The sequence below is a fragment of the Bubalus kerabau genome, chromosome 4, assembly GCF_029407905.1.
Source record: "Bubalus kerabau isolate K-KA32 ecotype Philippines breed swamp buffalo chromosome 4, PCC_UOA_SB_1v2, whole genome shotgun sequence".
NCBI lineage: Eukaryota > Metazoa > Chordata > Mammalia > Artiodactyla > Bovidae > Bubalus > Bubalus kerabau.
Genome location: NC_073627.1, coordinates 135,353,285 through 135,494,919, shown reverse-complemented (window position 1 = coordinate 135,494,919; position 141,635 = coordinate 135,353,285). Strand labels below are relative to the sequence as shown.

At 50.9% G+C, this 141,635-nt stretch overlaps 1 protein-coding gene and 1 long non-coding RNA gene across 4 annotated transcripts; one reads left to right on the top strand and one right to left on the bottom strand.

The window, feature by feature from the left end:
- Positions 1-24,680: 24,680 nt before the first annotated feature.
- Positions 24,681-130,970, top strand: GFRA2 (GDNF family receptor alpha 2). 3 transcript variants are annotated; one of them, XM_055578680.1, is made up of 10 exons: positions 24,681-25,456; positions 26,450-26,503; positions 30,445-30,759; positions 38,463-38,546; positions 64,266-64,620; positions 114,264-114,373; positions 115,023-115,163; positions 117,090-117,262; positions 128,215-128,268; positions 128,962-130,966. In XM_055578680.1, the coding sequence occupies exons 1-10, from the start codon at positions 25,417-25,419 to the stop codon at positions 129,082-129,084; spliced, it is 1,449 nt and encodes a 482-aa protein (XP_055434655.1). In that variant the 5' UTR covers positions 24,681-25,416; the 3' UTR covers positions 129,085-130,966. The 3 variants fall into 3 exon arrangements, with proteins under 3 accessions (XP_055434655.1, XP_055434657.1, XP_055434656.1); XM_055578682.1 differs by lacking the exon at positions 115,023-115,163 and having other exon boundaries at positions 128,962-130,970; XM_055578681.1 differs by lacking the exon at positions 26,450-26,503.
- Positions 130,971-134,326: 3,356 nt separating this feature from the next.
- LOC129651630 (uncharacterized) lies at positions 134,327-137,508 on the bottom strand. The gene is made up of 2 exons (XR_008714256.1): positions 136,667-137,508; positions 134,327-135,741 (listed from the first exon to the last, which is right to left on the bottom strand). It is a non-coding gene; the product is annotated as an uncharacterized LOC129651630 (long non-coding RNA).
- Positions 137,509-141,635: the final 4,127 nt, after the last annotated feature.

The window sequence follows — 141,635 nt, the reverse complement described above, 5'->3', positions numbered from 1 at the left end:
TGGACAGAGGAACCTTGAGGGTTACAGTCCGTGGGGTCTCAAAGAGTCAGACATGACTGAGCGAATAACACTTTCATTCTAGGGGACCTGGTTGGCCTCACTGATGATTGGGGAAAGCTGGATCCTTGGCTGTCTGAGGCCTGGCTTGGAGAAGTGAGAGGAGCAGGAAGAAAAGAAGGGGGTCATCTAGGTGACCTTGAAGATCCTCATCATCAGCCCAGAAATGACAGGTTAAGGAGGGGCCCAGACGGGCTGCCCTTCTCCACTTTAATTACTATCATTTTGAGAAGACTGGAGTCTAAGCCTCAGAATTCCTCTTTGGAAAACTGTGTCTTTGCAGCGTTTGCAGACAAGGACGTTAGTGAACTGGCAGTCAACGCTCCATCAATTCCCCACACAGGGAGGGCGGCTACTGACAGATGGAGGTGTGTGTGCGGCATGGGTCAAAGCCCGTCTGAGCACCTTCCCACGTGCCTGGCTCCCTTTGCCCCGCCATCGCGCGGCTCCTCAGCCGTAGTTACAATTACACATATGAAGATGTCTATTACTTCCTGGGGAGGGGTGAGGGTGATGGACAGAGGACACAGCCATTCTGAATGAGATGAAAAGATGGGGAGGAATCAGGAATGCTGACTTTGAGTGTCTTTGTGCTGGATGGCATGTCCTTGTTAGAGGGGCTGTGGGGTCCTCTGAGCATAGTTCAGTAGAGGGTTTCTCCTGGGTACATGTGTGAACATGTGGGTGTGAATGTGGTCATGATGGCGAGTGAGAGGGGAAGAACAGCTGACAGGGCTTGGAGAAGCCTTGGTTTCCACTTAAGGATCTTACTCATTCATCAGGCCCAGTTAGCCTGAAACCTTCCCTGATTCTGGAAATGATCATTCAGTCATTTCAATGTTGATTCTTGGCAAAATTCTGAAACAGATGCCTGAAATTGATGATTTGTGAGTTCTTAGAAAAGAAAGGTGATTTCTAGAAGCCAGCATGAGTTCACTTAGAACAAAGCAGATAATCCCACCTCCTTTCTTCTTTTGACAGCTGTTAAATTGATCATCAGGGTGGCACAGGGCACTTCTGCTCAGCCCAGAGTGGTGGATGAAGGGTTACCCTTCTCCCGATACTGTCCATGTGACATGGAACTTGGGTAGAGGGCAACCTTGTTGATGGTACCTTTCTCTTAAGTTTCAGTTTTTATCCTGAACATACACAGGAGCAGAGGGGTCCTCACAGAGATGGGGAATGGGACCTGTTGCCCACATGGGTGTATTTGATGGCTGCAGGCAGGAAAGAACAGCAAGGCTCCATGGGTAGAAACTCACCAGTAGGAAAGGGGGACTCAGGCTTGGGGTCCGGCCTGTAGGACCATCAGTCAGGGGTATGGGGGAGACAGTTCTGGAGCCCTAATGTCCTGGAGCCCTGGTGAGTCTGGGGGAAAGCTGCAGGCTTCCATGTGGTACATATGGAATGGGATATTACTCAGCCACTAAAAGGAATGAAATAATGCCATTTGCAGCAACATGAATGGACCTGGAGATTGTCACACTGAGTGAAGTAAGTCAGAAAAAGAAGGAGATATATTGTATGACATCCCTTATATGTGGAATCTAAAAAGAAATGATACAAATGACCTTACTTACAAAAGAGAAAGAGACTCACAGACTTAGAGAATGAACTTATGGTTGCAGGGTGGGGTGGGGGAGGGAAGGGACAGTTAGGGAGTTTGGGATGGTCATGTACATACTGCTGTATTCAAAATGACCAACCAACAAGGACATACTGTCTAGCACGGGAACTCTGCTCAATGTTATGTGGCAGCCTGGGAGGGAGGGGGGCCTTGGCGGAGAGTGGATACATGAATATGTATGGCTGAGTCCCTTTGCTGTTCATCTGAAACTATCACAACATTGTTAACTGGGTATACTCCAATACAAAATAAAAAGCGTAAACTTTGGAGGGGGGAAAAACTGCAGGCTTCCATTACAGATGCAAAACCTGGGTCCTGGGCAGATTTGATGTCCTCTATCTGACCTCAGATAGAGTCGGACATGACTGAGCGTCATGACTGACCTCAGAAAGCCATCTTTGCCTCTACAAATAAGGCCCAGGAGCAAAACTGGCCTCTGAGTTTCTGGTTTGTTTGCAGGTAAAGCAGCCAGGTAGCTTTTTGGAGGGCTGTGTTTTAGATAAATGTATACAATCCTGAGTGTTCTTGGGCATATTTGGGAATCAGGCTCCTGATGAAGTGAGTGGAGACTCAAAGGCACTGTAACTTGGGTACAAAAGGAAGTGTGAGCATGTTTTATACTGAGAGACTGATGAGGCTTAGCTACCTCGGCTGGCCAACCCTTGAATGGACAGTGTAAAATCATTCATGGCAACCTTGTGAATAAATGGAAAAAAAAGAAGTCCAGCTGATATGCACTTGCGGGGGACCTACAGTTGCTGAAAAATTGTTCCCTAAAGGAGATTGATTAAATCTCAAATCTCAGTTTAGAAGGGGGGCTCCTAGTATTGTGCCACAGAGCTCGCTTCAAGTCAACCTTTCATCTGTGACGTGGGTGAAGACACAGAGGGCAGCATTATTAAATTTTTAGAGGACAGTTAGAAGGGATAATTGAGGTCCAGAGAGATAGCTGAGGCTTTGAAAACATCCTGATAAGCTGAAATGATGCCTGAAACAAACAAGATGAAATTTAACAGGGAAAAATATTAAGCCCTATATTTAGGTAATAAAAATGAATTATGTCAGTACAGTATGGGGAAGCATGACTTGGGAGAATTTCAAATTAAAATCCTGGGACCCAGACACTTGAAGCAGCAGACTGCCTGATGAGGGCAGCAGAGAGCAGCTGCTTTCCAGTGCCAGACAGATGAGGGACCCTGTCCAGGGCAGCAAGATGCATGGAGGCAAACTGGGACAGGAGTGAGAAGGCCTGACACGGGCAGGTGAAGGCAGGTTTGGGGCACACAGGCTGCAGGTATGTGAGATACCTGGATCCAGGTGAGGCTGGACTCCTGGGGCCACTTGTGTCCTGGGCCTGCTGGCCCTGGTCAGTCTTCTCATCTGGGGTCTGCCCTGTCTCTGAGGTGGTTTCCAATGGCCACTAGCTCAGTGGGGCAAAGACCGGAAGTGACATACTTAACAGAGATAGAAAACCGCTAGTGACGACCTGGGGCTGGGGAGGTGAGGATAGGGGCAGGGGTGTGTGTGGGGGAGGAAGAGGAGGAGGGGCCTTGGTGGCAACGGATGGCTTTGTATCTTGGTTGCAGCGGTGGTTGCGTGTGAGCAAGTGGCTGGGGACTGCAGGCACTCACGGTGCTCTGTTGGTTTCCTGGTGATACTGTAGGAGAGTTATGTCCATTGTAACTGTTAGGGGAAACTGCATGAAGGGTCTATGAGACCCGTCATGCTGTTTTTTTAAAATTATAACTTCCAGTGAATCTATAATTAATTTTTTTAAAATTAAAAAACAACAACAACAAAGGAAGCTAAGGCAGACTCTGCAGTGAGTGTCCTGGGCTGGGGGTGGAGGGGAAGACCCCCGTTTCACTCCTAGAGTGGAGCTCTTCAGGACAGCCTTTGGGGGTGTGCATAGGGGAGGGCTTTGTACGCAGGGGGACCCTAGGGTCTCTGGCATTTGAAAAACCTGTGGAGAGGGGCTGTGGACTTTGGGACTATAAACGGCTGTTCCTCGAGCCCACCAAGCACCCCAGGTGGATGGAGGACAGGGGACACTCTACATTCTTGGGCCCTGCCCATGAGTTTGGTTAGAGTTTGGTTAGCCGAGACATTCTTTGGGATTTAGTCCTGGGAGGGGCACTCAACTGCCTGGCTGATCCAGCCTGGGGAAACCAGCCCCACATTCCCTAGGAGCTGTGGAAAAGTGGCTTGGGAATTTAGAAGGGTTAGAGCTGCAGTGGTGCTAGCGGTAAAGAACCCTCCTGCCAGTGCCGGAGACATGAGAGATGCGGGTTTCATCCTTCGGTTGGGAAGATCCCCTGGAGAGAGGCATGGCAACCCACTCCAGTATTCTTGCCTGGAGAATCCCATGGACAGAGGAGCCTGGTGAGGTACAGTCCATGGGGTCAAAAAAGTTGGATATGACTGAATGACTAACATTTTCAGTTTCAGAGCTGCAGAGAAGATCCAGCCCCCAGCCTCTGGTGGGACCTCTGGCAGCACTGACTGAGGTGTGGACCACTTGTGAGCCTGCCTCAGGGGAGGCCAGCTCTGGCTTCTGTTCCAGGGCTGCAGGCAAGAGGCAGAGAGAACAGAGAGATGCCACCCAGAGGACACTCCACAGGGGCCCTGGTGGCTTCCAAAGAGGTGACTGCAAGTACATGTTTGGTCCTGGCCCAGCATGGGGGTTTGGGTCTGTCTTGCTCTGTGCACACGGCTCTCCCTCTCTCCTGGGGGCCCAGAGAGGCTAGCCCAGCCACCATCCTGTTCTAAGTAAAGTTTGATAATGAATTTTCTGGAAAGAGTAGAAGTGTCAAATATTTCTGTAAAGCCACCAAGAGGCAGTCCCCTGCCTCTGATGTCCTGTGAGAGTGAAGTTGCTTTCCAGGTTTCCCTTCTACCCCAGTGAGATTGTCTGGTTGCTAGAAGACCCTCCCAGTTTCACCAAGACTGGTACCCGGGGCATAAGAAGTACTAGGCGTGTTTAAGTGCATCTCTCACCTCCTTCCTGGGGCCCCTTTCCAGGAGCCAGGGCCTTCGTCCTGCGTTGTCTCCTCTTTGTGCAACAGAGGCCCAGAGAATTCAGCCTCCGTAGCTGACATTCCCACCAACACCATCAGATCCATTGAGTGTGTGCAACCCACTCTCGCAGTAACACACCCCTGGATCCTTGGCATTGCCTCAGTCCTGCTGTGAGTGGGTCTCTGAGTGACAGCTCCTTTGATGCCTCCTTCTCCCTCCATCCTACTGGGAGTTGCCATGCTCCCACCTCTCATTCCTTTTACATCCTCAGCATGCCAAAACCTGGCACCACATGGTCACAGATTTTGATCTATGCTGGCAGCAAAGGCCCAGGATGGACTCTGCTCGAGGAAGGGAAGGGCTTGAAGAGCTAGATGACATCAGTATGAGACAAAAGAGCAACTCTAAAGCTCCAGACCAATGAGGGGAGGAGGAGAGAGGCTGGGAGGCTGAGCACACTCAGGCTAGAGACAGACATGCCTGGTGAGGAGGGGTGGACAAGGACTGTATGTTTCAGGTCATTTACCCAGGAGTCCAGGCTTATACTTGGCAGCAGGGGACCTGTTTGGGTTTGGACCACCTGTGTTCATCAGAGAAAAAAGCTGGCAGGGAGCCAGCAGTGGGACTATTGTGTCAATGGCTGTGTGCCTTTTGTATGGGTTTTTTATGGAGATTGTGAAGCTCACACCTTCTCCTGGTTGGCTGAGCTAATGAGAGACCATGGCTGGTTTATTCTGCCTATTTCACACCATGTGTTGGAGGATGATCAAAGAGGGTAGAAAATGTGGTCCAGTTATGCCCAGGAATGTAGGGGGAGCAGCCTCTGGGGGCCTAAATCTCCAGACTCCATTGCCTGGTGCAGGGTCTGCTGACCTTGGCAGAATTCTGTTGCTGGGTGAGGGGGACGGGGAGTGCAGTTTGCATTGGCTGTTACCCCACGCCCCCTTCCTGAGGCCCGTCTTGTACCATCCCATTTGGGATTTCTTCCATCCCAAATATCCATTGGGCTGCCCAAGTGGCTCAGCTGGCAAAGAATCCTCCTGCAATGTGGGAGACCTGGGTTTAATCCCTGAGTTGGGAAAATCCCCTGGAGAAGGGAATGGCTACCTACTCCGGTATTCTGGCCTGGAGAATTCCATGGACTGTGTAGTCCATGAGGTTGCAAAGAGTCGGACAGGACTCGGTGACTTTCACTTTCACTTTCTTTCTTTCATGGAAGGTCACTACGAGGCTGCTATTCACAGACCAAAGAGGACTGCAGACTCAAAATCCATTAGCATCCGGATGGCAACATAACCATGCACAGTGGAGACTGATGCAGTAAGATGTGATGGGGCCAGTGTGGGGCTGGAGAGTCTGCACCTCAGTTGAAATAATTCAGGTACAAAGTGTTCAAAAACTCTGTGCCAAAGATGATACTTCTGCAGATAGAATCTGGCATCTGCTGGTGCAGGGTTTTCTCTTTTCCTCCTGCCCTAAGAGAGCTTCCTAGGTGACTCAGCAGTAAAGAATCCACCTGCAGGGCCGGAGACTCGGGTTTAATCCCTCACAACTCGGGTTGTGAACATCCCATGGAGAAGGAAATGGTAACCCATTCCGGTGTTCTAGCCTGGGAAATCTTACGGACAGAGGAACCTGGCAGGCTACAGCCTGTGAAGTTGCAGAAAAGTCAGACACAACTTAGCTAAACAACAAACCGGTCCTAAGAAGGAGCCCCTCCTGGTTAGCTTCCTCAGACTTCCTCCCACACCAATCTAGAGATGCTGAGCAAAGGACAGGCAGTGTGAGTCAGGCCCGCTGCTTCTTGTTCCACTTGGGCAAATACTTGACCTCTCTGTCTTGCTTTACTTCTCTGCCAAATGGGTATGATATCCTTCTCATCCACATTTAAGCTTTGTTCGGAGGATGAAATGAGATAATGCATTTGGGAAAATGTATACCCTGCTTCACTCCACAATATATCAGAGGGAGATTCTAAAAATACTTGTGACATAAAAGGATAAAAATAAATAATATGTGAAATGATTTTGTGATTGTATCATAAACACATTTTCATTATTGTCCCTGGGAGCAGTGTGGAAGTGATAATAGATATATTATCTCTCAGAATCATGTTCAGTTTAACCTTGGGCTTCGGGGTCTTGACTGAAAAGCAGGCTGGCATGGGAACCTCAGGCATTGAAGCTGGCTGCCTACTGGGCCCTCGAGGGTGTTTGGGAGGGGGTGAGTGGTGGTAGTCAATACTGATTTTTCAGCCTCTTTCTACGCTGGGTCAGGGTTCTAACGGCAGCTCATTGTCATTAATGCCAAACATCCCTGAGTGTCCCCTTTGTGCCTGGTCCTGGCTGGGTCTTCAGACACAGAGCTGGAAATGACCGAGGTCTGTCCTACAGGAGTTCCTAGGAAGGGACCTGGGAGTGAAAGTCACGACTCGGGAAAGCTGATTAATTCCTTCTTACTTCAATTCTTTGTCTGTAAGATGGACATCGTAACCCTCCACTTCCTCCCTCACAGCCATGCTGGAGGGATAAAACGAGAACGTGCTCTGATAAGAAAAATTGCTATGCAAATGTGAAAAATCATCATCTCTATTCAGCACTGCTCGAAAGTGATTTCAAAAATAACAGGGCTATAAGGATTTGGGAACCAACATGACCAAGAGGGTTTGCCTTAAATATTCCACCCTGGAGTTTTTCTGGGATATGAGCATGACTGTGAACCAGGTCACCAAGATGAACCCTTCCCCCAGAGAAAATGGAAAGCTCCAAATTTGGAGCCTTTGGTTTGATCCCTGGGTTGGGAAGATCCCTGGAGAAGGGCATGGCAACCCACTTCAGTGTTCTTACCTGGAGAAACCCCATGGATAGAGGAGCCTGGTGGGTTACAGTCCATAGGGTCGCAAAGAATCAGACACGACTGAAGCGACTTAGCATGCATGACTCTTTAATACAGTGGTCCCCAACCTTTGGGGCACCAGGGACTGGATATGCAAAAGACAGTTTTTCCATGAATGGTGGGGACGTGGGGCATGGTTCAGACAGTAATGCAAGTCATGGGGAGTGGCTGTAAATACAGATAAGGCTTTGTTGCTCACCTGCCCCTCATGGCTCACCTCCTGCTGTGTGGCCGGTGGGGGCGGGTGTTGGGGACCCATGCTTTAATACATGTGGAGCGCTGAGATATGCATTGCAGGGTGGGAAATTGTTATATGGAGAATTGTGCCCATCCCCAATTTCTATGTTGAAATCCTGACCATTCACTCTCTCCGAATGTGATTGTATCTGGAGTTAAGGTCTCCAAAGAGGTAATAAAGTTAAAATGAGGTTGTTAAAATGGGCCTTAATCAAATCCTGTAAGGGTGTCCTATAGGAAGAAATTTGCATGCATGAGGACACCATGGATGCTCACACACGGAGGAAGGGCCACACGAGGACTTAGTGAGAAGGTGGCCGTGTACAAGCCAAGGAGAACCCCAGCCTCAGTTCAGTTCAGTTCAGTCGCTCAGTCGTGTCTGACTCTTTGCGACCCCATGAATTGCAGCACACCAGGCTTCCCTGTCCATCAGCAACTCCCAGAGTTCACTCAGACTCACGTCCATCGAGTCAGTGATGCCATCCAGCCATCTCATCCTCTGTCGTCCCCTTCTCCTCCTGCCCCCAATCCCTCCCAGCATCAGAGTCTTTTCCAATGAGTCAACTCTTCGCATCAGGTGGCCAAAGTACTGGAGTTTCAGCCTTAGCATCCTTCCTTCCAAAGAAATCCCAGGGCTGATCTCCTTCAGAATGGACTGGTTGGATCTTAATCATGGACTTCCAGCCTCCAGAATTGTGAGAGAATGTATTTCTGTTGTTGAAGCCACCCAGTCTGTGGCATTTTGTTATGGCAGCCTTAGCAAGCCAATATAGATGTATCCAGGAAAGTATGAATTATTCATTCCTTTAATAAATACTTATGAATTTGGGCACTGTTGGTATGGGAGATGAAAGGATGAACAAGAAAGATGTGGCTTATATTCTCAGGAGGCTTGGAGTCCAATAGCGATCTTGTGTCTGCCTTCAAGATGGGGAGACCAGACCAACACTCAGAGAAAACACAAGATGACATTTAAATTGAACAGTACCGACTTCAAGTGGTAGAAGTTCAGAGAAAATGAAAATATAAGAAAATCGTTAAGGGGACTTCTCTGGTGGTCCAGTGACTAAGACTCTGTGCTACCCATGCAGGGGGTCCCAGGTTCAATACCTGGTCAGGGAACTAGATTCCCCATGCTGCAACTAAGAGTTCAAATGCTGCAACTAAGACCCAGTGCAGCCAAATAAATAAATATTAAAAAAAAAAAAGAAAGAAAATCAATAGGGAACTTTTTGTGGAGAGAAGGCTTGAAGATTGGAAGATGATCTGGGCAGCCCTAAACTTTTGTAGGGAGCTTATAGGTCCAACAAGAGTCACCCGTCCGCGCTGGCTTACCTGGAAGGTACAACTCCCTGGGAACTTCTCAGTATTCCAGGCGACTGGCCAACACAGTCTTCTTCCCTGGGAGCCATGGCCACCACCCTCTCAGGCTGAAAATTCCTGCTCTCCAGAGACCGGAGCTTGGCCAGCTCTTCTGTGGTTATTTGCTTCCATTTCTCCAGGCAGATGGGGACTGCTGGCTGTTCATCAAGTTAGCAATTAGCAAGTAATTCATTAGGCACCTAATGAACAAATTATTAACCTGGCAAGCCATGTCCAACCGCTGACTGGGGGGAGAAATGGCTATTAATAAGGTCTTGGGGTGGCAGCTGTGGTTTAGTGGTTAAAGCGTGGGCTGGGTGACAGGAGATGTGGGTTCTGGACTCGTGGGCCAAATTGCTTTACCTCTCCAGGCCTTAGTTTGGCTGCTCATGTGGTGGGAGTAAGAAAATGCTATTGCTGGGCAAATTCAATGTTAGAGAGTCTGTATAAATGCAGGCCATTGGGTTATACGAACTCTAAGACCCCTGCATTCTAACTTGCAATGATTCCAACACCACCACCCCTGTACCTTCCGGCCCCCAAACCAAAGTAAGGCATATCATGTCCATCCCTGAAACTCTTGTAATCGCCAAGTCACATTCACAATTCACTATGTGCATGGAACCCAGCTATATGCAAAGGGCTGTGCAGGGAGGGCAGATGTGTGTGAAAAGTCCCTGCTTTCATGGCATTTACGATTTGGTTGTGGGTATCCAACATTCCCAGGTGGAGCTAGTTGTAAAGAACCTACCTGCCAATGCAGGGGACACAGGCGACACGGGTTTGGTCCCTGGGTCAGGAGGATCCCCTGAAGGGGGAAATGGCAACCCAATCCAGTCTTCTTGCCTGGGAAATCCCATGGACAGAGGAGTCTAGTGGACTATAGTCCATGGGGTTGCAAACAGTTGGGCATGACTGAGCACGCAAGGACGTGCTCAAACATTTACACACAGTCAACTAACTCAAGTACATAGACATTTGTGGTAGGGCTGAGAGCAGTAGGATTTCAGAGTAGACAGGTAACTAGGTGTTAGAGTAAAGGGGGGCCTTGCAGGATGGCAGGGTCTTGAAGCATGACTTCATTGTGCTTTTCTGACTATAAGACTAGCATGGGCTCATTGCTCCAAATCTTGGAAAGAAAAAGATAACCTGTAATTTCATCAGCCAGAGAAAACGGCTATTGACAATTTTGTATCCGGGAAGGATCTGACAGGCGGAGATGGTGGAAGGATTGTGTCGAGGTGGTGGAGGACTGAAGGTTCTGGGATGGGGAAGAATAGGATCTGTGGTCAGTGCTTTGGGAGATGGAAGTGTGGACCAAGCAGGCTAGAGTGGGGTCCCGGGGCAGAATGGAAGTGTGGTTGTTGTTGTTTAGTTAGCCGTGTCTGACTCTTGTGACCCCAGGGACTGTAGCCTACCAGGCTCCTCTGTCCATGGGATTTTCCAGGCAAGAAGGGTGGAGTGGGTTGCCATTTCCTTCCCCAGGGGATCTTTCCGGCCCAGGGATAGAACCCATTTCTTTCGCATTGGCAGGTGGATTCTTTACCACTGAGCTATCTTGGAAGCCCAGAATGGAATTAGAGGAGGGGAAAAGTGCTGGTGAGGGCATAAGGGGCTAGACTGTTGAGGGGTGGGGAGTACGTGTGTGTGAGAGAGTGCCTTGTGCACTGGACCGGAAGCCTCAGCCAACAAGCCAGACTCTGTTCTTCATCACACTCGTGATGCAATGGACCTTATTGATGTAGTTGTCCCACTTGGGAGATATACTGCAAAAACCTCTGCAGGAAAAATAAACAAATATGAAGCTGTGGCCAAGTTGCCAAAGGGAGCCTGGGGCCAGTGGAAGAGGCAAGGAAGGTCTCCACCTAGCGTAGCTGGCCGGTTGGCTGGGGCTGTTTCCAGTGTCAGCAAGACTCCTTGGGGGAATAAGGGACCTGTTCTGCTTTGCCCTCATCCAACAGGTGTGATCTTTCTTCAGACTCTTGCTTGGTCCCTAGGGGATGTCTAATCCACAGGTATTTTTTTGGTCATGTACCAGCAGAGAATGTATAGTTGACAAAAACTCTTTTTTCTCTAAGATAATTAAGAGGTAATCTTTTTTTTAAAAGATTTTTAAATATGAACCATTTAAAAAGCCTTTATTGAATTTGTTACAATACTGCTTCATTTTTATGGTTTTTTTTTTTTTTTTTTTGGGCCATGAGGAATGTGGGATCTTAGCTCCCCAACGGGGGAGCTAAGATCCCACATTCCTCATGGCCCAAAAAAAAAAAACAAAAAAAACCCATAAAAATGAAGCAGTATTGTAACAAATTCAAATTACCAGCCTGGATCCTTGAGTGACTGTGTGGAGCAGAGCCCCTGCCAACAGAGCATATTGTGTAAGGCAGAAATAAACTTTGGTGGTGTAAATGTTGGAGACTCTGCAGATTTTTTTTTTTTTGCTTTAGCATACTCTTGTGTGACTTGGGTTCCATCCCTGGGTCAGGAAGATCCCCTGGAGGAGGACATGGCAACCCACTCTGTATTGGTTGCCCAGAGAATCCCATGGACAGAGAAGTTGGGCGGGCTACAGTCCATGGGGTTGCAAAGAGTCAGACACAATTGAAGTGACTTAACACACACACACACACACAACCTTGTGTAACCAATACAACCCATCTTGGTTGGCTGAAGACTGACATTTTACTTTAATAGCATAACTAACCCTTTGCATTGGACAGCTTTTTACAGTATTTTATAGAGCAGGCTAACACCTATTACCTTTTTTGACCCTTGGCACAATTACACATATGGGAATGCTCCCTGGTAAGACTTTAGTGCTATTTCTTTAAGCAGTGTCTGCTCTAAAATCCTCATTTCTATACATATCCAGTTTTCAGTCAACCCCTCTCCCCACTATACCCTGATTCAACACCGTAGTTTCCAAACTGTTGTACTTATCTGTCCATCTGCTTCCCCCAACCACGCTGGAAACTTTTAGATACCATCTTATCTAAGACAGAGGCAGCGCCTTGTCGATTTGGTGTCTGTATCTATTACAGTAGGTGCTTTCAGGATGGCTGATGAACCACTGGGTTGTGTAAAGGAGGCAGGGAAGACTACTGTCCCCACTGGGAGGCACAGTTAAAGGACTTTCCTAAGGACACGCAGCTGGTAAGAGGCGGAGCCAGGCAGCCTACTTCTGAGTGCCGAGCCTTACCTGTCTTTTTGCACGGGCTCTTTTTCCTTTTTTTTTAAGGGTCAGATGAGATGGTATGGGATATGGTGCCTTGTAAGGCATTCTGCTACTTCTACGTTTCCTATTTCCAGAGGCCAATCAGGAGGCCCACTTGGTGGTGTCCTAACTGGAGAAGGGTGGACCAAGGAGTGTGTCCAGTAGAGGATTGGGAAGGGTTCCCTGGGGGAAAGGCCTTGTCTGAAGCGCCCTCAACAGCAGGATGGTACCAGGAGATTGCTTGCTTGCATGCTTAGTCCCTCAGTTGTGTCCTATTCTGTGTGACCCTTTGGACTGTAGCCTGCCTAGGCTCCTCAGTCCATGGGATTTTCCGGGCAAGCATACTAGAGTGGGTTGCCATGCCCTCCTTCAGGGGATCTTCCCAACCCAGGAATCGAACCCGTGTTTCTTGTGTCTCTTGCATTGCAGGCAGATTCTTTACCCACTGAGCCACCAGGGAAGACCCTGGAGCTTAGCAGGACTCAATTCCATGTCTCCTTGAACAAATGGGAAGGAGGAAGAGGGTGCAGGGAGGCAGCAAAGGAAACTCTCACTGTAACCCTAAAGGCAGGGGTCTGGGGTGGGGAACGTGGCCCATTGGCTGCCTGCATCCCTGCAGGGCCCTCATGGCCTCCTGCCCTGTGGCTGGCGTGGCCAGCTTGGTATGGCGTTTGTGCAGCCCATTTTATCGCCCTCAATTGCTCATCAACAGACACAACATCAGCCGTGCTTCATGGCCTCCCTGACTCCAGGCTCCTCCTGTGGGAGAGGCCAGAAGGGAGGCCCTTTCTCATTCTCTGGTGACCTGAGTCAGACCGCAGGAGAAAGGAACGCGATGGATCCCAGAGGCTGTGAGCAGCACCTCGAGGAGAACTGCCCCTCCTTCAGGACTGATAGGAGTTGGAAGCACTTCTGTACCCGGGGATTGGTTTAAATCAGTCATCAGGTTCCAACTGGAGCTGATTGTTTTTCTTGGCATGATAGATCTGCTCCAACACACCCGCTGCCTGTCCTCCTTAGTGGGGTGGGATGGTTTCTGTCTTTGGAAAAGCCTTTTGGACACCTCCTTGGGACACTGCTGGCATGTCTGGGCATATATGGGGGGTATCCCAGAGTGTGATTTGAACACCAGCTTCCCAGGTACCTCCCGGAACCCTGGATCTTAGAACAGAGGGTATTCAGAGTTCACGGAGCAGCACTTACAAGGGGATTAAAGGAACTCATGAGTCAACTCAAATGTGGTTGTGGCTGCCTGGAGTGCTGCGTTGAAAAGTCTTAGTTTCGATCAATTAACACAGGTGCTCCGGTGAGGACAGGGGAGCGACTGAGATGCTGCACAGGCAGATTTGCCTTCTTGGATTCTCATTTGTATCTCCTTTCTTCTGGTGCCTTATTTCTACTATTAGAGAGCCATTAGCTCGCATTAAGGCCTGTCTCTCTGTTCTTATTTCTTTAAAATGCATATGCATCAGGGAGGAGAACCAAGAAGGCATTGAAGAATTCAATGACTGATTGATTGGGATCGATTACCAAAAAACAGATCATTATCAGTTTTGCTAGTGCTGGAAACTGCAGTGACACAGTGGCAACTCTTCAAATACATAGGTTTTCTCTTGGCTTAGGATGGGTTATCAGACTGCCTTGCAACGTGGCAGTCGGCTGAGAGGAAATGGGAAACCAGTTGGATTTGGTGGAAGGCAACACTGGGGAAGGAAATGGCAACCCACTCCAGTGTTCTTGCCTGGAGAATCCCAGGGAGGGGGAAGCCTGTTGGGCTGCCGTCTATGGGGTCACACAGAGTCGGACACGACTGAAGTGACTTAGCAGCAGCAGCAAACATAGACAATGGGGGTCCCTCATCAGGGGTCACCTTGCAATGGGGACATCAGGGGGTCAGAGCTGACCAGGGGTGCTGACTGTCTTTGAGAGGGCAGGAATTTCTGCTCGGAAACTTTCCTGGCAGTCCAGTGGTTAAGACTCTGAGCTTCCAATGCAAGGGGCGTGGGTTTGATCCCTGGTTGGGGAATGAAGATCCCACATGGTGTGTGGTGGCTTGACCAAAGGAAGGGGGGAAACCTCTTTTATCAGGAAGCCCTGTGTTCGCAGCACTGTGGGCTGTGCTTCTGTTACTCACTTCAGGGGAATGCGGCTGGAGGAGAAACAAGGTTCAGTCTTAAGGCTGAACAATTACTAGGGTAACTGTGTCAGGAGTGGGAGTGGGGGGGCAGTCCACACACTATCAAAGAAGACTAGACAGTTTTGCTGTGTAGACTGGAAATTCTAACCTGCCCGACTTCCATCAATGTACTAAGTCTTTACAGATTTAGACTTTAAAGCAAAGAGTGTAAGAGATGCAGGTTTGATCCCTGGGTCGGAAAGATGCCCAGGAGGAGGGCATTGGAATCCACTCCTGTATTCTTGCATGGAGAATCCCATGGACAGAGTAGTCTGGCTGGCTATATAGTCCATAGGGTCACGAAGAGTTGGACACTACTGAAGTGACTTAGTGGCATAAGCCAATCTATGATGAAAAGAACTTAAATGGCAAAAAAAAAAAAAAAAAAAAAAAAAAAAAATCCTCTAGTCAGATTTGTCAGTTGTTCCTAAGAAAAACAGAAGAACAGAATAGGAGGAAAGAGGAGCATTCATATATGAGTCATTTACCCCAGTCAGTCCAGTGACAGGAGATAAGTGTTTGGAACAGGTCAGTGGTCCTGGCCTGCGTCTTTGTGCTAAGGTTATGTCAGGTAAAAGGAATCATTGGCTCATTCTTTCATTCATCCAACAAGCACTTACTGTTCCAGCCTCTGATGATCTGTGGTGAAGACATAGGTCTTGTCTTCAGAGAGCTTTGAGTCGATGAGGAGTATACACAATGAAAATGGGCATTAAAAAAACCTTTTTATATTGTATTGGGGTGTAGCCAATTAACAGGCTTTTGACATTTTCAGGTGGACAGTGAAGAGATTCAGCCATACCTATACATGTATCCATTCTTCCCCAAATTCCTCTCCCATCCAGGTGGCCATATAACATTGGCCAGAGCTCCCTGTGCTGTGCAATAGGTCCCTGTTGGTTTTCCATTTTAAACATGCCATTTAGAGAGGTAATGTTTTATAACTTTAATATATAGTGGAAGTATATGTAACTTTGTTCTGTATTTTCTAATTTGCTAGTAAATGTGTTATCATACTTTAATAATTTAAAAAATTAAAAAATAAAATGTACCATTTTAAATGTTCCTGTCCATTGAAAATGGGCATTTTTGATAGAGTATGGTAAGTGCTGAGCTCTGGAAGCCTCAGTATTCCCATCGTCAAAATGGGGATGTTCCTCTTTATCTTGTCTTCAAGTCACTAGAGCAGCAAGAGCTGCCCCAGCACTGCCTGAGGTGTGGGCTGCTCCTCCCTGAAGTCGGGGTGGGGGAGGAGAAGGGAGGGGGCCCCAGATATCCCCCGGGGGGTAGATGGGCTGCCCCCAAACAGAGAGACTGGTGCCTGCATCTGCAAAGCACCTCATACATTTCCAAGCACTGCCTTGTTCAGCATCTGATTTGATCTTCTTTCTCCCTTGTGAGGCTGGTGGGGTGGGGAGCATCACTCTAGAGGACCTAAGGTCACTCGTGTAGCTGGGGACAAAGCTGTTGGCTAGAACCTGAGGATGCTTTTCTCACTCTATGGGGTGCCCTGGTTGAAGATTGGGGGGTTGGCATGGAGATGGAGGCGAGGACAGAAGTTCCAATAGCCTATAGTTCAGCCTTCCTTCCTCTTCTTTTTTCTTCCAACTCTTTCTGAGTGCCAACTCATGGTGCTACAGTACTGAACTTCTTCTGAGGCTGCCAGCAAACCCAGGTCAAAACTGGAACTTGAGCCCTAGTCAGACCCTCATTCCAAAATGCTCCACATGCCAGCTGGGGTGTTGCTCCAGGAGCCAGGTGGCAAGAACAGGAAGAAATGGGACCTAGCCAGGGCTGGGGAAATTACAGAATCCCGGAGCTCTCACCACTATTAGCCGTGCAGATCCTCTAGTGTAGCCAGTTCCACACCCTCCAAGGGGCAGGGACTCACCCATCTTGGAACAGGGAGGCAGTGAGACACTGGACCTCTGGAAATGGCCCATTCTGGATGGAGCCAGCTTTGCTGGTGTGATGGCTTCACTGTGAAGTAGGAGGTGGGGACTGCACTTGATGGCTTTGATGGGAGTGGCCCTGCCCTCCTCTGCTGAGGGCAGACAGCATCCAGGCAGGCCAGCTGCCATGGAGAATGATAGGCATCTGGCTGTCCAGCAGTGTGTGTAGCCTGAGGCACTTCTGGGAAACTCCCTCTTGCTTCCCATCCTTGTAGATGTGAAGTCATGGGGAGGCAAAGGAACAATTCAACTATCCAAGCTGTCTGGAATCAGGGAACAGGGGCCCTGAGAGTCCCCTGTCCTGGCAAGTGTTTCTGTGACATTGTCTTAGTTTTTATTATTAAAAAGTATTTTATTTTACTGAAGTGTTTTAAGCAAGTTGTTGCTGTTCAGTCGCTAAGTCATGTCTAACTCTTTGGAACCCCTGGACTACGGCATGCCAGACTTCCCTGTCCCTCAAGGAGGGACACTTCCCAAATACAGGACTTTGAAATCCCTCAGGACTGGATTCAAGTCGTAGGTCAGCTCCTCGCTGACAAGTCACTCATGGACAAGTCCCTGGGTGCCTTGACTTTAGGTTTTGTAGTCTGAAAAATGCCCACTTCAGAGGCTGTGCAGGAGGCCTGAGATAAATTCATAGGGGAAAGCTCTGTGAGTTGCTGAGCGCAGTGCACTTGTTGGCACTTGTTTATTATTGTCATGGAAGTTTCCTTCCAACCCTAAGAGCCTAATGATTGGAATTCATTCTTTCTGGGTAAACAGTAACCCTCCCCCTGGGAGCAGTAGGAAGGAGAAGACAGCAAGAAAGCACTAGTATATACGAGGACAGTGGGGGTAAGGAGAGAACCTTCTGGATAATGGGAAAAGAAGTTCCTAGGACGAGAGGTCAGGGTGAGGGAGGTGGGCACCCAGGCAAATGTGCTCATCTGGTAAGCTCTAGGCCGGGCCCAAAGACAGTTTGTCTGCTCAGAGAGGAACATCCTGGTTCCCACTTTCTGTTCCTAGCCCCTGCGAGCCGCCTTTCAGTCCCTGGAGACTGAGCTGGGCCCTCCAAGTGACAGTCCATCTCAGACCCAGCTCTGAGGCTCCGCCCACCTTGCCAGGCTTAGCTAAATAAAGACATGGTCCCTGTGGGGGGCTGCTGGTGCTGAGAGCTCTCCTGGGGGGCACCAGGCAGCAGGAGCTGGCTCCCCACAGCTTGGTAAAAGCAATCATTGCCCCTCTCCCTGCATTCTGCCTCTGACCTTGGGTAACCTGGCAGATTGCCAGCCAGCGCCTGAGAGCTGGGAGCGATGGGCGTGCTCAGGAGAGAGGCTGTGGGGTTGTTCCAGGCAGTGGGGGTCTGCCAAGGGCACCTGGACAATGCTGGGGCGCGGCTGGGACGGTGCCAGCACATGCTGGGTGCAGGGTAGCTCGGGCAGTGGGGAGGCTTCCACAGTCACTGGGATATTTTAAGCTGACAGTAGCATATCAGAAGGGACATTTACCAGCTCAGCTCCTGCTGCCACTGGGGAGTTGCGAAGGTGGCAGGGGAAGTGCTGGGTTTCAGATTTTTCAGGATGCATGTGACTTTGGGGTAAAGAGGGGTTTAGAGAAACAAACCTTCTCAGACCTGTCCTGGATGAAACGAAGTGCTGAAAATTACTGAGTGCCTTCTCCCTTTAATCCATCTCCTAATGTGGGAGAAAGCAGCAGGCCCTGGCTCTCTGGCTGCTGGGTTTCTCTGTTTGAAGGTGAAAGCTCACTAGACCAGGGTGTGGACAGCCCCACTTTCCTTCCAGTCCTGGCTCCTCCACTTGTTGACTGCATTGTAACCTGGGCTACGTCATGGGCCATCTTCAAGGCTGAGTTTGTTCCCTTGGAAGGGGAGCTGAGTCAGCCATGTCCTCTTCCCAAAGGGAGAGGGGGATGGTGTAAGGACTTCAGGATCATGGAGAAAGAAGTTGTGAAATGGTGAGGCAGGCTATATCCACAGAAGGTGGTATTGCCAGCTTCCTGCCTGAGTAACTCTCCATCTGCATTCCTGCATCCCCGCTGTAGCAGCAGCTTCCTCCCCTTCTAACGGGCTACCCTGGGGCTGGCAGTGTGTGTGTGTGTGTGGTGGGGGGGCAGGGGGCAGCAGAGGGGTCTCCGGAGACCCTAGGGAGAGGCAAAGTAAAGCCAGATTCCCACCTCTTGTTGGGTGCTTACCTCGAAAGAGAATATGAAGCATGGGAACACTGACAAATCAATTAGAGAAATCAATGCCCCTGAGTGCAGTATGTATTTCTTTCCTTCTAGCCCAGTCCCACCCACCCTGCGCCAGTAGCTCTGTTCATTCTTCAGGAATTGGAGGCTTTAGTTAAATCCCTGCTGCTCTCCATCCCCAGACAATTTCACTCTGGCCAGGTTGGGGATCAGGGACCTGGAGTGGCTGTGTGGGGAGGGAAGGTTGGTGAATGAGTCAGCGTGCCATTAGGAGGCGGATGGGTCTGGAACGGGGCTGAGAAAGCTCATGGATGTCCATGACCTAGGTCCAGGACACTGAGCTGGACACTGTAGCATGTACCATGGTAAGACAGTATCCTTTCTAGGCTTTAGACTTGAACTGCAAGGATGAGACCAGAAGAGATCACAAGAAAGATAAAAAAGAAATTGCAGTTCTCACAATTTCTGCACTCTATTGCTGGACAGGGCAGGGAGAAAGGGAATATTTAAGATCTTCTGAAATGTGACATAAAAATTCATAGTCTGGAGAGCTGCCCCTTTGCTTATTTATTCAGGGCACAGAGGTTACCAGGCTGGGGCCCTGGATCCCAACTGCCAAAGTTCAAATCCTGGTTCTGCCACTTAGAATATGACCTTAAGCAAGTTATATTACTTTTTTTTTTTGACTTTAGTTGTCTTATTTGTAAATTGGGGCTATTAAGAGTAACTACTCCACAGAGTTTTATCAAAATTAAAGGGATATCAACATATATCTTGCCATAAAGTTGGCTCCCTTAATTATTATAACCAGTGACAAAGTCTGAGAAGTCAGGGCTAGTCACTTTCCCCAGGCCTGTCCCCTGGCTGGTCACTGTCTGACTAGAAGATAATTTCCTTCTTCCTTGTCCCCTCTGTTGGATCTACCACATATTGCTGATTCATCTTTCTAGAGCCCCTGACAACCCCTTCCTTCCATCCAGGCTCACCACCACTTCCTATTTTGGATCCCGTTATTTCAGGCCGAAATTGTTAAAATCGCTTTCTAACTGGTCTCTTGTCTCCATCCTTCACGGAGTTGTCAGATCAATCTTCTAAAACACCGTTCTTATGCCACTGGCCTGCTCAAAAATCGTCAATGGCTCCTAAGGGAGCAGGAGGTAGGGCTTCAATGCTTGTCCTCTGTGCCTCCCATCAGACCCTCCAGACCTTCTCTGACAGGCTCCTGTGCCCTTGGCTCCTCCCAACTCTTGGGCACTTCCTCAATCCTGTCTTTCTTGTTTAGCTGTGTTGGGTTTTAGTAGGAGTGCAAGTGCTCTTTGTTGCAGCTGGTGAGCTTCTCTTTGTAGTGTAAGGGCTGATCTAGTGGTGCTGAATGGGCTTCGTTGCCCCTCAAAAAGTGGGATCTTAGTTCCCCAACCAGAGATTGAACCCTCATCCCATGCATTGGGAGGCGGACTCTTAACCACTGAACCACCATGGAAGTCCCCTTGAACTGTTCTTACCACTGCACTTGACCTATGCTGTCCCCTCCCCAGAACACTGCCTCCCTCTGTGTTCCGCCAGGCCCAGCTCCAATCCTATGTTTCCCTGCAAGTCCTCCCGAAACTCCCAGGTACTAACCCTTCCTTTCTCTTATTCGGTTCCAGTGTGTCTTTGGGTTGCTCAGTCTGTTCATGGATACCTACCTGACCTAACTCTATTGTGCACGGCTTCCATGGCGGGAGCAGCCCTGCTCAGAGCTGTATTCCCACAGCCCTTGGCACTGTTGGAGGGAATCCAGTAAACTTGTGCTGCTTGCTGGATTGTGGGAAGTCCTGGGTCAGCTGCTGTCCCATGCCTGAGGGCACCTCCGTTTGCCAACTCCCTGATTTCTGACGTATCTTACCTGGCACCTTCTTCTTCTTTATATACCTGGTTGGATTTTCTCTCTGGGACACGTGATCCTCAGAATTTTTTGCTCCACAGAAGGAAAAGAAGGGATAAGATTCTGCTGGCAGTAGCTCAGCTCTGGTCAGTTGAGCTGTGTTGTTAACGAGAGTGCGTGCGCGCATGCGTGTGTCCTAGGGTGGGCCAGCAACCCTCCTCGCTTCCACTGGTCTTTTTACATGCCTATTGCTCTTACCCTCCAGAGAATCCACACCACCAGATGAGTAGGCCTAGAGAGATGAGGAAACAGAAACGAACAGCCAAGTGTCCTTTCTCCCTCTCCCTGCACATTGTAGCTCCCGTATCTGTGACGGTGGAGGGGCTGTCTTGGGTGGGCAGGAGACTCATCTACCCACGAGCTCACGAGTCACTGGGCTTGACCCTTAAAGGCTGATGAAAGGTACAGTCTTGCAGGGTGTGGGAATGTGTATCCGTGAATCTTAAGAGCATCTGTTCATACTTCCTGAGAGTCTCTCCTTTCTCTGAGACTCTCTCTTTCTTGACCCTCTACAATTGTTTAGTTGCTGAGTTGTGTCTGACTCTTTTGGGACCCCATGGTCTGTAGCCCGCCTGAGTCCTCTGTACACGGGATTTCCCAGGCACGAATACTGGAGTGGGTTGCCATTTACCTCTCCAGGGGATCTTCCTGACCCAGGGATTGAACCTGCGTCTCCTGCATTGGCAGGTGGATTCTTTACCACTGAGTCACTGGGGAAGACTGACCTTCTTGTCTCTATTTCCCTTGAATCCCCATTGCTTTTTATCTCTGCTTCTCATTTGCCACTTAGGTTTGTATGCCTTATACATAGGTTCCTAATCCTTCTGGATCCCAGAGGAAAGGGGTGACGTTTTATGAACAACTTTCTTAGAGCCAGGCATTTGACTCGCTGCTCTGTGTACAATATCTCATCTTGTCTCTACAGTTTGAATTAAAAAAATTTTTTTAAAAAATTTATTCGGCTGTGCCAAGTCCCAGTCGTAGCATGTGGATTGAACCAGGGCCCCCTGCATTGGGAGCATGGAGTCCTAGCCACTGGACCACCAGGGAAGACTCAGGTTTTTTTTTTTTTTTAAATCCCCATTTTATAGATGAAATAACTGAGGCTCTGAGGGATTAAATTGCCTATGGCTGGCACATGTCTGTCTGTGTTTCCTCTGCAGATCTTGACATGGGGTAGGGGTGCTTACACATGGAAGACGTGTGGGTTATCATGGGACACTTGTACGCTGCCATATCTAAGGGCAGCTCAGGTTGAGGGTGGATCTGCAGAGAGTGAGGTGTAGTGAGTGACGCTTATATAGACAGGTGGGAAAAGAGGGCCTCATGGCCACAAGGTGAATGCTGGCCTGGTGGCATTGTCCACTGACCTGGAGTCCCTGAAGGACCTCAGCCATCACCTCCTGCTACCAGATACCCCTCCCGCCACCGTGGGAATCAGTGGGCACACCCTGGGTGTTCATCACTGCTTTCTCATTAAAGCTCCTAAATGTGATTCAGAAAATTTTCTTTCTAATGTCCAGCCAAGGCTCAAAGAAAGTTAAAGAAATTGTTTTTGAGATGAAGGAGGAAGAGCAATGTGCCGAACAGTAATTTCAGAGTCTAGAGTAGGGCCCTTGGGATAGGGAAAACCTCAGGTGGGGGTGCGGAAATGTGGGAGTGGTAAAGGGCATTTGGGCAGCCCGAAGATCCAGGGAGTACGAGAGGGGAGGGGGGAAATTTATTTACACCAGACTCCAGCCACTGAGGGCTTCCCCCGGTGGCTCAGAGGGTAAAGAATCCACCTGCAATGCGGGAGACCTGGGTTCGATCCCTGGGTTGGGAAGATCCCTGGAGGAGGGCATGGCAACCCACTCCAGTATTCTTGACTGGAGAATCCCCAGGGACAGCGGAGCCTGGAGGGCTGTGACTTTGTGACTCCTGGGGTCACAAAGAGTCGAACACGACTGAGTGACTAAGCACACACCCGGCTTCTGATTCAAGAGTATAATTCTCATCAGGTTTTCATCCTTTAACCTAAACTTTTATGAAGCTGGTTGCTTACACCCCCCAGTTCTAGGAATGAAGGTGTTTAGTCTTTTCTTAGAACTGGAGAGGCCCGGAAGAATGGCAAGAAGGTCAGCCCCCGGGTACTTTCCCCAGCTCCAATCCCCAAGCCTTCCTGGCTCAGGTTCGCTCACCTGCTAGGGCCACGCCCCCAAGCGGGCACCACTCAATGGCCCTGGGACAGGACGGACTGAGGGCTGATGCCCTAGGATGGGGCAAATGTGAGGCGTTCGGAGAAGACCCTCAGCTCGGCGATTCCAAGGCTGGAGAGAAGCCGCGTTCCCGCCTAAATCCGCAAGACGAACGTTGCTCCCTCTAGCTTTTCTACTTGCGAAGCCTGCCGGTTTTTTAAGTGACCCCTCCCTTCGAGCCCAGGTCCATTTCTAGCATTCACGCCTCTCCAGAGCCTTGTTCATTTAAAAACGCATTTTAAAATGCACTAACACCTACGTCTTCGGTCCAGCCCAGATCCGGTTTTGCGTAGCGCGGAAAGTTAACGAGGTATTGCGTGTACCCCATCCTGGCACACGGGGTGCGCGCGGAGCTGCGTGCAGGAATGTGTGCGAGGGCGCCGAGGGGTGCAGGGCAGCTTTAACGCAGCCGAGAATGTGTCAGATGGGCGCGTGAAACTGGGGTGTCGGGTGTGCGTGGGTCTGCCCGCGCGTGCCCGAAGCCCACCGCCTCTCGCCCACTTGCCAGAATGTGTCAGCAACCTTACTTCTCCTTCAGCCCTTTCCCTGCCAGACGCCCCTCCTTTTTGGTGCTTCTGAGCGTTTACTGTAAATCCCGTGACTGAAACACGCCGGTGAGCCCGGCCCGTGGACATATGGATCAGTCGCCCCCTTCCCGGAAGGGGGAGGGAGCCCCACCTGGAGCCTCGGAAGCAGGGAGCTGCCGGTTGCCTCGGGAGAACTCCCCGGAGCCCAGCTCGCCGCTGATCTTGGCGCGGAGACCTGCGTCGGTCCCGGGGCGCTCCCACCAGGGTGGGGTGCGGGCCAGCATCCCCGATCCTTCCCGCGCAGTTCGTGGAAGGGTTCGCCGGCCTCGGATGGGGTGGTCAGGACGCCCTGGCTCGGCAGCTTTCTTCCCGCACTAGGGGAGGGAGACAAGTCGGGAAGGGGAGTCTAGAAGCGTTACGACGCTAGGGAGTGTGGGGTTCGAGGGCGCCGAGGGTGTGCGGGGAAAGTTCTCGAACCCCGCATGAAGAGCACACGTGTAGGCGGGCGTGGGGCTCGACCCAGGCAGGAGGCTGTGCGGGGACGCTGGCGTTTGGTGACGGAGGGGGTCCTTCATCTCCCTTGCGTCTTCGGGGAGACGCTCTGCCTCGGCTCCTGGGTCGAAGGACGCCCATCGGATGGTGCAGCCCCCTTCCCTGACCCGGACTCCAGCGGTTTTATTTATTTATTTTTTTCCCTAGCGCCCTTCCCCCTACGCCCCCGGGTTGGCTCGAGAGCCACGGACTCCAAGCCCTCGGGCCTCCGCTGAACCTCCCCAGGGCCTCCCGGAGCGGGCTGCCCTGGCGCGGGGGCGGGGGCGGTGGGGGTTGGAGGGCGCAGCCCGCTCCGGGCGGGGAGAGGAGGGGGCGTGGGGGTTGCCGCGCAGCGGCAGGAGCAGCTGGAAGAGAAAGGTGCGGAGGCTTTGGTGGGTTTGGGTTGGAGCCCGAGCCTCGGCCAGGGTAGCTGGTCAGGTTTCCGGCCAAGGCTGCAGGTCAATCCCGGGAAGGGCGGGCGGCCGAGCAGAGGGAGCCGGCGGCGGAGCTCTCCCCTCGGCCCGCGTTCCCCGGCGCCACTGCCACCGCCTTGTCGCCGCCGCCGCTGCAGAGTGTCGCTGCTCCGCCGCGCGCCCGCGCCCCGCGCCGCCAGCGCTTGGGAGCCAGAGCGCCGAGCCCCGGGCGGAGGAGAGGGGCGCGGGCGCGAGAGCCGCGGCAAGGGAGCCGCGAAGGGGGAAGGGGGCGGGCGGAGGGAGGAGCAGGGAGAGGGAGAAAGGGGAGGGAGAGGAGAGCGAGGGAGAGCCGGAGAGAGCGGGAGCAAAGAGCGAGAGCCGGGGAGAGGAGAGGGAGGCAGAGGAGAGAGAAAGACACACGCACGCAGAGACACACGGTCACTGGAATTCCATTAGAAAAAAGTGACACGAGCAGGGGTTAGCGGGAGAAGATTTTTTTGAATCTTTCCTCCGTCTTGTGCGAAAGAAGCGACGCGGGTCTCTCGTCCTCGAAGCTCCCACTGGATCGTTCCTAGGCGCTGACACCCGTCGGTGGATTTCTTTCTTATTTGCGTTTTATTCTGACCCCCACCCTCGCCACTTCCTTCCAGCCCTTCACTCGCAGATCGCCTCTCCCCCCACCTCCTCAGTCCCCTCCCGGGAAGCGCAGGGGAATCGGACCCGCGGGGACTCGCGCCTTCCCGGACGAGTCGAGGGAAGGGCAGACCTGAGGACCGGCTGTCGGCTTGGAGAGCACACACGCACACACACAGATACGTGTGTATTTGATTTTAGTGGGCAAGGGGGGCGTCGAGACGCGGCCCACCGCCCTCCATTCCCCCACCCTCTCCAGCCAGAGGCGAGAATCGCAGGACTCAGGATCTTCATCCGGCGGACTAGCTGGGATCTCCGCATTGGATTTGGGGCTGATTATCACTGCTTGGCTATTATTATTGTTGTTGTTATTATTTTTTATCCAAAGGAAAAAGACAGAAAAAACTGTGGGATTTATTTAACATGATCTTGGCAAACGCCTTCTGCCTCTTCTTCTTTTTAGGTGAGTACCTGCGGGAGGCGAGGACAGTGTGTCCGCGGGAGCCTGGGGGGCTGCGCTGCCGCGCGCGTTCTGGCGCCGGCGAGCAGCCTGGAACCTTGGGGGCGAGCGGGGCACTGGCGGGGGACCGACCGGTGGGAAGAGTGCGCGGCGGGGCGAGCCGGGCCCGGGCGCGGCGGAACCGAGCGGGGCCGGCGGCGAGGATGCGGGTAGAGGGACGCGAGCCGCTGCTGGCTGCGTACGCGCAGGGTTGGGAAGGAGACTTAGAACACCCAGACCATCCCTTAGCGCACGAACGCAGACACAGTCGCTCACTCACATGCAGTGATAGCGTTCATTTCTCTCAACATAAAGGGTTCAAATTGCGGCAACTTAAGAAAAAAAAAAAATCCAACTCTTGATCTGGAAGAGAGAAGGGAGGGGAGAGGCTCAGGGTCGGGGAGAGGAAAATCCTGCCATCCTACCTTTCCCGGTGGCTCCTCGAGCCGATCGTGGTGGAGGGCACGGGCTTCTCCAGGAGCTCCGGGATGGACATCTGTGGGGGCAGTCCTGGCAGCCACCCCCCGCCTGCCAATCAACCCCTGGAAAAATCACCCCGCTTCCCACTCTCCGAATCCCTTCCCCGCGGCTCCACTCCCTGGAACACTTTTCAAGTTTCTCCCCACCCTGTACCCTCCCTCCCGCGCAGACCCGAGCCATCTAGGTGGGCGGGAGTGGAGGGTTTGAGCCGCAGTTCACAGCCTTGTCTTTGCCACCTTTGGGGCGGGGGCACCCGGTAGCTGGTGGGAAGAGATGGGAGGGAGGCCAAAGTTTGCTTCCTTGGGTGAAGAAGGAGGGGGGCTGAGGGGAAAACCTGGCCTGAACAAAGACCACTGCTCATTCTGTAAGCCCTCTCCCCCAAGGGCAGGGAAGGGAGGGCTGCCTGGTGCCCCTGAACCCCGACTGTCTTTTTCCCACCCAGAATTCCCAATCCCTGGCCCCCTTTTTATGCTGCAGGAAATCTCAGCTGCTTGGGAAGCGGGTGTAGAGGGAGCATTCTTGGGGGTGGAGGTGAGTAAAAGTGGTTGTTGGAAAGGCTGTGTGCTGACCAGGAGTCCCAGGCAAGGCTGCTGCCCCAGTAAGTGCTCCAGAGAGAGGGCAGGCTAACGGGGTGTGTGTGTGTTTGTGTGTGTGTGTGTATGTGTGTAAGGACCACACATTTGCTTCATTGTGGATGCTGCTCCTACCACCTTGGCCTGCTGTGTAGCCAGGATGAGCCAGCCTGCCCAGATGGGTCATGAGAGCACCCTTTCCCTCCTGGAGGAGGGGAGAGGCAAGGCCTAGGAGGGGGTTAGGTGCAGGTCACAGAAAGCCATGAAGGGTGTCCTAAGAAGTGTCTTGACTAGGACCAGGGATTCAAGTCCAGTCCATGTTGATGGGGCCCTGGGCCCTTTGCCAGCCCCTCCTGCTTTCGTAGGGGCAGTGGGGCTTGGCCCAGCTCTAGGGTGTGGCCTTCACAGTCCGGCCTCAGGGAGCCAGAGGTGGCTCTTCTCAATAGTGTTCTCAGGTGGGAGGGGCTGAGGGAGGAGGCTGGGATGGTTGCTCTGGGCCCCACTGTGCTCCTGCAAGCCTTTCCTAGTAACCCTCTCACTCCGAAGGGGCTATTATAAAAGCTGACCTTTTCTCCCACGGCTGGTTTGAAAACCCAGCTTTCTGGGGCCAAGAATGAGCAGGGCCAAGAAGAAAAGAAAATTGTATTTCAGGAAAAGCAGCCAGACTGCTTGCTCCTGAACCGCACACATCCCAGGCCAGCAGGGCTCCCAGGTGTGGATGATGGTCCCTTAGTTGTCTCCAGTCCAGCCCCCCAGGCTGCAGAGGTGGGGGGTCCCAGCCGAGGGGCCTGAGGAGAGACTGTTTTCCTGAGCCTGTGTAGGTGTGCCTGGGGTCCTGTTCAGAGATGCCTCCCTGGTGTCTGTGACCCTGGTGGGGGTGGGGATGAGAGGAGAAAAAGTGGCGGGGGGGCCACATCCTTTCAGTTCCTTTCTCTGGAGAAGCCCCTTCTCAAAGCTGGGGTGCGTGTTGCCTGAGTGACCACAGGACATTGAAAGGCTCTGGGTTAGGCCAGCCGAGAACTAGGGATATGTTGGTTGTTAAGGAAATTTCAGCCCCAGGGCCCTTGCCTGGCAAGGAGCCCACAGTTGGGAGTTGGTTGGAAAGTTGGCTTTGGGGAGAGGCTTTTCTGGAGCTTGAGAAGTGGGGTGGGCATTTTCAGTCAGGGATAGAGTGAAGCACGTTTCTAGGAGCAGGGGCCTTCGGTGTGCTCCTCCCAAGGTTCTGAATGAGGTCTGGGTATGGGCATGCCTTCCTGGCCCAGCCATCCTGACTTCCAGTGTTGACAAACCCAGACAGAAAGTGAGATGGGGACAGTGATGGGGGTGGGGACCGGGGTTGGTCAGAGGGCCCACCTCCCACTGGCATTCTCTCTCTCATCGGGGCATTTGATGTACCTGGGCGGTTGTAAGTCTGTGTGGTCTCACAGTCCCTGCTGTGTCTCCAAAAGCTGTTCCACATGTCTGTGCTTTCCTTGAGAGATCCGAGTTTTCTCCTGATCTAGAACCTGGAAACATCACCAGAATACCTTCCAACCTTTACTCATCTAGAATTCTTGGCCAGAGACACCAGGTTGCCATGATTTCTTTCTCTGGGTGGACTTCTTGGTTTTGGGGGTCATGGGACCACCGAGAAGAGTCAGGGGTAGGTGGTGGTCAGGGAGTTTGGTTGGAAAATGCACTGACCCTCCTATGGAGCATCTCTCTGCCCAGGAGCTGAAAGGAAGAGGGAAGCCCTGGCTTTAGGCACAGGAGCCCAGGACTCTATAAGGATGTCTCTTGGGGCTGTAGACCCACCTGTAGGGCAGGAAGGAAGTGTCCTTATTGCCCCAGTTCCCTAGGCTAGTGTGCTGACGTTTAAGCCTGGGGAGGAGGCCGCCTTCTCCTTTTATCTCCCGCTGTGCAGCCTCAGGTAACGCCAAGGTGGGAGAGGAGACGCCTGCTGGGATGCTGGGGTGAGGAGAGTCAGTGGAAGGCCCAGGGCTGGGCCAGTCCTAAGGCTCCAGCAGGCTGGCTACCTGGTTGGCTAGGTGGGACAGCAGGTACAGGTGAGGCTGGGTCAACAGAGCTGATCCTGGAGGGCCCTGTTGCACACGAGTCCTGCTTAGAGACCCAGGAATTTGCTGAAGCCTGGCAATAAAGCCCCCGCCTGGGCTTGGGCGGGAGGGCGCTTCTCCATCCTACCCTGGGCAGACGCCTTACTGTCTATGCCCACATTCCATGCTGGTTTCTTTAGTGGTCTTGCTCAAGCCTGGCCATAACTGTCAGCTCCTCCTGTCCTGAGGTAGAGGTCTGGTCAGCTGGAGAAAGAAAGTCTTTTGTTGTGGACCCTGAGGTTTTCTTCACCCCAGACCCACCCCCTGCTCTCTTGGTGGGATAGGCCTGGCTCGCCAGGAGTTCGTTCCTAGTTGCCTTTCCCCTCCATGGCCCTGTGGGTAGTGACAGGGTTGCAGTGCAGCACATTGCCTCTAGGTGTCGCTGTCTCCCTGTGCTAGCTGCTCCTTGAGCAGGGCCTCCTGGGAGAAAGGAGTGAGAAGTGGGAGTTCTGGGTCAAAATGGAGGAGACTTTTTGGGATTAGGGGATGGGGGAGACTTCTGCCTAAGATCTTATTATGTTTCGGGGCAGAATGGAGTGGGGAAACCCCCCCCCCCCCCCATCACTCTTCTGGTCTTGCAAAATTCAGTCTTGGCTCTGGGCCATGGCATGGCCTTTTTGTGGGGCAGGATCTGAGTGAGGGGCTTGAAGGGGACCAGGGGACTGGGATGATGTCTGTTTGGGGAGCTTGCTTTTGGAAGGACCAAGCGGCTCTTTCTATGCCTTTCCCCTCCGTATCTGCTTCCCCAACCCCTTCCCTTCCGAGGACTGTGGGTTTGGACACTGGAGGCCATGCTGGGGAGGCGAGGGTCCATGTGCGAGGCGAGGGTCCACTTGCAGCTGACTTATTACTTGGCTTCTGGAAAGAAGGAGAGACAGAGGGGAGAGGGTATCAAGGAAGGGTGGGGAGGAGAGGAAAGAAAGGAAAAGAAATGAGAGAGAGAAGGAGACAGAGACAGAGAGAGGTATCTGTGGGCGTGGTGGGATGGAGTTGCTTGGGCCCCAGCATTTTTTGGGGGGCTGGGGTGGAACTTGTCTCCATGGTGGATTTTGTCTCTGTTGGACAGAACGGTGTGGAGGGCCGGGTCCCCCAGACGAGTGCTTCCCTCTGAGCTCTCCTCAGACCGCGGGGTCAGGCTTGTCTGTCCCTGTCTCCTTATGAAGTCTGGGGACTCAAAATGGACAGACTGGGGGTCGGAGGGGCCGTTTTAGCCTGGGTGTGACCTGAGTTGTCACGTCCCTTCTTTGGGCCTCAGTTTTCTGAGGGTGGAATGCGAGGACTGATCTGGTCTTTGAGAGCCTAACAGGCTGTGAGAGTTAACCAGTCAGCCTAGCTGGTTCCTTGGCCAGACCTGTTTGGACCTGAGGTTGCTGGCAGGAGGCCTGGCTACTCTGAAACTGAGATCTCCCCTTGGCCTGCCCTAGGAGGCCCATCAGCCGCCAGCTCTCTGCTGAGGCCGTGGGATCCTTCTCTGGACTCCTGACATCTTAGACCGTCTGTGGTCTGGCTGGGGCCTCTGGCTCTTCTGGGCTGTGCTCCTGGGCCCAGGGCCGTGGAAGGAACCAGGAAAGGGTCATGTAGGGCCAAGCTGAAGACAACTTTTCTCCTTTGGGGTCTGAGGAGAGATGGTGGTATCTTGGGCCCCTTTAGCAGTGCTTACTCTGACTTGCTGGGGCAGGCAGCCTTGAATGGGCCTTGCTGTGCTGAATAGAACCGGTGTGACTCTCCCAGAAGGGCCCCCAGGCCTGCCTCTGGGGTCGGAGACTGCGGCCCTCATTCATGCTTGTCTTCCCTCCCCACCACCCAGACGAGACCCTCCGCTCTTTGGCCAGCCCTTCCTCCCCGCAGGGCCCTGAGCTCCACGGCTGGCGCCCCCCAGTGGACTGTGTCCGGGCCAATGAGCTGTGCGCGGCCGAATCCAACTGCAGCTCCCGCTACCGCACGCTGCGCCAGTGCCTGGCCGGCCGGGACCGCAACACTATGCTGGCCAACAAGGAGTGCCAGGCAGCCCTGGAGGTGCTGCAGGAGAGCCCGCTCTACGACTGCCGCTGCAAGCGGGGCATGAAGAAGGAGCTGCAGTGCTTGCAGATCTACTGGAGCATCCACTTGGGGCTGACCGAGGGTAAGGCCGGCCAGGGTCCTGGGTTCAGCGGGAGGGCCTGGTAACGGGATGGACTGGCCCGCTGTGTCTCTCTCCACCTCCTGGGCAACCTAGCACCCAGAGGTAATCATCTGACCTGGGGAGGGCGGGGCGCAGATGTTGCTGGAGAGACAGACCAAGGAGGAGGTATGGAGGAGAAAGGGTCAGGGTGGTGGAATGAGAGGGGATGGGGGTCTAGATGGGGAGTGGACCAAAGCTGGCTGGCTGGCTGTGTGTCATGGTAACAAGGGCAGGTGAGGCCAGAGTGCCCAGGTGGATGGAGAAAAGCACAGAGGAGAGAGAAGGGACTGGCTGCGTGCGGGCGGAGCTGTGAGGTTTGCATGTGAGCAGACCAGCCCCTGCCACTCTCTGCTGCCCCCCTTCTGCCCGCCTGCTTCCAGGAGGCCTGCCCTTCTGGTAGCTTCCTGACCCCTGACCTGTTTTAGGCACTATCAGCAGGGATTGGAGGGAAGCAGGTCCCAGAGCCCTGGGCAAGCCCTCCTCCAAGGTCCAAGGCCAAACCTGTAAGCCAAACCTCCCCCATTTCCTCGCCTCCAGACTAGGGTGTGGAGGATTTGCAGGCCTCCTGGGTCAGACATTCATTTATTAATTCAACAGCTGTTTACGGGGCGTTTCCTGGCTGCTAGGCATTAATAGTCCAGAGCAGCTGGGGCAGCATTTGCCTTTGTAGAGCTCCTAGTCTGGGGGGACACAGATAAGTCAGGGACTTTCTGTTGTTTGGTGATGTAGTGAGTGCTGTCGGAAAGCACTGGGGGCTCTGGAAGAGCCAAAGAAGAGCATCTAACCCCTTTTTGCAAAATCTAGAGAGCCTTCCTGAAAGAGGCGGCCTTCAGGCTGAGACGAAAGAGTGAGATGCAGTTATTTCGTGAAGGCATGTGGGGAGAGTGTGGGAGGTGGGGGACAGAGCTTGGGCAAAGGGCAGCATGTAATGCAGGTTAGCTGACCTTCCTTATAGACACGCAGGTAACTCAGTGGTGCTAAGCTGCTTCAGTCGTGTCCGACTCTAGCCCACCAGGCTCCTCTGTCCATGGGATTCTCCAGGCAAAAATACTGGAGTGGGTTGCCATGCCCTCCTCCAGGGGATCTTCCCGACCCAGGGACTGAACCCTCATCTCTTCTGTCTCCTGCATGACAGATGTGTTCTTTACCACTACGGCCACCTAGAGGCAGGTGGAAGTGGGGATGGAGGAGGAGAGATGGGAGGGGTTTGGATCTGGTGGGCAGCACCCCTTGGAGGTTTTATATGATGATCTGTGCTTCAGGACAAAGTTCACATGGTTCCAACAGGAGAGCAGATTGGAGAGACTGTTTGGAGGCCACTGCTGTGGTGCAGGCCAGGAACATGGCGGCTGAACGAGGACAGTGGTAGGAAAGAAAGATCTAAGAGCTGCTCAGGAAGTGGAATCAACAGGTCTTTGTGAAAGGCCGGAAGAATCAGGGAGGGCCCCCAGGCTTCTGTCTGGGGCAGCTGAGTGGCTGAGGGGGCCCATCACAGCAAAGGTGTTGAGTCGGGGGAGGGCTGGAGATATGTGTTTGTTTTGGGGTTATATGCCCCTCATCGGCCCTGCCCTATAGACAGCTGGGCATACAGGGCTGGGGCTCAGGTGAGGAAGGGGGACTGGACATAAGGATTGAGAAATCATGAGCAGGGACTTCCCTGGAAGTGATAAAGACTCCGCCTTTCAATGCAGGGGGTGTGGGTTCGATCCCTGGTTGGGGAACTGAGATCTCACATGCTGCAGGGTGTGGCCAAAAATAAATAAAAATGTGGTAAATCAACTACAATAAAAAATACAAAAGAAGTCACCAGCAGCCTGCAGGTGGTAACTGGGGCCAAGGGATTGGGTACAGTCACACTGGGAGGTTAGGAACTGAGCTACTGGGATCACTGCCACTGAAAGATGGGCTGCAGGGGTGATGAGGAGGCTGTGGGGGTGAGGTGGGAGGGAGCCCCTTGGGAGGAGCTCACTGTCAGAAGGAAGGAGGATCAACAGCCTCCAAGACTTCAGGCCCGACAGGAGAGAGATGGAGAGTGTACCTGGTGCCCTTGGGGTGAGCTCCTTAGGTGGCCACTGGGAGCAGAAGCTTGCTTAGGGGGGTGCCTGGGAGCTGGGGAACTGGGAATGATGACTGTGGACAACTTCTTGAATTCTGGTGTGAATATAGAGGGCTTCCCAGGTGGCTCAGTGGTAAAGAACTCACCTGACAATGCAGGAGACAAAAGAGACGTGGGTTTGCTCCCTGGGTGAGGAAGATCCCCTGGAGGAGGGCATGGGAACCCATTTCAGTATTCTTCCCTGGAGAATCCCATGGACAGAGGAGCCTGGCAGGCTATAGTCCATGTGGTCGCAAAGAGCTGGACATGACTGAAGCCACTTAGCAAGCACGTGAAGATAGAGAACAAAGGATGACTTTTTTTAAAAAAGAGAGTGGAGTAGTTTAAATTCTAAAGTAGGACAGAAGCGATGGAGAGGCTGAGGTGAAGAAGAGAGAGGGGTGTGATGTGGAACTATGCCCTTGGGGGAGGGGAGGTGTCAGCCTGGAATCTGAGGGTCATCACCTTGCCTCCCCTGCCCCAGCTGCTGGAGGGGCAGGAGGAAGCTGGGCCCAGGGTGGAGCCTGGATAGTGATGGGTTCCTGACCAGTGGCTCAAAAGTTTCAAATTTGCCCTAAAATTAGGAACAAACGGGCTTGGAATTATTAACAGTATTACCACCATTAGTAACATAGTAATTCCTCATGAACTGAGTGGTGACTTCTCTGTTGCTGGCAACCTGGAGTCCTAGAACTTGAAATTAGCAAAGAGAGGAAACTAGCCACAGAGAGGGGCGCTCTGTTCTCTGTGAGACAAGGATCTGGCTTTCCCCTGCCCTCCCAGGGTGACTCCATGCACAGAATATATATTTATCACAAATAAGACTTGTTTAACTTCTTACAAAACTCACATAACAGAAACTGACAAGTCCATGTTGCTGTTTAGTTGCTCAGTTGTGTCAGACTCTTTTGCGACCCCATGGACTGTAGCCCTCCAGGTTCCTCTGCCCTGGGATTTCCCAGGCAAGAATACTGGAGTGGGTTGCCATTTCCTTCTCCCCATGCACAGAACAGTAAAGGCCCCGATTCAGTAAGCTGGTTTGTTTAGGTTTTTGCTTTGTTTCCACGGCCTTTGGTTTCAACCCAAGGGAGACAGGGCAGAAGGTGGGTGGGCTTGCTGTAGGTGCAGAATGGGAAGGGAGGGGATAGAAGAGTTTAGGGCTAGAGAGCTGGGTGGGCCACTGGAGACCCTTCCCATTGGACTGGCACCCTCGGCATCACCACATCAGCGCACTGGGGACCTTGCTTGGAGCTGGGCGGTGAGGTGTTTTGATGACAACAATAAGCATAATATGCATTTTATGCTGCCTTCTGCCACATCTTCAAGGCCCTTTCAACCCAAGAGGGCTCTGACTGTAGAGTCTCTGGATCCCAATGCTTGAGATGGTTTGTTGGTTCATTTACTCAACAAACATCTGTTAAACACCTACTGTGTGCTTCAGAGGGTGAGAGCACTGAGGAAGCCATGGGCCCTGTGTAGGCACCTGTAGTCTGGGAGGCCCTTCTTTGGGTCCACTCCACTCTAGAAAGGCAGGCCCCTGCTTTTCTCCTTCCTCAAAACCATGCTCCCTACCCTTTGCAGACTGCTCAGTCCCCTCCCCTGGGTCTTTGGGCCAGTGGTTTCTGTCCAGGACTGACTGGGGAACCCAGAGGCCTTTTATTAGTAACAGCAGGTGGTGTTCCTCTGAGGGACAGAGTCTTCCTGAGAGGGGGCTCTTCCTGGAATGGGAAGAGTGGTCTCCCGGGAAGATGCAGGCACTTGCTCCCTATTCCTTGTGTGTGTGTGTGTGTGTGTGTGTGTGTGTGTGTGTGTGCTAAGTCACTTCTGTTGTGTCCAACTCTTTGCAACCCTGTGGACTGAGCCCACCAGGCTCCTCCATCCATGGGATTCTCCAGGAAAGAATACTGGAGTAGGTTGCCATGTCCTACTCCAGGGGATCTTCCTGACCTTAACATTTTGATAACCTGACTTGGGCCTGCGCGGGTGAGGGGATCAAGGAGTGGAGAGATTCACGTGGGTTTGCACTTAGATTCTCGCTTCTCCAGGGTCCCTGCTGGTGGATGCAATTCCTGGAGACTTAGTCCCACCTTTTGCCTCTGAGAGAGAGGCCCTACCTGTCACCTCCCCACCTGAGGCTGAGCTCACTGCATGGACCGAGGACCTCAGCGTGTGGGCAGAGCTGGGAGTGGGCTCTCAGACAGTTCCAACTGCCGAGAGCCTTGAGATCATTCTAGCAGGAGGCTGAGATGCAGAGAGGTGTGGTAGGCCTCACAGGGCACACAGCAAGCTGCTGGTGGGACCAGGCCCCTGACTGCTCTAAGTAGACCCCTTTCCACTGTCCTGGAAAGCAGAGACATCACTTGGCCAAAAAAGGTCCATATAGTCAAAGCTGTGGTTTTTCCAGTAGTCACATATGGATGTGAGATTTGGACCATAAGGATGGTTGAGTGCAAGGAATTGATGCTTTCGAACTGTGGTGCTGGAGAAGACTCTTGGGAGCCCCTTGGACTGCATGGAGATCAAACCAGTCCATCCTAAAGGAAATCAACCCTGAATATTCATTGGAAGGACTGATGTTGAAGCTGAAGCTCCAATACTTTGGCCACCTGATATGAAGAGCCAACTCATTGTAAAAGACCCTGATGCTGGGAAAGACTGAGGGTAGGAGGAGATGGGGGTGACAGAGGATGAGATGGTTGGATGGCATCATTGACTCAATGGACATGGGTTTAAGCAAACTCCGAGAGACAGTGTAGGACAAGGAAGCCTGGTGTGCTGCAGCCCGTGGGGTCACAAAAAGCTGGACACAACTGAGTGACTGAAAAGTGACCACTGCCCTGGGGGAGAGCTGTGGCCTTGGGCTCGTCTTCCCCTCTGCCATAATCACCAGTATTTACACTGGGGTGAGGGGAGGGATGTCACTGTTGGCTGCACAGGGCACTTGAGACCAGACTTCTTGCCTCCTCCAGTGGCAATGCTGAAGTTCAAGGTCATCCTGCTTCTGCAAATGTGAAGTGCACAGGGTTCTTCCTACATGTCCTCTTCCAGCTCATGGGCCTGGAGTCTGACATCCCAGGTTTGACTTCAGTCTTGCTGCCAGGCAGGCCTCAGATTTCCTGATGGTGAATTCTGCTGCAGGAGCAGGCAAGGAGAATTGATTTAAATAGGATGGGTCCCTCCCAACCAGTCATAGACTAGGCTCCTTTTCTCATGAGATCCATCCCCTGGGCCAATCTGTCATACTAGCCCATCTGTACCCAGGCACAGTGCTGTGTCAGATGCTATAGGGAAGGACAGGCCCTGCTGTAGGGAAGTGGTCCAGCCAGGAGAAGACAGCTCTGTGAAAAGTTACGCAAGAGTTGTTTAGTCGCTCAGTTGTGTCCAACTCTTTGTGATCCCATGGACTGCAGCATGCCAGGCTTCCCTGTCTGTCACTATTTCCATGAGTTTGTTCAGACTCATGTCCATTGAATTGGTGATGCCATCCAACCATCTCATCCTCTGCTGCCCCCTTCTTTTGCCTTCAGTATTTCCCAGCACCAGGGTCTATTCCAATGAGTCAGCTCTTCGAATCAGGTGGCCAGAGTTTTGGAGCTTTAGCCTCAGTCCTTCCAATGAATCTTCAGGGTTGGTAGTACTTGTTTAAGAATTTGGTTTTGGTAACACTTTTTATTTTTGGAGGCAGTATTCATACTGGTTAAGTACTTGGATTCTGGAGCCAACAGCCTGGATTCGAAACTTAGCTCTGCCACTCACCAGCTGTGTGTCTTGGGCAAGTGCTGTAGCATCTCCATGCCCCAGTCCCTGATCAGAAAAATAGGGAGAATAATAGTGCCTAGCCCCTGGGGAAATTAAGAGGATTAAATGAGTTAGTACCTCTAAAGCACTTCTAATAGTGCCAGTATGAAGAAAACACAACATAACCTCATCGTTATTACAAAAGCGCTTCCTAAGTTCTCTTGTTATTTGTTCGCACCGGCTAGCATGGCTGGTATGCCCCCCAGGGAGTTTCTCCAGTGCTGGTGGGCAAAGGAGAGGATGCTGAGATCTTGCAAGCCCGTGATGGCCCTGCAGGCCCCGGGGGGGCGGAGGTGGGGTTGGAGACAGGCCTGGACCAAAGAGTCATCTTTGGATTAGGCAGGTACCAGTGAGCACCGCCTGTGCGTAAGGCGCCCTGTGTGCTGGGTCGGGCGGAGCCTAAGGGTATTCTTGTGAGGTACAGTGAAGGGTGGGGCCACTTCTCAGGGGGCATGCTCTTCCTTCATGTCCTCTGGGGGGGTCTGTACCCTTTTTTTGGGGGAGTCATCCTAGTATAGTGGAGAGGTGCCTTGTCCCTGGACCAGCAGAGAGCCAGTCAGGGGTTAGCCTGTGGGTGACTTTGGGGCCTGGCTGAAGAAGCAGATTCCAAGACCCCCTCCCCCGGAGGCTGGCCCCTTCCTGCAGGTGGCCCCCAGGGGTGCCACCCCCATGGACTCCTCTTCAGGTGGTGAGCTTGCCTGTGGCTCTGGGCCTCAGGTGGACAGGAAATCAATGTGTGAGGCTGTGGTCATCACCTGTCTCCCCCGCCCCCTCTGCATGCACACACAGTCTGAGTGATTATCCATTGATTTCTTCTCACCATCATGTCCGTCTCGAGGATCTTCCCTTTCCTGCTGAGGTACTGGTGGAGGGGGCAGGAGTCCCACTGAGGTGGTGCTGGGTCTCCGGGGCAGTCATCCGCCATTTATCTGCTGTCACTCATTCACATCCTCGAGCCTCTGGTGCACCCCAGAGCCTGGGGGAGAGGCAGCAGGTGGAGGGGAAGACAGGTCGGAAGGCATATAGGAGTCACTGGTCAGGCCTCCGTCCAGTGGACCTCATCCAGTCACTCCTGGTGACATGGTGGGAAGCAATGGGGAAATCCTGTCCCCTTAAGCTGGGGTATGGGCTTCCCAGGTGGCTCAGTGGTAAAGAATCTGCCCACCAATGCAGGAGAGGTGGGTTCAATCCCCGGGTTGGGAAGTTCCCCTGGAGAAGGATATGGCAACCCACTCCAGTATTCTTGTTTGGAGAATCCCATGGTTAGAGGAATCTGGTGGGTTACAGTCCATGGAGTCGCAAAAGAGTCAGACACAACTGAGGATGCATGCACCCAAGTAAGCCTGGGCAGAGCCAGTCTGTTGTGATGGGAGAGGATGTTAGTGTCAGGGCCAGGTAGCTCTAGGTCTGCCATGAGGAGCTGTGTGATCTCAGGCAGGTTGCTTCACCTCTCTGGGCCACGTCAGAGCCCTCTCCTGTGAAATGAGAAAGTTGTACTACATGACTGTTGGAGGGTCCTTCGGCTTCAAATCCTGGGATTTGTTTAATACCTGGCCTTCCATGGGGGGTATCAGGGTTCCACCTCCCCCTGTGCATTCTTTCCAGAAGCATATGGAAGTCCTTAGAAGAGGCTGGGGCATGCAGGGAGTCATGAGAGAGCTGTATTGGGCAGTCTGATCTGCTCTGGTTGGAGAGAAATACCTTACCCACGTGAAGTGTGCAAAGCTTTGGGCAGGATGTGAGCCTGGTCTGATGCGGTTCTCTCTTCCAGGCGAGGAGTTTTATGAAGCCTCACCCTATGAGCCGGTGACCGCCCGCCTCTCAGACATCTTCAGGCTTGCTTCAATCTTCTCAGGTGAGTGGGCTTGCACTGGGGCCTTGACAGTTCTGCTCAAGTCCCCTGGGGCTGGCAGATCGAAACTTGTGGCTTGGGTGAGATGTCCTCTTGCCAGTAAGCCCCTGAACACCTCCAGGCCTGGGGTCTTCATCTGTAAAGAGAAAACCATGACACCTTCCCCCTTTCTCACCACCACCGAGGTTGTGTGTGGCCTAAAGCATTTATGGGAATGGCCTAGAATGACCTGCCATGCAGGAGGTCTTGAATCTGACATCTGGTATTGCTTTCCCATTTTGTCACTCATCTTGCCTGGCTGGGTCCTTTCCAGCTGTTCTACTTTGGTAAATTTGCTCAGCCTCTCTGTGCCTCAGTTTACTCTTTGGTGTAGAGGGGAGGGCACCTATCTTGTTGGATGGCCGTAGGGTCAGAATGAACCAATGGTTGACCAGGGCTGAGCATGTTGCTGGGCTCGTGGGAGCTGTTAGTTGAGGTGGCCTGTGTTCCTGTCACCATCGTCCATTCTGTTCAGAAATTCTTGTCTCCCCTGGGCGTTCTGCTTCTGAAATCCCTCTGAGGAGAGCCTCTGCTCCCTGGCCACTCCTGCCTCAGGCAGCCTAGGGAGTGAGAGGCTCATTTGAGCTCCAGTTTGCTTGCCATGGTCTGTGTGTAGGAGCCCCGTGAGTTTTTTTGGTTCTTTCTTCTTGACCTTGTTCCCTCTGGCTTTTGGGTGACCAGTGGGTCTGGGGCAGCCTACCTCTACTTGGGCACTGGGGAGGGCCTTCTGGTCTTGGGAACTCTGTGGAGGCTGGGATGAGCTTTCTGGAGTCACCAGTCGTGCGTAGAGAGGATCAGGGTGGGCTTTCTCACCAAGACCTGTGAGTGTAGGGCCCCAAATCTCAGGCTTCTAGGCACTTTGTGACTGTGAAACATTCTGAAGTTTCTTTTGCTCTAAACCAAGGTTTCTCAACAGCAGTGCTGTTGACATTGACCTGGGTAATCCTCTCTGTGGCAGAAGCTGTCCTGTGTATGGTGTTTAGCAACATCCCTGGCCTCTACTCACTGGATTCCCGGAGCAGCCCCGCAAACTGTGACAACCCAGTGCGTCTCCAGACACTGCCACTTGTCCCCTGAGGCGAACAGTCACTGCCAGTTGAGAAGCAGAACTCTAGACTGAAATGAAAGACTCTCTAGTGAGACCCTGGGCCCTTTCCAATGAAGAATTCTCCAGGACAGTATTTCCCAAATTTTTCTTTTTTTTCATTGTTGCCCCTTTAAGGAGAAAAATTAATTCTAAAGAGAGAAATAGTCTCAGTCTGCTGGGCCTGCTGTAAAAGAATATCCTAGACTGGATGGCTTAAATGATGGAAGTCTATTATTTCACAGTTCTGGAGGCTGGAAGTCTATTATCTCACAGTTCTGGAGGCCAGAAGTCCAGAGTCAAGGTCTGGCAGGTTCGGTTTCTGGATAGGGCTCGCTTCATGGTTTGCAGACAGCAGCCTTCTCACTGTGTCCTCTCAGGGGGGGGTGTGGATGGGTGGGAAGGATGTGGGGGATTGGAGTGGGGAGATAGAAAGAGGAGAGGAGGGAGAGAGAGAGAAAGAGAAAGAAAGGCCTCTTCCTCTTCTTATGAGGACACTAATCCTATTGGATCATGGCCCCACCCATATGACCTTAATTTAACCTTAATTACCTCCTAAGAGCCTTGTCTTCAAATACAGTCACACTAGGGGTTTAAGGCTTCAGCATCATGAATTTAGGGTGGGGACACACTTCAGTCCATAGCCAATGCCAAGTAATAAAATTTTGTCAGATAGGGTTGAGGTTTGGAGGGCCACATGCCACTGTCATATCTCCTTTTTTTTTGCTTACCCAGGAGCCCATTTTTGCTCCTTTAGGGCTGATACCCTCCTTTTCTGTTGAGAAGGCATGCTCTAAGGGATTAAGAGGTGGCGATACACATGTACCTGGTGGGAGAAATCCTGGGACCCATGAAAAGGGAGGCAGTTGCCAAAGACTGACCATTTGGATGTGCCTTTGGCACTGGTAGTGGCGGGGATGGTGGTGGATGGAATGGTGACTTCACAGATGGTCCCTGCATGGAATGGCCTGCCCTGGGCTCTCACTCTCACACCCTGCAATGGGGTGATGGCTGAGGTACCCATCTTGTCTCTGTTTATGGCTTTGTGATGACTCTGTGATGAGCCTCGCCCATCTCTCAGGGGCTGAACTGGCTGATGGACTGACTGAGGACCCTCCTAGCACAGACATTTGATTCTCACATCTCTTGATTAGTTTTGGACAGAAAACCACCTTGGGCCATTCTTTTGGAGGCAGTGCTTGGGGCCTCCAGCGGATTGAGGAGGTAGTTGGCATGTGGATGCTGTGATGGGGAAATCCTAGCAACCTGACCTACCCGTTTCCCACCCCACCCCAAGCTAAGGTGCCACTGTCTGGGCGGGAGCCATTGGATTTACCTCCAGGGAAGAAATGGCTTTGGTTTGCTCCCTGGAGGTTGAAGGTCAGAGGTCTTCACCTGAGCTGGGATCTCCAGTGCTTCCTAGACTGACACTAAGTATCTTCCTGGCAGAAAATCTTTCTGTAATGGATTTGGCATTCTGCAGGACAAGGAGGTTGACAAGACAAATGAGGAGATTGCTGGTCTGCAGCTCACTCAGTCAGCATCCTTTACCTGCTGCTCAGACATAACTGGGCCCTGCATGACCCTGGATCCCTGGGCTCTGGGGACCACTCCCCACAGTGAGGGCAAGGCTCCCCCTCATTGCACCTGCTGCCCCTGCCTCACCCAGAGCAGCCCTCGAGTTGGTGCATGGGTGACTCTATCTGAGGGAAACCCGGCCACCAAGAAACCAAGCAGACCGTGGTAGGGGGCACGCAGCAGAAAGAAGGCTGAGTGGGGAGCTGCGAGCCTGATTCCAGCACAGTCTCTGCCACAGATCAGCTGATGGGCTTGGGCAGGTCACTTCCCTGCTCCAGACCTTATGTCTCTTTTCTGAAAAAGGAAGGTGTGAGCTTAGAGCAGGCTTGACCTCATCCAGGCGCACTGACGACGGTGGTGTTATTTGATGTCCATAGGACGGAGTAGAGCAGCTTGGAGCTCAGATGGTCATGGCCGTTGCCTGCCTGACCAGGAGGCTGAGGGGTCAGTATCTGGGCAGGTGTATGACCCACCTGTGGCTCGCTGGCTGGGGAGGCCCGGCCTGGGAGACCTCAGGTCCCGCACTGATGCTTCAGGATGATAAGGCTGCCGCCCAATACGATTGCATGAAGCACTGTCCCCTACCTTTCCACACATTTATATGTGGTCTTAGGCTGCCCCCTCCACCATCTTGATGTGGAAAGGCTGTGGTGAGGGGCAAAACTGGGAATTCTCCAGACTGTAATACTCCTATTTGGAGTCCAGGGACTTGGGGGAGGCTGCTCTTGTATCTTTGGGGCTAAGTTGCTACTGTCTCTTTATGTATCTATTTTTGGCTGTGTGGGGTCCTTGTTCCTCTGCACGCTCTAGTTGTTCCTCCCCCCTCTAGTTGCGGCAAGTGGGGGCTACTTTCTAGTTGTGGTGCTCAGGCTTCTCAGAGGTTGCGAGGGGTGATGCGAACAGTGAGGGAAAGGAAATTCTTCATCTACAAGGGGTGAGGCCGTAAAAGTGAGGATGAAGGGCCTGGGCGGGCCAGGCAGTGGCTTCCCTCTCAACTGCTGGGCCATGCCTCAGGGCCAGGGAGAAGCAGCAGGCAGGGGCCTTTACTGGGCTGTCAGTGGGCACTCTCTCTGTGTTCCTGGTGAGGCTGGGGGTCCCCAGGGCCTTGGGCATGTGATGCAGGTATTGCCAGATACATGGGTACAGGCGTTACCATATACGTGGGTTCAGTTCAGTTCAGTTGCTCAGCTGTGTCCTACTCTTTGCGGCCCCATGAACTGCAGCACACCAGGCCTCCCTGTCCATCACCAACTCCCGGAGTCCACCCAAGTCCACGTCCACTGAGTCGGTGATGCCATCCAACCATCTTATCCGTGGGTACAGAGTAAATTTATGAAACTTGTCTTTTCTATAGTTGGAAGGGAACTTAGAGATCATCTAAGCCCACTCCTTACTTGGCAACAAGGGAAACTGTGGCCCCAGGTGAAGGGGTGGTCCACACCAGGATTCAGTCCTGCTTGTCCCCCTGCCTGTCATGTTCCTCAGACTTCTTCCGGTGCTTCAGCTCTAAGCCCTGGTTTCTTCTTACACAATGCTGAACTGATGGCAACACCTACCTGCTCAGGTTTTAAATCCTGTGGACAGAGGACAAGAACAATAAATACAAATATCTGCTATTAAATTTGGGCTTCTCCAGTGGCTCAGCGGTAAAGAGCCCACCTGCCAACGCAGGAAACTTAAGAGATGTGGGTTCGATCCTAGAGTCAGGAAGATCCCTGAAGAAGGAAATGGCAAACCGCTCCAGTATTCTTGCCTAGTAAATCCCATGGACAGAGGAGCCTGATGGGTTAGAGCCCATCAGATTGCAAAGACTTGAACCCAACTTAGTGACTAAACAACAAAAACGACAACAAAAAATCGAGAAATTGCATGTAGATTCCTGGCCCAGTACCTGGGATATTGGACTCAAACATGTAGCTTCTTGGCCTGGAGAATTCCATGGACTGTATAGTCCATGGGGTCGCAAAGAATTGGACACGAGTGAGCAACTTTCACTTTCATGCATCGGAGAAGGAAATGGCAACTCACTCCAGTGTTCTTGCCTGGAGAATCCCAGGGACAGAGGAGCCTAGTGGGCTCCCGTCTATGGGGTCGCACAGAGTCGGACACGACTGAAGCAACTTAGCAGTAGCAGCAGAGCAACATTCACTTTTTACAACTGACAGTGGAGTGATTTCTCCAAGGCCATCAGCGGCTCAGGCAAGGTTGTCCTGGAGCCTGTTTGTGGGAGATGGTTGCGTGGCTTTTGGTGACATGAGGCTCCCTCCCAGCCATGTTCATGCTGGGTGGGGGCTGCAATGGGAGGTGGCTGGGCGAATTTTAGGGGACAGTGGGTCCCTGGGGCCCCTGCTGGGCCTCCGTGGCCTTAGCTCACTGTGATCAGGTGGGAACACAGGGTGGCTGGTGAGAGGCCTGGCTTGGGCCTTCTGTTAGTGGTTAGAGGAAGAAGTGATGGGTGGTGACAGTGTCAGTTGACTGTGAGCCTCTGGGGTGGGCCGTCTTGCTTGGATGGAGCCAGGAGAGGCCTGAGGATGTTCTTTTTTTTTTTTTTTTTAAGGAAATTTTTGTTTTATTTTGTTTATTCGAGTATAGTTGGTTTATAATGTTGTAGGTTTCTGCTGTACAACAGAGTGAGTCACCTCTATGTATACACATATCCCCTCCCTTTTGAATCTCCCCTTCCATCCTACCCATCCATGTAGGTCATCACGGAGCACCAAACTGCACTCCTCAGATGTTCTTTTTTTAAAAAAGTTAATTAATTAAATTTTAATTGGAGGATAATTGCTTTACAATACGTTGTTGATTTCTGCCAGACATCAGCATGAATCAGCCATAGGTATAAGTTTGTCCTCTCCCTTCTGAACGTCCCTTCCCACCTCCCTCCCCATCCCACCGCCTCTGGATTGTCACAGAGGACTGGATTTGAGCTCCCTGAGTCATACAGTAAATTTCCACTGGCTATCTAATCTTACATATGGTAATGTATGTGTTTCCCCGCTGCTCTCTCAATTTGTCCCGCCCTCTCGTTCCCTCCCTGTGTCCACAAGTCTCTTATCTGTGTCTCCATTGCTGCCCTGCAGTTAGGTTCATCCCTACCATCTTTCTAGATTCCATATATATGCATTAAAATATGATATTTGTCTTTCTCTTTTTGATACTTTATTCTGCGTAATAGGCTATTAGTTCATCCACCTTGTTAGAACTGAGTCAAATGCATTCCTTTTAGTGGCTGAATAATATTCAATTGAGTGTATGTACCACAACTTCTTTATCCATTCATCTGTCAATGGACATTTAGGTAAACAGTGCTGCGATGATCATTGGGGTGCATGCATCTTTTTCAATTATGGTTTCCTTGGGGTTTATACCCAGTAGTGGGATTGTTGGGTTATATGGTAGATTTATTTCTAGTTTTTTAAGGAATCTCCATACTGATCTCTATAGTGGCTGTATCAGTTTGCATTCCCACCAAGAGCGCAGGAGGGTTCCCTTTTCTCTGCACCTCTGGGGTGTTCTAGTTGGAGGCTCCACTGGTCCTTTTTCAGGGGCCTCAGGAGAGGAGGGAACCCTACCCTTGCCAAGAAGCTTTGGAAATGGCCCCTGAGGGACACCACCCTACCCCTCTGTGCTCTTGTGCTTCGTTCTTATCACAGTGCTTACTCTTGCGTGCTGGGGGCACGAATATGATTGCAGTGTGATTGTTGGGCTCTGTGTCACTGCACCCACGCATCTCTATGTTTCCCTGGGTGCCTAACACTGGCACTGACACCCATCCATGGAGGATCCTGGACTAGAGGATGGTGGCGGACTAGAGACCTGCTGGTCCTAGTTTGAAACCTGGCTGGACCCTACTGACTGATTGACTACAGGGTGGATCAGTTGACTGAATCTCATTTTCCTCATCTGTAAAATGGAGCCCTGCAAGGATGGGTGGGGACCTCCCCAGAAGGCGGTGGAGCCCAGGAGCACCCTAGGTGGTGGCCACGGGTGATGCTGCCAGGCGCTGGTGGGAGCTAGTGGTTTAGTGTGAGCTCCTAGAGCTGCACCAGGAAGGCTGGCTAAGAGGTCCAGGTGGGTCTGAGGTGCCCCATGTGGGCTGCCTGTCGGGTAGCCCTGAGGTTTAGAGAAGGACTGGGGCCCCTGAGGGTTTCATGGAAGAGGTGGATCTCGGTGTGATGCAAGCACTACCTGAGATGCTGCTTTGAAGGGAATCAGACCGTGTCCTCACTGGATCGTTGGGGCAGGTGGACACGGCTTAGACACCCATGAGGTGTTTATCCATGGTGCTAGTGTAGCCCTAAGGGCCCAAGGGAGGCAGCAGTCGGTGGCGCCTGGGGAAATCAGCAAAGTCTTGGGGGAGGGGGGTGGGGTCTGAGGGTGACAATCCCAGCAGCATCGTGGCTCGGAGGCTACCCCCGCTTCTAGGTCTCATGGGCTCAGAGAACAGTGACTGGAGGCCCTTGTGGCAGATGGAAGATTGGCGTCTCTGGGGTCTCCTCCCTTGGGACTCTTTCTCAGGAATTCTCTGGGACAGAACTCAGCGTGACTGACTCGGGTTGAGTTCCTGGTCGGGTGGGGCTGAGCTGCCTTTGGGTGAAGGAGCGGCTTAGCCCTGGGCTCCAGAGTCAGTCCCCCGTGCAGGTCACCGGAGTGCATGAGTAGGGACCCGGAGAGTTGGGCTTGGCTCATTTCTGTCGGATGCCCTGGGAGGCTCTCTCCCTTCCCTGGCTCCGCTGAGGGCCCCCCTGCCCCTCTTCCCCTGAAGTTGCCGAGCTGAAGAGGCAAGCAAGGCCCAGCAGGTCGGCTGGTGCCTCTCAGAGGGAACTTGATCCCAAGGCAGCCCCTGTGAAGAGGCTTTGGGGACTCAGGACAGGGGATAGCAGGGGGAACTGCAGCCCATCTCCCTGCCCCCCTGCATGGTGGCTCAGGCGATAAACTGCTTATCCTCAGGTTGTCTGCCTGAGCCGAATGCAGAAGCGTGTTATTTAAATTTCAAAATCACATTCTTCTTCTAACAGCTGTCAGAGTCTCTGAGCATCAGTGAAAATTGGGCCTTAGCTGCGGCTCTGTCACCTCTTCCACCTCCCCTTCCAGGGACAACGTGTCTGGTGGCGAGGAGAGGGTGTGGCGTGGGGAGGGGCTGTGGGGACAGGGAGAAGTGGGTGGGGGGTGGTGACCCGTGACTCTGGCCATGCTGGTCAGCAGTTGGGACCAACGGGAGGAGGCCAGCTTCCCCATTGGGGTGCCAAGCGCTTCCTGTCTTCCGTTTCATTTCCTCTTCTCCCCCGGCCAGGAGGATTTGCTTGCAGAAGGTGTGAGCAGAGTGCCAGTGGCTTCATGTTTACTTCTCTTTGTGTCCATGAAAGAAAAAAGAAGAGAACAATATTTAACCCAATGAGAGGTTTTTTAAGGATAGAGGCTCAGGTGCTATGGTTGGGGTGAGGTCTTGGTTGGGCAAAGTGTTTCTGGTTCCCTTCAAATAGCATCTTCTAGGGGCACCTACTTGCTTCCCCGTGGGTGGATAGACAGGCTCTGCCGGCAGCGGGGGTGAGGGTGGTTCCAGGCTCACCCTGCACTCTTGGCATGCAGGGCTCTGTCCATTCCTCCCCACAACACCCCCTCCACCCTTCACCCCACCCTGGTGCCCCTCATGTTCCTCCTGGCTTAGCCAGGAGCTCTGCTTCTCTTATTTATCTGGGTAGAAAGCAGGATTTGAGTAACTGTTCTGGGAATGCTTCTCCTAACTATGTCTGTCAGTATGTTCTTTTAACCCCATGGATGTGTAGAGAAAGGAACAGATCTGACTGGGGTCACATGTGTACATGTGTGTAGTGTGTAGATGGGGAGTATAAGTGTGTGTGGTGAATGCCTGGGTGGTGTGTTTGTGTGTGTGGTGTGTGTAGGGTACTGTGTATATGTGTGGTGTGTATATGAGTGGTATGTGTGTGTGTGTGCAGTGTGTGTAGGGTGGTGTATGTGTGTGGTGTGTGTGTGTGTGTAGTGTGTGTGGGGTGGTGTGTATGTGTGGGGTGGTGTGTATGTGTGGAGTGGGGTGTGTGTGGGTGGTGCATGGGGTGGTGTGTGTGTATGTAGAGTGATATATGTGTGTGCAGTTGTGTTTGTGTAGGGCATATGTGTGTGTGTGTAGGGTGGTGTGTATGCGTGTGGTGTGTGTGTGTGTGTGTGTGTGGTGGTGGTGTGTATGCGTGTGGTGTGTGTGTGTGTAGGGTGGTGTGTATACGTGTGGTGTGTGTATGTGTAGTGTGTGTAGGGTGGTGTGTATGTGTGTGGTGTGTATATGTGTGGTGTGTGTGTGTAGTGTGTGTAGGGTGGTGTGTATATGTGTGGTGTGTATGTGTGTGGTGTGTGTGTGTGTGGGGTGGTGTGTATATGTGTGGTGTGTGTGTATGTGTAGTGTGTGTAGGGTGCTATGTGTGTGATGTGTGTGGAGTGGTGTGTATGTGTGGGGTGGGGTGTGTGGTGTGTGTAGTGTGTGTAGTGTGTGGGGTGGTGTGTATGTTTGTGGTGTGTATATGTGTGGGGTGTGTGTGTGTGTAGTGTGTGTAGGGTGGTGTGTGTATGTGTAGTGTGTTTAGGGTAGTGTGTGTGTGTGTGTAGTGTATGTGGGGTGGGGTGTGTGGTGTGTGTAGGGTGGTGTGTATGTGTGGGGTGGTGTGTATACGTGTGGTGTATATGTGTGGTGTGTGTGTGTGTGTGTGTAGTGTGTGTGGGGTGGTGTGTATTTGTGGAGTGGGATGTGTGGGGGGTAGTGCATGGGGTGGTGTGTGTGTATGTAGAGTGATATATGTGTGTGGGGTTGTGTTAGTATGGGGTGCGTGTGTGCGTGGTGTTGGTGGGTTGGTATGTGTGTGGGGTGGGGGGTGTGTGTGTAGTGTGTGTAGGGTGGTGTGTGTGTATGTAGAGTGGTTTATGCATGTGGGGTTGTGTTTGTGTGGGGCATGGGTGTGTGTGTGTGTGTGTAGGGTGGTGTGTATGTGTGTGGTGTGTGTGTGTGTGTGTAGTGTGTGTAGGGTGGTGTGTAGTGTGTATATGTGTGGTGTGTGTGTATAGTGTGTGTAGGGTGGTGTGTATATGTGTGGTGTGTGTGTATGTGTAGTGTGTGTAGGGTGGTGTGTGTGTGTGGTGTGTGTGGAGTGGTGTGTATGTGTGGGGTGGGGTGTGTGGTGTGTATATTTGTGGTGTGTATATGTGTGGTGTGTATGTGTGTGGTGTGTGTGTGTGTAATGTGGGGGGTGGTGTGTATGTGTGGGGTGGTGTGTATGTGTGGGGTGGGGTGTGTGGGGGGTGGTGCATGGGGTGGTGTGTGTGTATGTAGAGTGATATATACGTGTGGGGTTGTGTTAGTGTGGGGTGCGCACGTGTGTGGTGTTGGTGGGGTGGTATGTGTGTAGGGTGGGGGATGTGTGTGTGTGGTGGTGTGTATGTTGGGTGATATATGTGTGTGTGTGGTGTGTATGTGTTGGGTGATGTGTGTCTATGAGTTTTGGCAGTGGCCCCCTTCTGCACGTGGAGAGGGGAGGAGGGGAGGGAGGCAGGGATGGAGAGACTTGAGTGGGAATGTGGGCGATGGTGGTCCTTCCCTTGGGGAACAGACATTGCCCTCAGGCCCTTTCTGACCTCTTAGGGAAGCCCTGGGAATGGGGGTCAGGGGTGAATACTGAGGGATGTTAGGGGATGGAAGGCCATTCTCCTAATCAACAAATATGAACAGACTGAAACTTACTGTGAGTTTCGCGGCTTTCTACAATCAGGAGGTTATGTTGCTGGGCTCTGGACGCTTGGTACCCATACTGCAGAGGCGTGCGTGTGAGTCCATCTCTCACAGAGCATCCCTTGCATGCCATGACCTGATCCAGTGGACACGACAGAGGAGTCTGTTGCTCTTATGGAGCTTACATTCGATTAACTTGAGACGAAGAAAAACCAAACAAGCCAACAAGCAAATTCTCAAAAATAGGTGAGATAGTGATGAATGCTGAGTAACGATTAAAATACAATGAGGAGCTAATTGTCTTGTGGCTACTCTGGATTGGAAATGCCCAAGTATGATTCCCGGGAAGGATGCTGCTGTGGGAAATTCTGGGAGTGGCGCAAGGAACAGCAGGTAAAGGCCCACAGGTGGGGACCCGTGTGGTGGAGGGTGAGACTTCTGGAAGGTGGGCTGGGACAGTGATGATTTGGGAGGTGGGCACAGAGGTGGGCAGGGGCCAACTCCCTGAGATGCCGCAGGCAAGTTAAGGAGTTAAGATTTCCTTTTAAGAGCAATGAGAAACCTTTGAGGATTTCAAATACCAGCGTGGTCCAATATGATTTATGTTTTTGAAAAGGTTCTTCTTGTGCCATGGGAGGATGGGTCAGGGGGCAGGGAGAGCCTGTGAGCTGTTGCGGTGGCTCACGTGCTATGACAGCAAAAGAGGAAAAGATGCACGGAGCTGGGATCTACTGGGATCTGATAATTCAGGCTTGAACAGCACTGGCACCACCGTTTACTAGAATGGAGAAGGTGACGGAAGGAGCAGGTTGGGGCGGGGAGCAGAGATCGAGGGTTCTCTTTCAGCCACATGGACATTGAGATGCTAGTTAGACTTCTACCTGGAAATGCCAAGTAGGCAGTTGGATGTAAGCCCAGAGTTCTGGGAGAGGTCAGAGTTGATATACAGATTGCGAATCGTTAGCATATAGATGGTACTAACAGCCATGGGATCATGAGGTCACTTAGGGAGAATGTAGACAGGGAGGGAGGCAGGGGCTCTCCATGTACAGGAGGCTGAAACCAGGCCCAGTGATGAAAAGAGAGCTGAGTCAGGCAGGGAGGCTGAGTGTGGAGGGGCAGCTGCTGGGCAGGGTAGCAGGGACTGGGCAGAAGGGAGGACAGTGAGCTGGGTGTGAGGTCATTCATGAGCAGGGGCAGCAGGGAATGATAGGGTCCATAGATAACAGTGCCAAGGAGGAGTAGGGGGTGGACTGGTATCAGGAGTCCCGTAGGAGGAGAAATGGCCCAAAAATGGCCCTGAGGAGAAAGCAGGACCCCCCACCACCTCTGGGCTCAGTGGTCAGCTGTCTATAAGCTGCCCAATGGTCGCTTCTTCCAAAACCAGTATGCCAAATGACCACTGATTGATTTTACCGATTTATGGATCTGCCAAAACTTGTTTCTTTTCATTATTATTATTTTACTTTCCCCCCCTTAAATTTATTTTTTGGCCACGCCATTTTGCATATGGGATCTTAGTTCCCCAACCAGGGATTGAACATGTGCCCCTTGCATTGGAAGCTCAGAGAGTCTTACCACTGGACCACCAGGGAAGTCCCTCTTTTCATTATTTTTAAAGCTTTTAGAAATGCACATTTGAATGATTTTCATGGCTTCTGAAGTTTTTTTTTTTTTTGCAAATGGTCTTCACTGTTGTTTTTTAAGATATATTCAGCTTTTCAGGAATCTAAGCATTGGGAGTTGATGTTGACTTCTTAGAGCAAGAAAGATATATTTCATAACCAGTAAAAAAAATTTAGCTTATGATTGGTGCTTCTAATCCTATTTTCATTCACCAGAAATAAAAGAAACTGACAAAGACTTAAGGTGAACCACACCAATATGAAATGGCTCAATTTTGGCTTTTAACTGTTATAAACAATTGAAACTGATAGGCTGTTGTGGGAAAAGGTATGAGAATGGTAAAAATCCTAAATATTAAAAAAATTGCACCAAGACTATATTTAAAAGGACAATGAGTATTCAAAAGTGGCTAAAAAGTCCCTTCAAATGTGAAATACTCTAATGAAGTTTTAATTTTTAATTATTAGAAACATAAAATCAAGACTGATATGCCATTTACAGAAAGAATTCTGACAGCAGTTGCAATTTGTCAAAATATAAAATGATATTCAAAAGCAGTTGATTTCTTTTAGAATTGATTTGCTGTGAATTTGTCATTCATCAACTTGACTTTTGGTGGATTGGCCTGTTTCCAAAAATGCAGGTGCCCAGGAGAGTCCTGGTGTGGCCGCGTGCTATGAGGGGCTGAAGGTGAGGGTGAAGTTCCAAGAGAAAATCGAGTGCGATAGGAAGCCTGGACTACGACTGCTGGTGCCTATGTGAGGAGGGTGGGCACCAGAGCTGTGGGGGATGAAGCCTGGGGTCCCACCGGGTCTCTGAGCCTTGAATGACAGCCAAGCACTGGCAGGAGTGTGTGCTGGGATTGGCCGGTCATCTCCTGGGGAGTTGAGTTGTCTTTTCATGCCGCTTCCTGCTGGATGATGTGGGGCTCCAGGCCACCAATTCTGGTGGTGTGGGGGCCAGGGCTGAGAAGGATTGCCGAGGTCCTGCTGTCTTAGGCTTCTCAGATAAGCAGAGGGAGCTCTGAAACCCTTCTCTTGCTCACGAATGGGGAGACCGGGGGCCCTTTTGGCTTTTTGTGTGTGATGTATGAGGCTGGAAAGAGAGGCACATGGGACAGGCCACTTTGAGCAGGGCCGTGTGAAAGCAGAGGGATGGAGGGGAAGGTCTTTCTAGGGAAAATATTCTTTAAAAAAAATTTGGGGGGAATTTCTTGGCAGTCCAGTGGTTAAGACTTTGCTTTTCAATGCAGGGGGTGAAAGTTCAATCCCTGGCTGGGAAGCTAAGATTCCACATGCCTTGGGGCTACAAAACTTAGAGCAGAAGCATTAGTGTAATAAAGTTCAATAAAGACTAAAAATAGTCCACAAAAAAAATCTTTAAAAAAATTTTATACAGTTTTTAAAGGTTACTTTCCGTTTATAGTTACGGCACAGTATTGGCTATATTCCCTGTGTTGTTCAATACATCCTTGAGCCTGCCTGCTACCCAACAGTTTTTACCTCCCATGCCCCCACCCTGTGTTGCCCCTCCCCATGCTGCCATTGGTAACCACTAATTTGTTCTCTATATCCGAGTCTGCTTCTTTTTTGTTATATTCACTAACTTGTATTTTGTGGGTTGCACATATAAGTGACATCGTACAGTATTTATCTTGTCTGACTTATTTCACTTGAAGAATGCCCTCCGAGCTTATCCATGTTGCGTCAAACAGCAAAATTTCATTCTTTTTTGTAACTGAGTACTATTCCATCACACACACACACACACACACACACACACAGACGCTTGTGTACTCAGTTGTGTCTGACTCTTTACCACCCCATGGACTGTAGTCTGCCAGGCTCCCTCGTATATGGGATTTTCCAGGCAAGAATACTGCATTGGGTTCCCATTTCCTTCTCCAATACATACAAATACATACTTATATATATGTGTATATATATATACACATATATATACACACACACAATGCAGACCTGGGTTCGATCCCTGGGTTGGGAAGATCCTCTGGAGAAAAGAATGGCTACTCACTCCAGTATTCTTGCCTGGAAAATTCCATGGGCCGAGGAGCCCAGTGGGCTACAGTCCATGGGGTCACAAAGAGCAGGACACGGCTGAGCAACTAACACACACTGGAATATATATATATATATATATATATATATATATATATATATATACACACACATACATACATACACACATGCCACATCATCTTTATGGCCACTTAGGTTGCTTCCATATCTTGGCAATTGTAAATAATGCTGCAGTGAACATTGGGGTGCATGTATCTCTTCGAATTAGTGTTTTTGCTCTTTTCAAATTTATACCAAGGAGTGGAGTTGCTGGGTCATTTGGTAGCTCTGTTTTTAGGTTTTTGAGAAACCTCTATACTGTTTTCCACAGTGGCTGCACCAATTTACATTCCCTCCAACAGCAGGGACCACATTCTTAAACAAGCATTTTTTGCACATGTGCTGTGAGCTGGAAACTGCTGGTGGTATTTGCATCTGCTTTATCCCGTTGTTATCGTTCCCTAGCATGCTGTGAGTGAAAGTCGTGTCCGACTCTTTCCGACTCCATGGACTACACAGTCCATGGAATATTCTAGGCCAGAATACTGGAGTGGGTAGCCTTTCTCTTCTCCAGTCTTCCCAACCCAGGAATCGAACCAGGGTCTCCTTCATTGCAGGCGGATTCTTTACCAACTGAGCTGTTAGGGACGACTTCCCTGGTGGCTCAGACGGTAAAGCGTCTGCCTACAATGCGAGAGACCCGGCTTTGATCCCTGGGTTGGGAAGATCCACTGGAGGAAGAAATAGCAACCCACTCCAGTACTCTTGCCTGGAAAATCCCATGGATGGAGGAGTGTGGTAGGCTACAGTCCATGAGGTTGAAAAGAGTCAGACACGACTCAGCCCTTCACTTTCACTTTGTCCCGTTGTAGTCTTTAGTGCAGTTCTGTGTGTAGACAAGGTGGGTGTTGTATCCTTATTTTGCAGATGAGCAAAAAGAGGCGGAAAGAGGTTGTATTACCTGTGCACGCTTGCTCTGCTAGTCAGTGGCTCACCGGATCCTCCAACTCCCCAAACACAGCTGGGAGTCCCTGGTCTTTATCACCAGTGCAGCCCCAAGCAGGATGGGCAGGGATGTTTGTGCAGCCTGCAGAGTCAGCCTCAGGCCAAGGGGAAAATTTCCATTTGTTACTTGATTATAATCTCTTGTTCACGCTGGAATGTAAGCTCTAGGAACAGAGGAGTTTTGCCAGTTACTTCTCCAGCAGTGTTCTGCATGTACTGGATGCTCAATACCTGACTGTTGTAAAAGTTAGTGAGTCCTGAGGGAGAACTGGGCAGGGTGGCCCCACAGGGCAAGAAGCGTGGAGGTGATGGTCAGGGTGACTGCCACCCACAGGGAAGGTGGGTTCCTCACATAGAAATTCTTCTCCTTACCCCTTCCTTTGCCCTCCTCACCCTTCCTGCCTTCCATCCAGCCCTGCTGAGAGTTTGTGAAATCTACATCTCATTGTTGAGTGCCTCTCTGCCCCCCCTTGCACACCTTATTATCTGGACTCAGTTGACTGACCTCCTTTTTGAAACTCTTGTCTTGTTTTCCATGACACCAGCATCTCCTGATTGTCCATCACCTCATGGTCCGCTCCTCCTCATGGTCCAATCTCTACTTAATGATGGCTCCTTGAGCTCTGTCCTGACCACGCCTGTCCTCTTCTTTATTTTCATCCTCGTGTAGTTTTATGGCTTTAAATAGCCTTCAGTGTCAGTCATGCTCAGTTTTATCGCTAGCTCAGACCTCTCTCCTGAACTCCAGCCTCCATGATCCTCCTGCCTTTCAACCTCACCACGTGGACATCTCATAGGCATCTCAGACATCAGTTGAAAACATTTTGTTCTGCCCCTTTTTCTTTCCTCCAAGTCTTTCCTGTTTCACAAAATGATTCCACCATCCACCTAAGAGTTTTCCTTGATTTCTCTCCTTCTTCTCTTTCAGCATCCAATCCATCCTGTTGGCTTTATCTCTAAGTAATTTGCAGATTTGGCTCATTTTTTGGACATCTTTGCAGTCTTCACTCTTTCTAAGCTGCCACAGTCTTTCACTGGCTACTACAACAGCCTGGAACTGGCCTCCTCTTTAACCCTCACCGCTTCATGGGAACTCTGTCTTCCATATGTCAGGCAAAGTACTTGAGGTTGGGTGACTCCCATCCTTAAAACACTCTAAGCACTTTGCATCTTAGAATAAAATCTGAAGTTCTTATGCTGCCCTGCAAGTCACTTGTGCCCTCTGCTGACTGCCCCTCTGGCTTCTTCTCCCTCTTACATTTGTTTCATCTACAAAACTCTGGCCATTTCCCCTTCCTTTTGCCTGTAAACACACTGAGCTCAGCCTGCCTCAGGACCTTTGCACATGTTCTTCCTTTTGCTTGGGATTCTCTGACTTGGGATTGTTTCCACGTTTCATTCCTGCCCATCATTCTTTCTGAGCTTGGATGTCACCTCCTAGGACAGCCCTTCCCTCTTCCCTCATTCTCTTCTGAATTCTACTCACTTGATTTTCTTCATAGCACTTATAGCACTTTGATTTGCCTTATTTATTTGTTCATGTGATTATTACCAGTCTTCCTCTCCCTAGAATAAAAGCCCCTGGAGAGCATGGACTCTCTCTCTCAACTCACAGCTGGATTTCTAAGGTGTGTTGTCAGCACGTGGAAACAGCTGTTGGCTGACAGCTTCTTGGCACACTGGGATTCGGTGCTGTGTGTGGAGGAGGCAGGTGCAATTGTGAGGCCTTGTGTGTGTGTGTGTGTTGTGGTTGTGGTGTGCATACATGCTGTTGCGTTTGCACAGGGCAAGCTGGACTCCTCTCAGCTGGTTTGTAGAGACAGGGTGGGACAGGGGAGCTTCCTCATTCCCTCCAGACCTCAGAGTCGTGCACAGGTCTGTGTATGGGGGATGGGAGTAGACAGGAGAGTCACAACACACAGAAAACCAGATAGTTCAAAACCTGTCATTTTCCAGGTCAGGAAACAAAACCCAGAGAAGATCAGGCTTCACTGGGGGCTTCCCATGCTTAGAAGAGGCAGAGATGGAATTAGGGCCCAGGTTTCTAACTCCCAGTTTAGGGGCCGAGCTGCAGAGCATGGCCCACAGGCTCAGGGTCAGCTGGAGGGTGGACGTGGCAGCCGGAAGCAGGGTTCGGGGCAAGGGACAAGTGTGGCCGTTTCCTGGAAGGTCAGAAGGTAAAGCTGAAAACCGTGGGTCCCGTTGCTTTGAAGCCTTGTGGAAAGAGGAACATCTTATTTTTGCTTCCCCAGGGAAAGGCCTATTTGTGATTGGAAGGTTTACCCTCACGGGCTTTTTGGTTGGGGTGAGAGTGAAGCCCCTGGGGACATGCCCTGGTAACAACAGAAGCCCATAATCTTCCTCTGTTGAGGATGGGTTTGGCTGACTGTGGGTGGGCTGTGGGGTGTGTGTGTGCTTGGGGACCAAGCCGGGGCAGCTCCGCTTCTCCTGTTACTCTCTGGTTCTCCACCTTTGGAAGGCAGCCTCAGCATCACGCAGAGTTGTGAAATCCAGCTCTCTGGGTGCCAGCCACAGATGTCTCCACTGCAAGCATCTTGCGGGGGGCTGGCTGAGCCTCTGTGAGTAACAGGCAGATTAAGTGAGTCACAAATGCACCAGAGTTTGAGAACTTTGAATCAGTTACTTCCCTCCACGGGCAGGCACATTGTTGCTGGAATGGGAGATGGGCATAGGGATAAATATTTTAATTTCAATAGCTGTGCATTTTAAGAGGTCTTGGAAAAATTCAGAATTAACATAACGGTTATCATGCAGGACCAATCTAGGTAGGTATTCAAAAACTTAAAAAGTGAATATTTCATTTTGTTTAAGAATTAAGAGATTTAAAAATTAAATATTAGTGCAAGTGTACTGGTGATGTTGTTTATTTGTTAAGTCTTGTCCGATTTTTTGTGACCCCATGGACTGTAGCCCACCAGGCTCCTCTGTCCATGGAATTCTCCAGCAAGAATACTGGAGTGGGTTGCCATTTCCTCCTCCAGGGTATCTTCTTGACCTAGGGATTGGATCCAAGTCTCCTGCATTGGCAGACGGGTTCCTTACTACCATCTGAGCCACCAGGGAAGCCCACTGGTAACATGGCCAAAACCATATAGGTGGTACCTGGTAACTGTGGTTTGGTAAGCCTAGTCCTGTAAAAGCAAATATTCAAGGATATCGTTTTGAAGACAGATCATCATTGGCAGGGCAGAGTCCCAGGAGGGAAGGGGGTAGGTGGATGAGGCTTGGCAAGGGTGAAGCTGCCCCTCCACAGTGGGGCTCCTCCTTGCCCCCCGCCCTCAGGGGGAAGCCAGATTGTGTCCCCAGGGACTGGAGCTGGGAGAATGTGTTTTGGGAAGTGCCAGGCGTGGTTAAATCCCACCTCCCTTTCCCAGGAGCAGCTGTTACCATTTACTCCTTGGCCCGTTGGGCTGGCACTGGCTTGGGAGGAATTTCCGGCTCCTGAATCCCTGGCAGGTCCTGTGTGGTCTGTGCAGGGATGGGGCGGGGTAGGGGTGGGGTAGCGGGGACCTCCCTCCCTGCTTGTTTGGATATTTTGGTTCAGGAGCCACAGCCCCACACTGGGCTGGGGGAGGCTGGTATTTGCAATCCAGCATCTCATCCTTCTTCCCCAGTGGAGAGTTTTTTTTTAAAATATTTATTTATTTATTTTTGGCTGTGCTGAGTCTTTGACGCTGTGGACTTCTCATTGCGGTGACTACTCTTGTTGCCGGGAGCATGGGCTCGAGGGTGTGTAAGCTTTAGTAGGTGCAGCACACAGGCTCAGTAGTGCAGCTTGTGGGCTCCAGAGCACTCAGACTTCAGTGTTTGTGGCATGTGGGCTCCGTAGTTGTGGCACACGGGCTTAGTTACCCCCACGGTTTGTGAAATCTTCCCAGACCAGGGATCGAACCCGGGTCCCCTGCATGGGCAGGCAGATTCTTAACCACTGGACCACTAGGGAAGTCCCCCAGTGGGGACTCCTGAAAAGGATAGCATAACTTTTTGGACTCCTGAAGTTTGTTGTTGTTCAGTTGCTCAGTCATATCTGACTCTTGGCGACCCATGGACTGCAGCACACCAGGCTTCCCTGTCCTTCACCATCACCCAGAGTTTGCTCAAACTCATGTCCATTGAGTTGCTGATGCCATCAAATCATCTCATCCTGTGTCATCCCCTTCTCCTCCTGCCTTCAGGAGAACCCTAGGGACAGGTGCCTTAGTGCAGATGCAGGGGCAGTGCATGGGCTGGGGAGAGGCCGTGCCAGGCCTGTCTGCCTGGGCAGTTCATTCCTCACTTAACAGGTGAATCAGAGCAGCCCAGCCCCAGGGCCTCTCTCCAGGGTGGAGTGGGGCCCTGTCATCCACCCACTGGCCTCTGTCTCCCCTCCAGGAGGATCAGAAGGGGCATCTGCCTGGTAACTAGGCGATTGTTGTTACTATCGCCACCTTTGTGTGTGTGAGTTTCTAGGAAATTTACCAAGTTTTGGCCCAGGGGTTTACATTTCCCACCCCCTTAGCAAAAGCTTTCACTCTTCACGCTCCAAGTGGAAGCCGCGAGGCTATAATTACATTGCATTTACTCGGGAACTTGCTGAGGGGAGCGGGAGGGTGCACTCGGGAACCTGAAAGCAGCCAAGGGCCTGATTTAGCTGCTGTTCATTCGTGGTTGTTGTCCCGCTCCCTCTGGGGGCCCTCACAGCCTTCTTTTCCTTCACCTCAGGCCCCAGGCTGTGTGGCTGTTCGCTTCCACCAGCCAGCATCCTGACAGGTGCACTGGAGGAGAAAGAGCACCTGGCTGGTCCCGGAGAGCCCTCCCATGGAGGCGGTGCCCCTGGAACAGGCTTTGTGTAGACAGGCATCCTTGGGTCCTCGCCTGGCCCGGGCAGAGTGGCTTGGCAGCTGCTCAGGGAACTGCTTGGAAGGGCACGTGTCCCCCCCCTGCCCCTTGCTGCCCCAATTCCATGGCTGAAAACCCTTGCCTGGCTCCCCAGCATCATCTCTGGTGGTCCCTTTTCCAGACTCCATCTCCAGGCATGCTGCATTGCTATAGATTCTTGCCAGCCTCTGATCTTGCTGTTTGTTCCCTCTGCCTGGGACCCCCCTTTCCACTCTTTCTGCTTCCTCTGCCTCATCCTGTAGGTTGCAGCAGAGCGATCCCTGCTTCTGGGACCTTCTGGTCTGGGCAGGATGATTTTCTCTTGGCTCCTACAGGTAGCGCCATGAACTCCCTGATACATGAGAATCACCTTGACCTTGACCCCAGCCATGGGTCTGGGGAGGTGTCTGGCACTTGGTGGATCCTCAATGAAGATTTGTTAATTGCAACCTAGAGGGGTGGGATGGGGTGGGAGGTGGGAGGGAGGTTCGAGAGGTAGAGGACATAGGTATGGTATATCTGTGGCTGATTCATATTGAAGTATGGCAGAAACCAACGCAGTACTGTAAAGCAATTATCCTTCAATTAAAAAATAAATAAATTAAAAAAAAGATTTGTTAATTGAACGTGTAGGAAAATGAACCTGGATTCCCCCTCTGCCCTAATTCCCCTTTAACTTTTACAAGAAGGGAAGAGGCACGTTTTTTTTTTTTTTTTTGTTTTTCTTCCTGCCTTCATCAGGCTGCTTGCTGTTGGTTAGGCAGGGTGTTGGGAGTGAGGTCTGTCTTTGAAGATTGCCCCCTGGCTTTCACTTCTGAGCACTACTGGGCTGGGCCCCACACTGATGCTTTTTTAAAAAGATTTTTTGATGTGGACCAATTTTAAAGTTGTGGGGCAAGTTTTGGCCATGAGGCATGTGGGATCTTGGCTGCATGACCGGGGATCAAACCCGCACCCTCTGCATTGGAAGGTGAAGTCTCGATTGCTGGACTTCCAGGGAAGTCCCTCCACGTTGATGTTTGGACGTGGTCCTGTACTGACTGATATCCTGGTCCTGTGTCACTTTTGGCTTCCTTAATATTATTAGCCAATGTGTTTTGAACATTTATTATGAACGAGTGAAAGGAAAGAAAGTGCTAGTCACTCAGTCATGGCTGACTCCGTGCGACCCCATGGCTTCTTTGTCCATGGAATTCTCCAGGCAAGAATACTGGAGTGAGTTGCCATTCCCTTCTCTAGGGGATCTTCCCTACCCAAGGATCAAACCTGGGTCTCCTGCATTGCAGGCAGCTTCTTTATCAACTGAGACATCATCATGAGGGAAGCTCATTATGATCTATAGATACTGTTCTAAATACATTTATTCTTTTACCCACCACACACGGATTCAGCCTTCACTATGTACCAGACACTGGCAACCATGGATACACCAGTGAGTGTAATCGACACATCCCCTGCTTTCATGGAGCTTGTATTTAGTTGAAAAATACAGATGATTAAATAAGTATATACTGTGGCAGATGGTGATGAGTGCTCTGCGGAAGAGATTGGAGTAGAGGGTGAGGGGAGGGACTTGTTATTATGTACAGGATGGTCAGGGAGGACTCACAGATAAGGTAACATTTGAGCAGAGACCTGAAAGGAGTGAGGAAAGGAACTGTGTGGTCATAGGGGTGGGGGAGAGCATTCTAGGCAGAACGCAGCAAGTGTAAAGGCTCTGAGGTCAGGTCATGAGTGGCACATCCCAGCAAGAGCAAGGAGGCAAGTATGGTTGGAAGGGAGTAAGTGCAGGGGAAGTGAGTGTGAAGTGAGGTCATATATAGCAGTCCTGGCTAACAGAAGTATGTGTGAGTCACATGTGCCATTCAAATTTCTTTCTTTAAAAAAATTTTGTTGGCATATAGTATAATTAACAACTTGTATGGTTGTTGGTTTCAAGAGTTCACCAAAGTGAATGAATTATATACATACATGTATCCACTCCTTTGTAGATTCTTTTCCCATATAAACCATAACAGAGTACTGAGTAGAGTTCCCTGTGCTACACAGTAGGTCCTTATTAGTTATCTATTTTATATATGGTTACATATAGTAGTGTGTATAAGGCAATCCCAGTCTCCCAAATTATCCCTCCCCCACCCATTCTGAAATTTCTCCCAGCTCCATTAAAAACTTAAAAAGAAACAAGTGAAATTAATGATATTTTTATTTAACACACTATATTCCAAATATTATTACTTCAACATATAATCAAGGAAAATGTGATTTGAAATGAAAGGCTATATTATTTTTTATTATGATTTCAAAATCTGGTGTGCACATCTCATTTCGGGCTAGCTTCACTTCCTGTTCAGTGACCATGTTCAGGAGCGCCCACCATATTGGACGGCATGGATGGAGAGGCCTGTGAATGAGATGGGGATGTCACTGGAAGCTTTGGGGCCCGGGAGCATTATCTCTGCCTTAGGTTCTAGAAGGTTTGCTCCAACTGTGATGAGAGAAGACTTCTGGGGGTGGGGCGGGGGTGGGGGTGAAAGGACAGAGCAGGGAGACTGGAAAGCAGGCCCTTGCCAGTACGCAGTGACAGTGGTTAGGACCAAGCTGGTGGTGGTGAGGGTGACTGGATTCTGGGTGTAATCTACCAGGTCTTTCTGACGTGGGTGAGAGAGGAGTTTAGGAAGGGCAAAGATTTTTGGCCTGAGCTAGTGGAAGCCTGGGCTTGTTTTTTAGAGGGTTGTGGAGAGTGGCTTGAGATGCAGGTGTCAGCCTTCCAGGTGGAGCTGATGGGCAGGCAGTTGGACATCTTGATCTGGGGTTCAGAGTGGAGGTCTCTGACCTGGCTGGAGGTATAAATTTGGGAGTTGACACCGTACTGATGGTGTTTAGGGCTGAGTGTGAGTGGAAGGCCCAGGGGAGTGGGTGCATATAGAGAAGAGAGGCCTGAGCCCTGGTGGAGAAGGTGGAAGCAGCGAAGCAGGCCTGGAGGAGAGCTCACAGAGGCAGCACGAAGGCTGTGAGGGAAGGGGGCTGGAGGAGCCACCAGCTGTGTCCAGTGTGCCGGCGGGCAGAGCAGGAGGAAGCCCTAGGGTCTCTGATCACTGCCAAGTGAGAAGGGAAACCCCAGGCTGCGGTGGGTCTAGGAGAGGACGGGAGAGGAGAAGGTGACCACTGGTACAGATGACTTGTTTGAGGGGTTTTGTTTAAAGAGGAGGAGAAAGATAGGTGAAGTGCAGTGAAAGTTGTGTTTAACTCTTTGCAATCCTGTGGATAGTCCATGGAATCCTCCTGGCCAGAATACTGGAGTGGGTTGCCATTCTCTTCTCCAGGGGATTTTCCCGACCCAGGGGTCAAACCCAGATCTCGTGCATTGCAGGCGAATTCTTTACCAACTGAGCCACCAGGGAAACCCCTTTAGTAGGGGGTATGTGGTCACAATTTATTTTTTTCCCTTAGAGATGTTCAGTGTATTAGCTGATGGAGAAGATGTAGTAACAGGGCAAAATTATCACGAGAGAGAGAGAAATGAGCTGATCATACAGCATCGCGATGAGGTAGGTACTGTTTTCCAGACGAGGAGACCGACTAAAGGAAGGCCTGGTCACTTGCTCAAGGCCACCCAGTGATAAGTATCAGGACCAGGGATCAATGCAGATGCCTCAGTTTTAGAATGTCCAGTCTTAACTACTCTGTTGGTTTCCCAGCTAGATTTGTGAGGTCTTTGAGCGGATCCTCATCTCACACTTCCATGTCCAGCCCAACACCTCGCAGGGAGAGGGCTGTGCATAGGTGGGACTTGATAGATCTTTAATGATCAAGTGATCAGAACTCTAGGACCTGGGCTGGAAGTGCCATGGGAGGGTGGGCGTGGCGTCCCCGTAGGCCTTCCTACCCTTGGTGGGGGCGGGGCATCGAGCAGACAGAAATACTGAAAAGCATTTGTTGGGTGGATGAGGAATGAATGAAAACCTATGGCTTTTCATCCTGAGCCGGTGGCTGTCTGTGGTGTACCACGGTGCTGGCTGGATCTGGGCTCCTGCTCAAGTTTGGTGCTTGAAGTGTGCTTGAAGATTCCATTCACTTCTCACTAGCATGTCATGGAGGGTGAGGGGCGCGTGCAGACTGAACTCCTGCTTCTCTGCTCTGTCATCAGGATGGACAAAAGACACTCTGTTGGTGGTGGTGGTGGGTGCCTCTGCTGTGTTTCTCTCAGAACAACTGAGACTTGGGGGGTGGAGTGGACACCACAGAAGAAGCCTGACAATTTCCAGGATTACAGCTTTGTGCCCAAGATGTTTTGCTCTGCAGATAGGGGCACAAAGCTCAAAGCCACAGCTCTAATGCCAAGGTCCCAGCATTCAGCACATCCGCACTTTGCTTGATGAGGGCTCAGCCCTGCTGGAGTCTAAGGCTGGCCTTCAGCCTTCTCCTTACACTGCTGAGCTCCCAGTCCAGTGCTTGCTTTCATTGCTCTCGGCACAAACCGGGCACAGTGGCACCCGCCACCATGGGGCCTTTTGGAATGTGTGGGGACAGTTTCAGTGGTGACAGCGGTGGGGATGAGGATGGTGATAGTTGTTCTGTTTGTACCCTGGCTACTGAAGATCCCAGAGTGAGAACTTCCTAAGGGCTGGCAGTGCCCCTGATCGGAAGCCCTGTTCACGTGTGTGGCTGTTGGGTGCCCAGGGACTGGTCTTGCATCAGCTGCCACCCTGTTTTGTGCTCTTGAGCCAGTCCCTTTGTTTCCCCATTTCCCACTTTCGTGAACAGAGCCATGAACACCCAGTTGCTTGCTTTTTCGTCTTGTGATAAGATTTTTTTTTAAATCAAATTATAGTTGATTCACAATATTGTGTTAGTTTCAGGTGTACAGCAAAGTGATTCAGTTATATACATATATATTTTTTGAATTAGTTTCCACTATAGGTTATTATGAAGTGATGAATATAGTTCTTGTGCTACACAGTAAATCCTTGTTGCTTGTCTGTTTTAAGTATAGTAGTTTGTATCTGTTAATCCTATACTCCTAATTTATCTCCCTCTCCCCTTTCCCCTCTGGTAACCATAAATTTGTCTTCTGTGAGTCTGTTTCTGTCTTGTATATAGATTCATTTGTATTATTTTTTAGATTCCACATATAAGTGATATCATATAATATTTGTCTTTCTCTGTCTGACTTACATCATTTAGTATGATAATCTCTAGGTCCATCAAGTTGCTGCAAATGGCATAATTTCTTTCTTTTTTACGACTGAGTAGTATTCCATTGTATGTATACACCACATCTTATTTATCCATTCATTCTGCCCGTGGACACTTGGTTATTGTAAATAGTGCTGCTTTGAACATTGGGGTGCATATATCTTTTTGAATTAGATATAATCTTTTCTGGTTATATGCCCAGGAGTGGGATTGCTGGATCATATGGTAGCTCTATGTTTAGTTTTTTTAAGGAAACTTCATACTGTTATTGAAATAAATTTTAAATAAGGCTTTGGATTAACAGTTGTCATCCTAAAAGCACATCGTACGTACAGCTTGCTCTGTGGACCCCCATGTTAACTCACTTGATCTTAATCACAGCCTTAGGCAGGAGGGCTGCTAAATAATCTCCATCTAACAGATGAGGAAGCCAAGGCAGAGAGCACAATGACTGGGGGCTGTCCCCATCGTGGGCTGACTGCCCCCTTCCTTCCCTCCAGGGACAGGGGCAGACCCGGCGGTCAGCACCAAGAGCAACCACTGCCTGGATGCCGCCAAGGCCTGCAACCTGAACGACAACTGCAAGAAGCTGCGCTCCTCCTACATCTCCATCTGCAACCGTGAGATCTCGCCCACGGAGCGCTGCAACCGCCGCAAGTGCCACAAGGCCCTGCGCCAGTTCTTTGACCGCGTACCCAGCGAGTACACCTACCGCATGCTCTTCTGCTCCTGTCAGGACCAGGCGTGCGCCGAGCGCCGCCGCCAGACCATCCTGCCCAGCTGCTCCTACGAGGACAAGGAGAAGCCCAACTGCCTGGACCTCCGCAGCCTGTGCCGGACAGACCACCTGTGCAGGTAGGGGCTGCTGCAGCTCCGCGGGGATCCGGTAGGGGGCGCTCTGCCCGCTCTGTGTTCCGGTGTCTGCTGGGCTACCATCGTGAGCCGAACAAAGAGGGTGACTGGGATATGTGCAAAATGTATTGTCATCCATCCATCCATCCATCCATTCATTCATCCATTCATCTGTGCATTCCTTTATTCACTACAAATTTATTGTGCTATGTGCCCAGCTTCATGCTAAGCACTGTGGGGTAACCAAGATGAACCACTGTAGGAGCTCCTAATTTAAAACCAGAGACCCTAGAACCTGGAGTAAGAGAGGAGCTTCAGTGACTTTAAGTCCACCTTTCCTCCTTTAGGGAAGCCCCAGCCATTATCCCATTATCCCAGTGAGGTCCTCTGACCATCAGGGAAGGGCTCTTGCACATCCCAGAGGCAGCTCCTTCACACTGAGAGCTGAGCTCAGCAAATGTTGGATGGAGTGTGGAGCATCTGATGGTCCTGGGTCTGAGTCCTGACTTTTCCACTCACTAGCTGTGTGACTTGGAGCCTGTTTTTCAAATGTCCTGAGTCTCCATTCCTTTACTCGTGAAATGGGAATAAAACACCCACATCACAGCATTATTATGAAGATTAGATGACATGTGTGTTAAAGCTTAGCACAGAGTTTGGCATAAGTAATTGCTTAATGAGTATCTAATTATTTGGAAGGTTTATTTTGTTAAAACGAATTGAAATGTGTGTCCATAATTCTCCTGTTTTTCCTGTTTGTTATTAACATATATATCGAGCCTCTGTGGCATCCAGTGAGTGGTTCTAAAGCATGGGCAAGCAGAGGTGAACACAATGCTCTTTGAGTAGCACCCAATCCAGAAGGGTGACAGAGGAGGGGAGCAGGGATCCCAATGCCGTGGGCTGAGAGCTGTGGGTTCCCGGAGGCAGGTGTGTACGGAGAGGGCCTTGCCTCAGCCTGGGGATACAGAGGACAGGACCTTGAACTGAACCTTGGAACATGAGAATGAGAAAGCCAGGGAGTGAGTCTGGCATGTATATACAAGGAACACACAGTGAGTCCACTTCTTGTAGAGGGCAGCTGTTAAATGGACGTATGGATGAACATCTTTTTCAGATTATATCTTGTGTTACTTGTATGTGGGAAAAGCGTATGCGAAGGCTGGAGGGTAGGAGAGAGCCTGGGGTTATGGGTCCCTGTAGGTGGTGGGTGCACGTGGAGCTGGGTCCTGGGGAGGGGAGGTCAGAGGTGTGGCTGCTGGGGAGATAGCAACTGCGATAAGCAGATAAGCAGAGCCTGCTTACTGCATCCCAGACAGCAGTCTTTTATACAGTTTATCTCATTAGTTCTTGCAACAAGGCTATGAGGAAGGTTCTGTTATCATACTTATCTGCCAAATGATCAAATAGAGAAGGCAACTTGCCCAAGGTTGCACAGCTCCATTGTTTCAGAGCTGGACCCTATCTCCAGTGTTTTCCTCCAAAGTAGCACCCTGGTCTGGGTGCTGTGGGCACCCAGATAAGATAGGGGCTGTGGGCATGGAGAGAAGTGTGTCAGTTCAGTATCCATGAATCAGTATCAGTGTGTAAGTGTATGAGCACATCAGTATTAGAAGTGTATCAGTGTATGACAGGCCTGGGGACTGGTGGAAAGTTCCCTGGAGGCAAGGCCATTTCTCTTTTGTTTTCTCCACACTTGGGATGGCTCAGATGGTAAAGAATACACCTGCAATGTGGGAGACCTGGGTTCGATCCCCGGGTTAGGAAGATCCCCTGGAGAAGGGAAAGGCTACCCACTTAAGTATTCTTGCCTGGAGAATCCCATGGACAGAGGAACCTGGTGGGCTACAGTCCATGGAATTGCAAAGAGTCGGACAGGACTGAACGACTTTCATTTTCACTTCCACTTTACTCCACACTTCGTCCTGCACATGGAGCCTGGCTCATGGCAAGCACTCTGTGAACAGAGTTGAATGAATATGTGAATGGTGGCCACCATGTTTCCTCGTTTGATAATTATGGGGCAATGGAGCCATTCAACAGGCATGTTGAATGTGCAGCATGGACTATTGCCATGCCCAAGATGTCTTGGGGGCATCTGAATCTATGGTCCTGGAGCTCAATGAAGAAGCTGGAGTGGAGGAATGGGATTGGGGTTGTTTTGGGGATCTGGGAGAACAGGACTACAGAGGGAAGGGAGCTCCTGGCCTGTGTGGCTGAGGGGAGGCACTGCCTTGGTTTGGAAAATGAGCTAGAGTTTGGAGAAGGACTGATCCCTGTGGGGCTGGAAAAGCCTGAATAAGGTGGGCTTTTCTTTTTTGCTTACTTAAAGAAACATACCTTATTGCCTACAAAAACGATTGGAGTGGGCTTCCCTGATAGCTCAGTTGGTAAAGAATCTGCCTGCAATGCAGGAGACCCCAGTTTGATTCCTGGGCTGGGAAGATCCGATGGAGAAGGGAGAGGCTACCCACTCCAGTATTCTTGGGCTTCCCTTGTGGCTCAGCTGGTAAAGAATCCGCCTGCAATGCAGGAGACCTGGGTTCGATCCCTGGGTTGGGAAGATCCCCTGGAGAAGGGAAAGGTACCCACTCCAGTATTCTGGCCTGGAGAATTCCATAAACTATATATAGTCCATGGGGTCATAAAGAGTTGGACAGGACTGAGCGACTTTCACTTTCACATTGATTTAATGGAGATGAGTTTGAGCAAACGCTGGGAGATAGTGAAGGACAGGGAAGCCTGGTGTGCTATGGTCCATGGGATTGCAAAGAGTTCGGACACGACTGAGCAACTGAACAACAAGGGAGGACAATACACATAGCTCCTAAAGAGATGGGAGAGCATGGAGCAGGGGGTTTAAACAAGACTATCGGGAGGATCAAGAATGAGGTGTCCCAGGACCTGAGGGCTGACAGTTTCTGAGAGGCACTGAGCCAAGCCTGTGAGTGCCAAGCATCATGCTGTAAATTTAGACAATGGCAACTGTGGGAGTCCCAGGGAACATGCGGTGTCTGGATTACGAGTTGGGTCCCATGTAGGAAGTTCCAGGTCCTCCCAGATGTGGCTGGGTGAGCTTCTGGTCTAGAACCAGGGTGTTCTTCTAATGCATCTTCCACAACTCCGGTCCCACCCAGCTCCCATCCCCAGGCAGATTTAAAGAGTGGTCCTGCAAGTGGGACTCCAATGGCTCAGCGGGTAAAGAATCTGCCTGCAATGCAGGAGACACAGGAGATGCAGGTTCAATCCCTGGGTTGGGAAGAGCCCCTGGAGAACAGAATGGTACCCCATTCCAGTATTCTTGCCTGGAGAATCCTGTGGATGGAGGAACCTGGTGGGCTACAGTTCATGGGGTTGCAAAGAGTCGGACACGACTGAGCGACTAAGCACGCGCCTCCAAGTGGGAGGACCAGGGATGGAGGCAGAACCTGAGTTTAGGGTGAGTCTGGCGGGATCTGGGGATCCGTTGCAGTGTGGCCACGTATCCTTGGGGAGCTCTGCCTGTGACTCAGTGTGGGAGGTGGGTGGACGAGGTTGCCATGGTGACCCTGCAGCCGGGAAGCCTACCTTCTGTGCTTGCCCTACCCCTGGTCTCCTGAGAAGTCCTGGGTGACTGTTTCATTGCCTATGCCCTGGGCTTCTTCACTGATCAAACAAGGATGCTCCCCATTCTCCCAGGACACTTCCTAGTCTTTGGGTCTAAGTCCATCACACGGCTTTCCTGTCTGCCTTCTCCCCGTGTGCTTCTACTTGAGGTCATGTTTCCAGAGAGGTGAGCTCCTGGTACAAGAGGAAATGACCTGAGATGCCTCATTAAGGTAGATGGGGTGGAAGGACGGGTTTGAAGGAGAGGAGCTGACTTCTTTCCATGCTCTTGCAGGCTTGGCTTACTGACGCCTGGACCCTGCCTCTGTGGTCTGTGATGAGCCCAGGGAGTGAGGAGTGCCTGGGGAGGGACCCCTGGAGACCAGGTAGTTCTCCACTGTGCCCTCCTTTCCCTCCTGGCCTTGGTGACCTCCAGGTTTCTGCCCACCTGATGGGCACCACAGGTGGACATCTTGACTGTGAAAGAGGGAGAGCCCAGTGCCATTGTGTTTGGAGCAAGAACTGGGGACCCTCAAGTCTTTCTTTCCTGGTTACTTTAACGGGTGGAACTGGCCTTGATGGGGGTCATGGGAGAGCCTCTCTGGGCTGACTCTTTGGGAATGCGGCCGTGGCAGGCATCTGCTAGAACATGCCCCACACTCTAGGGCTCTAGTGCCCAGTTTGCACTTCACTGGACCTGTTGGCCCCCCGTCACCCTTCAGCTCTGGGACTTGGCTCAGCTGTGCCAAGGCTTTTGTTTGAGTGAATCTTGGCCCAGGACTGCTGTGGGGGGCAGCTCTACAAGACTCCCTTCACCTGGCACGACATTAAAGCAAGCCCATTGATGTGCTGTGCACTGCCCCTAGCAGCAGGCCTCATACATCCCGTGTGATATTTAACAGACTCTGCTGTGCTGTCTTATGACTGTCACTAAGAACTAAACAGAAGGGCTTGAAGAAGCTTTGGTTAAACAAGGGTATTTTCCTGCTGGGGCCCCGGGGTGTTGGAAGCATTTCTAAATCCTTCCCCTGCTCTTTGGGCCAGGATCAGCTTGGGGTCAGAGGGAGGGAGCCTCTGAGAGTGGAAGCTTCCTGCTTGAGCCATGGGTCCAACTCATCTTGAAGTTTCACCCTGGGAACCCTGCCTTCTACTTTAATCTAGTTTATGTCTCATGGGCATTGAGTGCTGTGGACTTAGGACTAGGAGAGGCTTTTCCTTTCAAAGGCTTCTGATGTGGAGTCTGGAAAGCCTGGAGAATCTCCTGGAATGATTCAACGGAATTTGGCTAATTTCCCTTACCCCAGCCCTTCAGTGGCCATGACCTACTTCCTTTTTAGAACAAACTTTTGGTTTCTACTTTCTCAGTTTACAGTCAATGCAAGGATGGTCCAGACTTTGTGTGTGTGTGTGTGTGTGTGTGTGTGTGTGTGTGTGTGTGTGTAGGGTGCGGTTGTGGGGCTATGGGAAGGATGATTGTGATTGTGCTGTCTTGTAAACTGTGTGCCTGTAGGTCTTTCTTAGAGAGGCCCCCTAGAATGCCCTGTTCTTCTTGGTCTGCCAAGAGGATATGGATATAAATAACTCAGGGCTGGCCCTGTGCCACATCTCCAGCTGTAATTTAACCTCTGGGTGCTGAGGACGTGTATAAATAGTTTTCAGCCTGGGGCTACCCTAGCTGGGCTCCTTTATGCAATGGACATTGTCCTTGTCCGAGAGTGTTGCTGGGAAGGTGGAGGGGTTGGGGTCCCCTGTCTCAGCTGTCTGCAGGGAGTGGGGAGGTGCCCCTTCAGCAAGACCCTTGCCCCCTTGTCTAGCTTGAAGTGTGTCTGGTATCTGTAAGCAGTGTAGATGGGCAGGTCTGGGTTTGATTCTTGGCTCTCTGAGGCTGTCCCTGAGCTCCTTTTGGACTCTACAGACTCTGTTGGCTGATGTTTTCAGCAGATTAGCTCAAAATGGTTATTTTCATAGGTGGTTGGGGGGCTTTCAAGTCTTTCCTTCTTTAAAAGGAGAGGATCTTGAATATCTTGAAATCATATGTAAAGTTTTATGTGTATTTTCTGGGGAGAAACTTGCTGCTTTCATTAGATTCTTAAAGGATTCCTTGACCTCCCCCAAATTAAGAACGTCTTCCATCTCCAGACGTCCAACTTGAATTGGCTGCCTAGAGGATTATGAATCTAGCAAAGGGAGCTGTGATTGATTAGTGATGTCTGCCACTGACATGGAAGGGGCAGAATCATGGACGGGCAGATCTGCTAGAACCCAGCTAGTCATTCCTGGGACCACTGGTTCACCAGTAGCAGGAGGAATGGGGGTCCTGGGGTCATTCCTTTATTCATTTTCTAAAAATTTTTTAAAATTTATTTATTTATCTTTGGCTGAGCTGGATCTTCTTTGCTGCACGTTAACTCTAATTGCGGTGAACGGGGCCTACTCTTCATTGTGGTGGGCAGGCTTCTCATTGTGGTGGCTTCTCTTGTTGTGGAGTACAGGCCCTAGGCGCACGCGCTTCAGTAGTTGTGGCGCATAGACTCAGTTGCCCCATGGCATGTGGGGTCTTAGTTCCCTGACCAGGGATGGAACGCGTGTACCCTGCATTGGGTGGTCGATTCCTAACCACTGGACCAACAGGGAAGTCCCTCCTTTATTCATTTGATGGCTGTTTGTTGATCATCCACTCTGGGCCAGGCTTCATGTTGGGATTGGAAAGTTAATGAAGTAGGTAGAGGCCCTTGACAGTCCAGTGACAGGACACACATGACTGACTGCCTCTGCAATGGGGAAGAGCCACACAGTGAACTAGATGGTAGCATTTCCACTCAGCTTCTCTTGAAATCCCAGTTCTGCTCTGCTCCCTACCAAGCCATCCCTGGGTTACCCTGGTGGCGCAGAGAGCAGCTGTTTCTTGGGGCAGATGAGCCACAGACGGATGAGCCTTGTTCAGAGGTCCATCTGGCCTTGGAGCAGAGCTGTGCCCAGGAGTGCCATGGGATAAAGAGGTCATCATCCTCCTGAAGAAGACTCAACCAGCAAGGTTGCAGTGGCTGGGGAGGGGCTTGAGAGGGGCTTGGAATCCTTTGTCTGGCCAGAGACTGTGAGACCCATCTTCTCCTTGGGGATCCCATGCTGGCTTCTGCTACTGGCCTTATTAGGGGTTCTGCTCACCCTTAATCTTTGGACCAAGAGTGCCCAGAGTATTCCTCTTGGAATTTCCTGTGGCAAATTGACACAAGGCTGGAATGTGGAACATTGTTAAAGGCTCTGGGAAAACAAACACAGAGAGAAGCTGCAGCCTAGATATTTAGTTTGCAAGATAGGGTTTCCATGACTTCTTGCTCTGGCCACTACAGGGAGGTCAGAATGACTGGACAGACAGCACCTGTACCTTTTACCATCAGGGCTGGTGTCTGGACACCTGGGCTCCCTAAAGCTCACACCCCAGAGAGACGGGATGCACCCCTTGTCTAGCTGACGCTACCACTGGTGGAGTTCTGAGTGAGAACCCGCTCATCCCTGGGTGATTGGCAGGAGGAATGGCCCACTGTGAGGGGATGCTGCTTATGCAGAGAGAATCAGAGTACAAGTCAGGCAGGTTTGTTCACACTAGAGGTGCCACCTGTGATTGGCTGTTGTGGGTGGGGCAGGGCATGCTCTCAGCTACCCAGATGCTGCTTCGTTCACTGGGCTTCTTGATATTTCTGCTTCCACCCAGTGGATAGAGATGTGGGCTTTTTCCTTGCTGCTGTCTCTATCCACTGGGGCTGCTATAACAAAATACTATGGACCAGAGCGTTTACCCAACTTTCTTTCTCACAGTTCTGGAGGCTGGAATCCAAGGTGAGGGTGTCAGCACAGTTGGGCTCTTGGTGAGGGTCCTCTTTAGAGTAGTGTTCTCATGTGCTCTTCCTTGGCTGGTGCTCGCCCAGAGGGACTGGGTGTTTCTACCTCTTTTCATAAGGCTGCTAGTCCCGTCATGGTGCTCTACCCTCATGATCTAATTGTTTTTCAAAGACTCCACCTCCAAACACCATCACATGGGGAATTAGGGTTTAACAGATCAATTCTGGGGGGACACAAGCATTCAGTTTGTAGCACCTGGTATGTGTGTGTTAGTTGTTCATTCGTGTCCAACTCTTTGTAACCTCATGGACTGTAGCCTGCCAGGCTCCTCTGTCCATGGGATTCTCCAGGCAAGAATACTGGAGTGGGTGGCCATTTCCTTTTCCAGGGGATCTTCCCAATCTGTGGATTGAACCTGGATCTCCTGTGCTGCAGCAGATTTTTTTTTTAACCACCTGAGCCACCAGGAAAGCCCTAGACTTATACTTCATTCAGCATCTGTTTGGTTCTCATCTCTCTGAGCCCTCTCATGGCCTCTCCTTCCATTGATGCATTCTATTTTTTTATGTAGACATTGTTTGTTTTAATTCTGTTGAAGTTTAGTTGATTAGCAATGTTGTGTTCATTTCTGCTGTACAGCAAAGAGATTCAGTGATACATACACATACATTCTTTTTCTTAGTCTTTTCCATTGTGGTTTAGCATAGGATGGTGAATATAGTTCCCTCCACTATGCAGTAGGACCTTGTTGTCACTGATGCTTCCTAGAACTTGTCTGCATCCTTCGTGTGGCACTGACCATGTGGCTTTCTGTTGACACTTTATCTTCCCAATTTGATCTCTTTAAAAAATATTCTTATATATAATATATGGATGTGTGCTCAGTCACTTCAGTTGTGTCCAACTCTTTGTGACCCCATGGACTGTAGCCTGCCGGCCTCCAATGTCCGTGGGATTTCCCAGGCAAGAATACTGGAGTGGGTTGCCATTCCCTTCTTCAGGGGATCTTTCTGACTCAGGGATCAAACCCATGTCTCTTACATCTCCTGCATTGGAAGGCAGGTGCTTTACCACTAGTGCTACCTGGGAAGATCGAATATATATAAGTACCACTATATATATGTATACATATATAAAATTTATTTATTTATCTAACAAATATTTATTACGTGCCGGGCACTGTGCTAGACACTGGATATAGATACTGGAGAGCACAATAGAGATGGTCCACATCCCCTTGGAGCTTATAGTCTGATGGAGGAGATAGACAATAATCAAGCAAACAATGCATATGATTAACAAGCAACACAGTATATATGATAATCAAGCAAAGTATATGATTAACATCTTTGAAATGAGCAGGATGTAGAAATAGAATGTAATGGGGGAAGAAGAGGGGACCTCCTTGGGCAGAGCGGTCAGGGAATATTTATCTGCAGGGGTGACATTTAAGCTGAGACCTGAAGAGTGAGGAGCCAGAAGAAAGACAGGTGGGAGAAAGAACATCTCACACAGAGGCAATAGCACATGCAGGAACTGGTTGAGGGGAGAAACTTGGCATTTCTGGGGCCGTGAGAGGAGGCTCGTGTGGTTGGAGCTGAGGGAACCAGGGAGAGACCTACAGGCAGGGCTAGGTCACATGGGGCCATCCCAGCCTGGGGCAAGGAGTCTGGATTTATTCTTTTTTTAAAAAAACGTTTATTTGGCTGCACTGGGTCTTACTTGCAGCACGTGGAATCTTCAGTTTTGGTATGTGAACTCTTAGTTGCAGCGTGTGGGATCTAGTTCCCTGATCACGGATTGAACCTGGGGCCCCTGCATTGGGGGCGTGGAGTCTTAGCCACTGGACCCCCAGGGAGGTCCCCAGAAGCTTTTTTTCTTCTAAGTGTACTCAGAATAAATCTAGAGACTTCCCTGGTGGTCCAGTAGCTAAGACTCCACGCTCCCACTGCAGGGGGCCTGGCTTGATCCCTGGTAAGAGAACTAGGTCCTATATGCTGTAACTAAGAGTGTGCATGCTGCAGCTGAAGATCCCGCATGCCACAGCGAAGATAGAGGATCCCGTGAACCGCAACCAAGACCTGGCACAGCCAAGCGAATAAACAAATATTAAAAATAAATAAATAAAAAGAAGGAAGCTTCTGAAGTCAACTAGTAATATTATCTAAAGTGTGATAATAGATGATGACTCTGGCTACTGGGTGGAGAATTAAGGGAGGCGGCAAGAATGACCTCAGAGAGACCAGAGAGGAGGTTGTTTAAGTATCACTAGATCAAAGATGACAGCAGCCCAGGCCAGGAGGGTGGCTGTGTGGAGTGAGATAAGTGGGAAAATCTGAGGTATTTTCGAGATGGAAATGATGTACCTTGATGTGGGAGTGAGGGAGACAGAGGAGCTCAAGGAGAGCTCACGGGTTTCTGGCTTGAGCCACCTGGTGGGTGATGATGCCACTTTCTAGGATGGCGAAGTCTTGGAGGGGGAGAGTTCCATTCCAGGCATGTGAATTTTGAGATGCCTTTGAGACAGTCCTATCTGGAGCTTGACTGGTGTTGTAAGTTCTGGGGGTCATTGGCATATTTATGGTGTTTAAGGCCAGGGGACTGTGTAGGTTTTCCTAAGGAGAGGCTAGCATGAGAGGAGGCCCTAAGACTGTGCCTGCCCTCCTGGAAGTGCATGGTAAGGGTTTGCAGGTGTTCTTATGGCACACCAGGAGTCAAAGGAGATTTTTGAGAAAGAAGACGTGGACAGGTGTGCCAGATGCTGCCAATAGCATCTGGTGAGGAGAGGCAGGTGACCACTGGATTTGGGAGAGTGGCGGATGTTGGTGACTTCCTCAACAGCAATTTTGATGCAGTGATGATGACAGAAACCTGATCAGAGGGAATTCCCTGGCAGTCCAATGGTCAGGACTCCGTGCCTTCACTGTCAAGGGCCTGGGTTCAATCCCTGGCCCGGGAACTAAAATCCCACAAGCTGCATAGCCACAAAGAAAGAAACAAAGAAAGAAAGAAACCTGATCAGAATCGTGGCCACGGGCTCAGTTTCTCCAGCCACAGCCGAAAGACTCCTTACAATGTGGGAAGAGACCTTTCTCTAAGTGCCAGGCTCTTCTGAACAACCTAGCTGGCTCACCCTCTTAGAAAAGATGACTCTGGCGCTGCCAAGAGGAACTTTGCTTCTTCAGCATTCTTCATTGAGGGATTCTTAGAACAGCCTGAGGAGTGCCTAAGAGGTGCGCCAGGCTGCCTGTGCCGGATCTCCAGTCTGTGCTGGTTGGGGCTGTGATTTCTCCTGTGGCCAGCCAGGATGTGGTCTTTGCCTTCCCAGGGTGGCATCTGCAGAGGTGAGAAATCCTGCCCTCCTTCTTTTTAAGTAAGATTAGCCTGGTATTCTGGGGCCAGCTGTCCTCCTCAGGGCCCTTTCAGGGGATATCTTAGAAGACCCAGAGACCTACAAATGGCTCCATTGTCCCAGGGTGTCTGAGGTGAGTAAGCATAGCAGACCACCATTAGCACCCTCCCACCTAGAGAAGAACTAGGACATTGAATTAAGCACCAAGGAACAGTAAGATCCTCAAGTGGTTGTTCTTGTTCAGTCACTAAGTTGTGTCCAACTCTTTGTGACCTCATGGACTGCAGCATGCCAGGCTTCTCTGTCCTTCACTATCTCCTGGAGTTTGCTCAAACTCATGCCCATTGAGTGGATGATGCCATCCAACCATCTCATCCTTTGTCACCCCCTTCTCCTCCTGCCGTCAGTCTTTCCAAGCATCAGGGTCTTTTCTAATGAGTCAGTTCTTTGCATCAGGTGGCCAAAGGATTGGAGCTTCAGCTTCAGCATCAGTCCTTCCAATGAATATTCAGGGTTGATTTCCTTTAGGATTGACTGGTTTGATCTCCTTGCTGTCTAAGGGACTCTCAAGAGTCTTCTTCAGCACCACAGTTCAAAAGCATCAATTCTTTGGTGCTCAGCCTTCTTTATGGTCCAGCTTTCATATCCGTACAGGACTACTGGAAAAGCCATAGCTTTGACTGTGTGGACCTTTGTCAGCAAAGTGACATCTCTGCTTTTTAATGTGCTGTCTAGGTTTGTTATAACTTTTCTTCCAAGGAGCAAGCATCTTTAATTTCATGGCTGCAGTCACTGTTTGCACTGATTTTGGAGCCCAGGGAATAAAGTTTGATTCATATGGAGTGAGAGGGAAATATGGGGAGAGCTGCTCGCACCTGGCCCAGGATGCATTGTACTTGTCCAGCAGGATCCTCCGGAGCACGGGAATTCTCCAAGCATGGGAATTCTCCATCACTTGGCCTTTGGTGGGCTGGGGGTGCTTAAGAAAAGACTCCCTGGATGTGTTCTTCAGAGGGGCTGGAGTTGCAGCCCTGGCTTCAGATCCTTACCTTGGCAGTTGTGAGAACTTGACTGGGTTTTTTAACATCACACAACCTCTGTGCTTCTTGTAAAAATCAGGACAGTTATAGCTACAAGGAAGCTTGGTCCCTTATTCCCCAGGACTTCCGGGGTGCTCCATTGCTAGGTACTCAGCACCCAGGATGCTGAGTTAAACCTTGGGCTGTGCAGGCTGTGAGGTGGAGGGCCAGTGCCCAAGGCTGGCAGGGGCCATCAGGGAAGGCAGCTTGGAGGAGGTGTCTGAGCTGGGCTTGAAGGAGGAGCAAGCAGGCCTGTTCTAGAAGGTGGCCCTTCTGGTTCTCTTGGGGGTTATGTGTGTCTCAGAAAGGAGGGGCAGGCAAGGGAGAATCAGCTTATAAAACCTTTGTGCATTCAGCCAAGGAGTCTGATTTTCTTAGAAGACAACAAGGAGCCACGACGTGTTTAAGGCAGGAGACCCAGTACTGTTAGTGCTTTAGAAAGGAAGATCCCTTTGGCCGCTGTGCACACAATGGGTCAGAGGAGAGAGGGGCTGGAGACGGGGGTGTCCTAGGGGCCCACTGTGATGGGGCCTGAGATCAGGAGTGCCAAGCCAGAGGGTGTGAGGGGTGAGGCCAGTTCCCAGAACTAGCTGGATATGGACAGTGAGGGAGTGGGAGGAGGCAGGTGGACACTGCAGTCTCTGACCTGTTGACTGCCTGGCTGACAAAGTCATTACTACCTGAGAGATGGGAGCAGGAGGTCTGGGCATAGTGTTAATGTTAGTCTCTTCAGTCGGGTCTGACTCTTTGTGACCCCATGGACTGTAGCCCACCAGGCTTCTCTGTCCCTGGATTCTCCAGGCAAAAATACTGGAGTGGGTTGCTTATGCTCTTCTCCAGGGAATCTTCCCAACTCTGGGATTGAACCCGGGTCCCCTGCATTGCAGACAGATTCTTTATCATCTGAGTTACCAGGGAAGCCCCAGTCTGGGCATAGAGGGAAGGTGTTTGGGTTTTGAACTTATTTGTTGGGAAGCCTTTGGAACAGGCAAGTGGAAATGTATACGTGGGAGTTTGGGAGAGAGGTCGAAGCTTGAGATTGAGATTATGGGATTAAGTGAAATAAAGCTGTGAGGAAGAGCCTCTGGGCACAGAGGCGCACAGTAAACATTAGTCCCTTCAAAGAGCTTGTAAGCTCATTTGGGGAGACAAGGCTCACACGTGTGGAAACATTTAATATGAAGAGGAGGCCCTGCTTAATTAAGTGTTGTAAGGATTAAACTGCCTGCTGTGGTTGTTCAGAGGAAGGGAGCCGTGTGGCTGGAAGAGCCATGTTAGGTGATGTGGGGTGGGGATCCTGCAGCTGTGGGGGAAGGAAGCTTCCGGAACGGGGCAGAAGGGGAAACCAGACTGGACATGGATGTCCCAGAAGACAGCGATGTCCTGCTCGGAGCACAGGCGCCAGTGGAGGGAGGAGTGTGTGTGTGTGTGTGTGTGTGTGTGTAACTAGAGCTCTGAAATGTTCTGGGGGGACACTGGGAAGATAGGGACTCCTGCAGCCCCTCCCAGCCTCCCACCTGTCAGTTCCTAATTCCAGCAGACTCCAAACTTGTTGCTCAATAAGAGGAAGAAACAGAGGCAGGTGAAGAGTCCTGGTTTAGGAGTTATACTAAATCCTAATATTATTGCGACTACCTCGGCCCATAACTAACTCTATGATCTTGTTGGAAACTGGAATGAGTTATCTTGTTAGGTAGGAGTTCCCCATTCTAAGGGGCTTCCCTGGTGGCTCAGATGGTAAAGAATCCGCCTACAATGCAGGAGAGCCAGGTTCGATACCTGAGTCAGGAAGATCCCCTGGAGAAGGGAATCGCAACCCACTCCAGTATTCTTGCCTGGGAAATCCCATGGACAGAGGAGCCTGGCAGGCCATAGTCCGTAGGGTCACAGAGTCGGGCATGACTGAGCGACTAAGCGCATGTGCCCCATCCTAAGAGGTACAGAGCAGAGGCTGGGGGCCCCTTGCCAGGCCTCACAGGAGTGTCAGGTTTGGGACTTTTGTCCCTTCTGAGCTGGTGTGATTGTGAATCTCTTTTCTCTCAAGTTCAAATGAAGGGAATGGATCACATGAACCAGGAGGCCCCTGTGCTCCCTTCTCCTCCCTGCCCCTCCCCTTCCCTATCTTCCTTCTCCTTTTCTTTTTCTCCTGGTTTTCAAAATGAACTTCACTTTCCTGCTTTTGCTAATTACAAAAGCTGTATGTGCTCGCCATAAAACATAATTCTGCCAAGACAGGAAGGTCGACTCAAGAAAGTAGACATTATCCGCAAGTCCAGCACCCTGAAATCACCCTGAAATAAGTGTACGTTCAGGAGAATGTGTACCTCCAGGCTTTAATACTAGGCATCCACATATTTTGACAACAGTGATGTTGTGTAGTGTATGCTGTTTTATTAGTGCTTTTTCCCCTCTATATTAATGTTTAATGTATTGGCTTGTCCAGGTTTACTGGTTTTGGTGGCAGTCTCCTTTTCTCTGTGGGTGACACGCAGAACTTGCTATGGTTGCATGTGGACATTTGCTCTGTCATGTAAGAATCTCATAATTGGATTGGAGCTTGGCATGTGGAAGGGGGCAGACATTCTGGGCCCTGGGACAGAAGGGGACACTTAGGCAGCCAGAGAGCTGTTGTCTTGTGGACTCAGGCCTTCCTTGTGATGCAGGGGAGGACAGGTGACTGGGCTGAGCCGGGGTCTTCTCGGTGGGTAGGTGTGTTTCTGGGAAGTTTCCATTTGTGAGTTTGGGTTGTTCTCTGCTGACAGGCCGTTCAGGAGCTGGTAGTCATTTCCTGTAACTTCTAAGGGCAGTGCACAGGATGAGGACTGTACTAGGGCATCAACTTGAGAATGGAAAAGGCAGAGGCCTCTTAAGCATCCAGCCGAAGACAGAAGGCGATGCCTGAAGTGGAAGGTTTTAGGAGTCAGTATGTGTATTGGCATTGTTAAAAAAAATCAGCTGGCTGCTAATGTGGAGATCAGAGCTGCAGCCACAGTGGAGAGGGCTGGAGAGTGTTGACGGGCTGAGCCTGGAAGCAAGGAAGGTCTGGGGCAGTGGCATATTTTCTCCATTCGCTTTTCTAAGTGTTTGTTTCTCAGGGGGAGTTTTAAGTAACTGAGCAAGGATCATTGCCTGCGACTTGCTAATCCTCCCCTCGCTGCAGCAGAGATGATTGGAAATCCCTAAGAAATCAACAGATAGTAGCTCCCAAGTGGTGAGCAGTGAGCTCAGAAGACTCAGGGCTGCAGCAGCCAAGGTCATTAAGCGGCCAGCTCTCTCTGTTGCCATTGGAAGGAGGTGTGGAACTGTGCTAGCAGGAGAGGTGGGCTTTTACCTTCTGGAAGATGTGCAGGGAAGACATCTGGGCAGGTAGACAGGTCTGGGGGCCCCTGCCTCCTCCTTCCCCTGCCGGAAACTCATGCACAGATTCCCAGGGAGGAGGAACCACTTTGGCCACCTCTTGGCGACCTCTTCTGTCTCCTTCTTTTTTGGGCTCATTGTTTTCTAGTTGTTTTAATTCGCACCTGTGTCTTTAAGGAAGTTGAGTTGGCATAGGGGAGCCTCAGATAGAGCTCACCAGAGCACCTGCACTGGCCCAAGATGAGGGGAGAGGGCTCTGGAGATGGCCACCCACTGGCCTGATCACCCCGTCTCCTGTACCATTGAAGGAGGTGTGGCTTGCAGGGAGCCTGTTGTGAGGCCGTGTGCCGGGGGTGCTGGCCGGAGTGGGGCCTGGCCTGCCCTGCCTGCAGTGAGCCTCGTCCTGATTTGGGATGGGAGGAAGGTGTGCTCTCTGAGGAGGTGGCAGCTGTGGACAGAGCACGATATCCTTGTATCTGAAGGTGGAGCCTGGGGGACCCATAATTCCGCCTGGCAATAGGCTTGAAGCTCTTTCCCCCCCTCCCCCCAATTTCATTCTAGAGATGAAGAAGCTGAGGGCCAGAGAGGTAGAGTTACCTGCCCACAGTCACACAGCTAGGAAGGGACAGGACTCAGGCAAAAGGTCAGGTCTGGGCAGCACCCTGTCCTGCGAGGTGGCTTGGCATGGTGGAGGGCTGACTGGACAGGGATGTCAGACACTGGGGTCCCAGACTTGGGACCTGGAACATCTCTGAGGTTCCTTATTTAAAGGAACTGTGCCTGCATGCTCAGTCATGTCCCATTCTGTATGACCTTATGGACTGTAGCCCACCAGGCTCCTCTGTCCACGGGATTTCCCAAGCAAGAATACTGGAGTGAGTCGCCATTTCCTCCTCCAGGGGATGTTCCTGACCCAGGGATGGAACCCGTGTCTCCTGCGTTGGCATGTGGGTTCTTTACCACTGAGCCACCAGGGAAGTCCATTTAAATAATTTGTTGTTGTTCAGTCACTCAGTTGTGTTTGACTCTTTGCGACCCCATAGACTGCAGCACCCCGAGCTTCCCTGTCCTTCACCATCTCCTGGAATTTGCTGAAGTTCATGTCCATTGAGTCTGTCATTTAAAGAACAGACAGAATCAAATCTGTCTTGTCTACCTTATGGGGCTGTTGTAGAATAGGAAATGAGAGAAGATCCAGGAAGGTACTTGGAATGCTGCAAAGAATCTCCCCCTTCCCATTACCCGCCCCCCGCCCCCAACCCCTCTGACTGCCTCCCGCCCTTCCCAGTCATGTTTAAAGGCCTGTACCCTGGAGAGGAAAGTGGGTAGAGATGGGTAGGTCTCCCCCACAGAGGGAAGGGGCGGAATGTCAGGAAAGACTCAATGCTTGAGTCCATGCAGAGCCCTGGAGATGGCTTTTGGCTTCTGGCTGTGGACAGAAGGTCTAAGACCAGTTGGATCATGGGCTAGACCAGACCTCTGCTTCCTTCCTTTTCCTTCCAGCTCTTTGCAGGAAGCTCATCAGACAGTCCTGAGTCCCTTTTGTCCTGCCAGAGTCCCAGCTGTTTGTCCATGGCACAATGAAGGCTGGGCTGGGAGAGGTGGGGCGTGGGGTGCCCATCCTGGGGATCCTCAGTCCAGAGCCCCTTCCCCATTCTCCCTTTCTCCATAAGGGCTCACACCTGCATTGCTCCTGTTCCCCCACTGCCCTCCCTCCCCTCTGGATCAACCTCCCAGAGGTCAATGGCAGAAATGAGGGGGGAGAAACAGAAATGATGATGACTTTGATTTTCTTCTGTCGGAGCCTGGGGAGGGTGGTTGTTTTGCTTCCTGGACCTCAGTGGAGAATTCTCTGCCAGACAATCATCTCGGTGCTTTCATTGCTTTCTGATGCTCCTCTAACTGCACAGGGTCGGCTATTAAATGGTCATCAAACCTCAGCCTCTATCCCATCAATAGTCATAAAGTTGGGGAGATAAAAGCCATCAGTTTTCCATTATAGCTGAAAGCAACACTGTAGATAGCTATTTTCTGAATGCTGCAGATAGATGTATTTTAACTCGAGCAGGGTTTGCAGTGGCCCCCAGCTCAGCTGTGGGTCCTGCTGGGCCCACGGTAACCTGTCAGGTGGTTAAAATGGGGACGGGGCCAGGCCTTTCTCTCTCTTTGTCTTCTTTCTCCTGGGAGGATTGAAACACACATCCTCAGGTATAGGGTGCTGGGTGGGGGCTGCCGGGGGTAGGACTGGGGGCTTCTTCCCTTGGTTCTGACCAGATGCTGTGCATAAATGCCAGGGTTGTCATCTGCTCATTCTAATGAGAAATGACCCATCTTTGCCTGAGCTTGGGCTGTGGGCAATCTGGGGGGCTGGATCCAGAGTAGGTGCCTGGTAAGTTGATAGGGGGTCAGGGATTGCAGAGGGCTTCCAAGGTGGCTCAGCAGTGAAAAAAAGCCTCCTGCCAATGCAGGAGATACGGGTATGATCCCTGGGTCAGGAAGATCCCTGGAGAAGGAAATGGCAACCCACTCCAGTATTCTTGCCTGGAGAATTCCATGGACAGAAGAGCCTTGTGGGCTACAGTCCATGGGGTCACAAAAGAGTCGGACATGATTGAGCGCGTGTATGAGTGCGCGTACACACACACACACACACACACACACACACGTGGGGCCGAGGCTGGCTCTGGAGAATGGGAACGGCTGCAGCCTGTGGAAACTGGGAGATGGATGCGGACCGTCGGGAGGGTGGCTGCTCCTGCTATACAGTCTCTGCAGCTCCTCCCAGATGAGCAGGCCATTTGGAAATGGATTTTGCAATCTAACAGCTTGGCAGTGAGCAGCCATCAGATAAGTCCTCCGAATGAACTTTTCAAAGCACTCAACCCCAGGACCCTTCTGCCTCTGGTATCAGAAGAATCTAGGATCTGAGACCCCCCATCTCAGACTCCTGCCTGCAGCCTCCTCTGCTGGCCTCCTGCCAGGCGCCTGGACCCCAGCCTCCCTGGATGTGTAACTTGTCTCTGCTCTCCCTGCCTCTGGGGTCCAGTGGGAACCGGCTCCCCTGCCTGGGCCTTCCTGCTAATGAAATGGAAGGAGCCTGTTGATCTTAGCAGACCCTTTGAGGCCACCGGCTCTTTGAGGTTTCTCTGTCTTCCTGGAGGCTGTGTTCTCTGTTGCCAACACCCGCTCGTCTCAACCCCCTTCAGAGCTCTTCTTAGAATGCACTGCGGTTGTAACGTGTGGATTTCACTGGACAACACTCCTGGGTCAGATCGCATTTCCTGATCTTTCTTAGTCGCTCCAGCTTCTCCCCGCCCCAGCCTGGCTGGCAGGAAATGCAGCCCCAGTGAATGTAGCTTCCTTGTCTGTGCCCCTTCCGCCCCCCTCCCCGGGATCTAGGCTCAGGCGTGGGAAGCCTCCAGGGGTGAGGAGCTGATGGTCCACCCTGTGGTGTTGCCCTGCCCACCAGCCTTACCGTGTGGCCCAGACGCCCCCCTCCCCCAGCCCCCACAGTTGTCATCTCCACTCACCCCAGACTTGCTCAGAGAGACCCTCCACCAGGCACTACCCTCAAGGCCGTGGGGCTCCCAGTTCAACATCCCCTGGGGGTTCCTCACAAGGGCTCAAGGAGTCCAGGTTTCCTTCAACTTGGGGAATGGCCTTCTCTCTAGCTCCAGTGGGCTTCTCTGCCTTCCGTCTCCATCACCAAGCCCTGGCATCTCCTCTTCTTGGTTTGCCTTTCGAAGGTTTCTGAAAATAAGCCCTCCTCTGGGACTTCCCTGGTGGGTCCAGTGCTTAAGAATACGTCTTGCAGTGCAGGGTTCGATCCCTGGTTGGGGAACTAAGATCCCACATGCCCTGTGGCAACTAAGCTGGCATGACACGACTAGACAATGAGAGAGTCCCAACAAAGAGCTCGCATGGCAGAAGCAAGATCCTGCGTGCTGTACCTGAGATGGCGCAGCCAAGTAAAACAAAGTAAGTCCTCTTCTTAGCGGCAGGGACATTCAGGCCTCCCGGCCTCAGATGCCTGCTCTCCTTCGCAAGGGAACGTGTGGGTATCGGGGGAGGAAGGTGAGAGCACCTGTCATTATTCAGTTCATCTTCCGTGTCTTCTGCATCAAGCTCTTCGGCCTGCAGCTTCCATGTGGCCTGCACGCTGTGCCAGCACACAGACCCCTGCCCCTAGCCCAGGGCTGGCATGATGCAGGGCGCCAGAAATGCCTGGTGAATCCTAAATGCTCTCTGTGGCCTGCAACAGAGATTGCAGGAGGTAACTTAACCTTTTCTTAATGACACAGTGCTCTCCTTGACTACCGGTTAATTCACACAGATGGCACCCACTATGCCTTAGGTATTTCTTACAGGAGACTGTTGGCCCCTGTACTAATTAGCCTCAGACACCGTGAATCTTGAGTCACTGTGTTTTGCTTTTCTAGAATTTCTGTCTTATCCCTTGTGTCTGCCGTCACTCCTTGCTGAAGGTTCTCCCTGCCCCTGGGAGTTTCCCTCTGTCCCCTATTTTCTTTCCCTGCTTTTCTCTGGAACAGAAAAACCAGATCACCTGTGTGTTCAGATTATCTATGCACTAGGCACCATTAGACCTGAAGCGAAGTGATAAAGGATTTTCTTAGGAGTAAAATATCTTTTCTAGTGTATAAACACTATACTCTCCACTCAGGCGGCTTCCTTGTTCTTGGCGGGCTGCCTGAGAAGTGACCTACAAAAGTGCTGTTACGGTAGAGCCTTTCAGATTAAAAAAATATATTTTAAGATGAAGGGACACAAGAAAAGGGACACGAGAGCATATTAAGGACTTTTGGAATGAGAGTTGGCCACACGGATGGATAAGGAGAGGCGAACTCTGTTCTCTTTGCAAAGGATATGGCCAAATCTTCATCATTGGTGGTTTTCCCTGTTGACCTTGGGCAGCAGCACAATTACACCTTTTTTGTCACAGACAGTGGGCCTGGGGATTCGGATGAGGGGGGTTTGGGCCTAGGAGGGGCGACAGTTGCCCCACCAGCAGCGGATATCGTCTCATCCAAGGCTGTTGCTTCTGCATCGTGTGACAAGTGAGCACCCGAGTTGCTGATGGTGGCAGTGAGGTTGACCCAGGCAGGGTGCTGTAAGGACCAGGTAGAGAGAGTGCATGGCCAAGGGCCTCTTTTCAGAAAGTAAAAAAAAAAAAAAAAAAAATTAATTGAAATATAGTTGATTAACAATGTTGTATTAGTTTCTGAGGTGCACTATATATATGTACACACACACACACATACACACACATTCTTTTCTTTTTCATATTCTTTTCCATTATGACTTATCACAGGATACTGGCTATAGTTCCCTCTGCTATACAGTAGGTCCTTGTTGTTTATCTATTTTACACCTGCGTGCATGTGAGCTAAGTCGTTTTAGTCACGTCCGACTCTTTGTGACCCTATGGATTGTAGCCCGGCAGGTTCTTCTGTCCATGAGATTTTCCAGGCAAGAATACTGGAGTGGGTTGCCATTTCCTTCTCCAGGAGATCTTCCTGACCCAGTGATTGAACCTGTGTCTCTTGTCTCCTGCACTCACAGCTGGGTTCTTTGCTAGTGCCACCTGGGAAGCCCATTTTACATAGAGTAGTGTGTATGTGTTAATCCCAAATTCCTATTTTATCCCTCCCCCTTTTTTTCCTTTGGTAATCATAAGTTAGTTTTCAGTGTCTGTGGATCTGTTTCTGTTTTGTAAATAAGTTCATTTGTGTCATATTTTAGATTCTGCATTTAAGTGATATTGTATGATATTTGCCTTTGTCTGGCTTACTTCACTTAGTATGATAAACTCTAGGTCCACCCACGTTGCTGCAAATGGCACTAGTTCATTCTTTTTTGTGGCCTAGTAACATTCTATTGTATGTATGTACCACACCTTCTTTATCCTTTCATCTGTCAATGGACTTTTAGGTTGCTTCCATGTCTTGGCTATTGTAAACAGGGTAGCAATGAACATTAAGGTGTGTGTATCTGTTTGAATTATAGTTTTGTTCAGATGTAAGCCCAGGAGTGGGATTGCAGGATCATATGGTGACTCTATTTGTAGTTTTTTAGGGAACCTCCATACTATTTTCCATAGTGACTGTACCAGTTTATATTCACATGAGGGAAGTGTGAGCTGGGGTGCTTTCAGTAGCTTGGTGGACGGGATGAGCCCTGGACCAGAAACCCTGGATCCTGCTCCTAAACCAGCCCCTTCTCTCTGGGAAACCTCAGGGGTGCTCTGTATCCTCTCAGCATTGGCTCCTTTATCTGAAAGGCAGGGGGATGAAGGAAATGATGCTTATCCCAGCTTACATGCTGCATTGACTGTGACTTGCCCTCTTACCAGGATTTGGGCGGGAGAGAGGGAAGTATGTGATGGAGAAGAACTGTGGGGTCAGGGCATTGGTAAGCTTCCTGCCACCCAGTGAGGTCCAAAGTGCCTTTGTCTCATGATTTGTAACTTTATATGGGAAGATGCAGGTGGAGGGTGTGTGGCCTCAGGAGGGAGGTTCAGGGACAGAAATACCGGGTGAGGCGCCACTGGATCAGCTGAGCCGTTGGGAGAAGTGCTTTCTGCTTGGATGACTGTGCAAGGCCAGACTCAACCTTTCTGGTGTGTGGACAGGAGCAGAAACAGGGGCTTATGCAGAGCAGCTTCCTCATTTCTGGAGTGAGGAGGGGTTCGGCTCACTGGTCTCCAAGGTCCCTCCTGACCCCAAACACTGAGAACCAGAGAAACACCTTTACAGTTCCCCCTCTTGCCAGGAAGAGAGGATGTTGGGGGTCTGCCCACTGGCCCGTCCCCTCTTTAGATGTCCTGGTTGGGGTCCAGATGATGGGTCATCCTTCCAGAGCATCCTGGGTGGTGCAGCTCCCTTTCTAGGTTGTCCATCTCTGAGAGCAGGGCCCTGGGTCTGTGGGAGCAAACAGGAGGAAAGAGCTATTCTCTGGTGACTCCACCCAGGGGGTGCCCTTTAGGGATGGTGGTGGGAGGAAGAGAGATACAAGTACATGTGTTCTCTTTGATGGTTGGATAGAATCACTGCCTCAATGGACATGAGTTTGAGCAAACTCTGGAAGACAGTAAAGGACAGGGAAGCCTTGAGTGCGGCAGTCCATGGGGTCGCAAAGAGTCAGACACGATGTGACTGAACAACAACAGGATTTATTTATTTATTTTTGGCTGCACTGGGTCTTCGTTGCTGCGTGCAGGCTTTCTCCAGCTGCAGCCAGCGGGGGCTCCTCTCTAGTTGCAGTGCGAGGGCTTCTCATGTTGGTGGCCTGTGTTGCAGAGCACAGGCTTTAGGCCGAGTGGACTGCAGTGGCTGCAGCGTGTGGGCTCTACAGCGCTGGCTCAGTAGTTGTGCACGGGATTAGTTGTGCAAGCGTGTGTATTCTCTGGGGGATGAGTGTGTGTTCAGAGGAGGGTGCATGAGCAAAGGAAAGTGTGTCCCCATGGGAGAGGGAGCTTCTATGGGAGAGCAAGTCTGTGAATTTTATCAACCCACTCTCTCAGTTTCTCTGAACTGTAGATGCTACTTCTGTAAAGAAATTGCCATCCTCTTTAATAATAATGAAACCCCGGCTCTCCACAGTAAAAGGTGGGGAGGTCTCCTGGCCCCTACCCTCCTCTCCTGGGCCCCCCTTCCACTGGGGCTCTCTCTGGGATGACCATCAACACTTCCTTCCTGTGATGGGGTGGGGGAAGCCCTGCTTGCCTTTAATACTCAAGCTCCAATGGTGATGCCTCTCCACTTTCTCACAGCCCAACTAGGATCAGTTGTTAATGACACTTAAATAAAGAGAGACTTAGGGAAGGGAACACAGAGGTTAGCCTGAGCCTGGGGTGTATCTGTTTTCCTGAGACCAAGCATCTCTCTGCCTTATCTCCGTCGTACTTTGGTCTTGGGCTACTCCACGTGGCAGGCGCCACTTGGCATCTGCTTCCCTGGGCACAGGCCTTAGACTCTGCTGGCCAGACCCCAGGGGGCCTGGCTGCCCAAGGGGACCAGTCCCTTCCCCTTATCACTGCTGCTAGGGATATCACTCCCTGGGGAGACCAGTCTTGCCCAGAAGGCTGTGCCTTCCAAGGTAGGTGACATTGATGGAGCTGTGTGTTAGGTGCCTGTCACTGTGAGGACTTGTCATACTCAGTTAGCCGCAAGTGCTCTTTATTTATTTATTTTTATTTTTAAGATTTTTCTGGGGGATGTGGATCACAATAAACTGGAAAATTCTGAAAGAGATGGGAATACCAGACCGCCTGACCTGCCTCTTGAGAAACCTGTATGCAGGTCAGGAAGCAATAGTTCGAACTGGACATGGAACAACAGACTGGTTCCAAATAGGAAAAGGAGTACGTCAAAGCTGTATATTGTCACCCTGCTTATTTAACTTCTATGCAGAGTACATCATGAGAAACGATGGACTGGAAGAAGCACAAGCTAGAATCAAGATTGCTGGGAGAAATATCAATCACCTCAGATATGCAGATGACACCACCCTTATGGCAGAAAGTGAAGAGAAACTAACAAGCCTCTTGATGAAAGTGAAAAAGGAGAGTGAAAAAGTTGGCTTAAAGCTCAACATTCAGAAAACTAAGGTCATGGCATCCGGTCCCATCACTTCATGGGAAATAGATGGGGAAACAGTGGAAACAGTGTCAGACTTTATTTTTCTGGGCTCCAAAATCACTGCAGATGGTGACTGCAGCCATGAAATTAAAAGACGCTTACTCCTTGGAAGGGAAGTTATGACCAACCTAGATAGCATATTCAAAAGCAGAGACATTACTTAGCCAACAAAGGTCCGTCTAGTCAAGGCTATGGTTTTTCCAGTAGTCATGTATGGATGTGAGTGTTGGACTGTGAAGAAAGCTGAGTGCCAAAGAATTGATGCTTTTGAACTGTGGTGTTGGAGAAGACTCTTGCGAGTCCCTTAGACTGCAAGGAGATCCAACCAGTCCATTCTGAAGGAGATCAGTCCTGGGTGTTCTTTGGAAGGACTGATGCTAAAGCTGAAACTCCAGTACTTTGGCCACCTCATGTGAAGAGTTGACTCATTGGAAAAGACTGATGCTGGGAGGGATTGGGGGCAGGAGGAGAAGGGGACGACAGAGGATGAGATGGTTGCATGGCATCACTGACTCGATGGACGTGAGTCTTGGTGAACTCTGGGAGTTGGTGATGGACAGGGAGCCTGTCGTGCTGCAATTCATGGGGTCGCAAAGAGTCACATATGACTGAATGACTGAACTGAGACCAGTTTTAAAGTCTTTATATTGAATTTGCTATATATAATTGGACTTCCCTGGTGGCTCAGATAGTAAAGAATCTGCCTGCAATGCAGGAGACCCGGCTTCAGTCCCTGGGTTGGGAAGATCCCCTGGAGAAGGGAATGGCTACCCACTCCAGTATTCTTGCCTGGAGAATCCCATGGATGCAGGAGCCTGGTGGACTATAGACCATGGGGTCGCAAAGAGTCGGACATGACTGAGCGACTAACACTTTCACTGCTTCTGTTTTATGTTTTTTTTTTTTTTTATCTGTAAGGGGTATGTGAGATCTTAGCCTTCTGACCAGGGAATCTTCCCCTGCATTGGAAGGTGACGTCTTTTTTTTTTTTTAAACTATTTATTTTGTGTTGGGGTATACCTGATTAACAAACAATGTTGTGATAGTTTCAGGTGAACAGTGAAAGGACTTGGTTATACATATACCTGTATCCATTCTCCCTGAACCCCACCCCACCGCCCCCTGCCATATCCAGTCTGCCATATAACATTGAGCAGAGTTCTATGTGCTATATAGTAGGTCCTTATTGGTTACCCATTTTAATTATAAGAGCATGTAGATGTCCATGCAACTCCCTAACTATCTGGAAGGTGAAATCTTAACCACTAGACCACCAGGGAGATCCCTCAAGTGCTCTTTACAATGTGATTATTATTTCTCTGTGCTCAGATAGGGGCACTGTGGGCCAGAGACTTTTAAGTGACTTGCCCAAGATGACACAGGATATAGGGTGGAGCAGAAGTCTGAAGCAGGGCTGGCTCCAGAGGCTGTGTTGCCACAGTTACCATGCAGGGTCTCCACATGCGTCTCCCCATCTCCATTATTTGTAGCTCTTATTAAAAGGCTGATTCCCAGATCCCTCCTAAAACCTTTTGAGACAGCTTCCTGGATTCGGGGCCCAGAGATCCAATTTCCCCATGGCTTCCTGGGTGATTATCTTCACTGTGAAAGTTCAGAACCAACCCTTGCTGGAACCCTGGCACTGGGTCTGCTCTGGGGCCTCTGCCTGGCATCGGCAGGGTGGGAGCCAGTAGAGAAGATTCTGGATGTGCAGTGACAAACAAATCCACTTTGTAGGCAAATATATGGGGAAAAAATGGAAACAGTGACAGACTTTATTTTCTTCTTGGGCTCCAAAATCACTGCAGCCATGAAATTAAAAGATGCTTGCTTCTTGAAAGAAAAGCTATGACAAACCTAGACAGCGTATTAAAAAGCACAGACATCACTTTGCCCAGAAAGGTCTGTATAGTCAGAGCTATGGTTTTTCCAGTAGTAATGTATGGATGTGAGAGTTGGACTGTAAATAAGGCTGAGTGCCGAAGAATTGGTGCTTTTGAATTGTGGAGCTGGAGAAGACTCTTGAGAGTCCCTTGGACAGCAAAGAGATCAAACCAGTCCATCCTAAAGGAAATCAGTCTTGAATATTCATTGAAAGAATGGATGCTGAAGCTGAGGCTCCAATACTTTGGGCACCTGATGTGAAGAGCTGACTCATTAGAAAAAGCCCTGATCCTGGGAAAGATTGAGGGCAGGAGGAGAAGGGGACGACAGAAGACGAGATGGTTGGATGGCATCATTGACTCAATGGATGTGAGTTTGAGCAGACTCGGGCAGATGGTGAAGGACAGAGAGGCCTGGCCTGCTGCAGTCCATGGGGGTCACAGAGTCAGACCCGACTGAGCAACCAAACCACCACAACAAAGGTGCACCTGTGAGTAGGAATTTATTTGCTGATGTCTCCTCCTTCTCTGTGTTCTCTAGAATTCTTCCAATGGTGGAAGGAGGCCGCCTGGGCTGAAGAGTGGCCCAGATTTATCTGCCATTTGCCTGTGTGGAACATTCAAAAACTTTTGTTTTAATATCCAGCTGGTGTTTTTACTATTAAAATGACCCCTGCCTGTTTATCCTTTGGAAAGCAATCAAAATATTTGCCGTGAATCCACACAGTTGGTGGAAATGGGATGCCAGTGCAGAGAGACCACTATGGCATGAACAGAATGCACGGATGGACCTGAGCCTTGAAGACGGGGTTCTGCACAGTGTGGAGGCTGCTGCTGGTGGCCACACAAGACTGGGCAGCATTCCTGCGTGAGTCTAGCTGGCTCCTGACACAGCCAGTCTGCTGCCAATTGCAGCATCCCTTGCTCCCATGCTGGGGCCCGCCTGGCCCTGGGATGACGCAGGATTGGAGTCTGGGAACCAGAGGAAGTGAAGCTTAGGGCCCACAGCTGTCCTTGCCCAGGGGGAGAGCACAGTGGGAATCACTTCCCTAGGGCATCAGAGCTGCAGGTCCTGGGGTCTGTGCTGGAGGGGCCCAGATCCTCTCCCAGCACGGGCAGGGTAGTCTCAGAGACTGAGACACTGGAGAGTAAAAGCCTGTTCTTGGAGGAGTGGCTGTTCAGGCCAGATACAGAGGGTCTCAGCCTGCATCTGAATCACGCTGACGTTGGGAGTAGGTGAGGTCAAGTGCTTGCTGTAAGGAGAAGGAGATGGGTGAATGCAAGTGTGTTGAATAGCCCTTCCCCAAACTCCAGAAGGTTCACCTGGAACCCCAGAATGTGGCTTTATTTGAATAGGGTCTTGGCTTCCCTGGTGGCTCAGACAGTAAAGCGTCTGCCTGCAGTGCGGGAGACCCGGGTTCAATTCCTGGGTCGGGAAGATCCCCTGGAGAAGGAAATGGCAATCCACTCCAGCACTCTTGCCTGGAAAATCCCATGGATGGAGGAACCTGATAGGCTACAGTCCATGGGGTCGCAAAGAGTCGGACAAGACTGAGCGACTTCACTTTCACTTTCTTTCTTTGGCAGATGTAATTAATAAGGATGAGGCCACACTAGGTTAGTGTGGACTCTAAATGCCAATTGCAGCATGCCAGTTGGGCTTCCCTTGTAGCTCAGTTGGTAAAGAATCTGCCTGCAGTGCAGGAGACCCGGGTTTGATCCCTGGGTTGGGAAGATCCCCTGGAGAAGGAAATGGCAACCCACTCCAGTATCCTTGCCTGGAAAATCTCATGGACAGAGGAGCCTGGTGGACTGCAGTCCATGGGGTTGCAAAGAGTCGGGCACGACTGAGTGACTAACGCTAACACTAACTAACACTAAAGAAGGACGGGGCAGACACAGACATACAGGGAGAAGGATGGAGGCAGAGAGATGGGAACGATGCAGTTTCAGGCCAGGAAACCCCGAGGATCCCTGGGAGCCACCAGCTGCTGCGAGAGGTGGGGAAGCCCCCTCCCCTGCTGCCACCTTGATCTCAGGCTTCTAGTTTTCAGAACTGAGAGAGAATTAATTCCTGTTATTTCTCCTGGTGGGTCCAGTGGTAAAGAATCTGCCTGCAATGCGGGAGACCTGGGTTCAATTCCTGGGTCAGGAAGATCACCTGAGAAGGGAATGGCAACCCACTCCAGTATTCTTGCCTGGGAAATCCCACGGAGAGAGGAGCCTGGTGGACTACAGTCCATGGGGTCTCAAAGAGTTGGAAACGACTGAGCGACTAATGCTTTCACTACACTGAGCCCCCCGGTTTGTGGTGACTTGCCATGAGAGCCCTGGAATATGAACACACTAAAGCAGGGTCCCCCACACCTCCCCAGGGGAGTCATCATCCAGAGAAAGACCGTGACCCCCAAGGCTGGTGGGCCCAGGCAGAGTTCATGACCATCAATTTCCCATAAGAGAGAGGAGGGACCTCCAGTGAGCAGGTGCTGCATGGAAGGGTGGAGAATGCTAAGGGGGGATTTCTAAGGAAGGAAGAGGGTGTGGGAGAGTGGGTTCCAGGGCACTTGATTGGGAGATGTTGGGCTGGGGTCTGTTCTGCAGTGTGTGAGGGGTCACTGTGGTTTCCTGGATAGAGAGAGGAGCCGGAGAAAGACCACCATTTTGAAGGCAAAAACCAAGAAAAGCAGATGTGCTGTAGGCCTATAAGGGACCAGTCTTCCTCATGACAACAAAGCCCAGTGACTCTTGAGGGGGAAGGGAAACAGGAGGAATAGGTTCAAGGTCAGGCAGCTACTGGCTCTGCCCTCATGGCTGTGACCTCACCGTGAGGCCTCTCTCTTGGCTTCTGCTGCCCCTATCATACCCAACCCCAGTGGGTGATGTCCTTCCCACACAGGAGCAGCAGTCCAGGCCTATCTGCCCCTCTGAGAGGACCAGTGGCCTTGGGCTTGCACCCCAGATAGACCAGGCTTCAAGTCCCAGCCCCCAGCACTTCCCAGGCATGCCTCAGTCGTTTCTCCAGGCCTTGGTTTCCTTCTCTGTCTGGTGGGGGATTTTATGAGGATTAAATCCGTTAATACTTTTAGAGGTGCTTAGTGGACACACAGCAGATGCTTGGAACTGTTAGCTATTATTATTTACTATTAGTTCAGTAGGTCTCAGTAAGGACTGAGATGGAAATAATTACAGCAAACATAAACTGCATAAAAATATAGGAAACATAAACTGCATTAAAAAACCCACAGGTTTCCATAGTGCAGGTTTCACATTCTGAGTGTCTGGGCTGGCTCAGCTCCATGTGGCACTCCCTGGGCTGGGCATAGGGATTCCGTGAAGGTTTCCACCTGGCTGCCTACCTCGGAGCCTCTCAGCCCCAAGTGTGTAGTTGTGTGTGTGGGGGGGCAACAGCCGGTTTCCTTGTGGCGCGAGCAGGGCTTGCTCTTTGTTGGGAGCTGGATTGAAACAACCCAGCCCTAATGCCTCAGTTTGGGGCTCAGAAACCTCCTTTGGGATGAACTAACTAGTATTAAGGGCTTCCCAGGTGGCTCAGTTGGAGAAGGCAATGGCACCCCACTCCAGTACTCTTGCCTGGAAAATCGCATGGACAGAGGAGCCTGGTAGGCTGTAGTTCATGGGGTCGCTAAGAGTCGGACACGACTGAGCAACTTCACTTTCACTTTTCACTTTCATGCATTGGAGAAGGAAATGGCAACCCACTCCAGTGTTCTTGCTGGAGAATCCCAGGGATGGGGGAGCCTGGTGGGCTGCCGTCTATGGGATCGCACAGAGTCGGACATGACTGAAATGACTTAGCAGCAGCTTAGCAGCAGGTGGCTCAGTGGTAAAGAATCTGCCTGCCATTGCAGGAGATGCAGGTTTGATCCCTGGGTCGGGAAGATCCCCTGGAGGAGGAAATGGCAACCCACTCCAGTATTCTTGCCTGGGAAACCTCATGGATAGGGGAGCCTGGCGGGCTACAGTCCATGTGGTCGCAGAGTCAGACACGACTGAGTACGCACTCACTACTACAGCTGGAATTAATACAGATGATGTTAATCATTGACTCCCCAACTTCTCCCAGTTCTCTTCAGGCATGCTGTGCTCTGAAGTTGGAAGCTTGGGTGGTATCTTGTTTTCATTTGTGGCCATTGCTGCCGCCTTCTGCTTTCCTTTAGAGCAGGAGGGGTCAAAAGCAATGGGTGTTGAGAAGGTCTGCTGTATGAGGGAGAGTGGGAGAAAGTCCTAGCCTGGAGGGTAGGTGTCCAGAGATTGTGTCTGGGCCATGGCTCCATTGCAGCAGGTTGTGGTAGCCTGGTCAACACTGAGTGTGGCCCACAGAGACTTCTACCAGAAATGACACTCTTTGGAATGCCATTACGTGTGCTACCTGGATTCGAGCCTAGAATGTGGGTCGGGGGATCCTCTGCCAACTCCTGAGTGTCCCCCAGAACATAATTATTTTTGATTTCATTTCTGTTCAGTTTTATACACATGGACTTACCATTGTCTTAGAGTCCTGGACACCTTCATTAAAATGGCAGCCTTCACCCCTTACCGATCCTTTGCCAACAGATCACCAGCCACCTGATTTCTAATTGCCATTCCCAGTTTGCCTCCTGGTTTGAGAGGGTTCTGCCTAAGACCTTCTAACAGCCTGTCCACCTACTATTTGTAGACCTCCTACTGCAGAAGAATGAAGCTGGGTAGTCAAGAGATAGCTCCCCTGTCAGCTGTACAACTGGTCTACCTTCCTCATTGCCACATTCATTCACATATATTAAAACCCACTGTACCCCATTTCCAGTGTGGTGGTAGATTCTACTTTTTCTTTTGAACCCCAGTATCACTCCCAGAAATACCCAGATGAAATTCAGGTTACCTGTAAGGACATCTAGGCCAAGGGGCAGCAAGAAGGGCCACCATGAATTGCCAGGCCCCATGAAGACCATCTATGGGAGGATGCTGTCAGGCTCTCCTGCCTGTGAAGGAATCTGAAGGACTCTGCCCCCTGGGGACTGGGGCTCAGACATCATCACCCTGATGAACTGATATCTTCAGGCTTTGTGCCTCTTGGGGTGTCCTCTGGTGGCTGTCCTTGAGCAGACCCTGGTGACACATGGTTCCTCTTGTGTCCTGGTGGGTCTGGGTCATGGTTTGCAGCTTTCTGCCCACCGTGCCTATCAGCATCCATTTCTCCTGCCCTGTTTGACTCTTGTACCAGGGCCATGTCAGCCCTGCTGTATGCCAGCTGCCTTGGGGGGTCCGCCTTCGTTGACACACTGAAATGCTGCCTCCTCCCTCCACCCTAGGAGCAAGGAGGATAATGTTTGAGCCCAGGTCCCAGAGAGCAGCCCTTCAGATTGTTGCACAGGAAGGTAATGTTCTTGCCCAGCAAGAGCCTGCCACAGGGGCAGCCTTCAGGAACTGGCGTTTGTTTTACAGGAAGTGCTGGATGTCCAGTGGTGTTATGGTCAAGCCACTTTCTAGCCTAATGGGAAGACAACAGAATGAGCAGCTGGGGTTGATGGGATGAGGACACTACCTTCATTTTAGAATTCCCCTGGGGGCTTAGAACTTTCCAAGTGGGCCTGGGGAGCCCTGCCCCTGAACTCACTGGAGAGAGTGAGGGCTTGATGGTGAACCCTGTCTTAGCTCATTTGAGCTGCTATAACAGAAATACCATATCCTGGGTGGGGGGTAGTGTTTATAAACAACAAACATTGATTTCTCACAGTTCTAGAGGCTGGGAAGCCCAAGATCAAGGCACAGGCATTGGTGTCTGGTTAGATCCACTTGCTAGTTCATATTTGGCTGTCTTCTCACTGTGTCCTCACATGGTGGAAGGGACAAGCTCTCTGGATCTCTTTTATAAGAACATGTATAATAATTATTTTGTTCCTGGTAATTACCGGTGTTACCACTAACCAATGTTGCTTAGTCACTAAGTTGTGTCCAACTCCTTTGCAACCCCATGGAGTGTAGCCTGCCAGGCTCCTCTGTCCATGAGATTTCCCAGGCAAGAACACTGGAGTGGGTCACCATGCCCTCCTCCAGGGGGTCTCCACCCAGGGATTGAGCCTGCCTCTGCTGCAGTGCAAGTGGATTCTTTACCTCTGAGCTGACAGGGTAAACCCATTAACCAGTGTCTACGATTAATATTCTTATATGCTACTGCAAATGCACTGTCATGTTAAAAATTCAACTACTATTGTATGGAAGAAATTAACACAGCATTGTAAATCAACTATACTTCAATAATATCTTTTTAAATTAAAAAAAAAAAAGAACTTGTATGATATTCATGAGCATGAATGACCCTCATGACCCAATCACCTCCCAAAGTCCCCACCTCCTAAAACCATCATACTGAGGATTGTTTCAATATATAAATTTTGTGGGAACACAAACATTCAGTCTGTGGCTGGCTCCTCAGGGACTTCCTTTTGCCTAAGTTTGCCCACGTGCCCTGAAAAGGCATCTTTCCAGGGTTCTTTGCATCCAAACTCGGGGATGTTACTCTAGTCTCTGCCTCAAGAACCCACTCATATATATTTTTCCACTGCTGGGTCCACTTCTCTTTCTCTTGCACAGTTGCTATGGTGACTTTCTGTCTCTTCTGGGTCTGCCCCTCCCTGTGTCTCAATTTCCATTCATGGTCTTTTCTTCCCTTTGTACCTTGTACTCCTGTGTCCTGTTCCCTACTTGAACCTCGGCCTTGGTAGAGCCCTGCAGAGTATGTGTGAGAGACTCCGTTGAAGCAGTGGGGAATTTTTCTGAGCCCCAGAATCTGCTTATTCTGAAATTGTTGTTGTTCAGTTGCTAAGTTGTGTCTGACTCTTTGTGACCCCATGGACTGCAACATGCCAGGCTTCCTTGTCCTTCATCATCTCCCAGAGTTTGCTCAAACTCACCTCTGTTGAGTCAGAGATGACGTCAAACTTATCTCATCCTCTGTCATCCCCTTCTCATCCTGCCTTCCATCTTTCCCAACTTAAATGCATTCAAACCCTTGATGAGCTCACTAAGAGTCTTCTTGCTCCTTGCCTGGTGTTATCTTCACATAGAAGTCACCATCTCTTTTCTGCCGCTTGGGAATGGACTGCCTTCACACTTGGTCTTCTCAGATGAAGCCAGAGGCTCCAGTTCAAATCTCAGAAGCTCCAGGGTTCTAATGTTTCATTGATTTATAGTAGTTTTCAGAGGGCTGGTGGCTAATGCAGTGGGACTCCATAACCACCTACCTTCCCTGAGTCATTTGCCATGTTCCCTCTGATTTCCACCCAGCCCACTCCTCATGGGATGCCCGCATCTCCCTGTAACCAACATTGGTACCCGTACTACCCATGTGGAAGGGTCATGGCTCCTGGTCCTGTGATGTCAGTCATGGACCTGACATCTGTTGTGGAACTGGAGCTAGAAGCAGGAAGGACCTGCTCAAGATTCAGGGCTTACAAGTTGGAGGAATGAGAACTTTCTGCCTGGGGATGCTTGTGACCTGCGTGCGTGGCGTCTGTCATGGCCTTCATGTGGGTGTGCAAGTGAGGACACGTGTAAGTGAACATCCTGCTTGCAGGTGAGACAGAAGACCCGAATTCAGTTCTCTCCTCTCCGAATACTGCCTTCATTTTATGTGCCTGACCTCAAGCTGACAGGTTGGAACCCCTCAGTTTATAGATTTTATTTTTTAAGGCCATTTTTTGTAAAACACTAACCTCAGCGAAGGAGAAAGAAGAAAAGGGGGAAAAAAAGCTGAGTTCAGCAGCCAGAGTTTGCTGTATTTTTCATCTTGCATCAGCAAGCTGGGACCACAAATAATCTGGTCTTATATGCTTCAGTGATGCTGCTGCCTAAGATTTGGCTCTCCTCCTTGGGCAGTGTATTCCTGGGAGCAGGCACCTCTCTCCTTCCCCTACCTGCTGGCTCCAGTGGCGGGAGGTGGGTGGCTAGGGCAGGGGGTCCAAGTGGGAGGCGGAGCACAGAGGGGAGCGCTGGCCAGCAAGGGGGTGGGTCATTAATTTCTGAATGGTTTCTGGAATCAGATAAACATTTCCTTTTAACTAGTTTCCCCAGCCTCACATCCTTTGTTGTTCAGGAAAAATGTCGTTTATAATAGATGTTGCCTTGATGAATTCCTCCCGGGAAGCACAGCGTTCTCATTAGTCTATATAATGAGAAAGACTCCTAGTGGTGGCATAGCTGCCCAGAGATTTGCCTGATTGGAAAAATACTTGTCTCTGCAGTGGGCTCTGGAAGGTTTGGAAAGAGGATGCTGGTGGTGGTGGGGAGTGACTGAGGGCCCACGGCCCACTGCGGCCTCTGTGTCTGAAGGGGGAAGGTGTGTTCTCCCAGTCCTGTGGGAGAGCAGACCCGAACTCCCGGTCCTTTCTGCGTCTTGCTCAGGCTGGGCTGCAGGGTGCAGGCTACTCTCCCTCTGTCACATCAGCCTTCTGTCCCTGTTCCGGCCCCTGCTCTTACTCTGTCTTCATCATTCCCAGAGAGAAAAAGAATAAACTTGTACAGAGTGAGTTCTGTCTTTCAGAAGTACTTTTGCTTTTATGCTTTCACTGTTCACTTTTGCATGTGTGATTTCATTGCCACACTCTTCTGTGTAAGTATCGGAGCCACTGAGGCACTAACAGGTATACTGTGATGTTGCCAGGGTTTATAGCTTGCAGGCAGTGGGTGTTTTCACCCACATACTCTTCTCTGACACCGATTTCCTTTGCTCTTCTGCTTGTGTGAGAATGGACAGTTTACCCAGCCTTTCTCCACAGGGACTCATTGAATTTTCCTCTGTGGGTCCTCAAGGCACTTGTTCGTGTTAAGAGCGATGCTTAAGGATATGTGTTAATTCCTGCAGACCACAGGGGCCTCCTTTAGTGAATGGCTGTTGCCAGAGATGGCAAAGATACTTTTCCAAGCTCCTGATAACCAGTGGGCAGGACCTGAGGAGCAGAGGGAGACAGACCCACCCAAGGGCATTCTGGGGGGCTGACCTATCTTAGTGCGAAAGTTAATGTGAAGCTGATGCATTTGCCCTGCTGCCAGCTGCTTGTAATTTTATTTTTCAAGGGGAGGTGTTTCAGAGTTCTTGACTCTTCATGCTTAGACGAAAGTCTGCCTTCAGATACAGTCCCCATTCATTTATCTGCTCATCCACCCATCCACTCAAATATCCATTCATCCGCCCCCTCATCCATCCAACCATCCATCCATCCTTCCATCCATTCACTCACTCATCCATCCACCCACCCACCCACTCAACCATCCATCCATCCCCCCCACCCACCCACTCATTCATCTATCCACTCACCCATCCACCCACTCATTCATCCATCCATCCCCCCACCCATGCACCCCCCTAATTCATCCATCCATCCTCCCCACCCACTGATTCATCCATCCATTCATTCATCCATCCATTCACTCATCCATCCACCCACCCATCCACCCACTCATTCATCCATCCATCCCCCCACCCACGCACCCCGCTCATTCATACAGCCATCCCCCCTACTCATCCATCCATTCATCCTTCCATTCACTCATCCATCCATCCACCCACCCACCCACTCATCCATCTATTCATCTACTCATCCATCATCCGTCCATTCTTTCCTCTCTTTCTCCTTTCCCCCTTCCATCCAATAGCTATTGAGTCTCTATTCAGTGTCAAGCATTACTCCAGGCACTGAGGATTCAAACATGAATAAAGTGTTGGCTGTTCTGAAAGAATTCAAACAGATAAAAAAAAATACAAATTATGGTATGATTGGGGTGCAAATGTAATAATTGGAGCTTGTGAAACAGGTTGAGAGTTGGGGCAAAGCCTTATGGAAGATTTTCTGGAAGAGCCCCACCTCCTGAACTGGGTTTGGAAGGGTGAACTGGAAGGAGTTAAGGAGCATGTGGTTGGAGGAAGGCATTCCCAACAGGAAGAGACCATAGGATAAGGATCTGTGAACCATCATGGTTGGGGAATATGTGCCATTTGCTTTCTCTGTGAGGGTTTGGGCAAGGGAGAGGAAGAGGAGGAGAGGTGAATTGGAGAGGTCATCACGGTCCCAATTATGGGTGGGAGTTAGGGTGGCAAATGCTGGGCTCTTGAATCCTAGGAAGTCCTCTCTCAGGGGTCATGAATGGGGCCGTAGTCACCAGAGTCAGAGTAAGTCCCACAAAAAGCTGAGACCAGCAGGCTGGGCACAGTTCTTGGTGCTGTATGGGAACCTTAGTGACCCTTCCCAGAAATGACTAGACCTTTATTTCTGGATGAGGATGCTCACTGTGGGGTAACACTCCCAAGCTTGTACCCTTTGTGATTTGCAGAGCTGGGACTTGAACCCAGGTCATTTGGTGCCTGGCATTTTGCTTTCCATCACTGTGCCCCTCACACTGGTCTGCAGTTTAGGCTGGATTTTCGTCTGTATGTTACATTTCAGGAACTGTAATTTGATGTCAGAACCTATCTGAGTCTCTGTAACAACATGCCCTGGAATCATAGGGTTTGGGTGGATGGCGAAGGTTGAGAAACATTCTGTGGTGGGAGGGAGGGGGAAATGCTGGAATTCATGAAGCTAGGGAGGGATCTGGGTCTTTTTAGTGGGAGGTCTTCAGCTTAAAATGGGAAGGATGAAGGCTGAGAGTGTTCAACTTAGCTCATACATGCCTGATAATTTGCTTCAGTCATGTCTGACTCTTTGTGATGCTATGGACTGTTGCCTGCCAGGCTCCTCTGTCCATGGGATTCTCCAGGCAAGCATACTGGAGTGGATTGCCATGGCTTCTTCAAGGGGATCTTCCTGACCCAGGGATCAAACTCGCATCTCCTGTGATTCCTGCATTGCTGGCAGATTCTTTACCCACTGAGCCACCAGGGAAGCCCCAACTTAGCTCACGAGCCCTAACGTGTCAGGGTCTTAGGAGTAATCCCCGGGCTTAGGAAGATCACACGAGGGCCTGACCACTGGCCACTGGGACCTTGCCTGGTCCCTGGCCACTGCAGGATCACCTGCTACGCCCTGACTTAATGGACTTGAGGGAGGTGAACCTGGAGCTTTCTGCTCTGGAACAGAAGAGAGGGTGGCCATAGGGAGGGAAAGAGGGAAGAAGCCAGCCTCCTACCACCAGCACGAACCATATCAGCATTCAGAGAAAGTCCAAAGAAACCTTTCAGCTGACTGGCTACCTAGCTCAAGGCTAACCACACTCTTAACACAATAATAAGTCAATCCTCACTGAATAATTAAATAGAGAGCCTTCATAAGTATTGACTTAATGTGACAGCAAGTCTATAGTGACTCAGGGTTTGCTTATGTAAACACAATCTCTTGTTCAGCTTACTTAGCAGTTCAATGAAATAGAACAGTCCTTCAATTAAAATCAAATGATGCATACGTTTAATTCTTTTCTCCTGTTACCAGGTAATAATAGGTTTGGAACACAGGTGAAGGGATTGTGGGGACGGGAACTGGATAAAAGGACATCTGCCCATCTGTCTGTGTTTTTAGAGAACAGGAAGGACTGTATCCAATGATGATGTCTAGAGGAAGGATGTGGCCTTGGCTCCCATCTCTGGGCCCCGGGTGGGAGATCCACGTGGGCTCAGGTTAGCTTCTGCCCCATCCAGACTCTCTCTGTCCTCTCCTAAAGCAGGCTTCTATTGGTCACTCTTTTGCTAGTCTTTTGATGGTGGCCTGGTTCTAACTGATCGCTTCTGATCACCTGGGGTCCAGTGGCTCCAACCACAGAGATCTCCAGGTCATTTTCTTTTCTTTCTTTCTTTTTTTATATTTTATTTATTTGGCTCTGCTGGGTCTAAGTTGTGGCACGTAGGATCTTTGATACTCTGTGCGACATGCAAGATCTTTAGTTGTGGCAGGAGACCTCTTAGTTGTGGCATATGGGATCAGGTTCCCAGACCAGAGTTTGAACCTGGGCCCCCTGCACTGGGGGCATGGAGTCTGAGTCACTGGACCACAAGGGAAGTCCCCTCCAGGTTATTTTCCTTTTTATTATTATTTACGTTTTGGCTGTGCTGGGTCTTCATTACCTTGCGCTACGCTGGGTCTTCATTACTTTGCACAGGACTTTCTCTAGTTGTTACAAGCAGGGGCTACAGTTTGTTACAATACATGGGCTTCTGGTTGTGGTGGCTTCTCTTGTTGCAGAGCATGGGCTCTGGGCATGAGGGCTCAGAAGTTGCGGTACACAAGCTTAGTTGCTTGGTGGAATCTTCTAACATAGTCCCTGCATTGGCATGTGGATTCTTATCCACTGCACCACTAGGGAAGTCCCTCTAGGTCATTTGCTATTGATGCCCTCATGGCTTACCTGGAGGAGAGAGAGGATCCTGGGTGAGTTTCAGAATCGATGGAAAAGAGGGGTGGCTGATTCCCTGAGATGACACCGAAAGAGAAATAAACCTCCCTCTTTCTGTAGCTTCTGAATGAGGGGACAGAACACTGGGTTGAGAAAAGAGAAGGTCTGGTCAGGGTGGGGGCCGTGGGGTGGAGGGTAAGACCCACTGGCTTTGGAGCTAAGATTTGAAGCTAAGTGTTTTGGGCTTCCCCATTGGCAAAGAATCTGCCTGCAGTGCAGGAGACCCAGGTTCGATCACTGAGTCAGGAAGATCCCCTGAAGGAGGAAATGGTAACCCACTGCAGTATTCTTGCCTGGAGAATCCCATGGACAGAGGAGCCTGGTGGGCTACAGTCCATGGGGTCACAGAGTCAGACACGACTGAGCAACTAAACAACAACAGCAACTTCTGCCTTGCTGCTGTGATATTAAGTGAGCTAATTAATCTCTTTCTGACTCTATTTCCTTATCTGTAAAGCAGCAAAAATAATGCTAGCTTCAGGGTAAAGCCTGGTGATGTTAGTGGAAGTACTTTGTGTGACCGTATAAATGAAGGAGATGCTTGTTAATAGATCAGAGATATTTTGTTCCTTTGGCCTGAAGGGAGAGGATGGAGAAGCATCATGGGTGTGTGTGTGTGCATGCTAAGTCGCTTCAGTCGTATCTGACTCTTTTGCAACCCCATGGACTGTAGTCCACCAGGCTCCTCTGTCCGTGGGATTCTCCAGACAAGAATACTGGGGTGGGTAGCCATTCTCTTCTCCAGGGGATATTCCCAACCCAGGGACTGAACCCATGTCTCTTGTGTCTCTTGCATTGGAAGATGTGTTCTTTACCACTAGCGCCACCTGGGAAGCCCATCCTGAGCATGAAAAGTGAAAGTGAAAGTGTTAATTGCTCAGTTGTGTCCAACTCTTTGCAATCCCATGGACTATAGCCGACCAGGCTCCTCTATCCATGGAATTCTCCAGGCAAGAATACTGGAGTGGGTTGCCATGCCCTCCTACAAGGGATCTTCCCAAACTTGGAGGTAAGTACTGTGGTCCCTTCCCTTCTGCAGATGAGGAAATGGAGGCCTAGAAGAGGTTTAATGACAGAGTCAAGGCCAAACAGCTAGCGAGTAGCTGAGCCAGGGTTCAGACCCAGCCAGCATGACATGATGCCATAAACCGGACCTCAGGGCTGGGCCTGCTTCTGTGTATAGGTGGGGTTCTCATAGAATTTAGGACTTCCTGGGGGAGGAGAGCAAATCCTGCTTTTGGCAGCAGCCTGTCCTGAGGTCTTAGTCACATCCAGAAGGGTTCAGTCTGCATTTCCCAGCCTGGTATCAGGCTCTTCTCCTACCTGCCAGCTCCTAGGACTCAGGGCTGCCCTGGAGTGAGGGGCCAGGACTCTGAGATGGCAGCTTTGCTCTCTCAGCCTCTTTCTCTTGGGATCGAGGGTCAGTTTCTGGTGCTTCTGGGACCAGTAACATTTTCTCTAACCAAAGACTTCAAGAAATCATTGTTTATAATAACCCAGGATTCCTGAAGCCTCATTCAATTAAATGTAAAGAAATAATGACCATCTTAAACCAACTTTATTAAAAGAGCACATAATGAACAGTGGATTCTATTAGCATCTTTTGAAATTTATTTCTGGATTGTGTCAGTTCACTCACCATTTTCCCCTGTTCTACCTAGGGTGCATAAGTATATCGTCTCCTGCTTTTTATCCCTTAACATGATTTCATGTTTGAATTTTCATATATTGGTATAATCTACATGCTTGAGAGTCCCTTGGACAGCAGGGACATCAAACCAGTCAATCCTAAAGGAAATCAACCCTGAATATTCATTGGAAGGACTGATGCTGAAGCTCCAGTACTTTGACCACCTGATGCAAAGAGCCGACTCATTGGGAAAGACTGTGATGCTGGGAAAGATTGAAGGCAAAAGGAGAAAGGGGCAGCAGAGGATGAGATGGTTAGACAGTATCACTGACTCAATGGACATGAATTTGAGCAAACTCTGGTAGATAGTGAAGGACAGAGGAGCCTGGCCTGCTGCAGTCCACGGGGTCACAGAGAGTTGGACATGACTTGTTGACTGAACAGCAACAACAGCATCCTTGTCATTTTCAGTAGCGATGTGGCTTTCTGTGGCTTACCCATTGGAACCATTCCTCTCTAGTTAAGCTGAGTGAAGAATCCAAGGCCAGGTCCGTCTTCCTTCATGAATAGTACCATCATCCATTTTCCAGGTTACTTGCACTGAAGTGTTCTTGTGATCCTGGCTGTCTCACATGGGTTAGATAGACCCTTTGTGGGTTTGGTTTTTGATATGTGTCCCTTTCAGTGTGTGCCTTTTGTGGTTGCTTTGAACTTGGGCAAAGAAGATCAGATAAAATCAGAGAGTAAAGCTAAGTAGTAGTCAGAAAATTTTCTGTTTTAAGTGACAGAAACCCAACTACCCTAAGAAAAATGGAAAAGTAATCTATTGGCTTTCAGTAAAATATAGAAGGGGCAAGGGTGTATTCCTGGACTCAAGTGCAAATAGGTCTCCCTCTGTTTCTCCTTGTCTCTAGCTTTTGCTTCTCTTGGCAGGCTAGCTGCGTGGTATCTTTATTGTGACCATGAGGCTAGATCTGTGGTCCCAGTTTTTCTGGGCCCACATCTCTGGTGCCTTAATCACCAGGAAGAAAAGAAAGTTCTTCCTTGCTGTATAGGAAAGCCTCAGGGCAGGGCTCTGCTTGGCCTAGCTTGTGTTGCTTCCTTATCCTAGATGGTCAGTGTGGCCAGGAAGAGAGACCTGTGCAGCAGGGGCAGCCTGGGTCACGTGTGCACCTGTAGCCCCAGAAGGTGGAGCATATGGTTGACAGCCTGTAAGAACTACCTGGCCAGAGGAGGAATAGCTCTCCCTAAGGGGAGCGGCTATTCTAGGCAGAAAGAGTAAATATCCACGTATACTTAAAGAATAAGCAGGAGGGAAGGAAGCCAAGTGGATTCGTAATTTCATGAGAGAAGTGGCAGCAGCCTCCGAGAGAAGGCAGGAAAGAACGGGGCTCAGGCTGTCCACAGTGAACCCCGGAGGTGTCAGAAAGCAGGCCCATGGGGGAAATCCATTTCTCTCTGTCTTGGTGTCACGTAACATTGAGCCTGCTTAACCATGCCCTGCATCGCTGGAGGGAACCTCGGAAAGCCATTCCAGAAGCACTTGGGTCTATTAAAGCCATTTCCTCTACGTTCCCCTAAATCAGCTCTGAAGCCCATCATGAGTAATTTGTATTTCTTGGGAATCCTTTTTCCCCTCCATGAAATATTCAAGTGCCCTGCTCATTAGCACGCGGCAGCGCTGGTGGCTGCCCCCAGAAGCATCGTTAGCCGTGGTGGGTCATGGCTGCAAAGCTGCAGAAAGACCTCGTTCTCATTGGTAGGCACCTGGCCCTGCTGTGCTGGCTATAGGGCGTGGAACATGTGACCCGCCTCTTGGAGTTGTTGTGTCTTTGCTGTGAAATATGTCTACTTCTTGGGATTGTTCAGAAAGTCAAATGCAACACCCATGCCTGGCAGAGTGGAAGCCCTCAGTAAATATTAGCTTCCTGTCCTCCTCCTGTGATTCTAAACTAGTAGAAACTCATTGATTTCTGTGGCAGCAATGTAACAGGTCTAACCTGATAAATGGGACTTTGGCAAAGTTAACAAGATCTTCAGGTGGCTAAGAAGTTAAGAATCCACCTGCAATCCAGGAGACCCGGGTTTGATCCCTCGGTCAGGAAGATCTTCTGGAGAAGAGAATGGCTATCCACTCTAGTATTCTTGCCTGGAGAGTTCCATGGACAGACGAGTCTGGCGGGCTGTGATCCATGGGGTCGCAAAGAGTCGGACATGACTGAGTGAGTAACACTTTCACTTTCAGACGCTAAAGCTATGTATTGGCCAACATTGGAACACTTTGGGGTTCTGGGGTGCAATTTACCATAGTATTATTCTAAGCAAGACAGATTGGAGAAAGCCTTTGTGCAAAGAAGGTGTTTGCAACCTGGACCAAGGGAGAGATTCGTTCATAACAGGTACCTGTGCTTTCTTGACGAGGTCAAAGCAAAGAATTGAGATGTGTGTGTGTGCTTAGTCATGTCCAACTCTTTTGTGACCCCATAGCCCGCCAGGCTCCTCTGTCCATGGGGATTCTCCAGGCAAGAATACTGGACATAGTTGCCATTTTCACCTCCAGGGGATCTTCCTGACCCAGGGATTGAACCCATGTCTTTTGCGTTACCTGCATTGGCAAGCAAGTTCTTTACCATTAGCACCACTTGGGAAGTGTACCCAAGTGTGACTGTTCTATATGGGGATAGGTATGTGTGTGTGTGTGTTTGTGTGTGTACAAACGTGCATACGCCTAGCCATCTAACTGTGAACCTTCTTGGGCTACAGCCTGAAGCATTACTTTTTCCCATTGACTGGGTGATAACGTGTCCATATTTAAAGCTAAGACCAGGGAGTGGGCCTGAAGGGTCCCTGCAAGCCCAGCTCTGAAGCCGGTACCATTTGTTGCATCCCTAAACTTTTCCTGCATTAGAGTCACCTGGAGGGCTGGGTAAAGTGCAGATTGCTGGCCCCTGCCTTTGGATTTCATATCTGTTATATCTGGGGTGGGATCTGGAAAATCTGCATTTCTAACAAATTCCCACTTTTACACTTGGTGCTGTGGGTCTGTGGACCACACTTTGAGAACTACTGAGCTATAGGAAGTCCACCCTCTCCCGCTGGCCAGGTCTGGATGGTTTGGCTTGTCTGGGTTGACCATGGCACTTCCAGCTTTGCCTCGTGTTCCCTTTGCAGGAGCACATCAGCCCATCAGATAGGGTTGCCAGATCTAACAAAGATACAGGCTACCCAGTTAAACTTGAATGCTGGAGAAACTGAAAAAAAAAAAAAAAAGAAAGAAACTGGTATAAGTATGTCCCAGATATTGCATGGAATGTACTTATACTAAAAAAAAATTATCGTTGATCTGAAATTCAAATTAATTGGATGTCCTACATTTAATCTGGTGGCTGTTTAATGAAATCGGGGGTCAAGTGTCTCTCTTCCTCTCCTGCTGCTTTCCTGTGATTGAATAGGCTACAGTGGCTGATGAAACAAACCCAAAGAGGTCTGCGTGTTTCAGATAGATCCACCTGCTGCCCTGAATGTGTTTGGCAGTCTTTGCTCCATCTCACTGAGAGTGGACTTGGCTTGTGTTCACTGATGGTTCTTCTGCTGGCTCTCTGTTTTTCCCCTTTGTCTGTCTTCTCTTTCTCTCGTGCTTTGTCTTATGCCATCTATCCTATGGGGCCTCTTCAAGGCAAACATCTGGGAAGCAATGGGGCTGGCCGAGGAAAAGTCTGTTCCTGGAAATGAGAATGGAGTCCAAGAGAGTGGGGAACTCACACCATCTGTAGGGAAGAGTGGCAGCTGGCCCAAGATCCCCAGCTGGCTTGCCACGCGTGATGAAAGGATAACATTTGCCTTGGAGACTGTACCTACTGGGACCGGGCTGATTCACTTGTGGTTGGAGCTGAGAGTTTTGCCGGCTTGGAGGAAATTGACGCCGCTGGTCTCTAATGCCGGTGGATGGAGACGGCTGCTTGGACAAGGGAGTGGGCTATGTGGATTTGGCTGTGTCTTGAGGGACAGAGGGAAGCTGAACAATCAAAGGCCTCCTGGAGACTTGGACATGGCGTCCTCCTAAGTGGTCACTCTGGCTTGCCAAGGATGCTGAGGCTGAAGAAATAGAGTGACAGAAGGCCTAGCCGCTGCCTTTCCCTCCACCGTTCCCCTCTGCTCCACTCTCTACCCTCCCTGTGCTCTGAAGGCAGCCGTGGGGCTGCTGTGAAGGAAATAGGCCACAGCCTCGGAGGAGCGAGGTGGCCCTTCCTCGTTGGTCACCCTGGATCTGGCCAACAGCCCCCTGCTGCTCCTGTGTCCTCAGCGTGGCATGGAGAGCGAAGTGGGGCAGGGAGGCCATTGTTCATCTGGGTCCAGTAGAGCGACTCCGGAGCTGGATGGAGAGACGGTGGGAGCTGTCAGCTCTCCCTGATACACTCATCTTGTGTGGGGTCCAGACCTACCACAACAAGGCGAACAGGTATTTCTTCTACATCAAACACAGGAAAAGCTATTTCCTGTTTGCCAGTGGCAGGCACAGTGCTGGGGACAAGATGTCTGGACAAGAGAAAAAAGGTAAGGACGGTGCCTCCTCTGTGTGCCCAGCTCTCTAACAGACCCGACGAGGGAGCTAGGCCGGCACGGCCCACCCTGTTGAATAACTGGGGACGCTGAGCCCAGAGACATGACAGGCCTGCCCCAGGTCACGTGTCGGGCAAGCAGTGGACTGTGCGCAGCCGTGTGACAGCTGTTCCTCCTCTCCCAGCAGCTGGATCTGTCGTCCCCTTCTCACTGAGCATCGGAACTCTTTCCCCTTCTGCGTCCTGGCTTCCTTCCTTCACCTACCCGCTCTCTCTGGATGACCATGTCTGTCCCTGTGGGCATCAATTTCTCATTTTCACACGTTCCCGCTGTCTCTAGGCTGGGGTCTGGTTATATTTTGAGGGGCATCGTGGACGTGAGGCTGCTAAGCACCTCAACGTTCCGTGTCAGTGATTGGAGACCCACCCTTGCAGAAGGGACATGAGGCCCGCATGTAGGATGGGGAGGTCGCTCAGGTCTGCTGCAGTGGGCATCACGCTCCTCCAGGACACTGGGCTGGCATTGACCTTTGTGGAGGCCTGGCCCCAGGCCTGGTGGGCACTCAGCCCCGACCCCATCGGCTGGGATGTCCATTCTGACATTTCACTGACATGTGTGCCATTCCCATCATTGGTCTCTCAGTCACATGGCGGGGCATCAATACGTATTTGGAAAAAAGATGAGTGGGTATCTCCCACGAGTCCAAAGGCGTTTGGAGGATATAGATGAAGAAGTCAGTAGAGTCTTCCACTCTGGGAATGTATGTTCCAGTTGTGGGGAGCAGACAGGGCCATATCAGTAGGTCTGTATGCAATTCAGTATGAAATTGCCTTGTGCAGACTTGATATGTAGCTGGAGCACAGAGGTGGGGGAAGTCCATGTGGCTGGTGGGCGAAAGGGATTCAGGGGCAGGACTGACAGTGAGCCCTTGAGGAGATGTAGGAGGGGGTTGGGCTCTCCATGTGATCAAATGGCATTAGCATGGACTTCTGTATTTTGGTTAAGAGATCTTGTTTTAACTTCTCTTTGGTGGGGAGGAGATGGTAGCTAGCATCTCTGCTGGTAATCTCACAGCCCTGCACCCTGCAGGAGTTCAGCCGTGGCTTCCTGCTGCCCAGCTGCAGTGCTCCTTGTTGCTGGGGCCTGACCACATCCCCTTGGCTCCTTCTAGAGGAAGACCTTCGGCCACAGCAAACAATGAATTCTTTGAAGGTGCTCTGTTAGTGCCCTGTGGCTGCCTTAACAGAGTGCCACAGACTGGGTGGCTCAAAATAGAAACTGAAAAGATATGGGTCTGTCAAACAGGGTGAAGTAAGTCAGAAAAACAAATATCATGTATTAACAAATACATGTGGAATCTAGAAAAAATGGTACAGGGGAAGCTGTTTGTATAGGTTAGAATAGAGATGCAGATGTAGAGAATGGGCATGTGGACATGGGGAGAGAGGGAGGGTGGGATGAATTGGGAGTTGGAATTGGCATAGATACACTACCATGTGTAAAATAGACAGCTTGTGGGAAGCTGCTGTGCAGCACAGGGAGCTCAGCTCGGGGCTCTGTGATGACCTAGAGGGGTGGGTGGGAGGAAGGTCCAAGAGGGAGGGGATATCTGTATACATATGACTGATTCACGTTGTTGTACAGCAGAAACTAACACAACACTGTGAAGCAATTATAATGCAATTGAAAAAACCCAGAAACTGATTTTTCACAGTTCTGGAGGCCAGAGGTCCAAAATCCAAGTGTTGGCAGGACCGTGCTCCCTCTGCAAGCTTGAAGGGAGAATCTGTTCGATGCCTTTCTCTTAGCTTCTGGTGTTGCTGGCACGCCTTGGCGTCCCTGGACTTGTAAGGGTGTGTGGATGTTTAGTAGCTTAGTCGTGTTCGGCTCTTTGCATCTCCATGGACTATAGAGCCCGCCAAGCTCCTCTGTCCATGGGTTTTCCCAGGTGAGAATACTGGAGTGGGTTGTCCTTTCCTCCGCCAGGGGATCTTCCTGACCCAAGGATCAAACCCGGATCTCCAGCATTGACAGCCAGATTCTTTACCCCTGGCACCACCTGGGAAGCCCGGACTTGTAGGTGCATCAGTCCAAGTGCTGCCTGGATCTTCACATGCATTCTCACCGTGTGTCTGTGTCTCTTCCCTTCTGCTTATAAGGACACCAGACATTGGACAGAGGGCTCACCCTAATCCATTGTGACCTCATCTTGCTATATCTGCAAAGAGCTTATGTCTGAATAAGGTCAGGTTTACAGGCACTGGGGATGAGCATCTGGCTCCTTGTGTGTGTGTTAGTCTCTCAGTCTTGTCCGACTTGTTATGATCCCATGGATTGTAGCCTACCAGGCTTCTCTGTCCATGGGGATTCTCCAGGCAAGAATGTTAGAGTGGGTTACCAGGCCTTCCTCCAGGGGATCTTCCCGACCCAGGGATCAAACTCAGGTCTCCCACCTTGCAGGCAGATTCTTTACCATCTGAGCCACCAGGGAAGCCATGTGGCTCCTTGGCTGACACAATTCAACCTGTGATAGCTGCTTAGAGATTTTGGTTTGTTGGCTCCAGATCCTCCTTGCTTAAGTCCATGTCCCTTCCTGGCTCCTTGGCAGGTCTCTGGAGGTCTGGGGTGTGGGCAGAGACCACCTCTCATTGACCTTCATTGATTTGCTGGGCTTGTGTAGCAGGACAGACGCTGATCTGACCATTCAAGACCAAGTCTTATTCTGCAGTGGCTGGGAGCTTGGTTGGAAGTACTGTTTTTCCCTGTTTGGGGGACTGGGTGAGCAGATAGAGTGTGTGATTTATGGGCAGGAGGTAGGGTGGAGACAATGCAAATTTCCTTCTCTTTTCCTATGGAGGACAAGATACTTTTGTAGAGGAGTGGGATGGGGGTGGGGGGCCTGCCAGAAGGGGCTGCCCTTGTCGTTGGAGTTCTGGGCTGGAGTTCTGGCTCTGCTGTTTAGAAGCTCTGGGGTCCTGGGCAAGTTACTCAGCTCCTCTGAGGCTCAGCTTCTTCCTCTGTAAAGGGGGATGGGTGCTAACAACCGCTTGGCATATCTCAGAATTTTTGTGAGGACTTGGTCATAAAAAGTGGGTATGAATGGACCTCTGCTTAAGTCACGTTTTGATTGTGGTCAGTTATACATAGCATAAAATTGGCCATTTTCACTATATTTGAGTGCACAGCTCAGTGGCATTGGGTGCACTCCCATTGTCGTGCAACCATGCCACCATCCATCTCCAGAACGTTGTCATCTTCCCTGACTGTGAAAACAGTTTCTATTTATTGGATAAATAAGGAAAATGAGTCCGCAAGAAGCAAGGACTCATCTGAGGTCTTGCAGTGAGTTAGGGGCGGAGCTGAAGCGAGACCCCGCCCCCTGGCTCTCAGCTTGGAGCTCACCTTCCATCTCCGGGCCCTTGCTGTCTCTGCAGGCTGCAGGAGTTCAGGGACACATGAGGCTTCTTTGGGGTCAAATTGCTCTGGAGAGCTGCTTCTTCCTTCTCCTATACCCCCTTTCCTGGGACTGTGGTGCCTCCTGGCAAATCCGGAGTTGTCCCGTGGGAGGACCTAAGTGGACGCCTCCATTGAGGGTGTTCCTTTTAGGCTGTCGTGTTCCTGGTCTCTCTCAACTTCTCATTTTTCTCTCTCCCTTCTCCTTCCTGATGTGGACAGAGTTCCAGTGGAGGAGCAGGGGAGCTGCATTGGGGGTGATCTTTGAGGTGGCTTTGTGAGAAACATTGTGGTATGGACAGAGCGTGGGCAGGGTGGCGGATGGTTCTTCCTGTGGCCACTGTAGTGTTCTCATACACTACAGCCTGAGTAGTAGGGAGGCAGGCAGTGGTCCCAGCCCAGGCTGATGGCAACAGCCCTGGGGCCGGGGCAGTAGGGCAGAAGGAAGAAGGAATAGAAATACCTGTGCAGGTTAGACTTGGGTGCCCTAGGCCTCCTGTGAACTCCGAGACACAAGGTGCTAGGGGCTGGGGACAGACAGGCTCAGACAGCAGCTGCCTTCCGGCAGCTCACGGTCGTTCTGGAAACACAGAGCTGTGTGCAGGTGGGTACAAGGAAGTTTTATCCATGCTGACAGAGAGGAGCAGGTGATGACAGGTTGCGTCACCAGGGGAAGAAAATGCTGATTGTGCCTTGCAGGGTTGAGGAGCTAGTGGAGGGACGGCCCTGGAGGCTCTGCTCTGATTTGATGTAGAAGAGAAGGGTCAGGAATGCCTGAGGGATGTCTCATCCTAGGGGGACTCTTTTTTTTTTTAACCTCCCTGGGAGTTGGTCCCACTGACCCCTAGAAGGATCCTGCTGAAAGTGTTAGTTGCTCAGTCGTGTCTGACTCTTAGAGACCCTGTGGACTGTACCCCACCAGGCTCCTCTGTCCATGGGATTCTCCAGGCATGAATACTGGAGTGGGTTGCCATTTCCTTCTCCAGGGGATCTTTCCAACCCAGGAATCAAACCTGGATCTCCTGCATTACAGGCAGATTCTTTACTATCTGAGCCTCCAGGGAAGCCCTATGAGGTGGCTGGGCAAGGGTTATTTATTTATTTTTTTGCCTGCTTTGGATCTTTGTTGCATCATGCAGATCCTGAGTTGTGGCACATAAACTCTCTCTCCTTGTGGCTCTCGGGCTAGTTGCTCCATGGCATTGTAAGATCTTAGTTCCTGGACCAGGGGTCAAAGCCACATCCTCTGCATTACAAGGTGGACTCTTAAGCACTGACCCCCCAGGGAAGTCCCTGGGCAGGGATTGTAGGGTGGCAGTAACAATGTGTTGAAGGACTTGGGAAAGGTCACCAGGAGTGTGACCAAGCAGGAAGCAGAGCCTGGCCTTCCCGTCTGAGTCCCGGACATTGTCAGCAAACCCACCTGGGTTCTCTCTGTGTTCCTCCAAGTGAGAGATCTGTTCAGAATAGGCTTTGCCTAAACTGGGTGACTAGAAGGAGGAGAAGGGGGCGACAGAGGACGAAATGGTTGGATGGCATCACTGACTCCATGGACATGAGTTTGAGCAAATTCTGGGAGATAGGGAAGGACTGGGAAGCCTCGCGTGCTGCAGTCCACGGGGTCACAAAGAGTTGGACATGACTGAGTGACTGAACAACAACAAAACTGGATGCCTCGATTTCCAGGAAGTCCTGTCCTCAAGGAGTTCCTAGCCTGAAACCCCCAAAACTTGTTTCCCCCCATCTTCCTTCTCTCTGTCCTTCCTGGCTTCCTCCTGCCCTGGGAGGCTCTGAAGGAGCTGCTTTGCCCTGGAGGAGACGGGAGGTCAGCCAGGTTAACCTGCTTTCTCCATGGTCTTCTCCTGACCCCAGGTCCCGGCTGGCGGACTTCCATGCCAACTGCCGTGCCTCCTACCAGACGCTCACCAGCTGCCCCACCGACAATTACCAAGCATGTCTGGGCTCCTACGCTGGCATGATCGGTAAGCCACCCCAGCCCGGGATCTCAGTGGCTCCTGGCTGCCCCTGGCCCAGTTAGGGACTGAAGTCCAGTTCCTCCTCTGCCTGGTTTAAGATAAGAGCTGTGATGGAAGCTGGGGTTTTATCACAGGGGAGGAGCCCCAAGAATCTTACGAAGCTTCCGAAATAAGAAGGGTGATGCTCATTGTGTGACATTCTAGGCTCTGCACTGAGCAGTTAATGTGGACTGTCTTATGTAAATCTCAAAACAGAGCTTTCTGGGTGGGGGTTAGGGCTCCACTTTACAGATGGGAAAACTGAGGCTTAGGGAAACTGAGTGACTTCCACATGTTCGCCCTGCTGGTCAATGCTGGCACTGGGATATAAACCCGGGAGAGAGTCTTGGTCTCCCTGGCTGTTGGTGTAGGAGAGAGCCAGGGCCCGTGCTCTGGGTGGGGGCTCCTGGGTATCCCCTCTGCTGTCCTCTATGCCATGACCTCCCTGCCGACCCTCGTGGTTTGGATCGTGAGCTGTGATGTATATGTGTTTAGGGATCAGGTGGTGGGGTGGGGGACGGGTCCCAGGCCTCCTCTATGATGTGCCTAGGGTCTGGGGGCCAGGAGAGAAGCCTTACTGTTCCTCTCTCCTCGGCCTCCCTGTCTGCCTGCCCAGGGTTCGATATAACACCCAACTACGTGGACTCCAGCCCCACGGGCATCGTGGTGTCCCCCTGGTGCAGCTGTCGTGGGAGTGGAAACATGGAGGAAGAGTGTGAGAAGTTTCTGAAGGATTTCACAGAGAACCCATGCCTCCGTGAGTCCGCCCGCATCCGCCCTGTCAGGAGCCCTCCCGCCCCTCCTGTCCTGGGGGCCCTGGAACTGTGCCGGGTCCTGCTCTCCTTCCCCCTGCCGTGGCTGGTGGTCCCTGCGGGGCTTCTCTAGTAGGGGGGTTGACTACGCAGACTGTGGGTTTTGCACTCCTGGACATACTCCCTGGAGCTGTCTGGAGGCCCCTGGAGGCCTCAATCTTTGTCACATTAAGGCTGAAGATTTCTAGTCTGTTATCCTGGTGGTTTCACCAGGTTCCTTTGGGGACTGCCCTGCGATGAGGTCTCAGCTTCTTTAACTTCTCCCTTTAAGGATTGATTTCCCCTGGGAATTGGAGTCTTAAGTCATCAAACTCCTTCTAATCTGAAGGCCAGAGAGAGAAGTCAGCCACAAGCTCCATCTGCCTGGTCTTTCTAGTCTGACACCCACCTCCCACCCATTGGAAGATCTCCTCCCCCTCTCCCTTCCTCTTTTCTTCCTTCTGTCCATCTGTCCATCCTGCCTTTCTGACAGCACCGGGAGTTTAGAGATGGAAGTCACAGGGCTTGTCATTGAGCAGCTCACCCTCTGAAGGGGGCACCATTAGAGCATCATGGCCATTATAGTACAGGGGGCGCTGTGCTAGGGTGGAGGTCTGCAGAGGGTTCTGCCGGAGCACAGGGTGGGGATGCCCAAGACATCCTGGAGATAAGGGTCCCTGAAGGCTTCTCGGAAGCTGACCCACAGTGGGGGTTGCTGGGCACTGGTCAGCTGAAGTGGCAGCAAGGGCCTGCTGGTCTTCTCTAGGCAGAGATGGGTTTTGGGAACCTGTGGACCACTTAGCCTTGCCACAGAGCGCGAGGATACCTGGGGTTACCTGGACAGGTGGAGAGAGTCCTCCTCGTAGAGGGGGGCAAGCAGACTTGAAGGCGTTTGGATCTTAGGGTCCTGCAGGTGGCAGAGGTGGCATGTGGGTTGGTGAAGGGGTGTTGACAGGTGGTGCCGTGGTCAGATCTGATTTCAGAAGGCTCGCTCTCTGCTTCTCGTGTGGAGGGGGTGAGGGTGGGGATTTGGTTCTCACAGGTGACCCAAAACCGAGTCCACTAGAGGATGTAGCAGGTGCCCCGGGCGGAGGACGGTGCCCACTGACCCAGAGCAGTGTTGGGGGTGGGATGGGGAGGAGAGATGGGTGGAGCGACCTCTCAGAGGTCAGCTCGTGGCCGGCAAGAGGGTGGTTAGGGAAGTGTCCTGGGTGACTGAGGTTTCGGCCTTGGGTGACTTAGTGGAAAAGAGATGGCAGACCTTCAGTGCTGGAATTGTTGGGGTGGGGGGGCGGGCAGTGTTCCAGTGGAGGGAGTGGCGCCTAGTCAGGCGGTGACCTGAGGAACTTGAGGTGCCTCTGGGGCTTGGAGGTGGAGCTTCCTGTAGGTCTTGTGTATACGGTTGGGTGCTTGGGACACAATTTTGTCCAAGAGGTCTCAGTAGTTAGTCCTGAGTGAATCAGTGTAACTGACTGACTGAGGGTGGGTGAGGCCACCTGGGGAGGGGGGCTGCATTGGGGGCCATCGGCATGCAGTGGGGGGCATGGCCTGCAGCACCGAATGCTGCAGAGAAGACAGCTCATGCCCTGGGCACGGCCTGCTCCTCCCTGCCTGGCTCCCCATGCTCCCGCTTCTCCTCTGTTCCCCTTCATTCCTCATCCAGTACATCTCCTTCTATTCCAGCTTCCCTCCTGCTCTTTTCTTCTCTGGGTATGAGACCTTGCTAGGTATCTGAAAGGGAGCTTCAGCCAAGTTAGTTCAGACAAGTTCCACCCTGCCCCCAGCTCCGGGCCATCACAGGGAAGGTAGCTGTTGGGATACCTTCAGCTGAGGTGCAGAGTGATGGAGGGGCCCCTGATTTCTCTGTGTCTCCCTGCTCTCTTTCCCCATAGGGAATGCCATCCAGGCCTTTGGCAATGGTACAGATGTGAACCTGTCCCCTAAAAGCCCCCCATTCCAGGCCACACAGGCCCCTCGGGTAGACAAAACGCCTTCGTTGCCAGATGACCTCAGTGATAGCACCAGCCTGGGGACCAGTGTCATCAGTACCTGCACATCTGTCCAGGTGAGGGGCTATAGCTCGGGCACTGGGGATATGGAGCTGGGGCAGGTGGAGGGCTGAGAGAAGAATCTAATGTCAGGGGCAGGGTGGGAGGTTACAGACGGGACCAGGGATGGGGCACACAACCTCCTCCCTTTGGGTCAGGACGCTAGAGGCAGAAAGAACTGCTGCTGCTGCTGCTAAGTTGCTTCAGTCGTGTCCAACTCTGTGCAACCCCAGAGACGGCAGCCCACCAGGCTCCCCTGTCCCTGGGATTCTCCAGGCAAGAGCACTGGAGTGGGTTTCCATTTCCTTCTCCAATGCATGAAAATGAAAAGTGAAAGTGAAGTTGCTCAGTTGTGTCAGACTCCTAGCGACCCCATGGACTGCAGCCTTCCAGGCTCCTCTGTTCATGGGATTTTCCAGGCAAGAGTACTGGAGTGGGGTGCCATTGCCTTCTCCAAGAAAGAGCTGGTGGGAGTTGATTTTCCATGATTCACTCACTGGACATCACCTTGCAAGTATCAGACACCTGTTCTATCGCAGGATTGTACTACATACCACAGGGGTGCCAGAGAAAGGAGATGGTTAACATTCACTTGCCATCTACTGATGACCAGGTACTGTAGACTAGCTAGCAGACTCTACCTATTTCATTGAATTCTCACACAATGAGATGCTGGCATTCTTGTTTTACATACAGGAAGCTAGCCCAGGGGTGTTAGGCCACACCCTCAGGGTCACACAGCAGTGACAGGTTCAGTAGTGGTGGAATAAGATTTCAAACCTACCTCTGACTCCACAACCCATGATGTTCATTTGTTTATCCATCCGTCCATCCATCTAATGCGTGTGATGCACACATTTTGGTCGAGATCTTATGTGAGGTGCTAAGGAGACATTGGTGAATGAGGCTGACAAAGTCCTGTGTTTTGTGGTCCTTGGGGGTATTGTTGAGGGTCAGACAGTTCAACAAGCACCAGATATGGGGTGTGGTCAGTGCCACAAGAGGGGACCACGTGGATGGCACTGTGGAGACACATCACAGGGCTCCCCACTCAGCCTTTGTCTCTCCTGAGCTTCCCTCGTGCCATCATACCATTTGCTATAGTAGAGTCTTTGCCTAGGATGTTGATCTGATCAGAACACCCCTCTCTCACATACACTCTCTCACACACACTTATATATACTTGTGCACACACTCACACCCTAGAAGAAAGAGTTTAAAAGAGGATCTGGTGCAGAATATCAGGGGAAGCAGAGGAGGGAGGGAATAGCGAGGGCATGGATGGTGGGGCATAAGGGATGTTTCAGGCAGGAGTTAGGGCTGGAATTCCCAAGGAGGGGTGGGGTCTGGAGTCCAGTCAATGGGGCTCAGTGTGAGCATGGCTGTGGGGGCAGCAAGAACAAGCCTGGCTGTGTAGGGCAATGAAGATGTAGTCTGAGTGGGGTGGGCTGGTGGGATCACCAGTAGGCATGCTCTATGAAGTTTCATTCTTGCAAGATGAGTAATAAGTCCTGGAGAGCTGGCTACAGCCATGTGACTGTAGTTGACGTGTTGTATGGGTACTTGAAACTTGCTAAGACTTTAGATGTGCAGACCTTAGGTGTGCTCAGCACAAAAAAGAAATCAAACAAACAAGGTAATGGTAGAGGTGTGAAGTGATGGATGTGTTGACTAACTCATGGTGAATATTTCATAGTACTTATGTGTATTGGATTGTGCATCTTAAATATATACAACATTTTTTGGCTATGCCTCGAGCATTGTGAGATCTTAATTCCCTGACTAGGGATCAAACCTGGGCCTCCTGCAGTGGAAGTGCAGAGTCGTGACCATTGGACCATCAGGGAATTTGCAAATATATGCAATTTTTGATGGTCTGTATAACCTCAGTAGGGCTTCCTTGGTGGCTCAGTGGTAAAGAATCTGCCTGCAATGCAGGAGCCCCAGGTTTGATCCTTGGGTTGGGAAGATCCCCTGGAGGAAGAAATGACAACCCACTCCAGTGTTCTTGCCTGGGAAATCCCATAGACAGAGGAGCCTGGTGGGCTGTAGTCCATAGGGTTGCAAAGAGTTGGACAGGACTGAGTAACTAACACTAACACTAACCTTAGTACTGCCAGAGATAAAGAGCATCAGGCTTTCAGAGTCCTGAGATGAGACCTGAGCAGGGATGGGGCCCGGCAGAGGCATCCAGGCCCCTTGGGCATCCCCTGCTGGTGCCCGTCCTGGTTGGGAAGCCCACTCCCTCTTCCCTTCCTTGTGGACACCCGACCTCCAAGTGCCCTCAGGCCTGCGCAGTGTGGCCCCTGCACGCCCCGCTCCCCTCCGTTAGGCCACCCCTCCTGACTGGGGCTGCGGCGTGCACGTCACCCTTGGGCAGCTCCTAATCACGCTGAACATGCTTCAGCGGCTGCTGGCGGGGCTCAGGGGCCGCTCCACAGACGGTCACCAGCTCAATTTCATGCTAGAGCAACGGGCAACTCGGCTGGTGGGGCTGTGCCACCTGTCAGGTGACCAGGCTCTGGTCTGGTCCCCAGGTCCCTCTGGGCACTGCCAGCCTTCCTCCCCAGCCCCTCGGGGCTGGCTAACCTGGGAGATGCCCACTCAGGGGGCCGTGGACCCTCCTTAAGCCTCTCAGAGAGTCACCGCAGGCATGGAAAAGTTCAAAGCTGGGGTCTCATGTCTGCCGCAGTCCTCTACAATGACTCCGACTCCATTTTCTACCCCTGTTTCCCTCCAGTACTTTGCCGAACCATTGGCTGGTTTCTTTCAGCTCCAGCTTGGGGCTGCAGGCTCACTGTCTGGGGTCTCATCTTACACTCGGTTTGATTACAGGGCGGTTAATGCATGATCTCTATGGAAGACGATGTGTATGAGGAACCTTACCTATATGTTAGCTGCTTTGAATCCTGGGGTGCAGGGAGCTGTCTGGCTGGGGGATCCTCCAGGCCTGTCTCCCGTAGACCCCCTTAGGTCTATTGACTAAGTCACTCTGGGAAGGACAGCATGGGTGGCCTTCCCAGGAGAGGGACCCATCCATCACCATCCCTACACCCCCATTTCTTCTCTCAGAAACTGAAAGGGAAGTGCTTTTTTTCTTGTTTTTAAATTTTTTGGTATGTGGGATCTTGTCCCACCAAGGATTGAACTCACACCCATTGCAGTGGAAGTGTGGAGTCTTAACCACTGGACTGCCAGGAAGTCCCTCTGATTCTGCTTTAGTCTTTTAAAGACTACTGTTACTACTGGAAGTGCTGAGTGAATAAGGCTGCCTCTCTGCCCTTAGCTTGGCTGGATGCTGGTGTGGGTGGTCTGTCCTTCCTCAGCTCTTCTAGCTTGGAGGGGCTCTGTGGTGGCCCTTGGGAATGACTGCAACCCATGGCAACATAAGGGAGTCTCTGATTGAGGGCAGAGATGGGGAGCTGAGCCGGGGAGGGAGGGAGAGGAAAGCTGTGCATCCCAGACACCCCTGGAGAGAGAGGTGAGGTTATTTAACTGTCCTCCTCCTCCACAGGTGGATCCTGGGGGAAGCCTTAGGGACCCTCTTCACTGACTCAGAGATGCAGCCAGCTGGTGACCCTGCATGAGTGATTGGATGTCAGGAGTGAAGGGCTCTCAGAGCTGCTTCCCAAACCTCAAAGCGGGGAAGCCCAGTGAGGACAGTGACTTGTCCCAGCCTCTGCCTTCCGGACAGCTTTCTTCTGGCTGCACTGTGCTGTCACCTTCCCTGTATCTGCTCCCCCAGAGGACTTTCCCACAGTGGGGGCGGGGTCTGGGGACAGAGGAACTCTTGTCCCCGTGGAGGGCTGCTGAACAGAAACGTGGGGGTTTTAGGTACCAGAGAGGAGCTGGCAGCCGGGCAGACCCCGAGCTGGCCCTCTGTCTGGGGTCCTTGATACTGTCTAGAGTCTGGCTCTTATATGTTTCCACTCCTGGCTGTGGTCCCCTCTCCGGGTGGCCCTGCCAGCCTAGTGCTGTCTGGAGCTTGGAGAAAGTGCAGCAGGATCTGCAGAATGGTATCTCCTTCTGTCCCTGCTCTCTCTCTCTCACACACACACACACATCCCCAGTGTGAATTCCGTCTCTTCTACCCAATGGTCCCTACAGCGGAGAATCCATAGGAGGCTGTTCTACCTCGTACCCTCATCCAGGGCCCTTTGTTTCTGAAGCCCATGGTGTACCCCCTAGTGTAGGCCCAAGGTCCAGGCTGAGCAAGATGCTGGCCCTTGAACTTGTCAGTCCCTCTGAGTGGAGGGTGTCTCCCTCCCCTCTCTTCAGCTCTCTGCCTTTGAATCCTCCTTGGATGCTGTCCCTTGGGTGGTCTCCTGACTCAGCTCTGGCCAAGCTGCCTTCTCCTTGCTTAGGGCTCCTGTTTGACACCCTCTGGCCCCCATCAGGATGTGTTCTGCTCCCCCAACCAGACGAGCATCCCTGGAGGACAGGAGCTGCATTGCCCCTTTAGGTATTGTTGAGTCACTAAGTTGTATCCAACTCTTTGAGACCATGGACTGCAGGTTACCAGGCTTCCCTGTCCTTCACCATCTCCCGGAGCTTGCTCAAACTCATGTCCGTTGATGCCATCCAACCATCTCATCCTCTGTCACCCTCCTTCTCCTCCTGTCCTCAATCTTTCCCAGCATCAGTCTTTTCCAGTAAGTTGTCTCTTTATACCAGGTAGCCAAAGTATTGGAGCGTCAGCTTCTGCATCAGTCCTTTGAATGAATATTCATGGTTGATCTCCTTTAGGATTGACTGGTTTCATCTCCTTGCTGTCCAAGGGACTCTCAAGAGTCTTCTCCAACACCACAGTTTGAAAGCATCAATTCTTCGATGCTCAGTCTTCTTTATGATCCAACTCTCACATCCATAAATGACTACTGGAAAAATCGCCCCCTTGGTAGCCCTTACAATCAAGTGCCTAGCACCTGGCATCAAGTGGATGCCCCACACAGGTTGACAAAAAGAGCCCAGGGTCCTGAGCATTCAATTTGTGGGAACTTCCAGCTCTCTGTTCTAGAAAATGGTCTGTTTTGTTGCAGGCAACTTGATTCAGCTTCCCTCCCTCTCATTGGTGCCTTCTGTGTGCTGTGAGGTATGAAGGGGAAGTCTTTCTGTCAAGGGTGCAGGAGGATTGGGTAGCAGGCTGTCCTGTCTGCTGTGGTGTGATGGAGCTGCACCAGGGTGGCGCAGTATGGGCAGGGCACACTGGCAGTGGGTTCCCACTGTCCCTGGACTTGGTTTGTTTCTAGTGTCCTTGGCATTCCCTGTGGGTGGCTCTGGGCCAGTTTGCAGGGCCCCATCAGGTCACCTGGAGTCTCATCTTCCCCAGGGCTGCAGGACCTTAGTAACGGACTTTCTCCTTTGCATTCCTTGTCTCTATCAGCCAGTTTCTGCTCTCACTCTTGCTACTGCCCATGAAATTTGGGGGAATTAAAAATGAGTTGATGGGCTTGCCAAGAGTCCCACCTCCATCTCCCCCTCCTCCTCCCTATTCTCTGGATGGTTCTCTTACTGGGCACACAGGCCTGTGGCCATCAGAGCATGGGCCCCAGAGGCCCATCAGTGTTTCTGTATGCCTATTATGCATATATTTCACCCATCCAAGTACTAACCAGGCCCAACCCTGCTTAGCTTCTGAGATCAGACAAGATCAGGCAGATTCAGGGTGGTATGGCTGTAGACAGTATATTTCTTATTTACAGACTCGGCCCAATTCAAAGCTTTGAGAGGCTAACATATTTCTTCTTTTCATCTCTTTCTTGTAGTCATTCATTTATTCATCCATCAGTGCCTTCACTCATTTATTGAACATAAATTCACCGCATGTCACTCTGTTGCAGACACTGAGGCTGACCAGCATGTGAGGCCTGTACCTTGGTCCTTATACTGGTGGGAGGGTCAGAGTGCATGCTGGCTCAGAGAATTATGGGGCAGGAAGTGATGAGCACACCAAGGGACAGATAAGGCGTTATGGGATCCAGAGGAGGAAGCTGCTTTGGAAGCACAGAACTCATGGAGCAGGTGGACCTTGCTCCTGGGCCAGGAGGAATAGGGAGAATTGATGGATGATGTAGGGATGCAAACACATGGAATGGGGAGGAGTGGGAGAGAAGGGAGCCAAGGCAGGGAGTCAGGACAGTGCAGAGCAGCTGAGGAGGGGCTCTGCTGCCGAGTCTGGCCTGCTGCCTGTTTGGATAAATCAGGTTTTACGGAACATGGCCCCACCCAGTTGTCACATATGGTCCATGTGCTGTAGGCAGAGTTGTGTTGGGTTGGACGTGATGGCCGGCAGAGCTTAAAATCGTAATTCTCTGACCCTTTGTAGAAACATCTCCCCCTGACCTTTGAAAGTGAAAGTGAAAGTTGCTCAGTCATGTCTGACTCTTTGCGAACCCATGGACTATATGATCCATGGAATTCTCCAGGTCAGAATACTAGAGGGGGTAGCCTTTCCCTTCTCCAGGGGATCTTCCCAACCCAGGGATTGAACCCAGGTCTCCTGCATTGCAGGTGGATTCTTTACCACCTGAGCTACAAGGGAAGCCCAAGCATACTGGAATGAATAGCCTATCCCTTTTCCAGTGGATCTTCCCAACCTAGGAATCAAACCGGGGTCTCCTGCATTGCAGGCAGATTCTTTACCAACTGAGCTATCATGGAAGCCCCCTGACCTAAAGGAACACAGATCATGAGTTTGTGAGAACACAGAGTTCTGGTATGGGAAGGAGCGGGTGGTGAGTCAAACCTGATTTGCAGGATGAAGTGGTGACTGTGAAGAGGTTGCTGAGCTTTTGAACTGGGATGTCGTGATGCGAAGTGTGATTTGGGAAGATAATCTGACAGCAGGTGGAGATTGATTGTCAAGCGAAGGAGACTGGGGAACTGTTAGCAGATCTTTGCGACAGTCAGTGATAGTCGATAGTCATCAGTAAGAAAGGAGGGCTTGTATTAGGGAGGTGGCAGGGAAGGGAGGATGAGGAGTTCCTGGGCATGTGTAGGGGAGGCACTGAGGCCAGGGGCACTGAGATTGGAGGCAGGGGATGGGGTGGGGAGGGTGGAGGCAGGAACAGAAGCAGGAGACAGGATCGGCCAGTTGCAGCCAGAAGTTTTCCCATAGAGGTGGTGGTGGTGGTGACTGCTCAGATTCCATGGACTGTAGCCTGCCAGGCTCCTCTGTCCATGGAATTCTCTAGGCAAGAATACTGGAGTGGGTAGCCATGCCCTCCTCTGGGGGATCTTCCTGACTCAGGGATCAAACCCCGGTCTCCTGCATTGCAGGTGGATTCTTTACCATCCAAGCCACCAGGGAAGCCCTTCCCATAGAGACAACACTATATTTGGTCCCTTGCGCCTGGGCCGGACCCACAAGACCCTGGGACTGCCAGATGTAGCTTTGGGAGTGTGGATAGAGGTGGCCAGAAAGATGAGGAAGGCAATAGTTTCCTTCCAACTTCCTGGGCAAAGGGCCTCTGTGGGAGAAATTTCTAGAAGGATGAACCTTATCTCTGCTGCCATCCTCTTCCCTCCCTGTTGCCAAGATTATCGGCTGAGATGGACATCAAAGGTGGCCTTGGTGGGGTGTGGCCTCAGAGGACAGCCTGCAGCGTGACTGGGGGGGGGGGGCTTGGGGAGAACACAGACTCTCCCTTCCCCCCCGCCTTAGCTGAACTGGTATGGAGTTGACTGTGTGGGTGTTTATTTCTCTCATCGGGCTGTGAACAGGGCTGTGACTCATTCATCTTTGGAACCGCCTGTGGGGAGCAGTGGGAGAGTTAATGATGAGGGAGGTGGTGAATTTGAGCCTAAGCCTTGGCCATTGGGTAGTGGAACCTCTGTAGCTCTACATCTCCTCCATCCGCCACTGGCAGAAAAGGTCGGCTGACCAGCAAAAACCTGCACTGTTCTGTGTGCCTAGGACTGAGGATGGGGGGGATGTCTTGGGCTTACCCCTGGGGGAGGCTACTGGAACCTTCATGCCTTCACTATCTTCTCTGGGTTTTCTGGAAGTCAGGTGGCAGGGTGGGATATCCATGGGGCTGGGGCTTCTCCCTGGCTTTGCTTCCAGAGCTGGGGTAGCCACAGTCCACCACCTAAACCCAGTCTCACCCTGCAGCCCCAGTCCTGGGAGTGTGCTGGATGCAGGCTCCGCTTGGCTCTGAGTCATGCTTGGAGGTTAAGGGGGCTTTAACTTGTCTATGCAGAGGAAGTAGCAGCCCACTCCAGTATTCCTGCTGGGAAGATCCTATGAACAGAGGAGCCTGGCAGGGTACAATCCATGGGGTCACAAAGAGTCAGACACGACTGAGTGAGCACACACATACACATACTTGGCTTTGCTGTGCCATATGCGTGGTCTCATGTATCTTCACGGTGGGTCAGTGAGGTTTGCTTGACTGTAGATCACTATCTTATAGACGAGGAAGCTGAGGTGCCAGTAGATGAAGGGATTCGCCTGGGGTCAGTGGCTGAACCAACTGGAGCCTTGGGCTGTGGTCTCTGGGGCCCTTCCTTCCTTGGATAACAGGGCTCATCCATAGCAGGGACACCAAGGTTTAGGACCCTGCAGTCTAAAAGGGGAAGGCTGGGATGGGTCTCTGAGGACAGCATCTATCAGCTGGATTTTGCAGCACATGAAGGCAGTTCTTGAGGACAGCCAGAGGAAGCCCAGTGTGTCACTGGGCCTCTCAGCACACGCTCACTGTGGGCCAAGTCAACCCTAAAGCCTGCCTGGCAGAAATGCCATTGGCTCAGAAGGGCTTGGGCAAGTTCTGTGGGTGATGGATCCCAGGTGGGTCACTGATAGAGCCTGAGGAGGGTCCTGTCCTGATCTTTATGGGGCCAGTCCTTCCCCCACCAAGTCCCTGTGGCCCCACCAGAGACCACACACTGAGCGGGAGACCACACACTGGGTCGGAGTCCTTTGGCCCTGGCCCTGGGAGATGGCATCCCTTTCTCACAATGACATGGGTCTGAGGAGGGGGTGAAGGGCCCTCTCCTATTCCTTCCCCTTCCCCTCTTTTTCCTCCCCTTCCCCTGCTCCCTCTCCTCCTCCTCTGCTCCCCCCCCCCCCTCCGGCTGTCAGTTCCCTCTTCCCCCTTCTACTCTACTCTCTCCCTCCCTCCCTCCCTCTGCTCCTTCCCTCCCCTTCTTCCTTGCCCGATGCTCGCATCTCCTTGGACACTTGATCCTGGGCAGTAGAATCCAGTCCCTGGATCCTGTAGAGCCTTTGAGGAGACACCCTTCTGCAGAGTCCCTGGTTGGTGGCTTGGCCGGGCTAGATCTTGGCACTTGCTGCTCCTGGTGCTGTGGTCTTAAACAGGATCTTCCTAGGTCTTGTCCCTGGTTCCACCTCGGCTGTGCTCATTGTCACCATGATCACATCTCCTCCATCAGTAGTGACTCTGCTCTTGGCTGGGGCCTTTGTGTGACAGCTGGGGCCTTGTTTAGCTGACCAGATGCCCTGTAATGTTTAAGGTATTATTAGTACTTCTGGCCAGAAGCAGTGATTTAGGCATAATTTCTTGGGCTTTCCAGTTGCTTCTGGTGGCCAGAGCCAATGGCCAGGATAGAATCATCACACTCCCAGCTGGTTCCCATGGATCACTATTATGATAATGGCAACAAAAGGCTGATTTCATGCACACCCTCTGGTTCTCATTCCTCACCTGGACCACAGAGCTCCCAGGTGCCAGACATCTGTTTCAGAGGAATGGCTAACACCTGATACCATGGCCAGATGCCTGCCTAACCAGCTCCAGTGGCAGACATCACTAATCAATCACAGCTGTCTTCCCCATGAGCCCAGTGAGAGGACTCATGATCTTTCTGGAGCTGGCACTCAGGTGTCAGTTCTGATCTGCAGCATTCATTCATTCATTCTCATCTATTCAGTCACAGACTTGTTAATGGATGACAGTTAACAAATGTTAACTGAGTACAGTAAGTCCCCTACATACGAACCTTCGGGTATCAAACTTCCAAAAATGTGAATGTGTGTTCATATGTCTAGTCATGTAAGGTGTAGGTGAAATTGCAGCTTGCTCTCCATCTCCTATTGCTGCTGATCCTTCATTTCTACCATCTCCCATCTCCTCACCCTTCTGCAGGCAGTAACTCTTCTTGCCTATTCGCTCAGTCCCTGCCCCTGTATGCCAGCTCTTGTACTATATTACTGTACTTTTCAAGGTGCTGAACTGTGAGATTAAAAATGTTTATTTTTGTGTGTTTGCTTATTTTTATGTATTATTTGTATGAAAAGTATAAACCTATTACAGTACAGTACTGTATGACCGACTCATTGGAAAAGACCCTAATGCTGGGAAAGATGGAAGGCAAAAGGAGAAGGGATGAGATGGTTAGATAGCGTCACTGACTCAATGAACATGAATCTAAGAAAACTCTGGGAGACGGTGAAGGACAAAGGAGTCTGTGTGCTACAGTCCATGGGATTGCAAAGAGTCAGTCACAACTTTGCAACTGAAGAATAACAACAACCGCATAGCCGAGTTAGTTGGGTACCTAGGCAAACATTGTTGGACTTAATGAACAAATTGGACTTAGAAACGTGTTCTCAGAATGGAACTTGTTTGTATGTAGGGTACTTACTGTGTAATGTTTATTGAGCTGCTGTTATGCAAGGAAAAAAAAAGTATGGTCCTTGCCTCGTCAAGTGGAGCTCTGAATGTGGTAGTCAAACCTGGGAGCACCTTATCACTCTATGATGCTGTCAGTTGGAGGGCAGAGTTAGAGCTCTCTTCTTCAGGAGCCCAGAGGAGACAGGACTTAATCACTGCGGGTATCAGAGGAGGGCACAGGTCCCTGTGTTGCCAGTGCTCTTTCTGTGTACCCTGCGATGCCAGCAGTGGATGGCACGGCTGCGAAATGTGGGATCCCATCTGAATCTGGGGACAAAGCCTGGCCAGAGACCCAGCCATGTGACCCACCCTTACTAGTGCCTTCTCTCCCACAGGAGCAGGGGCTGAAGGCCAATAACTCCAAAGAGTTAAGCATGTGCTTCACAGAGGTGAGTGAGGGGCAGAGTTGGGGTGGGTGCAGGGGCTGAGCAGGGAGGGGGGGTTGTTTTCTAGGTGAGGCTTGGACTTGGAGCCCCCAGATTCCATAACACAGGCTGGGCTAGCTCAGCTTCCAGGCTGCCTGAACCAGGGTGGGCGCTCACTCTGTGGGGGGTGAGGATGGGTGTAGAAGTTACTGCCAGGGCTTTTCCTTGTCTCTTGAGGGAATTACTCAGGCTGCTCTGAGGCGAGATCCTGGCAAGCTCCTCCTGACTCTATAGACATGTGCACCCAGCAGCCTGCTCTGTGCTGGTTCTGGGACACTCCACAGAGGTGGAGAGATGGAAAAGGACCTGGGCCCTTCCTTGAGGGAGACCCAGCACAGGACTATATCTATGTGCATGCTAAGTCGCTTCACTCGTGTCCGACTTTTGGCGACCCCATGGACTGTAACCCACCTGGCTCCTCTGTCCATGGGATTTCCCTTGTAAGAATACTGGCATGGGTTGCCATTTCCTTCCCATGCAGCGTCTCCTGCGGGGACCCTAACCCTAACTCTTCTCCAGGGGATCTTCCTCATCCAGGGATTGAACCTGGGTCTCCCTCATTGCAGACAGATTCTTTACTATCTGAGCCACCAGGGAAGCCCAGCCCTACTGACTCATTTGTCTTTTTCTCTGCTTCTCTCTCCTGCTTGGCCGCAGCTCACAACCAATATCATCCCAGGGAGTAAAAGGGTGATCAAACCTAACTCAGGCCCCCGCAGAGCCAGACCGTCGGCTGCCTTGACTGCTGCATCCTTCCTGATGCTGAAGCTGGCCTTGTAGGCTCTGGGGATCCCATCGGGAGATTTCTGAAAGCTACACGGATGAGAACACCCGCCTGACAAAATGGAAACACACACACACACACACACACACTTCGCAAAAAAAAAAAAAAAAAGATGTTTTTTCCCACTTTGTCTCTGAATCTGTCTCCTCCCAGGTTTCTTCTTTGGAGGTTTTTCTAAACCAAACAGACAAGCAGGCGGGCAGCCTGAGAGCTGGCCCAGAGGCCCCCCTGGCCGGGGAAATCCCGTGTCGAGTAGGGCACACGGCAGGTCTAGAGATACCCTTCACTTTTCTCTGGGGGTTTTCCTCTCTGGACCCTGCTGACATGAGACCAGACGACACCCCTACTGCCCAGGGACATGGGCGGGGCCAGGATGGCTGCTGTTCTTCTCAAGCTCCCCAGTAAGGGGACCTACTGGGGACTGGCGGGGGGCGTCAGGCAGCAGGGCAGCAAGGCTGGCCCCTGGGGGTCCAGTTGGGCACCGTCAGCACCTCTACTTGGCTTCCAGGATGGAGTTTATTTCGCCTCCCTTCTCTGAGGGCTGGATCTGACCTGTGGATGGGTGTGGTGCTCTCCCCTTGATCCCCACTGTAGTATGGAGGGGAGGGCTGGGCAGCTCCGGGGAGGCTTGTGGAGCCCAACCTGCCTGGGAGACCCTGCTGGGGGTTGGGAGCAAAACTTGGGAACACCTCAAGGCGGCTTCTTCCTCCTTGGTGGCAAAGAACCTCCTTTGAAATCAGAGAGAAATGATTCCTTGTCCACTCCCTTGGTTTCTTGTGGGTCCCTTCGGTGGGTCTCCCTTTGGAGGGAGGGGCCAGGCGCTGAGACTGAGGAGACCACCGTGGGCCGTCTCCCGGCACCACACTCTGGTCTCTGCGACTCCCTCCATCACTCTCCTCCCTGCCTCACTCGCCCACCTTCTCTCTTCTCATTTCTGAGACAAATGCCCACTGCCCTCTGTATGTACATAACGCGCTCCTTTCTCAACATATATGTATATACACATCCGTTTACATATATCGTGTGGTTCCCTCTCCTTTCCTTTTTTTAAGAACCTATGGAAATAATACCCTAACAGATGAGCGAAAATGTATTATTGTAAAATTTATTTTTTTTAATAATGTTGTCTATAACGGGGGAAGAAAAGGAGGTGGGCTCCCTGTGTTTCTGCCCCAGTCGGGCTGACGGGGTCGTGGAGGGGAGTTCCTGATTGGTATCGCGCGTAGCCGAGGCTCCAATAAACGTACTAGGAAGCAGTCTGCCTTCTGCTTCACTCTGGATGTGCTGCCTCCCCTGGTTTGTTCTTGGCCCGGTGCCAACGTCTCTGTTGTTTTCCTGGGGAGCCCTGGGAGAACGTGAGTGTCCACGTGTGCACATGTGTGTCTGTCCATTGTGTGTCCTCGGGGCAGGTACTGGGGCTCTGCATGGACACGATTTTACTTTCCCTGGGTCTGAGTTCCTGGTTGTGCTGAGCCTACTGGTTTGTTCACCTGTCATCTCTTCCCTCCCGTCCTGAACAGGCCAATGCCTGCTGGCCCCAAACTGGAGGAGAATGGAAGTAGCCGTGGGGATGGAGGATGGGAGACAGCCTGATGTCACTTCCCGTGGATGTTTTTGTTTTAAGGATGCGTGCTTGGCCCTGTGAGGTGGCACAGTTGGTCTTCCTGTGGCAACTCCTGTTTTTTTCACGTGGTTGTGAAGGCAGGGACCTGGCCTCCTGGGTCCCAGCCTCTGATGGAGGGGCGATGAGCCAGCCTGCCCTCTTCCCCAGCTACCGCTAGCCTTCCTGTGGGTAGAGCAAGGTGGAATGGCCCTTCAGTTGGGAATCCATGTTCTTTGCAAACAGCAAAGACTGGTTCACTTAGAAGCCTTTGGGGAAGGTGGGCCACAGAGTGGGCGGGGGGTGGGGGACCCAAGAAGTTTTGGGCAGGAACCAAAAGACATTTGAAAGAACAGAAAGCAGAATCTACAAGGTCAGAGTGCTGCCCCCTTTGTGATGAATGACAACAACCATCATCCAACTGGCTGAACTGGGGCCCTGCGCCTATCTCCTGCCCCCTCTTGGGTGTCACATTGTTCAGTCGCTAACTCAGGTCCAACTCTTTGCAACCCCATGGACTGCAGTATCCCAGGCTTCCCTGTTCTTCACTCTGGCATCCTTAATGGGAGATAAGCCCTTGCATCATGGGGAGAGATGATTTCCCCAAAGGAAACAGAGGTGCCTTTATGAAGGAGGAATAGAGGCTGGAGAGCTTTACTGTGACTTAAAACATCTCCCCATTCAGGTATCCCATAGCTAAAATTTTACCATTAAACATTCATTCCTTTGGCTGAGACAATTCCTGTTCTCCATGACCCTCTAAAAATATGTAAATAAAACTGTGAAGAATAAAGTTTTACTATCTTAATGCTAATTAGTTTAATGATTTGAATGGATCTTAGTAACATTAAGACATTTGGGCCTAGACATTGAGATTAAGCTTGGGGGGCAGAGATGGGAAGAGAAGCAGGAAAGATCAAAGCAAGATTGGTAGGGGCCACCACCAGAGAGTCAGAATTACTCTAGGGTTCTTTTGGGGAGTCAAACACATGATGTATAGGCCCACTGTGCCTTTACTCCAGAGTCAGCAAAGTCTATAAAATAAAATAAGGATTTTTTTTTTTTTTTTTTTTGGTCATTAGTCTCATGGGGTTTCCTGATCTGGGGCATGCATCCATTTAGAAGCCTATTTTATTCTGTTTTCTAGGGTCTAGTGTGTTATACAGACTGAAACCCATAAAGATGCTTCTTCCCCCTGGGGGAAGCTTCCAACCTGGGATGATTTTGGTTCTGCTAAGAACCCAGACCTCAGCTTCTGACCTGGCTCTTGCTCCTGCTGCCCTCCTCTCAATGCAGCTAGGACCACTCAGCCAGGCTAAAGGCCCAGCAGAGACCCAAAGTGGTGGTGGGGAATCCAAGGAGGCTGGTTCAGAGGCTCAGAGAACTTGGCATCCAGGGGGCCATGCCCTGGCCCTGGGTGCCCCTAGTGTGTGAGCCTCATGGCTGGGCCCTTGTTTGTTCAGAGATTAGAGACAAAACTGTTACCTTAGTTCTCTGCACCCCAGGCCCTGTTTGGAGCACAGGTTTCCCAGGAAACCCAACCTGGCTCTTGCGAGGCCTTCCGAGGACTTGATCCCCAGGCTCTAGCTGGGCCTGGCTCTCTCCACCAGGCCTTCAAGAGGCCACGCAGCTCAAGGATCAGAAAGAGGATACGTTGAGGCAGACCTTGAATTGAATTCCAAATGTGCTGCTCACTAAATGGGTGGCCATGTTCAATCTAAGCCTCAGTTTCTCATCTGTGTAAGGCAGCCAGCAGCCCTGCCTCCTAAGAGGTTGGGGTTGAATGGAATACCCTGCCAGGACAGTGTTTTGGAAACTGAAGGAGGCAGGCTGGCATGGGGTCCCTGGTGGGGCCCAAGGCCAGACCAGAGAGGCTTTGCTCCCAGGGATTCTTGGGAACTCACTGCAGAGTGGGAGCCCCAGACTTTCAACTCTAGCTTTTGGGAATGGGTTCAGAGTCAAAGCACCTTGATGCTTTGTGAGCAGAACCATCTGCCTGTGATTTCCCTGTAGGAAAAAAGGGCTGTCAATATGGAGGGAGTCTGAGGACAAATTCAAGTCCATATTCTATCCTCCAGAAGTCTGGGTATTCCTGGAGAGGGTGTGCAGGGACCTGGATTCTAACTCTGGCTCACCTAGCTAAGTCATTGAGCTTCCCTGAGCTTCAGAAAGGTTGCTCTAGATTGGGGATCAGCAAACTTTTTCTATCAAGGGCCAAGTAATTAATGTAATAGGCTTCTTGGGCTATGCCATTTCTGTTGCAACTACCAACTCAGCCATTGTATTGTAGCTTGAAAACAGCCAGTAGCAATATGTAAGTGATGGAGCTGACTGTGCTCCAATCAAACTGGATTCATTGAAACAGGTCCAGGCTGAAACTGACCCCTGGGTTGCCGTTTGCCCACCGTGTTCTAGATGACCTCTGAGCCCAAGCTCTCAATCCCAGGCTGTCTGACCACAGGGCTTCAGTGGCAGGGAGTGAAGTGGATGATGGGGCTTTAATCACCCTCAGGTGGGTGGAAGACAGGGCAGGTTGCCACTGTGATGGGGAGGTGGAGGCAGGTGAGCTGCGGAAGAGGATGCTTAGGGGAGAGGCCCCACCTCCGGCAGGGGCTATGAGGAATCATCCAGGTAGCCTGTGGGTCATACACCCGCAGGTGTGGTCTGGAGCGAGGCAGCTGCATGGACTGTTCTGAGGTTGTGTCTTGTCTATGGGTTTGAACTTCAGCTGCTCTTAATTCATGCACCCAAGCATCCCACTGGACCCTCAGGAGGGGGCATCACTCCCTGGTTTGCAGAAAGGCATCTGAGGTGGAGCAGGACCTGGGGTCCAGAGCGAGGGAAGCTATTGCTCCATGGGTGGGAGGGGAGAAGGTCACTCGAGAATGCAGAGAAGGCCCAGCAGGGCAGCAGGGCCCCAAGAGCCCCTGCACGGCGATCAGCAAGTCCCTTAACCCAGCTGGGCCCCACTTTCCTCGTCTACAAAGGGAAGGGTCAGAGGCACCGCTCTCTGAGGTTCCCGTCCACAACAGGATTCTGTGATTCTATGACTGCCAGCTATTTCTGAACTCACCAGCCTGGCGCTGAATAACTTGGAAGGAGATGGAATTCATCTCTCTTTCAATAAACACCGCCACTCTGCTTGGTTGCCCCAGTTTTTCACCAAGCATCTTATGCAGAACTGCAGACTGCTGCCTGGGGCTCATTCTAGGGATGGCTGATGGTGGTGCCCCTCACGCTTTGCCTCATTCCCTCTTTTCAGATGACAGTCCACACCCATGGGGGAACACCCATGGAGCCGGTCCTGGCCTCCCTTCCTGGGGAGGGCGCTCTTGAGTCACCACTTTGACCTGGGTCCTGCTGGGCTGTCAGAGGTGACAGATCCTCCTCCACTGGGACCACCCACTGGGCGGAAGTGAGTAATCCTCATCTAACATCTCTGCAGGAGGAGTTTGCGGAGTCACCAGGGCTGGCATGATTCAAGTGCTGAAGCTCTTGCACCCGGAAGACAGGCTTTCAGGAAAACCTCCCCCTTAATTTTTTTCCAAGCCTGCTTGGTGGGCTGACCTCTCTCCCCTCATCCCCTGCCCACCCATGCTCGGGAAGTTGACAATTTAAAATAAAGGCCGTAGCTCTCACTCTCCTGCATTTCAAACCAGAGTCCAGCCTTGTTGGCCAAACAAATCCTTGTAGGATGACACTACGGGCCCAGTCCATCCTTCATTTTTATCCTCAGTGCAAGATGAAAGGCCTTTTATTTTCCAGGGGCCCCAGAAACCTGAAATCACTCTTAATTCTCCCTGTGTTAGAAAGCTGGGTGAGCTCAAGGCCACAGTGACATGAAGGACAAAAAGGCCGGCCCCCCAAAAGTGTATTTGTCGCATTTCTACCTGGGGGGCTGCTGAAATCATGTTTTCTCCCAAAGCGCAGAGACCTGACTTTCTTGATGATCAGAAATGGTCCACAGACGCTGTCATCCCAGGGGACAGTGATGACCCCCTCCAAGAGCCCCTCAAACTCATCCAAGCCCATGCATCTCTCTGTCCAGCCCTAGGGTATCTGTGAAAAAGATAGGGCAGTCTGGGGGAGCAGAGTTGTTGGGTCGCTCTCTGCTGCCGGGGAGGGTGGGACTGAGCTAGTGGTGTGGGCCTCATCACTCTTTGGCACCGGCTGGCTGGTGGGACTTCATCCCCTCCACCCCATCATCTGTCCCGAGTCTGTCTGGGGAAAGGGGCCCCACTCAGAGAGCAGGCTGGGCCTTCTACCCCAGGCATCGGGGGCGCAGCTCAGTCTGGCCCTGTCCTGGGCATCTCCATGTGGACTCTGGACTCTACATCTCAGAACAGTGGGAGGATTGCGAGTGTCCCCCTGAACAAGTGTAACTGGTCATGTGACTGATTTCCAGTGGGAGATGGGTGTTCTTGGGGATCCCCTCGGGTTCTGTTCATCGTCTGGAGGACCTCTAACTTCCAACCCTGGGGGCTGCTTCCCTAGAAAATCTGCTCCCCTTCTCTCTCCACCCTCTTTGTCAGGCCGGGGCTGTGGCCTCTAAACTCCTTTCCTTACTGTTGAGGCAACTCCTCTACTTTTGATAGGCAGGTGAGGGGTTTTGACCACCGATGTGAGCTCTGGGTTCTGGCTGTGTCCGAGGTTAGCTGATTCCCCGTGGCCATGTCCTGTTAGGAACTCCACTGGGCACATGCTTGGAATCATGATCATTCTCTCCCAGGAACTCTGGTTTTATCCTCCTTCTTTTGAGCCTTCTGCCTGGCTGGCTTTCTCCAGTGTCACCTTCTGGTGAGGGTGTTTTTGTTCAGCATTTGCAGACCCTGGAGAGGTGATGCCTTCTCTCCCAGAGTCCTCTGCTTCAGGTCAGGCTGCTCTTCCTCTCAGTGGCCAGATGCAATTGAGCAGGATCGCAAGGGACCATATCCATGCAAAGTCCCTGAACTGGCCGCCCTGTCGTTATCATCGCATCTGCATGGCTCAGATGGTGAAGCGTCTGCCTGCAATGCGGGAGACCTGGGTTTGATCCCCAGGTGGAGAAGATCCCCTGGAGAAGGAAATGGCAAACCACTCCATTACTCTTGCCTGGAAAATCCCATGGATGGAGGAGCTGGTGAGCAACAGTCCATGGGGTCGCAAAGAGTCAGACACGACTGAACAACTTCACTTTCATTTCACTGTCTGGTCTAGTCCCTGCTTAGGGTCCGCTCCCTTTCATGGGGAGTGGAGTTGAGAGCAGAAACTATGAGGTTGACGTCAGTATGTTCAGCAGCCTCCTCACTCCTGTGGTTTGTCCAGGTACTGCCATCCCCCCCAGTTTTGGCCTCTTCAGATTTCATTATGCATTTTCTTGCATCCCTCCATCAATCTGGGACCAAATTCCTCTTATTTGAATTAATTAGGGAGTTAGTGAAAGTCTTAGTTGCTCAGTCGTGTCTGACTCTTTGTGACCCCATCGTCTGTCCATGGAATTCTCTAGGCAAGAATACCAGAGTGGTTAGCCATTCCCTTCTCCAGGGAATGTTCCCGATTCAGGGATGGACTTGGGGTCTCCTGCATTGCAGGCAGATTTTTCACTGTCTGAATTGGGGAATTAAGGGAGACTCAGCTAAATGAATAAAAAAATCTAAACTATAGAGTCCTGCTTAACAAATGCAGTATGATGTGTAAAGTAGGTGAGGCCCTTGTAATGGCCTGGGAGGCTGATGAGGTCTGTCCTGGCTGCCTTTCCCACCTCCCCTCCAATTGCTCTTCCCTGCCCACTCTGCTTCAGAGACTGGCCTCATGCTGTTCTTTGACCACGCCTGGCTGGCTCCCACCTCAGGGTCCTTGCAGGGGTTGTTCTATCTCTCTCCCCCGCTTCCTTCCTTCAGGTCTCCACTCAGATGTCAGCAAATGAAGAGAGCCTCCCTGTCCAAGGTACTTTCCCTGCCCCCTACTTCAGGACTTCCCAACTTTTCCAAAGCACTTACCACCTTCAGACGGATTATACTACTGTTGGTTGCTAAGTCGTGTCCAGTGCTTTGTGACCCCGTGACAGTAGCATGCCAGGCTTCCCTGTCCTTCCCAGTCTCCTGGAGTTAGCTCAGATTCATGACCATTGAGTCGGTGATGCTTTCGAACCATCTCATCCTTTGTTGCCCCCTTTTCCTCCTGCCCTCAGTCTTTCCCAGCATCAGGGTCTTTTCAGGTGAGTAGGATCTTCACATCAGGTGGCCAAAGGATTGGAGCTTCAGCTTCAGCATCAGTCCTTCCAATGCATATTTAAGGTTGATTTTCTTTAGGATTGACTGGTTTCATCTCCTTTCTGTCCAAGGGATTCTCAAGAGTCTTCTCTAGCACCACAATTTGAAAGAATTACTTAGGTGGTTACATACCCTAAGATCTCATTTAAGAGTTAATTTGCTTATTAAACTCCCTTCTGGTGGGTGGAACAAAGAGAGTTAGCCATCGAAGCCCTGTGGATCTCAGCCTGGTTGGAACTGATGATGGGGTTGAAGGGAACCCTGTTGGGAGAGCTTCTTGGAAGTGGATGGAGACTCGGACATCTGTTTAAACAAGTTCAGCTGAGTTCCTTTCAGGAAACTTATCTTATCATCAAGCTGACTGTCATCTGGATTTTTTGCATCCTCTCTTTTTGAATAACCTAGTGTCCTGTTTTACCCAGGTTCACACTCCTAGGTAAAAAAAAAAATGACAATTCCAGTGCAAAAGCCAGACTTTCAGAAGTCTCTTTCTGAATTTGCACCAAGAGTGCATGCTTGCTCTTCACTGTGGCCAGATGTTTTGGTAAATAAGCTGGGAAGTTAGTAAGCAAAAAACTACCCAGTGCACCTACTTGCCTGTGCATGGAAGGGTTAAGGAGGAGCCTGGTTAGAGAGGGAGAGGCGGGGAACAGGGAGGTTATTTACTAAGTGGGAGCGACTGATAATATAAGGGGAAAACCCAGTCTTGCTTGTTCAGGTTTGTGATTGAGAAAGGCCATCAGCAGGTGGACAAGGAGCTTGTTGAAAATCACCAGACCATTAGAACTGAGATCAACAGCTGCCTCCGGTAATGGGGAGGAAATAGATATAATCCCAGGAGGATGATGAAATGGGAAGATTCCAAAGCGCTCTGATGGACAAACACAACTTGGTGAAAAGTTGCTTTTCACAAAGTAACTAGCTCACTCAAGCAAACATAACTTGCTCACTCCATTTGGGTGAGTGGTCTTCATAGGATAATTGTCCTCTCAGCCATCAGTGATGGAGAGTGAGGAGTATCGGTTGGAGGTTGGAGTCAGGGGTCAGAGGCCAAAGTTCTTCCATCTCCTTCTGGTCACATGTCACAAAGATGCTGACTTTTGAAGACACATGAGACAGACCAGGAATGGCCAGTTTTAAGCTTTTATTATTTGCTAATAATAAGCTTTTAATATTTGCTAATTTGGCTCAGAGGTTAAAGCGTCTGCCTGCAATGAGAGAGACCTGGGTTCGATCCCTGGCCAATATTCTCGCCTGGAGAATTCCATGGAGGGAGGAGCCTGGTGGGGAACCGTCCATGGGGTTGCAAAGAGTCAGACACGACTGAGTGACTTCTGAGAGAGAGAAAGAATGATTTTATACTTAAAAGAGTGCTTAGTGGAGCTCCATGGATCAGCTCTGCTGGTTTCAGGACTAAGGGATCATATAGGTTTTCTTTTTCTGGTGCTCCTGTTCTGCAGTGAGGGGCCCCCAGGGTATGCATACATGAGTATATATATGTGTGTTAATCTCTCAGTCATGTCCAGTTCTTTGCGGCCCTGTGAACTGTAGCCTGGGGTTCTCTGTCCATGGAATTTTCTAGGCAAGCATACTGGAGTGGTTAGCCATTCCTTTCTCCAGGGGATCTTCCTGACCCAGGGATTGAATATGAGTCTCCTGCACTGCAGGCAGATTCTTTATTTTCTGAGTCACTAGGGAAGCCATCGGAGAAGGCAATGGCACCCCACTCCAGTACACTTGCCTGGAAAATCCCATGGACGGAGCGGCCCTGTGGGCTGCAGTCCATGGGATCGCTAGGAGTCGGACATGACTGAGCGACTTCACTTTCACTTTTCACTTTCATGCATTGGAGAAGGAAATGGCAACCCACTCCAGTGTTCTTGCCTGGAGAATCCTAGGGACTGGGGAGCCTGGTGGTCTGCCGTCTATGGGGTCGCACAGAGTCGGACACGACTGAAGCGACTTAGCAGCAGCAGCAGCAGCAGCAGGGAAGCCATATATATATATATCCCTATATATATATATATATATCCCTATATATATATATCCCTGTATATATATATATATACCCCTTATTATTTCCCTGTATATATATCCCTTATTATATCCCTATATATATATATATATATATATATATATATGCACACAGGTAGAAGTTACTTGTTGACAGAACACAGATGTTGGGTCTAATTGTTTACTCTTACACAGTTCTCTGAACCCAAACCCTGAGTTTCTTCATGGGAAGCTGACTGACTAGCTAATCGAAGAAGTGGACGGAGAAATGACCAACCCGTATGAACACAGCCTCTTTGGCCTGGCCCTGCATCCGTGCAGCTTCTTGTGATCTCAGGTTACCGTAGGAACCATGATCAGTCCTGGCAGCTGTTGGAGGGAAGCCCATTCAGCCGGTGGGTCCTGTTGCCTGTATGCCTACCCTCCTGCCAGGTGCCATTTCCCTCCATGGCTCCTGTGAAGGCATTCTTCCTGTGATAATTTGCAACTAGTGAATTTCTTTAAGTCCCTCATTTGGCTTTTTAACATGTCATTAGCTGTTTGCACATGAACTCAGAGAAGTTGGAGTCAGAGTGTATGGGAAGAGAGAAACATCCACAGGGGAGGTGGGTGGAAGGGTTTCCCCCTCTCATTGCTCTTGGCTTCCCCGCGGTTGGTGGATTGTCTCTTGATAAAAGATGGATGGGATTTTTGGACACCATCTCCCTTTAGATAGGGTCCTGGATGTCTTCTTTGAGGAATTTTATGTGTGGCCCTCTGGGCTACAAAAAGTGGCCATGTCTTTGAGACAGAGGGCAGGCAAAGGGCGGCAGTGTCCTAACAAGCATCTTACCACTGAGAAGTAGTGGTTAGTGGGGGCTCTTGGCTGGCGGCTCTGCCAGGATGAGCAAGGCTGGGAGAGAAAAGGTATAAGGGAGAAGGTTATCTGCTGGGGAGTCAGGCAAGCAAGACTGTGGTCCCCTCCTGGTCTGGGTCACTTGCATCTGTCAGCCCCAGTTTCTTCTTCCATCAGGTGAGTGCTTTGGACCAGGTGATCAGGCAATCTAGAATGAACAGTGGCTGAGAGCTGTGGGTGATCAACTCAAGAAAATGGCTGTCTTAAGCAGGGCCAGCTCAATTTGTAGGCCTTCAGCAGTGAACTCCAGCAGTGTGACTTTGTTAGTCACCCAGTCGTGTCCGACTCTGCAACCCCATGAACTGTAGCCTGCCAGGCTCCTCCGTCTATAGAATTCTCCAGGCAAGAATGCTGGAGTGGGTAGCCAGTCCCTTCTTCAGGGGATCTTCCTGACCCAGGGATTGAACCCGCATCTCTGGCATTGCAGGCAGCTTCTTTACCATCTGAACCAACAGGAAAGCCACAATGTGACCTTGGGAAGACACTAACCTCTATGTGACTCAACTCATCACCTATAAACAGGATTAAGTGACACTCACTTTGAAGAACTCACTTTGAAGTATTGGATGAAGCACCTAGTTCAGGGCCTGGTACATAACAGGCTCTCAAAAAAACAAAAACATGTTCCCTTCTCACTTCCTGTTTTCCTTACTGCCCACTCCTACATCCTTCTGCTCAATTGCCGCACCAAGTTGGAGAACTGGAAAGCCACATAGGGCAACTGCATTAGTCTGATTTCCTGCTCCAGCGTATGCACTAGTGGGTGGTCCAGTGTCCTAGGCTCTCTTGGGGAATTACTGCAAGTCACAGCCACTTGATGGAGGTTTGCAGTGTCTGCACACCCATTCTGGAAGACATTGCCATTTATAGACCATGTCCTTAGAACATGGATGTAGATGACCTTAGGCTTGAGTACAGGGAAGTGAAGCCTCCCTTGATGTTAGACTTCTGTGGGATAGATCATAGTTCCCCTTTCTGCATTGGTTGCCAGAAAACTCAATTAAATTTCATGCTTAGGAGTTACGATGTCTGAAATGTTTGGACTTGCCAACATCTCCAACACATCCTTCAAGGAAACCTCTGACTCCCCAAGTCTGGGAAAGAAGCTGACTCCCATGCTCTTGGTGTTCATGCTTTCCTTCCAGAGAACACTGTAAGGCTGACTGTCTCATTTCCTTTCTCTCAACACACACACACACACACACAACACACACACACACACACACACCACACACACACACACACACACACACACACAGAGTTTTCAGTTTCTTGAGGTCAGGGAGGGTCTCTTTCAGCTCAGTACATCCCACACAGGGTCTGTACCTTATAAGATAGTCAATAAATGCTTATTGAATGGATAGATGAATGAATGAATGAATGAACAAATGATTAAACAGAACATTATAATTCAAATGTCAGGTATCATCACCTTTCCTTTCTACTCTCTGGGCTTTGATCTTTTACAATTATTACACACCTTTTATTATAAACAGAACTTTAAAAGCTTCTTGGCATTATGTGGGGTGGGGAACATAAATCAATGAACATATAAATAACTATTCATTTCTCTTCCTCAAAGCCTTCTTTGCCAACTGGAGCCAGCAAGCACCTGGTTTTGTGCTCAGGACTATAGATTTTTGAGTGAAGCAGGACATGGGTTTTCTGGTCTGTCCTTTCATAGCTGTGTGAACTTGGGCAAGTAGCTTTGCCTCTAATCTCTCACTGTCTTATTTATATAAATGGAGGTCATAGAATTTCCCTTGTGAGGTCCTGGAAGATGCAAAA

Bases quoted from the DNA above. Each gene is read 5' to 3' on its own strand.
- GFRA2 (XM_055578680.1), top strand. From the start codon at position 25,417: ATGATCTTGGCAAACGCCTTCTGCCTCTTCTTCTTTTTAG. The intron at 117,263-128,214 runs GTGAGGGGCTAT...TCTCTCCCACAG, and splicing joins GTACCTGCACATCTGTCCAG to GAGCAGGGGCTGAAGGCCAA. The intron at 128,269-128,961 runs GTGAGTGAGGGG...GCTTGGCCGCAG, and splicing joins TAAGCATGTGCTTCACAGAG to CTCACAACCAATATCATCCC.